The following is a 144179-nucleotide window of genomic DNA, read 5'->3' as shown; positions in this document are numbered from 1 at the left end:
AAAATGTGGTCTTGGACTTGTCCTCAATCCAAGAAGACCATCGTACCAAGTCTAGGGGGTTAGCTAGATCAAGTTTTGGACTATCAACTACTATAGAACATAGTTGAGCATCTAAAAAATCATCATTGACTCTTGAAGGGGCTTCTCCAAAATCTAGTCAGGAGAGGAAAATTGCAGTGACATACTGAACTCTATGTCTATGCAGCACCGTTTTAAAGTGAAAATCTTGGAGCAATAATATTCATCTAGCCAAGCGTCTTGTGATGTTCTGTTGCTTGACCTAGTAAATTAGAGCAGATGATCCACATGAAAAACAAACGAATGACTAAGCAAATAATGCCAAAAAAAATTAATTGAATACATCATTCTAGGGCATTCTCATTTAGTTATGAGATAATAGTTTTTCTTAGTAGAGGAAATTTTTCTACTGGCATAAAAGATGGGTCAGAACTATCCATTAGAATCCTACTACATGATCACACTACCAATTGCAATATCGAATACATCCACAAATACGTGGAATGGTTTGGTCCAATCCAAAGAGACCAGAGTGGGGGCCTTTGAGAGTAACAATCAGAGACATTGGAATGCTAGACTTGTTGCCTCATTCCAAGTGAAGGTCAATTTAGGAATGTGGGCTAATTGATTCAAAGGAATGGCCACATGGGCTAAGAGGCATAGATGCCATCCATGCCAGTAAACTTGCCCAATAAAATGCAACACAATGGATGGGAAATTTGCAATTGTGGCTTGCATAATGGTGGCCAACTTGTGGGACTCCACAACAATCCCATTTTCCAAAATTACATGGCCCAACAAGACACCACCTTTTACCACAAACACATACTTCATGGCGTTAATACTGGAGACTTACTTCTCAGTATATCTGATGAAGCATTGATAAAGATGATGCAAGTGTAAAAGTGTCATGCCAAAGACACTAAATTCATCTAGAAATATGCTCATGAAGTTGGTCAAGTATGAAACATTTCTTGCATGTCCCACTAGAAAGAGGCTGGAGTATTCTTCAAGCTGAACCACATGATAGTACAAACAAATACTCCCCATGTTGTAATGAAGGCAGTCTTGGTTTGACCTTCAAGAGCAAGTTGGACTTGATTGTATCCATTGAAGCTATCCAAAAAAGAATACATTTCATGGTCAGCTACCTTAGCTAAGATACTGTTGAGGTATGGAATGAAAAATAAATCTGGGATACTGGTAGTATTCAACTTCATGTAATCCACATAGATTCATAATTTCTTGTTTTTTTTCGAGACAATGACAATTGGGGAAATCTATTCTATCTGATCTATTGGAGCAATAAATCCAACTCGAAGGAGTCGATACAATCTTGACCAATTTGGCCATGTGCAGATTCATGCGATATCTCTTTATGCAAACTGGAATAGCTTCCAATTTGAGCAAAATCTAGTGCTAATAGAACCTAGGGTCCAATCCTTTCATTTCTTAATAATCCCATGCAAATATATTCTTACATTTTGTCAAGAGGGTGCAATGAGCTACTCTCAGAACTCAAGGTACAGGGTGAGCACTAATCTTCATTGGCTTAGTATCTTCTCGACCAAGATAAACTATGGAAAGTGTATCCTTCATGACCCTATTCACCTTTTGCATTTGTGCTTCAAACTCCCTTTCTTGTCTTAATAGTTTTGCTACATCCGATTTGGTTATAGCCACAACTTGAGCCACTTATATGCTAGAGTTTGGAATCATAATCTTCGTACCCTTGGAAATCTAATTCTGTGTTGATACCAGCTCCTATGCAAGATTAAGTGGGGAATGCAGATCCAAGTATTTCTCACTAACCTACATGACATCCATAAGACAGAAGGGTTCCAAATGTGCATTTGATGCTAGAAAAGTAGTTTTCTCATCATCATCTAAGTCATCTACCATATTTATTGTCTCAACCACCACTCGTTACAAGCTGCTAGATGGAGGCAGTATTTTGTTTTAAAAGAACTTGATTTTTTTGTGACCTCAATGAATCATCAGTCGACCATAATCCCAATTATGACTAACCCAGGCTTGCCGCAACCAAGGCTATTCAAGTAGGAAGAATCCTCACTTGCATACTCCATATTCAACACCATCAAAGAAATCAGAAATGGAAGAGTTGCTACTTCTATTAAGATGAAATAGATCATTCCAAGAGGACACACTCTTTGCTGATTTGCCATCTGTACCAAAAAGGGGGTGGTTCCCAATTTCATCACTGTCCAAAATCCTAACAAATGGCCACTATGATAATGTTGACTCTAAACCATTATTGAGCAAAACATTCTTAATTACTCGACCCTTGAGCCAAAGAGAAATCACCAAAATAATGAGGTCTGACAATGGTCCTAGTGGAATTAGCTCCTATTGCACATTTTAGACTTTCTCCTCCATTGTGGTTGGAGTTAGGGATACCAGTTCTAGTTCTAGTAGTACAAGCTCATTTGGTGAATTATTTGCAACAAATAGTCCTTGAATACTAGGACTGGATTTAGCAAATTCTCCAAAGAAATATTGATAGACAGTAGTTCCCATGCGGCATGTGTTTCAAAATTAGTTGGAACTACCTGTGAAGAAGACTAGGCCTCAGCTTTTGGTGTTGGTTAGTTCCCTTCTACCCTTGTGTATTGACTCTAGACTAGGAGTCAGTTGTAGATCCTACATCATTGTTAGTGCATCTATTATCCCTTTCTTGACTTAGTCTCTTTTGAGCATTGTATGCTTAGGTCTCAAAGCACTCCAAACTCTAATGTCCTTCCTCCATGCAAAAGAAATATTGTTTGTATGAGAGGTGGTAATTTCCTCCTTGGTCTCCTCAATTCCTTCCTCATTCTTTGTAGCCCATGCGAGGAGATGAATAATCCTATTGAGTGTAAGTGATTGCCATTGTACATGGTCTAGGGGTATTCCAATTGTTAAGTTGCGCTCGTCTTGCAACTTGCATGCGGCCCCAATATGTCCCATCTAGCTCTTGGCATTCTACTAACAAACCTCCATACTGTGAGTAGCCATATGGCAAATATTGCACCATCATTGGTTAAGACCACAAGCAATCGTTGTCACCAGAGAGTTTTGGTTGCAAGTTTACAAGTGCCCTTTGAGGGTTTGTGGCCCTTGTCCTTCCTCTTGAACTTTGTGGGCTTCTAGCATTCCTCATCCTCATATCCTCTTTCTCAATGCTACTCTCTTCCTATAGTTCCAAATGTGAATTTAAGTCATTGGATTCTTAATGATAGCTTTTGTTAGTAGATTTAGTTGATTTCTTCCCTTTTTCTAACTTCTTCTTAGCCAAAAACATTTCAATGTGAACATCCCATTGATAAAAATATTCCAAATTATGATTAGATAGATCTTTCAAAGCCAAAGATTTATGGATATCTTGATTAAGTCCTTGCACATATAGTGAGTGCAACATTTCACCAATAGGTTGTGTGTTTGGAGACATTCTTCCTTTTAGGACCTTAAATTGAGCTATATATCTCTAGGCTATAGCATCTCATGCTTGAGACTACAAATTTTCTTCAACTTTTGGACATTAGTTTGTTCTAATTGAAACTGTGAATGAAATGCTATCTTGGCATCATCAAATGTTTCCTAATTATTTTCCACAGTGAGCCAAGCTTCCATCTTCTTCCACATCGATGACTCAAATGCAATCACCTTATGGGTGGGATCCACCTATGTGGAAAAATTGATAGTATATGACACCTCAAACTTTCAAAGAAAAGCATTCAAGTCCTCAATTCATGAGCCAAAAAACTTAGGAAATGAAACCCATATCTAGACAACCATCCACATATGGATTGGAGCACCGCAAGTCAAAATAGGTAAAACCACAACCAATTTTTCTAACACAAACAACCACCTTGTTAGCTTTAGAGGCATCACAAGAGTGATTCGCAGATGTGGGAATGCATCCTGAGGTCAAGCAATAGAGCCTAAGTGGTGTTTATGGAGTTTGGAGTAAACTTCTCCATTGGGAGTTCATCATCATTTAAGAACCTAGCACGTAGACCTTGAGAGCATGTGTGCATGCATATCTACATGCATGAGAAAGATCAATGTGGCTACCATGTGTAATTAAGTCCAAGTCTTGGTTGCGGTCACCAAGTATGATCAAATTGCACCAACTCTGGAGGACTGCATAGTCCTAACATACTCAAACTCAACATAGAGATATGCTACCATTCTAGACACATCACTCAACATATCAAATAGAACCTATCCAAATAGAAAAGTATGGACAAAATGACATAAAATAGAATGCTCATATATTCTAATAGATTAGTGTACATAGTCCATACAAGGCACCATAGTCTCTTTGGGAGATAGCAACAAGAAATAGCAAGACTCAGACCAATGGATATATTCAAATTATTAACTATTTGAAAATTACAAGACATAAGCTAAATAGCCATGGCTTTAACAATAGCCACACAACAATAGAGCTAACTTGGCTACAAAAATAGCCACACAACAATGGAGCTAACTTTGTGTGTGTGTGTGTGTGTGTGTGTGTGTGTGTGTGTGTGTGTGTGTGTGTGTGTGTGTGTGTGTGTGTGTGTGTGTGTGTGTGTGTGTGTGTGTGTGTGTGTGTGTGTGTGTGTGTGTGTGTGTGTGTGTGTGTGTGTGTGTGTGTGTGTGTGTGTGTGTGTGTGTGTGTGTGTGTGTGTGTGTGTGTGTGTGTGTGTGTGTGTGTGTGTGTGTGTGTGTGTGTGTGTGTGTGTGTGTGTGTGTGTGTGTGTGTGTGTGTGTGTGTGTGTGTGTGTGTGTGTGTGTGTGTGTGTGTGTGTGTGTGTGTGTGTGTGTGTGTGTGTGTGTGTGTGTGTGTGTGTGTGTGTGTGTGTGTGTGTGTGTGTGTGTGTGTGTGTGTGTGTGTGTGTGTGTGTGTGTGTGTGTGTGTGTGTGTGTGTGTGTGTGTGTGTGTGTGTGTGTGTGACCCTTACCACTTTCTCTCTACTCCTTATATAACCCTTTTTCTTATGATGTCTTAAAGTCCTTTTGCTGCTATCCACAGCTACATTGCTACCTTTCATTATTACATCACTGCCTTCATCTTTAATTGATACTAAGCTACCAATCGGCATTGTCCTGCACTGATGGCAGAGAACTCCAAGAGTAATGGAAGAAGCTTCACTTGCCATTATCCATTCTCTCTCTCTCTCTCTCTCTATATATATATATATATATATATATATATATATATGCAAAAGGAAGAGCAAGAAGGAAAGAGTATAAAGTTTGCAAAGAAAAGAGTATCTTGTTCAGTTCTCACTCAACCTTTCAATACATGCAAATTAAAGTTAGGGTTTCTATATCTCCCTTGCGCATCCTACCTCATTTGTGATCCTTCTAGCTAATCACAAATCATTTTACATGCAACTAAACCTTAGTATTGATAGGAATATCAAAGAGGTGTTGAGCTAAGTCTGTGAAACTAGATTCTTCTCATGTGAGGATGAGAAAATGGGTTGATGATGGTATATGCACATTGGGACAAATTGAATTCCCACATCCATTCTTTCCTCTTTCTCTCTTGCACTCCAGCCATCATTGCTCACATTGAGCACTCGACCATGGCTCATGTGATATGACTAGAGCTAGAGATCAAATGTACAATCGAATGACCATGAGGAAGCAGGTATCTTTGGAGGTTCAAATGAGGACTTTGAGTCCTAACAAGTCTTCCTCTGTGTGGGAGCATATCAATAAGCTTCAATAATTGCATATGTAGGTTAAGAATGTAGGGAAGGAAATTACCTAAAAGGACATGTGGCCACTCTTCTTTCTCAATTATGGTCCCAATTCAATACATTCTACTCCACCTTGATTGCTTCAAGGTGGAAAGAGACCCTTAAGTGAGAGATGTTGGTTCCTATAGTCTTGGACCAAGAGGAATAACTCAAAGTTCAAAATGCTTCCAAGTCACAGGCTTTGATTGGTCACACTCTTACCAACAAAAGGGGAATGTTAGTTATGGCGGCTTGATGCATTTGTTTGCCCTTAACATGGTCTAGAACTTTGGAAGTTGTATGCCTCATGAAGTGTAGTTAGATAGGCAATTTTTCAGGCACGACCTAAAGAGATATTTGTGGTGTCTATCATGTTTTGATTATTCCTTATGTTTATGAATAATTGTATGATGGATATTCATGATGATATATGAGATCTAATAGTTGATGCCATGATTTTTTTTGTGTTTCTACTTTACTTCTAGCATATTCTCTGATTCGTGTCTTAGATTTGTTGTTATTAGTGTTGTATGATGTATTCTTATGTTCCTATGTCATTATGTTTGAGTTTCCTAATGAGTTACTTGATGTGGTATTAGGTGTTTTCTACACTGTCTACAATTGTAAAATGTATTTTCATATGAGGTACTACATTCCTACTATGCATTTCGCATAGATTAGGGGCTACAACACTTTGGTGATCCTACCATTGTCATCTTGAACCTTTGGTTTGAAGCTTTGCTTAAAATGACTTCGTTTTATGGACAAAAAACTAAATTTTTTAATGCAATTTCAATAGTTTTCTATGTGTATACCTTGCTATTGCTTCTCTGTATCTCTAGTTTAAAACATCAACAAAAATGACCTTGTTTGATGGAAAATTTTTGAATTTTCTACATAAAATAGTGATGCATTTCATACAGCAAGATGATGCAATTCCATCATTCCTACCCTGCATCTCTAATTTCAAAGCCTAATTAGAAACACCTCTGTATTTTTTGTCAAAACCTGAAGCAATGGCATATTGCCTGAAGTAAGAGAGTGTAGTCTAAAGGTCTATTTTTTGCATTTCTACATGGATGTCAAACATTTATTCACATCCATCGAATGTCATCTTAACTCAAAGCACATCCAAAGAGTTAAGAAAGTTATTAGTAGCAAGACAACAACAAGGATTATGGAAATGATGGTGGTGAAGTAGGAGGAATTGGCACCTTTGTGGATGAAGAGGAATTTACAACATCTAGAGAGGAGTACAAGGATGTCAGTATCTCTAGAAGTACCGTTATTGTGTATCATTCCCCTACTACATCTAAAAAATCTCCTTTGAGTTCTCCTAAAAAAGAGGATATAATACCTAACTTGGAAGATCAATTAACTCCTCCCAACCATGTGGTAGAAAGATTGCAGCATCTGATACTAGGAAGTGCAGTCTTATCATGAAGTCAAGTAGTTACTGCAAATAAGTCTCTTAATTTTGATCCTCTATCTCCATTGAATAAGAAAATCCCAAAAGACATGAATCCCAACCCACTACTCAACCCCAAGGTCAAAGCTTCTAAGTTCTTTCGCAAGAAGAAAGAGAACCCAAACTGCCATGTCACATAGTTTAAGACAAGGTGGGTGGTCAGTGGTTTCAACAACATGTTCGGGGACCAGGTCAAGCTATAGTAGTTTGCATCAACCTTCAAAGGTAAGGCCATGGATTGGTACAACACTTATGATGCTGGACAATTTACCACATATGTTGGACTTAAAACTTCTTTTCTAAGTAGATTTAGAAAATGTAAGATAGCTACGAATGTGTTAAAAAAGCTAAATCAAATCGAGCAGAATACAATGCTAGTGCAAGACTATGCAAAAAATTAAAGAACCTATTGAATAGGTTGAATGTAGATGATAGGCATTCCATAGATTTGCAAGGCCCATACTTTGTAAAGGGACTGGACAAAACTATTGTTGGGGCAATTGACAATGTTGAAGTGCAGGGAAACAACACTATAGATGTGCTGGCTAAAGCATATGCTCATCAAGTTCTAAGTTGGAATTTTGGGAAATTTCATTTGAGAGAGACTATTGATGTGGTTTATTACATGATAGAGGATAATCTAGTAGATTTGTTTATAAAGGCATTTCCTCAAGTTTTTCTCCAATAGCATTCCAGATCCCTGAGCCTTATGTAACATCTAGGATCTAAGAGAGGATGTCAAAGATTAGTCGTCCCCTAGACTAGCATTCTCAAGATATAGTTGGTGAAGTTAGTTCTCTCAAGCAAGCTTAAACATTTCCTATCAATTATTTGGGCATTTTCAATAGGTCACAATGTATGGGCACCTTATTACAAGTGGGGTAGTGCCATATGCTAGCCTAACATTTTATCACATATTTTCTTAGGCTGCATATAGCCAATCAGTTGCATTTATGATGGCCACTAGGTGGTTGGCCAATTTTGCTAGCCAACCTACATATTTTCTCATTCTTCTATCTCTTTTTTTTCTCCCTCTTCTCTCATGTTCATTATCTTTAATTCTTATCTATATGCTTCCTCACATTAGGTGCACTCTAACACCTCTATCTCTAGAAAAGGATCCCTCTTTGGGTTTAGGCATAAAGTCTACATGACCAAAAGAGATATGATTATGAGCAAAGTTGTCTCCACAACCATATAAAGATCCTCTAGCTCTTGATGAGATACCATGGCCTTTCTGATTGTAGAATACAATATCATTGGTGTTTCTCATATAGTTGTGTTTGCAAATATGGCCGCTACAGAAGTGCAATATATGGAGGAGATTCATGCGCTTGCATGAAGTGAATCCAATCCTAATAGTGCTCTGGCACAAGAGCCTGCCAGGATTGAAGGCACTCCTAGTGCTTCGGCACAAGAGCCTAGGAGGAGTGAACGCAGTCCTCTTGAGGAGATGCTTGTCGATTTCCTTGGTTGAGTAGGACAAGAGCATCTGCTACCACAAGTATCCCATGTGTTTTCAATCACTACCTCTGTGAAGGAATGGATCAAGCCCTCGCGAATCTACCTCGAGGAACATGAGGCCACTTTTTTGGAGCAGACGTTTGCTAGTAGAGAGGTTCCTATCGAGGGCCTATAGTATATTCACATGAATGATGCCTTTGCTAATAAGCTCCAAAGGAAAAGGTTCTATAGGGCAATGCTAAGGGTTCTTGAGGGCATGAAGAAGGCTGATCTATAGTTCCTTTCACGCAATCAAAACTATGGTCTCGTTGAGTACTTTCACGAGTTTGTATACTTTTTGCATGTGTTGCTAGGGGATGAAGGGAAAGAGCCTGTCAAAGACCTAGATTATACAAAATAGCCATGTGAAGTGGAGACAGAGGGAGTGCAAGAGGTTTCACATCCAATAGATGTGGCTAGTGAGAGGGACCAAAGTGCTCAACTCAATGTTGAAGCTTTGAAAAGGGAGAACACAAAGGTGGTGGGTTCTATTGTTGAGCAAGAGATTGAGGAGGATGTTGGTGAAGCTTCCACATCTCTACTCCTATCCAATATCGATGCCCTTTTTAACATTAGCCAAGACTACTGCCTAGCCATTGTTGCATATAGAATCTAGAAATAGATTCTAATCTTATTGTACTGAATTAGGATAAGTATCTACTTGTGGATTCAAATGTCAAGGAAACAGAATACCTCACTGCACAGGAACGACTTTGACTATGATATACAAGGATGCACTCTGATCTGAGTCATCCATTCTTTCAGATGAAGACTTTGAGCCAACACAAAAAATTTGAATGTCTCTCACTTGGGCACATTAAACAAGGACTTGACCTCTAAGTCCTTACAAATCAACCAATCATCCATTAAAAATATGGAGTGAGGAGTTGCTTGCTTTAGATGAAAATCAGAAGATTTGTTTCATAGACTATGTTCATTTGCATACCATATTGATTTCCATAAAAATTATCCTAAGATTCACTAGGTATGTTTGCTATTTTTCAGCTTGTCATATACGAAGATGGTTTCATTGGCTATGCGGGTGGAAAAAAGAAGGGAGGTTTAGGCAAGGACTCTGCCTTGGCCCATGTTGGAGCTTTTCACTCGACTACCAAGACCTACGGACCACTTATCATTCCAAGTGGAAAAGGACAAGAAGCAAGTTTTTTGAGCGAGTTTTTTGTTGGCAACCCCTCTATTCTTATTCCACATAGTTCACTTATTCTAGCCTTAGATGTACCCACCTCCACTTCCACTTCTACCACAACCACCATCGCCAACTCTACCATCACCACTGCCATCAGTGCCTTCACCACCACCTTCACTCTCTCTCTCTCTCTCTCTCTCTCTCTCTCTCTCTCTCTCTCTCTCTCTCTCTCTCTCTCTCTCTCTCTCTCTCTCTCTCTCTCTCTCTCTCTCTCTCTCTCTCTCTCTCTCTCTCCAAAAATAATTTGTGCTAGCACTCTAGATTGATAGAATCTATATTATATTGTATTATAAAAGGTGTTTCAACAAATAGTTCTATGTGTGTGTGTCTCATGTTTGCAATATGAAAACATTTGTACAAGCACTCCAAATTGATAGAGCTTGTATTACATTGGATTGTGATATGTGTTGCAACGAACATTTCTCTCTTTACTAATATATAGCTCTCTCTCTCTCTCTCTCTCTCTCTCTCTCTCTCTCTCTCTCTCTCTCTCTCTCTCTCTCTCTCTCTCTCATTTACAATACAAAATAATTTGTACAAGCAATCTGGATCTAGATTTGTATTTCATTGACCTTTGGCAAGTGTACTATTGTTCCACAAACTAATAGACAATGATAAAAAAGGATTATCATAAATTTGATCATAGCTAACCAAGCGAGGTATGTTTGTATTTTCTCAACAAAATAAAATACATTTTCTCTAAGAATTAGCATAGTATTTACTTTGTTGGTCACACTATGGGTGATATTGGAAAATTTCTTATCTTTCCAAATATGAGATGTAAGTCCTCTACGGTAAACATGGGTTGGTGTATAAATATGTCTACATTTGCATCCATTCCAAATGCTCACTAAACATTTTTCTTTATACATGGCTCTAGCAACCTCATTAAACATTGATTAATAAATAAAAACTCATTATTAAATCTTATATATTTGTGGATTATTTATTGTGGTGGTAATAAGAGATATTGATTGGTGAAAATAAGTATAAATTCGGTGCTCAATCAATATGCTTAATGAGAGAGAGAGAGAGAAAGAGAGAGAGAGAGACCATCATCTTGATCTCTCATTATGCATGTCTTTGCTAACTTGACATCATGTTGTTATAATATTAATATTCTTAAGCTATAAAATATAGTTATACTTATTTGAACTAATCGTGTGTGTGTGTGTGTGTGTGTGTGTGTGTGTGTGTGTGTGTGTGTGTGTGTGTTAGGACTTCCAATATACACACATAAATACATGCACACATACATATGTATATATAGTTATACTTCTTTGAACTAATAATATGTGTGTGAGAGAGAGAGAGAGAGAGATGCTAGAAAATTTTGAAGCTACTATCTTAGAACCCCTCCTACTTTAATAGCCTTGGATCTTTACACAGACATTCTCTCTCTCTCTCTCTCTCTCTCTCTCTCTCTCTCTCTCTCTCTCTCTCTCTCTCTCTCTCTCTCTCTCTCTCTCTTAAAACAATTATAGCAACTCTCTCCTATAATACTACAATACTACCTTTGGGCTTCTCTTACATTAATAACTTTTAGACCTTTATCAAAATCCACACACACATTCTCTCTCTCTCTCTCTCTCTCTCTCTCTCTCTCTCTCTCTCTCTCTCTCTCTCTCTCTCTCTCTCTCTCTCTCTCTCTCTCTCTCTCTCTCTCTCCAACTTGAGATCAACTTCCTCTATTTAAAAGTTTTTGGCCCAAGTACAATTAGACTAAAAATTTACATTTTTATTATAATTTCAATAGTATTAAAAAATTTTAATCTTTGATAAGTCTTTATTTTTTCATATACACAATTCAAAAGACAATAACCATTATATGTTATGTTAATTATTAGTGTTCTATGCTAGGAGGAAAAAAGTCCCAAAAGAGCAAACTGCCTTCAATATAGTTCATTCAAAAAGTCTCAATCTACTATGTCTCATATTAAAACATATTAGAAACATACACATAATTTGATCTTCTTAACTAGTAATTATGTATTATCTCTTCTCTCTCATCAAATATTATTTTAAAACTTTCATCTCATCTTCTCTCTCATCAAAAAATTATTTAGATATATATCTCTCTCTTCTCTCTTTCTCTATTGACTCTATTGAGTCCTAATGACTCTAGAGAGAGAGAGAGAGAGAGAGAGAATTGCAAGAGATTCACATAATGAGAAATGAAGATAAGGGCTATGCACAAATACATACATGTACACACATAAAGAGAGAGGCGCATACACACATGTACTACTTAATTTATTGCTTAGTTAATAATTTAATTACTAATTATTTCTAATTAATTACTAAATAAAAATATAAAGAGAGGGAGAGAGAGACATAGATGAATGAGAGAAGAAGAAAGTGAGATAAACGAGAGAGAGAGAGAGAGAGAGAGAGAAATTATGTAACTTACTTTAACTTTTTTTGGTCAAGAAGGGGGTTGCTAGCAACTCGTCGAGAAGAGGGTTGCGACCCCTTCTTGAGATGAAATTTTTTTTCACAAGTCTCCTCCATCAGTCTTTGAGGGGACTTGTGAATTTTTTTCGCCAAATAGGGGGTTGCTAGCAATCCCTTCTCAGTGAAAATCCTTTTCACAAGTATGGAGTTGTTATAGTAATCCCTTCCCAGAAAAAAAAAAATCATAAGTCCCCTTAGAGAGATTGAGGCAACCTGTCAAATTTTTTTCATCGAGAAGGGGTTACCAGCAACCCTTGTCTGGTGACAAAAATTTTCACATCTCCTTTTAGAGAGATGAGGGAAGGGGTTGTGATGCAAAGCTCTCTCTCTCTCTCTCTCTCTCTCTCTCTCTCTCTCTCTCTCTCTCTCTCTCTCTCTCCCTCTCCCTCTCCCTCTCTCTCTCTCTCTCTCTCTCTCTCTCTCTCTCTCTCTAAGAAGGGGTTGCTAGAAACCCTTGTCCAGAAAAAAAAAACTTTCCTTAGAGAGATGATTATAAAGTCGCATAATCTCTCTCTCTCTCTCTCTCTCTCTCTCTCTCTCTCTCTCTCTCTCTCTCTCTCTCTCTCTCTCTCTCTCTCTCTCTCTCTCTCTCTCTCTCTCTCTCTCTCTCTCTCTCTCTCTCTCTCTCAATGAGAAAACTACTACAATATTCAAGTGAACAAAGATTTGTTCTTTTAGTTCACATAGGAGATAAAGAGAATTTCAAACCAGATGATGATATTGAGTCTCAAAAGGCATGCAAGTTAGTAGCATGGAGACTTCTCTATAGGCATGATTTGTGGGCAATTGGAGAAGGGGATGCTACAAACTTTGCTAGGGAAATGCACAGATTAGGTGCACTTGAAGGAGTAGCTCATATATAAGGATCACCAGATTGAGCAGCAGTGGAATGAGGAGGTGTATCAAAGATGTTCTATCTTCCTCGACTACCTAAAGGTGATTTCCTCTCCAACAAGAATGAATTACACATAAAATATTCGAAGAAAAAAGGTGCAAGAGACATAAGGATCTAGATCTCGGGTGAGTTTTTTGTCAAGATTGTGGGAGAGAAGGAAGGAGTCTCGCTTGAAGCTTTCTTGCTTGCACAATGGGGGAAGACACACAAGGGTGGAGACTGAAAACAGTTTTCCTCTTCTTAGTTGTGTAAGCCAAAAGAACTCAAGTACAAAGAAATAGAAGAACCCTATATATGGGTCTCAAACCAAACTCAACTAACTAAGGTGGCATACTAACTGAGCCACGAACTAGAGTAGATAAGGATAGCTATCATGTAGCTATTATTCATGGGCGGTGTACCAACCGCGTCTGCAACTGACAAGTCGGTGACATAAATATACAACGGTCACCCTGGCGTATCACGAGTGGAGCTCGATATCTCAACACTCCCCCTCGAGCTCAATCCCAATTCCTGCACACCAAGCAGGTCTCTGAACTTGCGCAGCTTCTCTGCACCCAATGCCTTCGTGAATATGTCAGCTACCTGATCCTCTGTGCTGACATAAACTAGATCAATAAGACCTAGTAAAACCCTCTCTCGCACATAGTGATAATGCACCTCAATGTGCTTTGTTCTAGCATGATAGACTGGGTTATTTGCCAAGTGTATACTACTCATGTTGTCACAATAAATGACAACTGGCCCATCTGTAGACTGATGCATATCATAAAGTAGCTTATGCAACCAAGCTACCTCACATGCAGCCATTGCTGCACCCCTGTACTCAGCCTCTGTGCTCGACAAGGCAACTGTAGGCTGTTTCTTGCTGCTCCAAGTGACTGCAGCACTCCCAAAAGAGAATACATATCCACTGGTAGATCGTCTATCAGAAATACTACCAGCCCAATCAGCATCAGTGTATCCATGCAACTGTATCTGAACCCCAGTCTCATAAAATAGTCCATACTGCAATGTGGACTTCACATACCTAAGTATGCGTCTAGCCGCATCCAAATGTGGTTTCCTTGGAGCCTGCATAAACTGACTTACCAATCCAACAGCATAGCTCAAATCTGGCCTGGTAATAGTCATATAAATCAAACTTCCTACTATGCGTCTGTACATAGTAGGGTCTTCTAGAAGCTCACCTGCATCTGTGCTCAGCTTCACATTTTGCTCCAAAGGAACTGAAATAGGCTTACAGCCTATCATCCCATATTTGGACAGCATGTCCAATCCATACTGCCTCTGCAAGAGCTGTATCCCACTTGGTGATCTAATCACCTCAATGCCCAAGAAATAACGTAGCTCTCCCAAATCCTTCATCTCAAACTTCTGCTTCAATAGCATTTTCACATGAAGGATATCTTCATCACTATCACCTGTCATAATCAAATCATCAACATAAATGACAAGCAGCATAATACCTTTCTCTGTTTTTCTCACATAAAGTGAGAAATCTGCCTTGGAAATCTGAAAGCCAATAGTGACAAGATACTGTCCTATCTTGTCAGACCATGCTCTAGGTGCTTGCTTCAAGCCATACAAGGCTTTCTTCAACCTGCAAACAAACTCAGGATGAACAGCATGCACATAACCTGGTGGCTGCTCCATATAGACCTCTTCTTGCAAATCACCATGCAAGAAGGCATTCTTTACATCCATCTGATGTAAAGACCATCCCTTTGATGCAGCCATAGCAATGACTGCTCTTACGGTTGCCATCCTTGCAACCGGACTAAATGTTTCTTCATAGTCAATGCCATATGTTTGTGCATACCCCTTGACTACTAATCTTGCCTTGTATCTGTTCACAGAACCATCAGCATTGTGCTTCACCTTATAAACCCACTTACAGCCAATTGCATTCTTACCTTTAGGCAAAGGTACTAACTCCCATGTAGCATTTGCTTCCAAGGCATCCATTTCTTCATCCATGGCTTTCTCCCATTTTTCTTTTCCCATGGCTTGCTCAAAAGATGTGGGTTCTGGTTCCTGTATCACTTTGACCATATATGCATAGTGAATGGCTGTAAATCCATCATATTTCAGCCTATCCACAGGATACCTAGCTCTTGTAGACCTGCGCAAAGTAGGTTCACTCCCAGGTGCTCTCAAAACATCCCTGGTCTTCCTTACTCCAGGTGTAACAATAGAAGGAATACCCAACTCATCATCAATGCTCTGTTCTGAGCCACTGGATTCACCATCCACATAAGAGTGACCTGCATTCACATCAAACATGGGCTGATCAACCTTCTCTTTTCCTTTTCGTGATACCTGCATACCACTATCTGCATTGCTTTGAGAAGATTCTCCTGATCTCAATCTGCCTGTCCATGGCGAAGAATGTGAACCACTGCTAGAGGACGCTCCAGGTCCACTAATATTTTGTGACTGCTGCTGTGAATTCTGTGTAGCATTACCATTTTGTGCATCTTCATCATCAATCACATTTACTGGTTTATACCAGCTACTCATCTCATCAAAAACAACATCTCTGCTCACTGTAAACTTACGAGTAGAAGGGTTATAGCATCTATACCCTTTTTGCTGCAGAGAGTAACCAATAAAGATGCACTTCTCAGCTTTTGGATCCAACTTGGATCTCAGCTCATCTGGCACATGTACATAGGCAATGCAACCAAAAATTTTCAAATGAGAAATATCTGGTTTCCTACCAGTATACCTCTCCTCTGGAGTCATTCCATGTATTGCTGCAGTGGGCGTCCTGTTCATTATGTAGACTGCTGTAGCAACTGCTTCAGCCCAATAAAAATCTGGCAAGTCTTTTTCATTGAGCATGGCACGAGATACCTCTCCAATATGCCTGTTTTTCCTTTCTGCAATTCCATTTTGTTGTGGGGTATAACTGCATGAATATTGCTGCTTTATGCCATGCTCCTGCAAGAACTTTGCAAACTCATTTGAGAGGTACTCTCCCCCTCCATCTGACCTTAGGCATTTTATCTGCAAGCCTGTTTCTTTTTCAACCATAGCTTTAAGAGTTTTGAAATGCCCAAAAACTTCACTTTTCTTTTTCATAAAATACACCCAAACTTTTCTGCTATAGTCATCAATAAAACTGACAAAATAATGACAGCCTCCAAGAGATGCAGCTTTAGTTGTCCACACATCAGAGTGAATTAATTCCAATGGCTTCTCACTCTCTTGAACATGTCTAGGAAATGGTTTCCTTGCCTGTTTTCCAAACTGACAGGCTTCACATACCTTATGCATTTCTGCAACCTTGAATTTGGGCAATCCTGCAACAATATTTTGGGCCTGCATTGATTTAAGTCGCTGTACATTAACATGACCAATGCGTTTATGCCAGATATCAATATCTGCAACTACACCGGTCCCATGTGCAAACATTGCTGCACTCAATTCAGACATGTCTGCATCCAATGTAAACATTCTGCCCTTCTTCTTTCCTTTTGCTATCAAGCGACCTTTATTTTTCATATCCTCAACAAAGCATCCATGAGGATTAAATCTGACCTGCAAGCCCTGTTCAACCATTTGACCAACAGAAACCAGATTCTTGGTGATATTCGGGACATGAAATACATCGGACAGGTATTTCTTTTTCCCATCCTGCATAGACAATGGAATTTTTCCAATCTGCACAATAGGATGTGCAGTATCATCACCAGTCTCCACAAATCCTGGTTTTTTCATTTTCCTTGCATCCTCCATCCATTCTGCATGACCTGTCATGTGGTTTGATGCACCTGAGTCAACATACCATACATCATTGCTTTCTTCTGCACTTGTCACAGAATTGTTCATGTGCTGCAGCATGAACAAATGCTCATTTCTGTCATCACCCTGTCTACTAGAGGATGCATAATTTCCTTGTTGCAGTTTTCCATTCATAATGTCATTCTGCTTTTTATAGCAGTCTTTAGCCATATGACCCATTTTACCACAGTAGTAGCATTCAACATTACTGTTTGCATTTTGGCCTCTTTGCCATCCACCACGACCTCTTTGGCTCCCCCTGCCTCTAGAGTTACCACATCCTCCTCCATAGGACTGGTTTTCTTGAGTTTGCTGCATATTCTGATTTCTGCCACGGCCTCCAAATCGGCCTCCTCTACCTCTGCCTCTACCTCTTCCAGCATTTGAGTAGAAGACAGCTTCTTTTGATGTTCCTCCTGAAGAAGATGCACCACCATTTCTCTGTTCCTCAGAAATTAGAAGAGCAATCAACTCCTCAAAATCAGGAAATCTTTCATGAACTGAAATGGATGTCCGAAACTGTGCATAATCCTTTCCTAGACCATTCAAGGTCACGGAAACTAAATCATCATCTTCCACTGGCGACCCAATGGAAGCAAGTGCATCTGCAATCTTCTTCACCTTCATGTGGTAGTCGTTGATGCTCATACTTTCTCTTTGCACATTATGCAACTCTTGCTTGAGCTGCATTTTCCTGGCTTGCGTATTTGTGCTATACATTTTTGACAAAGTATCCCATGCCTCCTTTGGCGTACTTGCATCCTGAATATGCACAATCATAGAGTCTGAAATACTGATAGACAGCCAATACATAACTTTCCTGGCTCTCTCATGCCATGTTTTAAATGCCTGCATTTGTTGTTGATTGGGAACATCAGGAAGAACTGGTTCTTCTTCATTTCCTGCAACAAATTCCCAATATCCTTTTCCCATAAGGAAATTCGTCATTCTAAACTTCCATGCCTGGAAGTTGTTCTTGTCAAGCTTTTCAGTGACAATCTGTGAAAGAGAATCAGACGCCATTACAGAATACTGCAAGAAATTCTGTCACTGCAAAAAACACAGCTTCACCCTCACAAGGGCAAATCTGCAAAACTGGCGAAAGTGGTATTTGACCACACAGTCACTTCCTAGTGACGATTTTGCATAAACAGGAACCAAGGATGATTCTGAAACTCCCAATGTCTCTGCGCACAAGCATACGATGCAATTTCTACAGTAACTTTTCACCGACCTGTAGAACAGTGGTCGCACAGCATAAAACTGAGCCTTTTCCTGAGTGCGTGCAGAAAACTTCCGTCTGCAAAACAGGCCCCGAAATGGCCTCAAATCAAAAAAACAAGGTCGCCAAGGGCTAAAGCCCTCTCCCGCAGCATATACTGCCCTCTTGCTTCACCGCGAAGGGCGTCTCAACCTGAGACAATGCACTCCTGCAATTTCCGGCTGTGCTACCTGCAGAGATCTGCTCCCAAAACAGGAAATGAAAGCAACACTGCTCCTCTTACCAGACCACCGCGAGCTTGGCTTGCTTTCTTGAGCTCCTTACCACGAACAAGGCTCTGATACCATGTCAAGATTGTGGGAGAGAAGGAAGGAGTCTCGCTTGAAGCTTTCTTGCTTGCACAATGGGGGAAGACACACAAGGGTGGAGACTGAAAACAGTTTTCCTCTTCTTAGTTGTGTAAGCCAAAAGAACTCAAGTACAAAGAAATAGAAGAACCCTATATATGGGTCTCAAACCAAACTCAACTAACTAAGGTGGCATACTAACTGAGCCACGAACTAGAGTAGATAAGGATAGCTATCATGTAGCTATTATTCATGGGCGGTGTACCAACCGCGTCTGCAACTGACAAGTCGGTGACATAAATATACAACGGTCACCCTGGCGTATCACGAGTGGAGCTCGATATCTCAACATTTTTTTTACATGTATTCTTTAGAATATGTCACACGTTTATGTCTTCTTCTAGAGAGAATATGGCTAATTTTGTAGGAAAGTAATACCTCTAGTGCATTTGTTCTCGTTCATAACTCATTCTTTGGTAAGGAGTCAAGGTGAAGCCACAATTTCTAAAATGTTTTTATGATATTCATTGGCCACACTTTAGCTCTACAATGATACTATTTGTGGATGATAACATAAAGAAGATGCAATGTAACCCACCTAACTCCTATACATATCCGTTTACATTTCAAGAAAATCCCATGGATATAGCATCCTCTTCAAACACATGCTTCCCTATTTGATTGAGGAAAATCCCTTCAATATTATCTTCTTGGAATACATGCTTGTATGTTTGACTGAGCTAGTAGATTTTCACAGGGGAGTCTAGGAGTTTGTTAGAGAACGTCCATTTTACCCTCTAGCAATGGACAGTTGGATTGATCTTTAATATTTGCAATAAATATGTTCATTTTCTAGTTCACTAATTTGCAAATGCATTTGTGGATTTAGTATTTTTTTGTAGTTTTTATAGTAAGTTCATGTAGTACAATCTAAATTTTAGTATATTAAAATATATTTGATTGTTGAAGTTTGGAGTTTAAAATGATGAATTCTTAAAAAATAACATCTACAAGTAATAAAGCAATATGGAGCTATATTTTACAGAGATTGTGAAGTAATTACTTGCAAGGGTCTATTGTAAATGAAATCATAACTTCAATCCATATGTAAGCCTCATCAAAAGAGGAAGAGAGAACAATGTGCAAGTATAAGTGGATGTGTCTGTAGTTTGCTCGTGTGTGCATAATTACAATACTAACACATCAAGATGTGATTATAAAATACGTGTAAAGAAGATAGAGAGGGGCAATGTCAATGTATATGTAGTGTGATATCTCATATGTGTGCATAACTGAACCATTAACATTTTGATAATATTATCAAAGATAAGTAGATAAGCTTAATCTAGTGATGCAAAGAAGATAGAGAGGGGAGACATCAATGTATATGTAGTGTGATATCTCATATATATGTATAATTGAACCATTAACATTGTGATAATATTATCAAAGATAAGCAGATAAGCTTAATCTAGTGATGTAAATAAGTTAAGGAGAGAGAACTACTAATGCATTGTTAGAGAGAGAGAGAGAGAGAGAGAGAGACATGATAAATGATAGAGTTGGGGGTGAAAAAGATAAAGACAAAGCGAGATAGAGAGAGAGGGTGTTATTGATCAAGAGGAGGAGAGGGAGATGCATGTTGTGGATCTCCAAGATATGAGAGAGAGAGAGGGGGGATGCTATTGAGGGGAGTGAGATATTAGTGGTTGGTCTCCAATATGAGAGAGAGAGAGAGAGAGAGGGGGGAAAATTGATTATGGTTCTGATGAGGAGGAGGAGAGTAAGATATCATGGTGTAGTGGTAGTAATGCTATTGAGGGGAGTGAGATGTTGATGGTTTGTCCCCAACATATGAGGAGAGAGAGAGGATAATTGGTTGTGGTTTTAATGAGGAGGGGGAGAGTAAGATGACGTGGTGATGGTAGCGGTGCTAATGGTAGTAGTGGTGGTGGTAGTGGTGGTAGGGGTGGTGGAGGAGGTGGTAGTGGCAATGCAGAAGCAGCATTGGTGCTTGATACATGCCCAAAAGAAAAAGAGGACCAAGTGGACTATGTGGAATAAAATTGAGGTTGACAAAAAAAGCTCACCCAAAAGTTCACTCCAAAAGCTCACTTCTCACATGTACTCATTTCAAATGTTTCAAGCCAAGTGCAATGGCCACCTCTCACGTAGTTGTATGCACTCTCACACCTACAAGTGTACTGAGCTTACTTCCATGCTCGATCGACTTGCCTCCTTCCTCAAGCACTCAAGTAGCTCCGCGATCCAAGGTGTGAGCTCAAGCAAGCTCGATCCTCAAGCTCCAAGCTCCATGCTCCATTGCCGCACATGATACAAGAGAAGAGAAGAGAAGAAAAAGAAGAGAGGAGAAGATGGAGAGCTTCTCCACCATGGTCCCTCACTCTCACACACTCACTCCCTCACACGCCCTCTCTCACCAAGCACAAGCTCAAGCAAGCAAAAACAAGAAGAAGAAGAAGAAGAAGAAGAAGAAGAAGAAGAAGAAGAAGAAGAAGAGGAGGAGAGCTAGTTTTGGCCACACATAAGAATGAGCTTCTTTGTTCACTTTCTGACTTTTATGCAAAACCCTAATCCCCTTTGGGCACCCATCCCTTTTTTACATGCCCGACCATTTTGGCCTAGGCTCTCTTTTCTTATTCCCTTCCTATTTGCATTGTGCCTTTACCCACGCCCATCTGCATTTACAAATTTCACAAGAGGGAACCTAGCACTCTCTTACAAAAATTTAGGGTACCTTCTTTTGCATTTAAAATGTGTATTTCCTTATTTGTGCTCACGCTGAACTTTTAAGATTGTCTTTGCACTTTTGATCTTTTTTCCTCCTATTTCTTTAGTCGCAGGCCGTCTTTTCTACTGCCTACATCTTTTTAATTTTCTTTTTACTTTCTTGCACTCAGGTTAACATTACCCCCTCCTAGCCGAGTGCCAGCCCCATGGCACTTTGCAGGCACTAGTTAATGAGGGATCGAGTGGTGGTTGAAGGGTAGCCATGTGGGTCAGTGATGGGGCTTTATGGAGATTGGACAAGGAGAAGAAGCATCACAAAATTGGATGAGAGATTGTGGAGTTCGAGGATAGACTTGAGTGGGTAATGGGGGCCTCTGGTGTCGGTGGTTGATCGCAATTGTTGAGTGTACCTGAAAAAGAAAAAGGAAGTGCACTACTTGGGGGTGTGTCTTCCTCACCATGTAGTGCATGGTGACCATGCCAACAGTGAGACTGGGAGTTGAACCGTAAGAGGGGAGCCTGTGGTGTTGTCCCACACTTGAGGACCTAGTTTTCATACAAGGGGAGGTGTTGTGGGTGTGACTTAGGGAGACATGTCTACCGTAGGTGATGAGCACAAACTCCCTAAGTGTGTCTGGCCTTGATGTGTCCTAAGTGTGAAGTGGGAAAGGGGCTAGGGATATGATTGTCCCTAGGTGTAGTGTTTGTGACACTCTAATGTGGTACATGAGAATTCCATTTTGTCCTTTTCTTGTGCTTCTTTTCTACCTTTTGTTTTCTTTCTTTTTCTCTTTTCTTTTTTTTTTACACTTATACATGGGGAGAAACTATGCTAGGCATCATCCCTATGGTCTTTAGGGGCTACACTACGGGAGGCCTAAGGGACTTGGTAAGAAAGGGTCTACTCTGCAAGTAGCCTTTTATGTTAACATGTACATTTAGAGATGTTATTGATAGGGAGGGTGGCTGCACCTAGTGAAGTAGCTATAATTCATATCTTCTAGGATGGCCATGCAAAAAGAAGGCAGGAGCATGGCCATCATCATTAGATGGGACATCGTGCAACTATCAATACTTGTGTTTAAATCAAAAAAGAGTGACAAGAGTCGTGGGCCTCTTTTGCCATGGGCTTTTGTTTAAGCAAAATCCTAAGTAGCCTTAGATAATTACATGTGGCAATAAAGGCGGGGTGGTCGAGGTAGGATGACAGCTGATCAAAGAAGTGTGTGATGAATGGTCAAATGTCCCGCTCAAGAAAGATTAGGCACTCCTCTGGGATTTCTACATTCACATTGTAGATCATTGGAAAGTCGTACCTACCATGCATATTCGGGTTGTAATCTACTCCTGTTCTCTACAAATATGGCATGTAGATAGGGTGGTTGCACTTGTCTAGTGTGGTGCCGTGTAGAAGGCCATCTAAGCATCAAAGTTGGTGTCCTAGATGCATTGCCACCATTGTGATTAGGCTTTGTATCCACTTGACAATCTTTAGAATCTCCCAAACCTTGTTAATAATCTATAAGCTTTCTTTGCTACCTTGTGGGGTGCATTCTTCTCTCCTCAGTCCACGTGTTCCCCAGTCATTGCACAAGTCTAATCACCTGCTCCACCACCCTTAGAGATAGAGCTCTCTCTAAAGAACAAAAGTAGTGGAAGGAGAACTCAAAGGGTCCACTTTGGTTTTTCCATTGCTCCCAAATAGCCAGTTCATGGGCCTAGTTTACAGGGTAGCATTTCTCTATTTGTGGGACCCTAGACCTCAAGAACTTGCTGCGGCCTTGCTTAAAGTCTCCTTTATGCCAACTCTACCTACTCTCTCTGCCTATGCTTTCTTTCTACAACCCTCTCAGCATCGGCTTTCTCATCTTGCTCTTTCATATGTGCTTGCACCTACCGCTCTTTCATATGTGCTTGCACGTACCGCTGTGCTAGGCTTGACACTTGCAGCTGTTCTTCTTCATCCTAGCCTTGTTCGAAAGTCTATCCCTTCTTCTCTTAGTGGTTCCATTGGAGTTGCACAATGGGTTATTGAGCTAGTTGTTCTAGCTCTCCAAACCCTAACTCCTCTAGCTCCTTCGTTGAGAGCCTAGCATGCCTCAGGTATTGTTGATGTTGCTCCGTGCTTAGGCTGGTGCTCTCTTTCAATACTCTTTCATGGAGCTCATATCTCAAGGCTCATCTTGTAAGTTCTAGCTTCCTCTGCAACCCTTCCATGGTATCTTCACCCCAGCTTGGGTCACATGTAGGATTGTGTTCATAAAGGCCTGTTGTTGGACCTCAAGGCCTGCCTCCACTACTTCCGCCCTTGCCAGTGCCATGATTCATTTGCTTTTTGCCAAGGTGAGGCATTTGGCAAGATCTCTAAGTCTTCCAACAATTTCTTCCTCCCACGCCTTGGTCTTTTTGTTCATCCTCTCTACGCCTTGATTTTGGCACTATGAGTCAGCATCATTACCATCTCTTTTTGCTCTTTCCAAATTCTAAGCATTTTTTATTTCTAATGTTTGAGGTGGTTTGACTACTCTACTAGTCATTCTCGCTCTAAGAGGGCCACCTAAAGTTGGTTTTCCATCTCTATTAGTTTTTTGGCTGCCACTTCATCTCTTTGGGTCCTAACCCTTTCTAGCTCCTCAGTGAGCTCGTCTCCAGTTCTCTTTAGCTAGTCGAGATACTCTTACATTTCCTCATTTTGCTATTGCAGGAGAACTAAAAAGTCCTCCTCCAGCATCATATGTTCTCCGCTTCCTTCATCATGGGAATCTTTTGTGACTTTCTCCTTAATTTTCCCTTCTATTGCCTATTTGGCTTCCAACTCTTTCCTCAAGTCACTTATTTGTCTTTGTTGGATGGATATTTGGTATGTTTTTCAAGCTGGCAAGCTAAGAATGTTTTCTCTTCATTTTCTAGCTCCGCCAATTCTGCCTCTCTCTCCTCTTTTATTCTTTCCAACTGGTTTAGCAGTTCCTTGACATACTCATTGTATTGCACCAACCCTAGCATGGCCAAGGGTATGAATATAGTCGAGGCTTCCACCCTGACCTTCTTTGGGTCCTTCCTAGACTCCACGTCCATAGCAGCAGGCCTCTTTGTTCCTAGTATGGGGGCTTCTCCATTGGTTGCTACTCCAAGTTGCTACACCGTGTTAACTAGGTATTGCACCCAAGCCATCACGTTGCTTTGGTCTATTGTGGCATCCATGATTTCTTGGGTGCTAGTAGCTATGGCGACCATGATAGGTAGGGGTGGTTCCAATGGGGCCTTCCCTTTGCCTTTTACCTAGGTTCTCTTGCCACTTCTATTACTGCAAAGCTTGGCCTAGGGCGTGATGTTTTGTGGTTACGAGTTCATGTGGTTTGGCTTCTAGGCAATTGCGTTTGGCGTTTGGGCTTCCATTTTTGCGTTGTTGCTCAATGCTCTTGGGTGTGGCTCCTTTAGGTTGCTAGTGGTTGATCTTGGCTGGGTGGGACAAGTTACGACCCCCTTCCTTAGACCTTGCACTTGGTTCCTCTACTATATTGAGAAATAGACAAATGATGTATGCTCCAGGAAGAGTTGTCCTAAATCCCATATGCACAGTGAGGATAGTGGAGAAGTTGGAAAGCTATAAAATCATGTACTTGGTTCACCTTTTTGAATGAATGCTATTGTACTTTGTACTTAGAGTCTGTAACTCTATCCACTCAAGATTGTGTTTATGAGTCCAAGCCAATCCATCTTGGAACGTAATTCACTTAAGTAAAAGTTTGTATCTAGTCATCAGTCTTCTTCATGTCTCTTGCTTACGAGTTCAAGCCTCCATAGCTAAACTGTGTTCAAGATCCATGTTTGCTAATATGGTATTAGAGCCATGGTGAGCTCAATTTAGCCCTTTCTCCAACTTCTCCAACTTATCATAGCTCAACTCCAACTCAGGACAACTTGTTGAGTTCATCTCCTACTTTATTTTCACACACTTCTTCTTGGCCACCATAGCCAAACTGCACCTATCTTCAGTGGAGCTCTCAGATCTCATCATACAAACAATTTCATCTTAAGGTGTCTTCTGAGAAGCTCTTCCTCAGCTCCCAGCACAGCTCCCTATCACATTATAGTGTAACATTATCCATCGTAGAGCCCAGCATTACGAAAATCGATCATCGTTGTCTCTATTGCACCCTGCAACAGTCGTACAGTGTGCGTGACATGTGGAGGCTACGATTCATTCTGCTCATATGGGGCATTTAAAGCCTATACTATAGGCTATCCCTCATCCAATCCTCAGCCCGAATGGCTACACCTAGCTCCTGCTACAACAAAAAAATCAGGGCTGTCTGAAACCCTAAACAGTGGAAGCCATAGCCAGGAACTTAAAAAGCTTGGCAACCTTGTCTTTTCTTATTGGCATCATCAATAGTGACCTTGATCACTCTTAAATTATCTTTGAAGCCTACTGCAGATCTGGAAGGATGCAAGGAATTTCAAGATTACCTAGCAACATCGAGCCAAATATCAAGATCTTCAAGATATAGTATCTATTGATACTCACATAGTGCTTCTTGGCACTTGAATATTTCAACTTACTCAAAAGTAACTCATCTTCTGATTCCAGTTTCAAAGAAAATTCTCAAGTTATGTAATGCTTTTAAAGTCACAATTATCAAATCCCTTGTAAATCTCAATCTTCTTGTAAAAGGATAGTAGACACTGCCCGAGAGTTCTCGTGGTAAGACCTCCTACTAAGATGACTAAAGGTGGAACATCTAGCAAAGTTTAATGGTGAAGGCTTTCATGCCTGGAAGGAGAAGACCATGTACCATCTTATGCAGAAAGACTTGTGGGACTTGTTTGAAGATGATGCAGATAACAAGAACAAAGATGATGAAGACGGGTTCATTGAAGAAGACCAATTCAAAACCAAAGAATGGAAAAAGATGAATAACAAGGCACTAGGCATCATTGCCTGGGGACTGAGTGATGATGTGCTACATCATATATCTGGCATTAGAAATGCTAAAACCGCTTGGGAGGAACTTGATAGAATGTTTGGTACCCAAGCAAAGAACTCAAAGATAAAACTCCTCATGCAGTTTTATAAACTAGATATCAAAGACAGTGCTTCTATGACCACACACATTAACAAGTTCAAGAGTCTAAAAACCCATCTTGCAACTCTTAAGAAGAATATTGATGAAGATGAAGCAATAGCCGTACTGCTTGCAAGTGTAAACAAGGATCCATATGAGAACCTTGTGTCCACTCTAAGTAATGTTCCGAGTCTCTCACTCAAAGATATTGAGCACTCATTGCTTGATGGAGGAAGCAAATTTAAAAGCAAAGATGTAAAAGAGACCAGCTCAAGGGAAAACCTTTTATACACTAGAGGAGCTACTAGACCCAAGGGAAGAGGTCGAGGATTCAACACCGATAACAGGAGTCGAATGACATGTCATTATTGTGGTAAAACTGGCCATATTGTCAGTGAATGCTTCCACAAGAAAAGAGCACAGCAGATGCAAAATGACCACCACCAAAGTTAATTCATGAATGAAGAAGAAGAAAAAGATACTTCCGCTACCATCAACAACTCTGACAAATTGTTTTAAGGAATTTGTTTCCATAGTGGATCTTTATGTTTCCCTTAGTGGATTTGATTTGTAAAACCCTACCAAGATGTAAAGTTTCAAGTCTTAACTTGACTAGGCTGCCAAAGAGCTAGTCTCCTGGTCGATGTTCACATGAAGAGGGGGCAAAAGCCAGCAAGGGTAGAGACTCATCGTTTGAGGGGGGGGTGTTGAGAAATAAACAAATGATGTATGCTCCAGGAAGAGTTGTCCTGAATCCCATATGCACAATGAGGAGAGTGGAGAAGTTGGAAAGCTATAAAAGCATGTACTTGGTTCACCTTTTTGAATGAATGCTATTGTATTTTGTACTTAGAGTCTGTAACTCTATCCACTCAAGATTGTGTTTATGAGTCCAAGCTAACCTATCTTGGAACCTAATTCACTTGAGTAAAAGTTTGTATCTCTTCATGTCTCTTGCTTACGAGTTCAAGCCTCCATAGCTAAACTGTATTCAAGATCCATGTTTGCTAACATACTAGTGCCACTGCAGGTTACAATGGACCCGTGCTACCCTTGCTAAAAGCTATCACTATCCGAAAATTACCAATAGCGCAATGCATGTGCTGCGAGTCATAGTCAATATTGCAATGTGCATCCTAGCAGCGATTCCTTACCAATGGCCTTCAGTCTCAATGGAGACCGCTATTTTGCACTTTTTCAACAACAATGAGTAGGACTACCCCCCAAATGGATTGAGTTTAGTGTTAGTTGGCTGCAATTGGGGTTGACCAATGAGGATCCAATGGTTGTGTGTAAGGATATTAACACCATATTGGGGAATATGGGAATTTCCCATAAGTTTGGGACATGTGGTCAAATCTTTGGATTTGTCATAACTTAAACATTATAACTCCAAATCGAGCACTCTATAGCTCAATAGATTCCATTTTTCAAGTGCTTTCCAATTAGGTCACATCATATGGTTTTGAGAAACTTATGGACATGTTATCTGAGTGTCACCTTTTTAGTATTCAAAAAATGGGAACTGGGAGATTCCCGAACTCACTAAAATTATGTTTATTACAGTTAGCTCCCTTGTCAATAAGCACGTCAAAGACATATGTCATGTGATCAGTGGCCGATATGCACAAGTATGTAGGTGCCACTTCTTCTCACCCTCTTCCTCAATCTCAATGATGGTGGCTACTCTTACATTTATAGATAGGTTTAGCATTGGAGGCTCGTGGGTGGGTGTGCTAGTGTTGGTCGATTGCTAGAGCTCTTGGCCATCATGGAGAGTGGTATTAATGGTGGGACCCTAACTCTTCAGCTCTCCTGGCCATCATGTAGAGTGGTACTGATGGTGGGGTGCTACTCTTCAACAACTAAGATGGTGGGCCTTTGTGGGACTCACCGACTGCCCTAACAGCCTATTTATAATCCTCCTCTTCATTTGAGAATGGTTGATCAATGGTGGTAGCTAGCACATGCATCCAATCCTGCTTGTCCTCTAGGCAAGGGATATACTTTGTTAGTGGCCCATAGGAATTCATAACCTGTGAGTCTCCTTTCACGATAGCAGAGATGACATCTAGGTCAGCCAAGTGTGGTCTTCCAAGTATCCATCTTGACTCTTATAGCCTCTAGTCTATTTTCCTAAGAATATAAGACTGTTGCCTCAATCTTCTATCACTCGTGTGTTTTGCATCTAGGGTCAGCCTAGCAGGATGTCGTAGTCCACTCCCTTCATGACTATGAAGTTCACTGAGAACTGGACTCCCACTATCTTCAAGGGCCAATCTTTAGCAATCCAAATGGTCTAATCTTCATTTCATTGGCCAATGTGACATTAAACCTTGCAATCTCCATATGTGTGTTACCCCAAGCCTCTAAGACTGCATTGCTTAGCTCGAGCTCCCATATATCTACAATTCCCTTTCTTGTAGCATCTCCTAATGTGTTGATAGGTAAGACTATGTGTATCTCTGCATCTTCCCAAAAGGCATTTACGTACAAAGACTTGGGCATTGAGTTCAAGGCTAAGCTTGGTATGTGTGTTACTGCATCATGGTCAGGTAAGTCAATCACTTCAAGCTCCTCATGTCATTCTACCCACTGCTTCAACCCGTGCCATAGCGTCAATTTCTACCTTAACAGCTCTCCCAAAGGTAGGGTCACATGAGCCAATATTAACATCGTGTGAGAAAGTTAGTAACTGCCTACTTTTTGTTAGACTCTACACACTTTTGCCAATGATCTTGGGCAGTTTTCTGTGTGGCCACCTGTGGCATCTAGGCTCTGTCTATGCAGTGTTACATGGGGTGGGGACGCATCTCTTGATTTGAACTGAGTAGATGCGATCAGTGTGCTCACACTAGATATCTCATTAATCTCATCTTTGATAATGGGTTTTGCATCCTTTAGGTGCCCTTGGGCTTATCTCACCCACTCCTTGAACTTATCCATTACTTCCAATTCGCTGCCTCATATCAGGATATTCTCCAACCTTGGCACTTTCCTTTTATGTTGTCTTAGGAGCTAAAGTCTTTGCTTTTGCATCCATGACTTATTTCCCCTTTGATAACATGGTGGCACTATCTATATTAAGTGTAATCTTCGTCTCAGTCCTCTTTTTCCTTCTTCTATGGCTTTTCTTCCCTATTGAAGCTACGTCAAAGTTGCTAGTTTGGGTACTGAAATACTAGTCTGCTTTGCCTATGCTCAAGTCATGACATTCAGTGGAATTGGCATGGCTTTTCCATCAAGTGTTTCAACTTTGAAAAGTCCCAATGGTACTACAGATGGCACAATAGCTGAAACTAGTGGAAGGTTTCCGCCTAGGGCACTCGGTGTACAAGTGTGTGATCCCACACTCAGGGCATCTCAGGTCATCAGCCTTCTCACGATTGGCTTGCTCCTTTTCAGGGGCATCGTGATGAGATGTGTCTTGGGTGACCGCAAGTCCAGCATGTGATGGGTTCTTGGTTCTGTCCTGCTAGACCTCTACCTTTTCCCCTGCCCAACACCATCACACCAACACTAGTCTGAAATCCATCAAGATGGGATTACCCTCTTTGTCATACAAGATGTAAGGGTTTATGTATGCTTCATCCTCGTTTGGCTTCTCTACGTAATGTATCGGAGCATTGCTCTATGGATGAGTCACAATGGGTCTAGGTGGTCTAGGTATCCCTATGGGGTTGATGTCCTTAGGGATAGCTAGCTTTGAATCATTGGGTGTTGCGAGAGCTAGTGGAGCCGCCCTCCAAAAAGGTTGCAGTCTATTCCCTAGGTAGTAAGGCTTATTGTAGGCTAGGAGTATGGCAATCACCTCGGTAGTCGGCAGCAATGCAGTGCATCATGGCCAAAGCTACCACAATTGGCATAGGGTTTGGATCTGGAATCCATGCACTCAGCCGAAAGGTGGTTTTCTCCGCAATGCACGCACTACACGTGAGGTTGTGTGGGCCTTCTCATAATCTCTTGAAGCCTAGCCAACTCTAGCTTCATGTCTGCCAACTCATGGGGCTCTAGTCGACACTATTTCCTTTGTCTTGGGTGCTCTAGTTAGATCTTTCACCAATGGTTGTAGCCCTTTCAGAGGTTCTCGAGATAGTGCTATCTCAGGTTGTGGGTCTCGAGCTCCTCTTCTTGAGTAGGTTATCCACTCATATGGCTTCTTCGAAGCCCTTAGCTACCACATCCCTTTGCAATGTTGAGTTGCTCACCAAGGCCTTATAAAGCTCTTCGCTTCAGATCCCACTTATGAACACAGTGGAGACTGCCTATTCACTAGGTCACTCTACAACTGGGATTCTCTTAAAGAGACTCCACACGTGGGTGACATAGTCTCGGATATCCTCCTTATCCTTTTGACTAACGTCATCAACCTGACAATGAGGTTGTCAGAGTATCACACCTCAGAGAATCTGTTGATGAAGAGACTCTTGAGGTTATTGAAGTCATTGCATTCAACATTATCTAGACTAGTGTACCACATCCCTCCTTTATCTCCTAGGCAAAATCCAAAAGCTTGTACATGTTGACCAAGGTCTGTGAGGCTGTTAGCCTTGCACACTTGCTCAAACTACTCCATAAAGCTATACAAGTCATTATCGGGCTAATACCTTGTCGAGTTGCTTAGCAACCACAAGTATCTTGGTTTGGCTCCTAGAATTTTAGGTGATTCCTAGTCCTACTAGCAACGAAGTTTCCAAGGCTACTTCTCTCTATTCTATAGCCATGTTGTCTGAGAAGCTCGCTCCATGTAAGTTTGGCTTCTAGTGCTCTCTCCCTCTCAATGTTTGGTCTTATCCTATTTTGGTTGGTGAGAACTAAAACGCATTGGACTTCACACATTTCTATGTCCTGCTTCAGCTTTTGAGCTCATTACTCTTGATTATAGGCAATTATGGCTTGCAATGCTCTCCTTTTTTACATTCACTCCTCCTCTAGATCAACTATGATGTCATCGATTGGTATACCATGATGCTCCATTTTGGTTTGCAGATCATATCGAGTCATCAATTGTTGGATGTCAACTAGGAATTCTCCCAAGTCAAGCTTGTCATTTTGCAGGTTGGCACTAGTTCCTAACATTTTGCTAGTTCTTGGGCAACTAGGGTGTCAATCAGATTGATCAAGTTGGGTAGAGTTGCATCCCTAATCATGCCTGTTGTTGTTGCTCCCTAAGTGGCTTGATGATTCAAGTCTCTCAGTATTTGGTGATTGGTGTTCTTGGCCACTATTCGATGCCTGGGGGTTTCCTCCTACTAGTGGGTTCATTTAGCTTATCTTATCTTACATGAATTCCTTATTATTCAAAACAATCCTCAATGTTATATGCACTCAAATGCTAGTGGGGTGCTCCTCAATATGCGTTATACAAAATTAGGCTTTCAAATTTTCTGGTGTATTCCAAGTGTTTATGTGACAAAATGTATGAAATCAATCGCAATCAATGCAGATTGAACTCCCTTTAATCAATTTCGGCTAGTGCTAGCTCATTTATGCAAGTGACGGCTACTCATAGTGGTCCATTCTAGGTCCCTGCTATATGTTTGAAGCGTAATCTGAAGGGTAATGGGTTCAAGTTGTCCATCTAGATCTCTATTGGGGTATGGTCAGTGACTGCAATCACTCTTAGACTATCAGGTCTCAACTCTTGAGTCAATCGACTCTATTGCCCCTTTCACTCACCTAGGGATCTACCAGGGTCCTATAGCTAGGGCTTGCCTCTACAGGGTGTACTAAGGTCAAAGTTTGTCAAAACTTGATGTTTGATTTTCCCATCCGATTTGTAGGTTTTTTGTTTGATTTTCAAGATTGGACATCCAATTCTAGGTTGTCTGAGTTTGGATTGTCCGAGTTCATTGAATTGTCCTTTCGGAGTCTAATTTGTCCAATCGAACGATCAAAGTGTCCAATTTTTGGGGCCGTCCAATCTTGGAATGGTTAGGGTTTGTTTGATCAGAGAAGGCGATTGCATGCAATTTTGAAAATTGAATGACTTCAAGGAAGTCAAATAGTCCGATTATGAAAATCGGATGGTCCAAACACGGTGGCAAAAACTGACATAGACCTATGGAAAATCCATTGTGATGCTCCTAATGCCTCGACTAGTCCCTAACAAGCTCGAGGATCAAACAACATGAAGTTAGCTATCAAACAAACTCACCGATAGTCCACAAATGTGTCTGTCGCACGAATTGGAGCACTCCTTGCTTGATTGCTGCCCTCCAAACAACCTATCCAGCTCCCGCTCTCTCTCAACTCTGAATGTAGAAATGAACTCCCCTTTACTCTCTCTATCTCCCCTTGTTCTTTAGTCTTCCACTCCCTTTCTTATCTTTCCTCTCTCAATGCATTGAAGCCACTTTTTCTTTCCATTCTACCATGTTAATAGCAGTAACCCTACTATTTGTCTCTATGTTTTTCCTAATTTTTCCTTACCTAAATGCATCCAAATCACAAGCAACCACTTACATAATCCCATCTACTTACCTAAATTCAAAAAATTAGAAAAACTTACTTGCAAGCAAGATCAAATACCTCTTCAACTCCCTTGCTTCCTACCTATCTCAAGCATCGGTTCGGGGAAAACCCTACTTCAATGCTTGATTCAGAATGCGCAAGCACTCAAAGCTTGAATCCGTTTGTCACATCAATAGAACCAAAATGTGAGAGCTTCTCACTTGATCGCCAAGACCCACACACCGCTTATTGTTTCAAGTGTTTCAAGCCAAGTCCAATGGCTACCTCTCACATAGTTGTATGCACTCTCACACCTAGGAGTGTAGTGAGCTTATCTCCATGCTTGATCGAGTTGACTTCTACCTCAAGCACTTCAGGAGCTCCATGATCCAAGGTTCAAGGGCAAGCTTGATGCTCAAGCTCCAAGTTCCATTACTACGTGTGAGACAAGAGCAGAGAAGACAAGAAGAAGAAGAGAGGAGAAGATGGAGAGCTTCTTCACCATGGTCCCTCACCCTTACTCCCTCTCTCAAGCACAAGCTCAAGTAAGCAAGAAGAAGAAGAAGAAGAAGAAGAGGAGATATAGTTTTGGTCACACACAAGAATGAGCTTCTTCATTCACTTTTTTCCTTTTATACAAAACCCTAATCCCCTTTGGCCACCCATCCCTTTTTTACATACCCGGCCATTTTAGCCTAGGCTCTCTTTCCCTTCCTATTTGCATTGTGCCTTTACCCATGCCCATCTACATTTACAAATTGCATAAGAGAGATCTTAGTGCTCTCTTAAAAAAATTTAGAGTGCACCTTTGCATTTAAAATGCGCCTTTCTTCCTTTGCGCTCACCTTGAACTTTTAAGATTGCCCTTATGCTTTTGGCCTTTTTTCCTCGTATTTCTTCAGCCTAACCGCCTTTTTCTACTTTTCCCTGTGTCTTTTTAATTTTATTTTTGCTTCCTTGCACTAGGCTGAACATTCCATTACATCAGAGACCTCACCTTTCTAAAGTTCATTGCACTCCACCACAAGTTCTCAAGGGACAATGCACAATTTCCTCTTTTTGTATTGAAGACCCTATCAAGATATCTTGGAGGGTATCCTACTAGGTGGAATGCAGACAAGATAATATTTTTGGAGAAATAGGAAGCTATGAGAAATTTTGTATCAAGGCCCTAGTTCCCAGAAACTTCATACCAAATACCACTTTTAGCGTATGTATCATTCAGGCTGATGAGCGGAATCAAGGATCCCAATATGCTTGCAAAATATGGGAAAATGTACTTTCTTAGAAGTAGATCAATTCCCCATCAATTCCAAAAATTGATCAATAATCTTTAAATGAACTAGAGCAAAAATTACATTTAAAAAAAAGAAGGGCCATCTTCAAAGAGGCCACGAGTAGAATAGTGAACTTCATTATTGTATACTCAAGAATAGTGGTTTTTCGAAAAAAGTGAGTTGTATATTTGGTATGTAAAATGTTTCTTCCAAAAATAGATAGTTGATAAGTGTTCCTTTGTATCAAAATTTCTACAAACGCCTCAAGTATTTATGAGAAACTATTGGTTATGTGTTTCCAAGTTTTTCTTTGCCTTTGTCTAGTTTGTCACCACATAATATGTTTGATTGATGCATCAGAATTCTTCCACGATTCTTTTCTTCTTTGTCTCTCCAAATGTTGCATTTTGTTGTTGATTTCAGATGTCCTTAGTGCTTCTTTTCTATTCGCTCTATGGATAAGCTTTATTTATGTCCATTGGTGTAATTCTTCTAAACTATTGGCTTTCTCTACTCCTCCACCATGTATTGTATGGTTGATATAGCCAACACCCACTTGATAATGGGTTTTCTCCATACCTTGAGTTGACTTGCCATATTCCTTGGCAAACTGAGGGTGTGGTTATATATAATGTGCTGTCAGATCATAAGAAAGGATGCCAGATTAGTGCTCCATGCACATACGATTAAGAAATTATATTTTATTACATATTATGAAGATAATGTACCATTTAGTGGGTAATGTGTTGATCTGTCCATGCACTAACCATTGACTTTTTAAATTCTACCAATGCTATTTCAAAGGCCTGGTAGTCATCTAAGTTCCATACGTGCATGTTACAAAACTTAAAGATTGTATCTAAAGGCTTCCAAATGTTGGCCTTGCATGATCATGCTTCACCACTGTCAACATGGTCCACAATTGCATTGTGGATACACTTCCATCTATTAAATTGAATTCTTTGAGTGGAATGTTTTACTTAACTAGGATTATCTAAGGGTGATGGAGATAAAAATCTATGTGCTTTTACCACCCGAATGGAGAGTTTCTTTGGCATGTCTAAACCATCATTTAACCTTTTCTCATCCCTTTCAATCTTCACATTTTCACCATGGAAACCAATCTCTGATAATGCCTTCTCAAGTAATGCAATTGCCTTGACTTGCATAGACCTAGGTCGCACTGTCCAAGCAAAACACATATACAAGAAAAGAAATTTCTCAATGATCCTGCACAAGCCATGTATTGTGCAAATATGGACTCAAGACAAGGGAATATCTAACACTACTCGCAAACTTGGATTTTTGAGGTGCCTATATTGGGTCCCTTTTTCCAATTCCTTTTGTCAAGTTCCTTTACAGCACACATGCAATATATGCATGGGTTCTTTGAATTGGTCCCTTTTGAGATATTATACATGCACTTAGGGTCTTCAAATCACCTGCTAGATGCTAATCTACTTTGAATCTTCCAAGTCCTTCCATGTCCAAGATTCTCTCGTTCCTTTGCTTACTAATGATTTGGGGTATATTTGTCTTGTGGAAAATCCAAAGCAAGGTTTCAAAATTCTCAGACATAACCTGAAATACACACATGTTATAAGCATGTGACCACAACAATAGTATTAGCATAAGTAAACTTCTAATTTAAATATATTGCTCACCTCAAAGGACCCTAGAGAGAATATATTGTTCTCACAGATTGGACACTAAACCATTTTGGATTGTGCTTTGAAATTTTTGGATCAAGTGTCCCATTCATCAAGGTGATGGGGACCCATTCTGGATTTTTATCCTTCACAATCTAGATAGTAGTGAGAGTAGGATTTTGCATATAATCTCATGCATAGAAAATTTATTGAAGAGAATTCCTTCACCTTGATAATCAAAAATTCAAAAGGATTAATTACTGCACTATAGGTAAAGAATTAATGATTTTATTACAACAAATAGGAATTAAAAGAATTGGACTCAACGACTATGACTGTTGCAATGATAAATATTTAAATAGTTAAAATTTTAATCCAATTTGTACTAAATTGATGGAGCCTGTAATCAGTAAATACAAATGCTAATTCTTAGAAAAATCTTAAGATGGAGTTATTAGAATACTTTGCATAATAAAATATCCAAGGGTTTTGGATCTAGTAAGTTATCACTAGACAAAGATCAACAGAATCCCATTAAAAAGAAAAAGATTATCATGGAAGTTTTTGCTTATAGAATTCATATAGCAATCTTGGAAGGATTGATGTATTGTCTGAACCCTAGAAGACGGAAGTCTTGAGAATATAAACTCCTTATTAAATTTTATGTTGGGCTAGATCCCAAGGGGAAGAGCAATACGACGGGATTATTGGAAGATATTGCCACTTACACTAAGTTTAGCCCTGATCTTGTCATTCTAGAAAAATGGTTGTCTTGGAAGGAAATTTATTTAAGACTATTATGTATAATACATTTGAAGTAAATTATTTATGGCTGTAAATTAGATTTTGATTTTTTTAAATTGTCAGGATAAAGAATGGATAATAGGGCATATGTTGCTGACTGAGGCAGTGTTCCTCCCTAATGACGCTAGACCTCCCCAAGGTCAACGTGAATAAAACCTACTCCAAGGGGTTCTTATTTTCATGTCAGTGAGTATGGGCCAACCATGATGCAAAAGGTCTTGTCATAGGGAATTCTAGTTGTGCAAGAGGAGATGAGGATATTAGGGGCTCTAGTCACAAATTCCTTAGAGTCTTGTGAACTATCAATTGCCCTTCAAGCCCAAATAGTATTCTAGAAGTCCCAATACTAGTCCAGGGACTAAACTTCGTGAAAATAATACCTTCCAATTGATATTATGCCCAGTCTCAAGACACGAAGTATTGTAAAACTATATTTTCTTAAAAGAGTTTCTTTACACTTTTTTGTGTTGTGACATAAAGATATGTAATGAACATGCACCAGAAGATAATCAGAGAAGTTGTTTTTTTTTATGTTAAACCTAATGTGATATGTAATTAGCTAATTAAAAATACTCTATTAAGAGAAGCGGGTGGGTCCAAACCTACGGCTGGGTGGTAACTAGGCAAATTTACGTTAGTAACTAGGCAAATGAATGGCCACTAGATATTAGAAAAAATTTGACTTGCATTGTTTTAGGGGGACAGAATGGGATTTTTCCTTCTCAGCAAAAGGGTTGATGTACTACACTCCCTTTTGTCTCCCATTCTATTTAAACCAAGTGCAATGCAAGTCTTCCTCAATTCGAATGATCCATGAGAAGTGGAAACGCAAAATATTGATGCTAGCTAACAGAAAGGTGATTTAACCACTACTAGAAACCCAAAACTCAGGTCAAAAACTCAGGTTGATTCTCGTGGGAATGGCTAGAAACTTCCATTATGAGGTAGACTCAAGCGAGCCTAGACAGCAATCTCTTAGGTATTCCATAGAGTTCCTGATAGTATTTTCTAGGATATCTCTTGATGAACTACCGAGAACATGCCAATGAGAAAGCGGCTTGGGCAGGCACGTCTATTAACCCTCAAACAAATAAGGTGGAAAAGCTAAAAAATCTAAAGCAGAAAACAAGGCCAAGGCAAAAGTGAAACAGAAGATGAAGGCGCACCAAGAAGAATTTGGAAATACAAGAAGTGCAGAAAAGTCCTAAATCAAGGAGAAAGGCACATGAGAAAAAGCGCAAGTCAATATTATTGTAAAAAAAAGCATAAGGCGCACCTTGATTTATTGTAAGAGTATCGGGCTCTCACCCGTGTAATTTGTAAAGGTAGATGGGCGTAGGAAGGAAGCTAGGAAGATAGGAGAACAATGGGAAAAAGGGCCTAGGCCACGATTGGCCATGTAAAAAAGGGAATAAGGGGATGACTGCCCAAAAGGGATTTAGGGTTTTGCATATAAAGTTGAAAAGTGAATGAGAAGCTCATTCTTGTGTGTGGCCAAAAGTGGCTCTCTTCTTATTCTTCTTCTTCTTCTTCTTATTCTTCTTGCTTGCTTGAGCTTACGCTTGAGAGAAGGAGTGTGAGAGTGTGAGGGAGTGAGTGTATGAGGGTGACGGACCGAGGAGGAGAAGCTCTTTGTCTTCTCCCCTCTTCTTCTCTTCTCTTCTCTTCTCTTCTCTTCTCTTGCTCATGGCAATGGAGCTTAGAGTGTGGAGCTTGAGAATGGAGCTTGCTTGAAGCTTAGACTTGGATCGTGGAGCTACCGGAGTGCTTGGGAGAGGAGGTAACTCGATTGGGCATGGAGGTAAGCTCACTACACCCATAGAGATAGATAGCACGTCAGCTATGTGAGAGGTAGCCATTAGTGCTCGGCTTGAAATGCTTGAAGCAATAAGCAATTCGTGGGTCTCGGTGGTTGATCACATCTACATTTTGGTTCCGTTGTCTAGACCAACGTATTTAAGCCTTGAACACTTCGAATCGAGCATTGAAGTAGGGTTTTTCCTGAACTGATGCTTGAGGTAGATAGGTAGGAAGTGAGGGAGTTTGAAGAGGTATTCAATCTCCTTAGCACGTAGATTTTTGGTTTTTTGGATTGGGAAATGCATGTTGGAGTAGTGTAGGTATTTTTCTTGTGATTTGGATGCATTAGGGTAGGAAAAAACAAAGAAAAAGAAGAAAAACAAGCATTGGGGTTTCTGCTGTCATAATAGGGCAAGAGAGTTTGATTCGTTTGCCAAATTGCATTTTGGAGTTTTTTTGTTATTCCAGGTATATATAACTCTTCCGCTCCACCCATAGCTTTGATTTGGAGGTGCATGCGATAGACCCTGACCTAAATCGTGTGATTTGAGTTATTTATTATTACGCAAAATCACGCCGCGTTCAACCCTGTCCGAATTACAGTGATTCTGGGCGAAGTCCCAGAATCGGCCCTCGGCCAAATCAACCACTTGGCCCACCTGACTCGGCCCTTGGCCTTGCTGACTCAACCCAACCCCATTCGGACAAGTTGCCATTCGGCCTGGTCGAATTCTCCATTCGGCCCTCGGCCCTCGGCCCACCTCACTCGGCCCTTGGCCCACTCGGCCCACCTGACTCGGTCCTCAGTCCACTCAGCCCTTAGACAACCACACTTGGGCTAGTCGAATTTGACATTTGGACCAATTACATTCTGCCCTTTCTCATTTGGCCCCCCTCGACCATTCGGACCGGTCGAATCGGGCATTTGGCCCCTACAAGTCAGACCCGCTGGGCCAAATTTGGATCTCGTCAAATTTTTAACTTGTAGACCTTGAAACTGACCTAGAGACCATATAAATCCCAAAACACATCTTAGATCTATCACTGGGTTGAAATCTAGAGCAAGTAGTTCAAAATTTGGCTACGAACGGTCCTTCAAATCTCATATGGTATTTAGTGTAACGGCCCTACGGGCCGAGGGGACTATCCCCCCCCCAACCCCTGCAGAGGGGGCTCTCCTCCGCACCTCCCTCAAGTAGGTTGGAGAGAAAACGCATGCCATGACAGGTCCGCCAAATTAGATCCTACTATAGTAATGGCTCTGCATGAGCATAGATTCACTTGCAAAACAGCAACCAAAACCCCATACCCAAACAAAGAAAAATAGAGACCCTAGAACCTCAATGGGCCAATCTAGCCAACAAGGGCAAAAAGGCCATACCACAAGAACATGTATAGGTGGATTCGGATTGCATCTAGTCAAAGAGGAATGCAACAACATCAAGCTACAACTATTGCGAGGATGACTAGACATGACAATCCTGACGATAGATGCACCTTGAATGGCACTGCACAAATGACCCAAGATATCAATGGAGAATCCACATCTAGTCGTATAATTGGAGACTCAAGGACATGTATCAGAAGGCTTGAATTTACAATCCAAGACCTGGAAGACAAAGATATAGTACCACCTACTTATCTTAGGGTCAAACTCACTGCAAAAAGGAAGCATTGTGTCGACGCTCTCATCGACGAAGGATCTAATTTTAATATCTTGACCTATGAAGCATGGACCCTACTAGGCCAACCAGAGCTCACGCTGACTAATGCAACTCTTAGTCTTTATAGGGGACACTCCCAAGCACTTATGGGGAGGTGCAAAATCCTTGTAACCATTGAAATGGAAAGCTTGACTATCATGTTCCATGTTCCTCCAAATAGTCCTAATTGTGGAAAGGAAACCCTCCTCGGAAGACCCTTCAAAAGGGTGATGAAGTGTGAGGCCGACTATGTAGCACAGAGGATACACTTGATACTACCGGGTGTGAGGATAGTTATGACCTTTAGTAGGGGTGACCTCATCAAACCTCAAGGAAAAGATAAGGAACATTCTGACATACCAGGCAAGCCTAGTAACGAGAGCAAGGACTAGGTGAAAGAGTTGAGAGAAGCGCATGTTGAACAAAGAGAACTAGTGAGCGAGGCCATGATTGAAACAAGGAGGTCAAGAGGCAATGCCAAGGACAGGCTTTGGACTTACAAATATCATAGAAGACCACAAAAGAAGCCCAAGCCTTATAGACGAAGGTATCGATGGAGAGCCAGCACAACACCGCGATGGATATTCAAAGCGTTGCTATGCTCAAGGATATTATGCAGGTAACCGATGGATGTGGGTACCAAAACCCCTTACTAAACCACCTCTATCAGCTAAAGGCCAGATTGTATCAAAAGCAAAGAAGCACAGGAGGAAATCTAAGAGAAACTCCAGGTCTCATGGCAATAAACCAAACATGAGTATTCGAAAGGAAAAGCCTCGGTCTAGCATGCTTAATAAGTAGATGTCAGATGTAACCATTGAGCATGCATAAAGACCACTAGTGCTCAAGTAGCTTTTGACTTCCCAAGAGGATAATGAGCACCACAGGCACAACGCTACTCATAAGAAGGATGATTGCTCAACAAAGCAAATGGCACAATCGTCTAACAGCCACGAGCAAATCTTGCCAATTCCACCTAAGAGTCCCAAATCTCCTACACCCTCTTTTCGTAAATGGACATAGGAAGCACAACCACAATCATCAAGTGCGGCTACTCAATCCCAATTTCTAACTCCATCTCAGCTTCCAAATGTCCAAGAGGTTGGACATGACACCACCCATACCTCTCGACCCAAGGATATGCATGTGCAATCCATCGTGGTGGCTAGCAAGTGATGTTCGATCTACACAAGTGAATGCTCAAAGGGCAACAAAAGACACAACCACTTCCGATCGGCCTAAGGACTTGACACCACAATCCACCAATAGTAGCCAATCCACTAAACTAGCTGCTACTACTTCCAATCAGGGATCACAACAGTCACAGCCCTTGACTGTGACAATGCCCCTTGCGAAACGTGTCCCTAGCAGTTCACCTATGGAGGAGGTGTCGCAACCAACATCCTTGACAACTCCAGCACTTCCAAAGCACCTAAAGCCTAGGCTTAAGGAGCTAAACATAAGGGAATTAGATAAAGAGCTAGACTCTCCAAAAAGAGAGGCAGTTGTACCCTCACAACCTAGCAAGGCTATTCAGCAAGCCACAACCATGTCCCATAAGGACACACTAGAGAAAGAGAATGCTAAGGCCCAACCAAACACATCAACGATTGACCTAGTTCAGGGTCGTGAGTCCTTAAAGGAGACACCACAATTGCCCAAGAAAAAGAGGACAAAACAACAAAAACAACAGTAGTTGCAAGTGGTGGTAGACACCAAGAAGATCGAGACTAAGAGCACTAAAGAGCTGAGGAATAAAACATCAAGCCCATCCACCAATCAACCCATTGCCATCTCTTCTAACCGCTGTGAAACCTCAAACGCATCCATGTGTTCTGATAAGTCAGAGCAACCATTACCATCAATGGTTGCTTGCAACACTCAATCCACTGACAATAGAACTTACATTAACCAAGAGTGGACACAACACTGTCACAATAGGGTGACAACTAGACCAGTCACATCCAAGGAGAACCATGACACAATAGCAGCAAAGCCTCAAGAGAAACATGAAAACCCCAAGGACATAAGCAATCCTAGCATTGACCAATCTCACTCATCTAGGCCCGAGCCCCCTATTATGCTAATGCCGAGGGAAACTCCTAGAACCTTGCATGAGATAACAACCGAGCAAGCCTTTATAGAACATAGGAGTGTCGCCGAATGCTTAGCTGAGTTGGATGCTAAACTCAAAGTATTCACACATGTCTATGTCCTTGCAGACATGGGTACATTTCCTAAGGAGCGGCTTGAGAAATACTTGCCATTTTCTCTATCCTGGGAAGAGCAAGAATATCTTAATGAGTACTATGACAATCTCCTACATGAAAGGATGCAACTCATATGTGACTAGGAGGCCGACGAACTGTACTTAACTATGACATTCAAAGAAGCGCTTTGCCAACCAAATCTCTTAGAGATAGAGCAACTTAAGTAACAATCAAAGGGTCAAAATCAATTTGAAAAACATTGGTTTGAAAACTGCGTTACAATGGTCGAACTAGGAGCCCAGATTATGACCGATCTTGGAGGACCGATTGGCCAAATGGCAATCTTGAAGAGACCTGACCTATGTGGCACCAACTTCCTTTCAAGTAGTACTGACTATCATCTAGGGAATGGACTTAACAGGAACTAGTCCTCCAGAGAACCCTCTGGCTGATAAGGTTCTCATTGAGGAGGAGCTACATGTGGCGATTAGACTTGGACAAGGTACCATGCTTCTCGATGTTGCAAAATACCTGTTGTTATTAAGTAGGCTGCCACGAGTACTGGATGCATGTGCCACACTCCAATACAATCCTAAGTTCTACAAGTGGTTTTTATCCTCACGAAGTGACATGGATTTATAAATGTGTATATAAATAAACAATGTGTTTTGTGACTGTCTGTAGATAACACATGAAAAAAAAAGCCACCTCACACACAAGCAATGATAATCAAGCACAGGTGATATGCATCGAAGTCAACACCATGAGATTCAGATAAGTGATGTCTCTTTGAGCTGCACCTGTTCATTATGGTTGAAGCATATGACTTGCATGTACTCTCAAGAGTGCCAAGTGAATGCAAGATGACACAGGTCTCTGTACGAAAGCGTTCAATGTCCAAGTCACCACAAGACCACCAACCCCACAAAGAACCGTTATGGAGAAAGTGACAAAAATACCAAGAACAAAGAGCCATGACGGAAGCCCTGGTTGCTGGAAGAAAAAATCACCCTTGCAGAAATCATACATTACATTTGAGCATGGTCAAAGCATAGTCATTGGCTACTCTCTCCTTCTTGGCCAAACTCTATATGCGACTCACTCCAATTGCTGCCTCAATTGTATCGATGTTTCATATGTTACAAAGAGGTTTGCAAAATCTCAAGTGTATCTCTCCATCTCAACAATTGTTCCTCTAGCATTGAGGCTAGTAACACAATCATCTTTGTCGTATCCATTTTTCACAACCTTTGGATCTCAACATTTCTCTATCCAAATGAAAGGCTCGTAGCCTCAATATATCGCATTGGCTGGATTCATTTTATTCCAAAAAAAGAGGAAAAAAGAAAAGAAGAGAAAAGAAAGAAAGAAAAAAAAAGGACTCACGATCACATCACAGGACTTGGGGGTTCTCAAATTAGGTACACCCAATGACCTTAGTCAATTGGCTCCGTCCCTAATCCCCTAGCACTTTTGCACATCCCCCACAATTGTTTAGGGCACATCAAGGGCAGGACATACCTAGGGAGCTCGTCTCACCTATGGTTAGACTTGTCACCCTAAACCATTTGCACAATTCTTTTTTGCGCTCCATCTCAGTGCCATTGCAATCAACAGTGGTGAGCAAGGCATGGAAGCCCATGGAAAGTACATTGTACTGTTCAACCACTATAAGTAGCCACCAGCTACCAAAGCTAAGGCATCAATGAGCTCAATTATGCCACATCGTTTTGTCAAAATCACAAATGATGTCTCAAGAAGCCTTCAAGTGTACTTCTCCTCAACATCGACATTTTTTTCCACCCCATTGAACCCTTACTTCATCCACCCATTGCTACGAGGAACCAGACTAGCAGTCTTCTAACTACGTAATATCTAAGTATGCACGTGCACTCACATAATATATGCACCACACTATATACACAGTTTGGGTCCTCAAGTGTAGGACAATACTCTCACCTTGCTTAGAGTTTGACCTATCTCCCAAACTAATCAAACTATGTCTTATGCACGATAAGAAGACTAGCACTACCCCTAGGGAGAGACCACATACAAAGGTTTTCAATTGAAGATATTGAAGACTCCAACAAAAGTTTTGTCAACCCTTCATCAACACTCAACTCTAAATTCTTATCCATTATCATCATGCAAGCTCACCAATGAATTGTCACATGAAAAATCCCTAGAACACCAATACCTGTGACAGCTACGAGTGCACCTCCCAACAAAGAACAACCCTATCTCCAACTACAACAACCCTATCACCATCCAATCCTACCCCCAATGACCTTTATCTGCACCACCACCAAAACTCCTCCAAGGCAACCATCAACATCCCTTCCACCCACGTCTTCGGTGTATGCCAAAGCCGGCTACCTACGATGGTGAGTGCCATGGGATGGCACTCGTCTAGGAGGGGGATAATGTTAACCCTCAAATGGACAAGGTAGAAAAGCCAGAAAATCTAAAGTAGAAGACAAGGCCAAGGCAAAAGTGAAACAAAATATGAAGGCACGCCAAGAAGAATTTGGAAATACAAGAAGTGTAGAAAAGTCCTAAATCAAGGAGAAAGGCGCATGAGAAAAAGTGCAAGTATAAAAAAAGTGCAATGTGCACCTTGCTTTATTATAAGAGTACCGGGCTCTCACCCGTGCAATTTGTAAAGGTAGATGGGCGTAGGAAGGAAGCTAGGAAGATAGGAGGACAATAAGAAAAAGGGCCTAGGCCATGGCCAGCCATGTAAAAAAGGGGATAAGGGAATGACCACCCAAAAGGGATTTAGGGTTTTGTATATAAAGTTGAAAAGTGAATGAGGAGCTCATTCTTGTGTGTGGCCAAAAGTGGCTCTCCTCTTCTTCTTCTTCTTCTTCTTCTTCTTCTTGCTTGCTTGAGCTTGTGCTTGAGAGAGGGAGTGTGAGAGTGTGAGGGAGTGAGTGTGTGAGGGTGAGGGACTGGGGAGGAGAAGCTCTTCATCTTCTCTTCTCTTGCTTGCGGCAATGGAGCGCGGAGCGTGGAGCTTGAGGATGGAGCTTGCTTGAAGCTTGCACTTGAATCGTGGAGCTACTGGAGTGCTTGGGAGAGGAGGTAACTCGATCGAGCATAAAGATAAGCTCACTACACCCGTAGAGATAGATAGTGCATCGGCTATGTGAGAGGTAGCCATTAGTGCTCGCTTGGAATGCTTGAAACAATAAGCGGTCCATGGATCTCAGTGGTTGATCGCCTCTACAACATCACATTAGAAGCATGGAATCCTTATTTTGTTGACATGGAAGACATCTCATGACATAATCTTTAACATCCCTCTAAATTCCTTTCCAATAAGAGCTCTTATGGATATTATCAAATGTTTTAAACAAACCATGATGGCCCACTAAAGGTAAAGAGTACATATGTTGCAAAATACGGTCTTTGAAAGATGAATGAAGATTCAAATAGACCCATCCATGATATCAAAGAAGAACATTGTACCGCTTATAATTTGGATACTCTTCTTGTTTGCCTTGTTGAAATTTCTCTATCATTTTGGATGCTTGCTCATCAAGCTTGAATTTCATGGATCCAATCTTCGTGCACAATGGAAATGGTAGAAATGAAGCACACCCACATTCTTGACAAGTCATCCACTACTACATTATCTTTTCTAGCCATATATGATATCTCAAAGTCATATCCTTGAGGAGTGGCTAACCATCTTCATTACTTGGGAGAAAATTTTGTTGCGAAAGAAAGTATTTTAGCACATAGTAATCACTTTTGACTTTGAAATGACCACCATAGATATAGCGATACCACTTTTTTATAGCATGCAATATTGCTAACGTCTCTTGCTCATAAACATGTAGTTAGCGCTCCTTATCATCAAGCTTTCCGCTCTCATAAGCTATGACTCCATGATCTTACTATAAAACAACCCCTATTCCTCTTCCACAGGCATCCACACATATGATGAACTCCTTAGAGAAATCTGAACATGCAACGGTAGGTGCTGAAATTAAAAGATGTTTCAGCTCATTAAAGCTTTTGTCGGTTATGGAGTCCCAAAAGAAGGCTTCTTTTTTTAGTCTATCCATCAATGGAGCCACCATATCAGCATAATTCTTGATGAACATCCTATAAAAAGAAGATAATCCAAGGAGTCCTCTCAAAGATATTGGATTCATAGGGGTAGGCCAATCTTTGACACATTTCACCTTGTTTGGATCCACTCAAATCCCTTGCTCTCCCATCACATAACCTAAGTATTCAACTTTATCTTCCATGAAAGAACACTTCGTCATCTTGGCAAAGAGTGTGTCTTCTTAGGATGTCAAAGACCTCCCATACATATCTCAAATGCTCTTCCTTGGACTTACTATAGATAAGGATGTCATTGAAGAATACAATGATTATTTTAAATTAGAAAGGCTGTAATATTTTGTTCATAAGGGCTTGAAAAGCGACAGGTATATTGGAAAGCCCAAATGCCATAACCAAGAAGTGATATCATTCCCTTTTATTCCTAAATGCTATTTTGAACTCATCTCCTTCCTTCATTCAAATTTAATGGTAATCCGAACAAAGATCTATTTTGGTGAAAACATTTGCATCCCTAAGTTCATCCAAGAGGTCGTCTCGATGCACGGAATAGGATATCTATTCTTAACCATTGACTTATTCAAATCCCTATAATCAATGCACATACGAAATTATCCATCCTTCTTCTTGACCAAGAGTGTGAGAGAGGAAAATGATGATTAACTTAGCTAAATTAAGCCCATTTATAGCAACTCTTTCACTTGTCACTCCACCTCTTCCCTCTCAAACTTGGATAAGCAATAGGGAGGTTTGTTGATGGGCCGAATTAAGCCCATTTGTAGGAACTCTTTCACTTGTCGCTCCACCTCTTTCCTCTCAAACTTGGATAAGTGATAGGAAGGTTTGTTGATGGGCTTTGTATTGGACAACAAGTTGATAGAATGCTCAACCTCTCATTTAGGAGGCAAGGATGATAGTGGTTGAAATAAATCCTTATATTCCTTCAATAGCTCTTTGGAGAAGAAGATAGATAATTTGGTAGCTAACCTCAACTACTTTTGCAAGAAAAAGAGTGAAGATGCATGACTTGGCATTGATTTTCTTTTGTAAAATTTTCATGCTAATGAGCTCTATGTGTTTATGGGGCCAATGCCCTTCAATTCTATGTGCTTCCCTTGCCAATTAAATTCCATTTGTATTTGTTCCAAATCCTAAGTAAATTTTCCAAGAGTTTTTAACCAATTACAACCAATAACAAAATCAATAGGTCCTATATCCAAAGTGATCAAATCCACTTGTATTGTGCAAGAAGGTGACAATTCAATAGAAATATATGGACACACTTCTTTAACAAACTCATATGTACCATTTGCAACTTGTATTTGTAAGGAAGATTCCCTATCAATGGGCAACAACTTCAGCCCGCTCAAAGATTTGGTATTGACGAAGCTATGAGTGCTGCCGGTATTCAGAAGAATATGTATAACCTTGCCGTTAGTGAGACCTTTGAGCCTAATAAGTGTATCTTCTCCTTTGTATCCCGTCCATGCATCATGTGAAATAGCACATAAAGAAGAATGAGAATCATTGGTGCCACCCGGATCAAATGAAAACCCGTTCATAGGATCATAAAATTCTTCATTGGTGAAATCCTCTTGTTCGTGCATTTATTCCACCATCATCGAATAAGCATAATTTCCATCCTATTTTGAGGCATAAACAATAAGAAAAGTTGACACTCTGCTGTAATTAGTGTTACAACTACGGAAACCTCTATCTTCTTGCTTGAAACCCTCTCTCGATTGGCTAAAAAGCTGTCCACAACTTATAGTCTGATTGGAAGAGTTACTTCCCAAACTTCTTTGCAAAAAATTTATTGCATCTCTCTTATATTTCTAAGAATATCTTTCACCCAACTAAATTGATTCATACAAAGTTTTGTTTGTTGAGCTCCCACCTCCGATGACAAGATGGGGCCAAGGCCAAAGATATCCTTGTTCAGCTTTGCAAAATTTGAAATGCCCTTAACATACATAGAGAGATTCAAATAAGTATTTGAATAATCTCTAATGGACATCCCTCTTTGGGCCCATGCATACCATTTTCTTTGAAGTTTTTCCTTTTCTAAAGGGGAAACAAAAACATCAAGAGTGGCTTGTTTGAACTCTTTGCATATGGAAAAATGTTGGCCAACCTTGCATATATATCGCCCAGGTGTGAGTGTAGCCTTCAAGGTGAAGATCCACAAAATACATCTCAAGTTTTTTTTATCTACTCCTCCCATTTCGAAGCTGAAGAATTTTCCCCCTTGAAGTTGGTGATATTGATCTTTTCTTTGTACTTCTTCTCATTGTAAGATGGTTGTAAATTGCTATTTGGTTGTCCATAAGAGTGTTGTTTGCATGAATCCTTATTCCAAGAATGTTGCCTAAGGGAGGGTTGTCCAAAACCAAGTGACAAGGGATGACTATTTGAGATGTGCTCCTTACTTGAATGATCTGGGGTGGCTGATCTTCTTCCATCATTTTCTCCCATAATATGAGCTTGGTTATTGGCTGCATTCCCTTTAGGCACACTAGTGGGATGATGGTAGAAAGATTCATAAAAGGGGTCACATCCATGATAATCTTCATGCAACCTAATATCATATTATTCATTTGCATGTTTATGACCATCTGAGGTCCTAAAGTATGATTGCCATGAGCTTGTGATGAGAAGACGTTACCCCTCACTTTTGATGCTTCGCCTCTTTCAAAGATTAACATGACACATTGAGTACTTTCCTTATTAAGATGGGCTAGATTGGCATTATGAGAGACCATATGAGGGTCACCAATATGTCGAGATTATCTTTGTGATTTGATGTTTATGTTTCTTATTGCTAAAATAAGCTCTTTAAATAGAGATTTATTGCTTTGCTACAATTCAAAAATCCATTATTCATTTGTACCACTCCTTGCATCAACCCTTCATTCATTTGTGTCAATCCTTCATTCAATTTCTTCAAGTCCTTGTTGGAAATCCCCTCATTCATGTGTCCCAACTCTTTCGATAATAACAAGTAATCATTGACTGCATGTGGCTCATGTGTATCTTCAATCCTTTGATGCATGTTGTAGGCAACTCCTGCACACTAATGCATTTATCTCCTTGCTCATGATTTTGAGCATCATTATTGTAGTCTTGACCATCATAAAATTCTCTGATATCATTATTCATTGCTCCTAAATATAGGGTCCGTGTTTTCGGCCATTGAAAGAAATGTGCTATAATACTAAGCTGCTTGTCAGTAAATCCTTTGTTTCTCCCCAAATATAGCTCCAATCCAAGTGCTCTATAGCTCAATAGGAAGTTTGTGAGGTGGAAATATATTAGTTTTAAAGAGGTTTCAACTTGGAATGAAGCCTTTAGGATGACAAACAATGTTACCGTGTTATGTTGTCCAAGTATTGACTAAATGCATTGACTATCAATAAAACTGAAATAACTTGAGCTTCCAATATCAAATCAACAAGTCTTTTGATTCAAAATGGAGCTTAGTATCCCCTCTATGACAAACAATCAAAATTCAATTATGAATTAACACAAAATTTTCTATAATAAGATCTTTACTATTGTACAGAAGTTTCCTACACCCTGTCTACTATCCTGTAATGCCATGTTTAGACTTGTAGGAGTTTCTTGTGTAACAACAAACCCTACAAACACCTTTAAGAACTTGGAAAGGGTTATTGGGCTCTTGTGGGGATCAAGCTAGACCTATAAAATAGTGGGAATGTGCTGTGAAAGCCTATGAGACCTATAGCAACCTATAGGTATCAAGAGAGCAAGAAATACCTTGCATATCTTCCATTGTTCGTGCCAATGAAACTTCAAGCATTGTAACTCTTTGAATAGGTTGAGATACTACTATACCACTGTCAACCACTGCTAAAGAGGATATATCTATACCTAAATTTATGTGGGCTTTGAGACTTGAGGGGTGTGCCAAATTCCTCTTCAAGGCAATTGGTGCACCGCTTCAAGGTCATAATCAGGAAGGGAGGGTCACCTCTCTATTAACTTCCTAACTCACCTAGCATCCACTTTGTCCTTACAGGAATGAACATGTTAAGTACATGCTACTTGGCTAAGAAAACAATGATGCTATGCATTGATTGAAAAAAATATTTTAATCCTTTAATGAAATGCAAGTGAGATACAAGAATTGACTGAATTGAAATGAGCTAAGGATAGATTATTACCCTTTGTAGTGACTCACTGCATTACATGGATCCCACTTACCATTTTCACTAATATTTTCAGTCATGTAGCATCGATGATCAGCCAACAAATCAAATTTCTTTTTATGTACAAAATGTAGGCAATGAATCAATGCTTTGCAATCAATTTTGACACTAATCATGAGTGGACAAGATATAAAAATATAAAACAATCACAATTAGCCATATTTTAGGTTCTATATGCTCTTCACGATCAAGTTTAATGATTGGTTACTCCTAATCTCCCCTTTCTCAATAATAGGATAAGCTCAGCAATAGGATAAGAAGCAAGATTAAAGGCATTAAGTGATAGGAATAACTCTTATTGGCTAATGAAGAGCAATGAATAGGCTTCAACTAATCAATCCTCCACATAATCCATTTCCAAATTGATCAAGATTGTGTATGTCCCCCTCCCCCCCCCCCCCCGTGCTTTCCCCATGCCTCCCCCCATAGGAACTCCCCCCCCCTCCCTTTAGATTTTTTTTTTAAAATTTATCTCTCCCTCTCTCGCCCCCTGCCATGTGCATGGCGAGGAGAGAGAGAGAGAGAGAGAGAGAGAGGGAGTGAGTAGTGAGAGTAGGGGGGCATGCAGCCCCCCCAAACGGTGCAAGGCGCCATTCTCCCCCTCCTATAAAGGGAGTTTCCTCCCCCCTCCCTCGTCTACACAGACAGTGGCCCCCTACTCCACCTGGACAGGCAGCCCCCTGCTAGCCGTGATGCACAGGTGCCCCCCCTGGCGTCGTGAACAGAGAACCCCCCTGGCATCTTGATCGACAGCCCCCCCTCATGGATCATCGTGAAGTCGAAGATAATTAGCCCCCTTGTGGATCATCATGAAGGAGAAGAAGAGGGAAGAGAGAGAAGAGGGAGAGGAGAGAGGGAAGGAGAAGAAGAAGAAGGGGAAGAAGAAGGGAGAGAGGGAAGGAGAAGAAGAGAGAGAGAGAAGAAGAGAAGGGAGAGAAAGAAGAAAAGGAAGAAGGAGAGAAGAGAGGAGGAGAAGAAGAGGAGAGAGGGAAGGAGAAGAAGAAGAAAAGAAGAAGAAGAAGAAGGGGAAGAAGAAGGGAGAGAGGGAAGGAGAAGAAGAGAGAGAGAGAAGAAGAGAACTTTTCCAACCTTCCCCCCCTAAGCCCAATTCGCGCACGGGCCCTTTTTGTGCCTTTGGGAGTATATCTTCATCATCAGGATATGCTCAGGTGGCATTGGAGTGCTAGAGTTCTGCAATCCGTGCACAAGAAGATGCATCCCATTGAAGCTCTCTACCGAAGTTCGGGTATGAGATACACGGCTCCCAATAGGCGCTCCCTATTCGTACATTGTCTCTTGGCCAAGGTTCCTACGGACTTCCTCTCCACGACTTAGAGAGTCTCATAATTGAGGATGGCCCCGAAGCGGAGATCTTCCCAAGTGAATGGGAATCCCACAACCATGGACAGAGATTCGGGTCAAGATGCCACCACCCATGCAAACACACTGCCAAGGGTAAACACTAAAGTTTCTCCCCACAATGAGGTACTGCTTCTATGTCTTGCTTATCTCATGAGGATAGGGGATCATAATAAAATTCATATTGCATGGCTTGATAGGTAAAGAACCTAGGCATGAATCTAGTTATGGTAGTTGTAATAATCATAAGATATTTCATGTTTATGGTCAATGAAATGATAGGTAAAATTGATTAAGGAAAACGCATTATAAGATGCTGAAATTCCTGACACGAACACTTGCATGAAGAACATTCTACCGATTAATAATAGAATATATTTTTGTATTATACACTGAATGGATTATCTTAGTTTGCATTTAGAAAGAGCTAGAATCTTGCATTATTTTCATGAAAAGGATTGGAGCCTTGCATCGAAAGAGATAAAAATACTCCCTTATCAAAAAAATGCAATAGCATCCTAAGATTGCAAACTGGTTTTTCATGCGCAAGGATGATAGAGTACATTAAAGTAACAGTTAGATCATGCACATGTCGATATATGTTAACTTGCACACACAATGGGATTGCACGATAAACATTGTTAGAACAGTAGTTCTAAAAGAAATTCTGCTTAGAGATCCTTGTCTGAACTCTAGCCGATAGATGAAGATTGGATAACCTATGGCTAATCAAGTTGGAATCTCGTTAATGTACTCTTGGTGATGTACTAGCAATATGGGCTAGCACTTGGTGACCTGTGATATTAGATAGCTACTCTAGGAATTGGGTTGATATAGCTAGGATTAATAAAGGTCAAGATGAAATCACTTAGTTCATTTAAAGGATCTAGAAGGAACTTGTTAAATCGACCTTGCGAAGCCCTAACCCAAGGGGGGGAGCAAACTTTAGGGTAGTTGATTCATGCTAAGCATGTTGCTTGGAATTGTTGAAATGGTTTTAATGAAGGTTGATCTTGTTAAAGATGGACTATTGACCCAAGTTATGCTTGGTTGTTTGAAAAGGTTATAAAAGTGATTTGATACATCCAAGTTAAATTTTGGTTGTACACGGAATGGGATTGCGATGCCTTGAAGCAAGAGGTTGTGCATTCAACTGTTTGTTAATGTGGTTTTGGATGTTAACCCAAGTGGGGTGTGGTTGATGATTTCATGGCCAGGTCTGTGATGATTGATTGCTATGGGAACAAAAGGGATGTTTTCTCTAGTAAATGTTATTAGGCTGGTTGCTTCAGTTGTGGTTGATTTCCTAAAGGGTTAATTAAGGAGGATGGCGCTAGCTACCCCCCGCAAACTGCCAAACCGTAACCAAGGGGGTTATGAATCAGTGCTGGGAATGTGGACCGAACCTACCGCGAGAGGTCTCTTCGTGAAAATTACTTGGCGTAGGAGGACGCTTTGTGCCAGTGGGGGCTCTAGCCATAAATCCCAATGCCTCCGAACCCTACACAAGTGTTCTACATGACTCGAGATGGGATCTCGAGGCCTTGATACTAGTTACAAGGCGGAATCTTGGTAGGATAAAACCTTCGGGTTTTATTGCCAGAAGACGGAAGGATTTTTCTGCGGAGGCAAAAAGGAACACTTAATTCTCCTATATGGGTAGGAGACAAACATTAATCTAAAGATAAGTTAAGGAAGTGTTTTATCTTGTCTTCGTGTTTGTGCCCTAAATTACGTAAAGGGACCTGTGATTAACAGGTTAATTAAGGAAGCCACCTTTATATGTCAAACATAATGTGGTAGGTAATTAGATAACTAAAACAACCCCCGAGGGAAGCGTGGTGGATGTGACCAATGGGTCTATCCTACGGAAGGGTGGTCTCGGTTAGTCGAGAGCTTTCCTCAATGGAATTTATTTGATGCAAATGTTAGTTAGACAAGGACCTTAGAACTTGTAAGTTGAAACCTTGATTCATACCGTTTTAGGGGACCAGAATGGGACTATGCCCTACGGGCAGAGAGGTCAAGCGATGCATCCCTCTCGTTTCCCATTCTCTTTGAACCAAGTGCGGTATGAGTCTGCTTTGGCCCAGTTGTGTCTGCGCAAAGTGGAACGGTTGTAGACCGACGCTAGAAGGCTGTTAGGAAGACCCGATTACAAGGAACTCGGACTTCTGGTCGATCCTAGTGGGAACGGCTGGATAAGTTCCGTTGCGGGGCAGACTCCAGAGACCCTAGTTGGCAAACCCCGTGTCATTCCTTAGGAGTGTCGGGAGGCATCTTCTAGATATATCTCTCGATGGACTACTAAGACGCGTCCTACGATTTGAGGAGCGGGCACGTTACAGATTGAGTGCTATAGATTTAGCCTCAAGCAAAAAGTGGTCCCATAATATTTTTTTTCTAATGTAGCTTCATCTTTTAGCAATGAAGAATGCTCCAATGGATTATCAGAGCTCCATGCTTAAGTAAAAGTCTCTAATCATCATTAGAGGAGAGCCTATGAGCAATGAAGAAGGAAAAATTATTGATAGAGACCAAGAATTTATGAAGATATTGTATATTCAAGTGTCCACGAAAGTGAGAATGCCACCAATCTTGATGATATGCCTCAATGTTGACTAAATGTTAGTAGTATGTCTTTATTCCCACCTTCCTTGAGATATAAACATCATAACCCCAATGGGTAAGCCACAAATTGATCAAAATTTTGAAGAATTTTGTGGTTGCCATGCTTTTCCCCAAATTAGAGGCCAATAATCCTCCAAATCTTGTCCAAATGCTGCCTTCACCTTCTTCAAGCCAAGGAGCACAAAAGCCCTCTCAAATCTTCAAGAAATTGTCAAAATTTCCTTGCTATCCTAAATTTGCCATGGCTAGGGCTTCCATAAAGCTTCAAAGAGTCAGGAGAAGAGAAAGAGCTTGAATATAACAACCAGTATCTCTTTATTGGAGAGTAATGAGCTTGACTTAAGCACAATAGAAGCTGTAGGTGCCATACTTTGCTAAAATACTGATGTGGCCTGCTGAAAGATCATTGCAAATCATGCTAAAGCCTCTTGCTTTCCAGATGGTCATCAATCTTTGCAACCAAGGCAAAATGATACTCTATGGCAATCATGGTAAGGAAGAAGCATGTGTCATCCTTAAAGCTCAGAATGGAAGGAAAAGAAATATTGAAGTGGTTGTCTCCATGGAAGCTTATGGGAAAGCTTGAGACAAAGAGAGATAACTCTTAATTAGCAAAAAGTACACTTTTTAAAGCCTTTTATTATCTCCATTAACCCTGATTATACCAAGAACCTTCAAAAATGGGCCTCTTCTTGTCCATGAGCTGCTAAAATATCCAAGATTCCACCATTTCTTCTTAAAATCTTCTCCAATAACTCCAAAATTGGTCAAGGCTAATTGCAAGAAACCTCAACTAGTCAAATTTGAATTGTGCCAAGTCCTGTAACTAAATCTTGAACCCTAGTTACCCTAGATGGTGCTAGTAACTAGATCTAGGCTTGAAAATGACCTTGCTAAGAATCAAATTCAAGGCTCTGATACCATTGAAAAGAAGCTAATTCTCACAACAAACTAGAATATTGAAAATACAAGAAATACACATCATGCCAAGAAACCCATAGCCAAGGTAGCTAAGCTACCATGAATCATTTTGCCAATTGATACAATGGTTGAGAATCAACAATAAGAGGCTGTAGCATGATATCCTCCTCATGCTATGGAGGGGCATGGTATCCACCCCAATGCCATGGTAGCCAAAGAGTATGCACCCTCAATGGATGGTGGGACGTGGAAACCTCAAACGCAAAATGTTTAGAATTAGCAACAAATACTTTGCAAGTTACAACTTAGCCTTTTATATCTAACCCTAGACCTAAAGCTAAATATTGGCTAAACCATTGCTATAATCATTTGTTTTTGGCCTTCAATTGCTCTCCAAATGCATTCAAAGTGAGCACGGGCTATGAGAGCCCAACTCAAGAGTTTGATGCAAGTGGTAGAGAAGGGAATGAAGCATAGTGCACTGATAAAGAGTGCTAAGGCTAGGAGTGTCTCTCGTGCTAATATGACTAAGAAGAACTCATGCACCTGGGGCAAGTCTAAATAAACCAGGTCATGTGCTTCCAAGAATGCAAGTGGGAAAGTGCCAAGTGGAAAACCAAGCCCAATGAGAATGCAAAGGAAAGATGTAATGTGTGATGTGATGAAGGTGCCAAGTTCAAGTCAAGTTCATGTTGAGGCTAAGAGAGCCAAAGTGAAGCATAATGCAAAGGTTGTATTGAAGTCAAAAGAGAAACCTATGCTTAAGGAGGCCTGCAAGCCAGAATATGTGTTTGATGGGGTCATGATAGAAGATGTGGATGAGGCAAATCAAGTCGAGTCCTGTTTGATTAAGTCGATTGCATCATTGCAAGGTAGTATGCCCATGTGCTAGAGATGATAGAAGTAGAAAGTGTTGGAGTGGAAGTATAGGAAAGCTCGTCTAGCCCAATGAGCCTAAATGAACTGGGACCATGTGTTCATCCTTGTGCTAATGATGCCAATGGGCCAAATGTTGAAGTGGAGAGGAATGAAGCGTTGATGCATGATGGAGTGGAAGTGGAGAAGTGCTCGTCCAACCCAACGAGCCTAAATGAACTGGGACCACTTGATGATCTTTGTAATAATGAGACATATGGGCCAAATTTTGAGTTAAGTGGAGAGGAATGAAGCGTTGATGCATGATGGAGTGGAAGTGGAGAAGTGCTCGTCCAACCCAACGAGCCTAAATGAACTGGGACCACTTGATGATCTTTGTAATAATGAGACATATGGGCCAAATTTTGAGTTGGAATGGAATGAAGTAGTGATGTGACATGGTGCGGAAGATAGGGAGTACTCGTCCAACCCAGCGAGCCTAAATAAACTGGGACCACTTATTGATTATTATGCCAACAATGAGGCTAATGGGCCAAATGTTGAGTTGGCAAAAGAATGAAGAGTTGCTTTGTGTGGTGCAGATGTGTTGGAGTGCTCGTTTGGTGGACCCTAGTGAGCTTAAATGAACTCAGACCATTCATGCCTTGTGTTGATGTTGCAATTGATGAGAAGTGTTAAAAAAATGAGATGAGTGTAGATGTGTGTGTGAAAGAGTCCTTGAGCTAGGAGTATGAAAGAATTGTCGTGTGTGTTGAAGAGATGAGCAATGATGTGTGTGCGCAAAACTTCTTGAGCTGGGAGTATAAAAGAATGGGCATGTGTGTTGAAGAGAAGAGCAGTGATGTGTGTGTGGAAGACTGGTTTAGCCACGAGTATAGAGGAATAGCGGTGTGTTGTGTGGATGAAGACTCATGTAGCCACAAGTATAAACAAACAACTGAGTGTGTTGATGAAGAGTGTGATGGAGAGGAAGGTAGAGGTGAGAAGATGGGAGCCAGGAAGGGCTGCCCAAAGAGAAGAAAAGTTTGGAAACCTGTGAATTTTTCATCTCTCACAAGGGTGGAGGATGAGACAAAGGAGTCGATTCCAATGCCACCAAAGTCTGAGTCAGTGAGGAGGCGACAACGGGTTAGCTTCTGCAAAGAAGTGAGATCCTACTACTACGAGCTTGATGAGAAGTCAACTACTTGTGCTTCAATAACTGATTGTGAGGGCGAAAGGATCTCATACAACAAGTATGCATGTAGAGCAATGGATTTAAAGGGTGATAGGCCCTCACACAATGACATGATTGGGAGTGCTAGGGTGCTCCAAATGTGGTCCCCGACAATGGCAAGTGGATCTTCATGAATGGAATCCAAGTGGCTGAGTTATGGGATGAGATAGGGCCCATGCTCAACATGAAGATGAATTCCAAGGAGGTGCATAAGTCACAAAAGATCATGTATGCAATCAAGCCCATTCTGGTCTTTGGGCCAAAGGGATGCAACCTACTTAGGGAAGTCAAAGTAGTCGAATGGCTATGAGATCGAACCAAGGTGGAAACAAGGAGGCTTCACCCTCTTGAGTATTCCAAGAGGATCTGGCTTGCACAAAGCAAGCAATGAAGGATAGGGCAAGGTGTGAAGGCTTAGTTCTCATGGGGACCGTCAAGATGAATCAGGGCATGTGGAGGCCTATTCATGAAGCAAAGCAAGGCGTAGTGAGCCCCCACCTAAAGTTGCGCAAGAGTATAGGTGCCTTCTTATTCAACTAGGCCGTTGAGGGCTAGTTCAAAGTGACTATAGTAGGGGACACGGTCCTCGCAACGTAAGCTAGAATATTCGATGCTATGAATTGGACTCGCCTAGCTTCGACATGGACCCTAGAGTTTGATCTAACCACTAAGGGCCTAAATGTTCAAGTGGGCATGGCATGTACAGATGCATCTAAAGCCTACCTTCTTTTCTTACACATGACAAGGATGGATCTAAGCAACGTAGGCCCAAAGGTGATTGCTATGAGGGAAATGGCACTCACTTTACAGGCATGACGGTTTGATGCAACCCATCAAGTCATCATGCATTGTCCAGGTGCTCTAGCTCACCAGTCCAATTAGGGTCGATACTCTCATCCTATCTCTCCAAAGGTATATGGCTCAAAGAGGGTGAGGGTACTTGATGCGAGAGACATGGACCTCATGTGATGGGCCAAACAACATGCAACTTCTAGGCATGTCATGTGGTTTGTTCCTACCTCACATGCTACCCGTGCAACTGTCGAAGACTCCCCCATATTTCTTCAAAGTTAAGTGGTGCAAAGTAGGGGAGGACTCTTGATGTGAGTGAAATGGATCTTGCAAGAAGGGCCAAGCAGCATGCTACAACCTAGTAGGTCGAGTAGCTGCAACCCAAAAGAGCTTCAAGTCAGATCCTGTCTACACAAGGGCACTAAGAGAAAAGCTAAGAAGGGTGTGCCAAACGAAGATTCAAGCCACAAAGTGCAAGAAGAGAAAGAGGCATGCTTCAAAGACTATTCGGGCAACCAAGACCCATTTCTTTTCAAGGGGAGGTGCATTCAAGGCAAAGCTCACCTCTTATACTATGCAGTATGTGGCTATCCCAAGGTGGTTGCATGTTGTTTTCTTCATCAACAAGTAGATTGACAGGTGTGGCCAAGGTGGGCCTTCTCTAGCAAGGTCTCATTGCCTGGACCCTCCCATTTTGGGCTTGGCATTCAAAGTGAAAGCTTGGTGTCGAGTCTTAGTGTACAAGTAGTTCTCGGCACACTCAAACTATATGCCCTTAAGTTGAAGCATAGGTGCGTGCTCTAACCGGGTTATCCTCCACCTTGTCCTTGTAAATATGGTCAGCAAGTGGATGGTTGAGCTACACAATAAAGTCAAAGTCAGTTCCAGCTTGGTTAATCATGTCTCCATTCCACGTTCATAAATTGAGTTAGTGGATGGGACGCAGTTGCAGTGTTGAAAAAAAGACCATGTTCCACATTTGTATAGACTCAATGGGCATGTGAAAGTGGATTTTTGGAGCTAGCAACCCAACGCAAGTCTCCCTTTGTCACGATCAAAGTTTGTTTGACCTCCCATTTAATCTCCACAAAGTTTTGCGTTATAAAGCAACTACTAGATCCAAGAGTTGGAAAGTGTGTGACATAGGCAAGATTGATAGATTTCAATGCCACGAAGCTAGGCATCCATCTCGTTTGTGATTCCTTTGGGCCTCCGTCTAGGCTAGAACCACTTTCATTCAAGTGTGAACAATCAAAGATGAACTAGATATTTTGAAGCTTTAACTTAATAAAGAGCTTAAGCTCCAAAATTCCCACGATTTAGAGGGGGCGTTAGTTTTTTGAAGCCCCATCAAAATCGTTGATTTTGGGAATTTGTGTTTGTTCAAATCAAGGAGAGGCATCACGGCAGTGAGATACACAATTTTTTCACTTCCTATCACGTGTACTATCATGCAATATGATGGAATCAACAAAAAATTGTTATAGTCTTTCTCTCTCCTCTTAGTGCTTGATCTCATGGGGCCGATCCTATATGAGAGAGGGCTGGGCCTAAGATGAAAGATTTTGAATGTGGGACAGGGTTAAAGTGTTACAAATCAAAGATGAAAGGTGGAAGAGGCATCAGATCAGCCATGGATGAGCATCAGCGGCTTCCCAAACGCGAGATACATATGGATTTTATATGGTTCAATGTGTAAGTGGGATTCTTTATTGTTTTACAATACATTTCAGTTTCATACAATTGGAAATGATTGCTATTTCTTGGAAATGATTAGTTTTATCAAAAACATGAGAAATAATAGCAAGAATTAATTGTTTAACAATATTATGCTAAACACACAAAACTCGCAAAAGTGTGGTTTTATGGCAAATCATGAGTTTTATAGGTTTTGTTGAGTCATATTGTGTTCCTATGGTATGAAATAGTGGAAAAAAGATGGTGGTTAGTATTCTTAATCATTTTACATCAAAAAAATTTAGGAGAAATAGAAAATATATATTAAATAAATCAAGAAAAATGGGTCTTATATGGAGAAAAATAGATTTATGTGCCAAAAATTTATAAAAAATCATGAATGTGTCTATGAGTGTATGGTGAGGCTAGGGCATGAGGTTTAGCCTCAATCGATTCCCATTTTTATATTAAAGTGTATATTTACTACTTGTTATATACGAAAAACACATGAAATTTACTTTTTACACCTACTAACAAATGTAAAACCATAAATGGTAGGGGGAAAGGGTTGTGGGGAGTTAGGAATCCATTGAAATCTAATTTTATACATACCTTGACCTATAGGATTTGTTCATTTTAAGTCTATAAAGAAGGGCAGTAGCACGAATTACTTCGGTGCTACCTTAGCGGCAACAATGCATCGCATTAGGGCGAATCATAAAAAGAATTACTTGTTCATAATCCACGCTGTTTGATTTATAAGTTTACATTTTTGTGCACTTAAGGGCATTCACATTTCCATTGCATTACATATATATATGGTATCAAAAAAACAAATCCTGGATGCACTGCACTTGATTGTTACAATCATTAACCCGCATTGAGAGCGTAAGGAGTCCCGTGCTGTAAGATAGTATGTTCGTTCCCTTTGGGGCCTGATTTAGTAAGGATTGAATTACCTCTTGGAATGAATATAAAAGGGTAGACTATGTTTTGTATGTTCTATATGTTTGGATGGTGCATCTTGGGGCCAATCCCCGAGTTGTAGAAGAGTCGTAGGGGGCCGCAGCAATCTGCTGGGGGTGCCCCTATGTATGTGATATGAGGTGCTAGTCACCGATCTATTTGGGAACTCTAATTGCTTGGAGTTGGAAAGGGATTCGTTGGACTATGAACTATACAAATGTGAATCTAAGTTAGATCAATGTGTTCACCTCCAGACGCTCCTAGCCGCAAGGCCATGGGGTGTTTGGTTGAGCATAGAGGCCCACCAACTAGAGCCTTAGAGCCAGTGTCAAGCCCATTTTTTGGTCCCAACAAGTGGTGCATTTTCTGGGAGCCACTAGTAAGTGCAGGTTTTTGAATCTTGGTTGATAAGGACCAGTTGTTCAATGGATGCCAAAGGTTGAAATAGATCCATTATTTCATGATATACATTGTCAAGCTAAGATCCAAAAATAAGAAAGAGCCAAAAGGGCTAGATAGTGGGTTGAAATAGTTAGGAGGTATTTCCTTCACGAAGCAACCCAATATCCCTACGATGGAGGGGTCTTAGTGACCCTAGTTCTACGAGTAGTTTTTTAAGAGGAGGAGAAAGCTCTAGTACTTCCCCTCTCCTAGTAGGTCAACCCACTTTGAGTGGGGTAGTAGTTCCACTAGTTCAAAGCCCCTTAGCAAATTCGGTTGTCATTGATGACACAACGTATTGCAATTCTTGCAATCATGCTAAACGTGCCAGCCTTAGGATTTCCTCTATCCATTTTTAATGGGTTAGTGGAGGAGGATGCGAAGCTCCATATTAGTGCATTCCAAAAGTTAATGTTCAATTGTTGAAATCAAGATAAGGAACATTTGATGATGCTGCTCTTTAATATGACTGTGAAAGGAAGAGTTGCAATATGGTATCACAGTCTAGAAGACGAAACCATAACTACAATCGATCTATTTTTTACAGCCTTCGAAGAGAGTTTGCCCTTGAGAGAGGCGGTCAGTATTGGCTACATATTCTCAATGTAACACATCAAGAATCTAATGAGAATGTTCGAGTGTATGCCAAGAAACTGAAAGAAGTGTTTTGTAAATTGCAAACCCATATTTCCATTCTAGCTAATTGCTCAACTCCAACACTTTTTACATGGGTTGGACTAAATTGCAAACCTATATTCCGATTCCAGCTAACTGCTCAACTACAATACTTTTTACATGGGTTGGACTTTAATATCCAAGTGCAGTTGAGTAATGTTGCTCTTGCTAACATTGATACTGCTATTACATGAGGAGAGGAGATAGAGTCACGATTACAGCGGCCTACACATCTAGGGCAAACTTTACATATAATCTCTTTTCCATAACAAAAGGGAGATGGCACAAGATATGGAGGCTCAATCCCTATTACTATTCTTCTTCTTCTTCTTCATTCTTCCCTTCTCCATAATGCACACAAGTGAGTATCTCCCAAAGTGGATAGATACTTTGACTTTAAGACACTTTACATATAATCTTTTTTCCACTTTAATACAACCATAGGATATGACTTGACCTATGTTCTATTACTCAACATCTAGATATATTTTGGAATGAGCCATATGATTAATTGCAATATTGATAGATGGATTTTCATCATGAGTAGGACAAAGAGTATATATATGTATCAAATGGCATTGTCAAACATGCTTGAGTAATTGACACTCTCAAGTTATTCCAAGGCAATGGTCATTATAGAGGGCATAAGCATTCAAGTACTAGTTTGGATTGAAGAACAACTTCTCAGGTGTGGTTATAGTTGTGAGCATCATCTTGTCATGGTTGGGTTTGATGGATTTATGTGTGAGATTGGTGGAGATGAGAGAGTGGCAATAAAGTGCCACATAAAAGCTCATGGCAACTTGTGCATAGCTCACATTAGTGCAAAAACCCGTTGTTTCTTCTCTCTCTCTCTCTCTCTCTCTCTCTCTCTCTCTCTCTCTCTCTCTCGTTTCAAATCCCTCTTCCTCTCCATGTAACAACTCTCATCTACGATGATTGGTGTGAAGCCTGTTGGAAATGCAATCCATACTTACTAGAGAAAACTAGTTCATTATTCGTGCAATGGTGATTCCATAATTGGATAAACTAGATGTCATCTATCACCTTAGGGATTTTGGAGCTAGATGGCTAGCCCAATTATGGGAAACTTTTGGTTACGTATGCACTCGTGTGAGCAATATTGGGATGGGTGACCTTCTAGGAAGGGGAGGCATAAGGGCTCCCACCCAATTTCTAACTTGGTATCAAAGCTCAAGTTGCTAAGCTTGGATGGCACTAGGACCTCAACCAAGGTGTGGCTTAACAAGAGGGTTTTGGAAATGCAATCCATACTTGCTAGAGAAAACTAGCTCACTATTAGTGCAATGGCGATGAATTGAGACTAGGTTTGAAACCTAGGCCAAATAAAGGAAGATTTCCATAATCGGATAGATTGGAAGCCATCCATCACCTTAAGGTTTCGGGGGCTAGATGGCTAGCCCAATTCTGGGAAACTTTCAATTAAGCATGCATTGGCATGAACAATACTAGAATGGTTGGCCTCCCAGAAGGGAAGGTACAAGGTCCCCCCACCCAGTTTCTAACTAGCCCTTTCTCCTCTATGCCTTGCCCCAAGTCTCTCTAGCCCCCTAGAAAACACACACACATACACATATTATCACTATGTCTATAGTTATGTTAAGCTTTTAGTCCTTAAATGATACATACATATGTGTATGTATACATATACACATAGAGCTTGCACTCTTGTGCTTATGGCACATGTGTGTCCATGTGACACACACACACACAATTGCTAGATGGACTTCTCTTTATAACATGTACAAATATGCACACATGCCATACTTCTCTCTTTCTTTCTCTTACTAGTAAAGTTTGTCAATTATCCATATTCACTTTTACTAGTCTACCTATACACACACTCTCTCTTACTACACACTCACAACTTCCATGTTCACATGAGCTTCTTTAGAGTAATTTACTTTTCTCTAATGGATTCTTGATACCTTAATATTGACAGTATAGAGAGCTACATACACATTTTACTACTTGGCCTTCAATATTATCACATATATTGACACACATACACGTGCATACATGCGCGCGTGCGTGTGTGTGTGTGTGTGTGTGTGTGTGTGTGTGTGTGTGTGTGTGTTCTCCCCTCTTTAATCATATCATGCTTGTAATGAAAAAAAAATACTCATAAGGCCTTGCAACTTTCAAGTATATGACAACCAATGATTGGGTATATAAAATTCAATATGTAATGGCTCTAAACCTAAGCTGCTCTTTCTATTGTTAATAATTATTCCCATATACTTCAAGGGACCTACTTTTCTAACTTTGTACCACTAAATGTGCATTCATTGTTGGATATCCCAAATAGATTCAATTTGGGGGGAATGAAAGGTAGAAATATAGTTTGTGAGTAAAATTAATTTTGGAGGGATCATAGCCTATAAATGGCATGTAAAATAGATAAGGCAATACTCTTTTGAGTGACATATGCCACTATATTAGATTATCTTCCCTTTAGCTCATCTCTACCTTTGAGATGATCTACTTGGAGTAGTTTTCCTTGTCCAATAACAATTTGATGCAAGCTAGTGTTAGTAGACATGTTTGTCATGCCTTGTCATCATCTCCTACCTGTAACCTTAGTCTGCATTAGTAGATGAAGACTTTAGCATCTTGACCTATCTGACATTTGTTTTAATGAAGGGGGTAGCTCATTTTAGAGCACTCAATTTATTACCTTTTAGCGCATTTTCTCGTCCAATCAGGATTTTACATGTGTTTCTAGACTATTACTACTTTCCAAAGTCTGGCTACACTCGTCAGAGACATTGTCATTGTCATCTAGGATATTTTTTAAGATCACCTCTATTTTCTAGCATTTTTATGGCCTTCCTTAATGTAGGTCAGTCAGATTTGGGCATACCTGCCTATATTTAGCCTGCCCCTTCCATCTTCCTCCTTCCTTGGTAGGTGCACACTCCAACTCCATCATCTTCCTCCATCTCCAATACTGCCCTCACCATCAACCTAATCTAGTTCCCTCATTAATGCTGTGGATTGCATGTAGGGATTGATCAATCTCCTTTGGCTTTCTTGTTTGTATCAGCATTCTTTCTTATTCAGTGTAGATTTCATTTTTATTTTCTTGTAGTTTCTATTTTCATTCCTTTCTCTTGCGCACTCCCACGTGATATCATCATTTGAGAGAGGCACGGAGTTCCTAATACTTAGAGAGGAGGCCATTCACATCTACATTTTGCTAAAAATGTAGCTTTCCTCTTAAAGGTGATACCTTCTTCGTGCAGACAATAGTATTTTCTCCCCTAGGCGGATCCTCTACATTGACTTCCTTGTGCTCTTGTAGCCATTTTCTCCTGTTTCAAGGTTATCTACCACCAAAATGCAAATAACTTGTGGGTGTCTTGCAAGATTTTGAAGATGTCTTACCACTAGTTTTGTGGATTTGATGATATAGATGAAGAGCTTTCTCAACACCCCTCTGAATAATGGTGAGATTAGCATATGGATCGTGAAGAATAGAGGTCACCTAGTCCATTTGTTCTGGAAACATCTCCTCTCCATTCTCTCCATATCTCACAGAAGGCATGTTCTGTTGACCTTCATATGCCATTCATGGCACCCTCTATATAGGTGCCCATACTCCCTTCTTTACCCAAAGAGGACAGGCTTGATGGTTCAAACTACTCGCTTTGGTCATGTAAGGTGGAGTGTATCCTTGATACCTTTGATCTTTGAAAGTTGATTTCCCACCTTATTCCCCATCCAATGGAGTATCTCACCATTGGATCATTGATGGATCATGCAACCTTATGGGATCAGCTCAACTCTAGAGCCTAATATCTCCTCTTTATGAGCTTATAGGATTTTTTCTTGGTTCATGTGTGCAAGTTGCAAAAAGCACTAGAAGTATGGACAAAGCTTGCTCCTTTCTACCATCAAAATACATTTGTCCACCGGATTACTCTTGTGAAGAAATAATGAATGCTTGTTGTTGATGATTCTCCTTCCATGAAGGATCGTATTAACAGGTTGGAGGATATGCAAGATGAGCTTGCATTCCTTGGCAAGATGATGTCTTTAGATGTTGGAGGATATGGCTATGATTCTTTTGACTTGGTTGCCATCTCCTTGGTTTGACGTCTTCTACATGAGTTTTCTTACATCCAAGACTTGTGAGAAGCTTCTATGGCAGGACCTTGCTCCACTTGTTTTGGAGCATGACAAGTGTGCCAAAGAGGTTGCTAGTGGATTCACCTCCACTAAAGCTTTTGTTGTAGGTTCAAGAGGGAGAAGGAAGAACTAGAATTCAAAGGCTAATAGATATGAGAGCTCTTCAAGCTCTAACTCTAATTCAAAGAAGTAAATGCCTATACTATGGAAAGGGGACACTTCTAGAGGCGAAATGTTGGAAGAAGTACCCTCACCTTCATTCAAGAGAGAAGCATGGAGCCATAAGATCCAATCCTTCTACCTCTACTCTAGCGATTATCCATGAGTCCATGTTCCTTCATATTATTGAGTTGGAGGAGCCTTCTTCAGTGGGGTGGCCTCATCTTCTAAGAGGCCTTGGCTAGTTGATAGCGGAGCTTCTAGTCATATGACTCCATGAGGTGATTAGTTGCAAGATGTATGCCCTTTTGAGGGTTTCGTCACTATTGGTGGCATTATCTTGGTGCCTATTTGTGTTGTTGTCACTTTACCTTTATTTCTTGACCATGCTTCGAGCTCCCTTTCACATGCTCTTTATATTTTAGACTTAGGCTTTCCATTCCTCTTAGTTTATGTCCTTACTAGGCTTGGTACCTAGGTTGTCTTCATTGAGCAAGCTATTTGTCTTGAGGATTCTTCTATATGGGCTATTGTCATGATATGTTGGCAAAAGAGAAAGCTTTATAGGATCCATTCCCGAGTCCTTCCCCTTCTCTTATGTAGGGTTCTCTGAGGCAGTTGTCTATTGCTACACATGCACCCGCCTGTGCACCATCTCTTCCACAGGTTCCTTCCCCTACCCCATCCCCTCCTCTAGTGGTTCCCTCGTACCCCCCATCCCTTTTAGAGGAGGTAAATCTTAATGATGCAGCTATGGATTTCTTGGCCCCCAATGTTTCACAGGGGGTCTCCCAAAATCGTGAGGATGTTCTTCATCGATAGTCTACATCGACAAACTTCATCACAACATTAGCATTCCTCTTGCCACCCTAAGATCCATTTCTTCCTTGGCCTTCCGCCACATCCAAGATCTAAGAGGAGGTGTTAGCAATCATGTTTGGCATACCTTATCATCTCCTACCTATGATTTGGTGTGAGTTAGACGAGGACTTTAGAAGCTCTCTAAACTATCTATCACTTGTTTTGATGAAGGAGGTGGCTCATTCTAAAGCACTTAGTTTATTTTCTTTCAATGTATTTTCTCCTCCAGTCGAGATTTTGTGTATATTCCTCGAGTAGTAATCGCTTTCCACAGTTTATCTACACCTATCGCACATTATCATTGTCATCTAGGATTTTTTCCCAAGGTCACCCCTATTTTCTCACATTATATTTGTCATTGACTAGCATTAATTATTGGTTGGCAACCATTTATAGCCTCCCCTGATGCAGATCGTCCATATTTGGGTATTTTTGGCTATATATAGCCTATCCTTCCCATCATTCATTCATCTTCTGTCTTCCCTAATAGGTGCACACTTTGACTTCATCATCTTCCTTAGCCACCGGTCCTGCCATCATCATCAACCTAATCTGGTATCCTCATTGACATTGTGGGCTGCATGCAAGGATTGATTAGTCTCCTTCCAGTTTCTCATTTGTATTAGTATTATTTCTTGTTCAATGCAAATTTCATTCTTCTTTCTTACAGTCTCTCTCTATTCATGTCTATGTGTTTCTATTCCCTTTAATTGCACATTCTCACAACTAGAAGGAAAACATGATGAGATGACAAGTTGATGTAAAAATTGCTTGGCAAATAGCAAGCTGAGCAAGGAATAAAGAACACACATAATATATAACAAAAACAAAAACTTCTTTAATTTCCAACAAACTAACACAAAGATGGCTCTGTCCACCCATGCTTTTCCATTATGAAGCTTAGATGGTGATCTAGACAAAAGATAGTTGAAGAGTTTAAGGCTGGCTAGAAGAACTATGACTAGGTGAAATTGGCTTTGGAGAATTAATTATGGATTTAGAGGGGTATTTCTTTTATAGCCTAGAAACATAGTGTGCCCCCTCTAAGGCCCCCTAGCCAAGGGCTTCTTCCACAACCCTCAAAGCCCAACATAGGAGACCCTAATAACTCCCACATTCCATAACTCAATGTACTATACCTCAAGTTGCTATCAACTTAACTACTCTATTTAATCTAAAGGCTAGACCCATAAGGTCACCTTTTTGCCATCTGGTCATATAGACCTCATATGACATATAAGTCAAGTCCCACTCAATGTTTCCAAGCTGACACATACCTTCTGGTTATAATATAGGACTTATAACTTTGAGCAACATCGATTGTTGTTGGTGGCATTTTACAATGGTGGAACATTTAGCATATCGAATAGTTTAACATGTGTAGACATTGATTATGAACTACATAGTCAAATGGTTTCAAACATCTATACATAGCATGTCCGTGATTATTATAATCTCCACATGGCCACCAAGAGTGATCATTTATTGTATTTTATTAGATACACCTATCTATAGCTGACATATTTATAATGCCATTCAATTAATATAGTTTCTTATGCACTATTTGACTTAGTAGGTCACGTTCTTTTATATTGTATCTTATTTATATTTTATGTATATTTTATTATATGAGAACAAAAAAAAACCAACAAGAACATGTTTTGGCCACCATCTCTCTTCTTGTGTTCTTGAGCAAGCTTCTCCTTGTAGGTATTGTATGTGTTTAATGCAACAACTCAAGCCTCTCTCCACTATGTGATTCTAACATGACATAGAGCTAATGATTTTAGAAATTGAAGTGAAGGAGGAGCAAGGATTTGAGCAAAGAAGCAATGGGTAAAAAGCTCTCCCCTTATCTCATTCCCAAGCCCTTTAGAGCAAATCTACTATGTTTTTGGCCATATGAGGTTGTTTACATCCTCATTTTAACTCCACAAGGTTGTAGACACAACAATTTTAGGGTATACTATAATTTTGGTTATGTCGACTATTCTTAAGTGCACACGTTACAAATTTCAAATCTATAAGTTCTAAGGTGTTTGCCAAGAAGCAAACACAAGGTTTATTGGTAATAAATAGGTTGCATATTGTTTATATTGTTGAGTAATTAGAGAAAAAGGTTGCCTAGCTTATTATTGTATACTTCTTATTGGAAGGTTGCAGAAGGCTTTCTTACTAATTGGTCCTCACTTTTGTCATAATGACTCAGAATAGTGAAAAATCCTATTACTGAGAAGCTAGATAACAACAACTATCCAGCAGTAAAGTTCCATGTGACAAAACTTCTTATTAGAAAAGGTCTCCATGAGTTTATTTCGGGTGAAGAAAACAAACCAAAGCTAAGTGATCCTCCAACTATAGAAAATTTCAAGCATAGAAAGAATGGAAAGCAAAAGATAAAAAAGTGATATATCAATTGTATGCAGTGCTACTGCATATCAAAAATGCAAAGAGATCACCTTCAAAAGTATATTTTTAATAAATACAAAAGCATGAAAGATTCAACTCATGGACACTTTAAAGAAAGAGAAAATGTATGTAAATGAGTATGTTTTGAAGGGAATGAACTTCGCAAATGCTTTGGCAACTATTAATGCAAAGCCCAATGATGATGATTTGCTTTCTTCTACTTAGGTGACCTCAATAATGAAAAGGTTGAATCAAATATTTTATTACTCTTGTGTATGTGTGCAAGATGTTTCCAAATATTTGTGAGTTGGTCTCTCTAAAAAGATCAAAATACAAAGTGAATCATCTAAAAGAAGTGGTGAATAGGTCCAAGGATTTTGCTCAATATTAGGAAGGAAACATAGCAAATCATCTTTAAAAAACCATGGGATGGAATGTACTAGCAATAACTAATAAAACAAGTTAAATCAATAATTTGGTGACAAACATATTTTAGGAGACCATGAAAATTTTAGAGGCAATGGGAGCTCTAGAGGAAGATGTGAATGGCAAAATAAAGGTTCTAGTAATTCTAGTATTGTATGTCATTATTGTAAAAGAACAAGTCATATTGTAGCCCGTTATTATCTGTCATAGTGGCTAGGATATAGAAATCATGGGTTACACTGACTCTGATTATGTAGGACATGCATACAATAGGAAGTCCACCTCTAGCTATGTCTTCATCTTTATTGGAGGTACTGTTTCTTGGGTAACTAGGGTATAGAAATGCATGACCCTATCTACTACAAAGGCATAGTATGTTGCAGCCCACTAAGGCTTGCAAAGGAGACTCTCTGGGTTAGGCCTAGACCTATTGCATTATTGATGTGGTCCCTACACTACATTCAAATTCTATAAGTGCTATTCAATTGGCCAAGAATTCAGTCTTCGATGTGAATACAAAGCGCATTGAGGTGCATTACCACTTTATTAGAGAGGTCATTGTGAGAACAAGTCCATTGAACTTGTTAAGATCTCAATCGACCATAATCATGCAAATCTGCTCACTAAAAGTATCTTAGTGAAGTGTCTTACCTTCCTTAGGAAGTTAATTTGGGTGTTGGATGAGATGGCATCTTTCCTTATCCTGTTGTACTTATATACATTTATACTTTGTCACTTTTTTCTTGTTCTCTCCTCACTGGGGACATATTTGCCTTTAAGTGGGAGGTTGTTGGGGGTAAAGGCATATGTGCCTAGCCACTCATGTGTATTAGTTACACTGATAGTACCTACATTGTGTATTAGTCACCTGTACATAGCTGTTGTGCCCTTTAGGTACCTCGTGATACCCTTGCCGGCATCCCAATGCATTGACCAGGTGTAGCCATATGGTGTGCTATAACTCCCATTGCAAATGTGATGTTAGGATGAGTAGCTATCATGGCATACATCAAACTACCCACTGTGGATGCATAAAGGATCTTGGCCAGCTCAGCCTTCTACTCTTCATCAAATTGTGGACAATCGGCTAGACTAACCTTCACATGAGAGAAGGTAGAGGACATCCAATACCCTTAACTTCTTGTAGATGAAACCTCTCAAGGACCTTCTGGATGTACTTCTTCTGTGACAAGTAAAGGAGCCCCTTAGAGCGATCACATGTAATGCACATCCCAAGAATATGTGAGGCCTATCTTATGTCCTTCATCTCAAAGCTCTTCTTGAGCTATCCTTTCAAGGCATCTAGCTCATCAATCATGAGCGCTCCTAGCAATCAACATATCATCCACATAAGGATCAAAATCATAAGGTTGACATCATGAGTCTTCTTTATGTATAAACATATAGTGAATCCCCTAAGGATATGCCATTGTCACCATACTATACTTGTCTACCAATATTTGAGTGCAAATTTGACTAAAAATGGCAGTAGATATGGATTGAAGATCATGCTCTAATATCATTGCAAAGAAGCACTCTTTTAATTGAAAACGATCCTTAATATCAAATTGATATCAAGAAATCATAGCCATAATAAAAAATATACCAAGAAAACCATAGCAACATCTAGAATTGAAACGATGACCAAGGTACATGGAATCCATGGCTGAGATGAAGCCACTTTATGTTTCTTGCCACCAAGTCAAAACTGGTGCACCTTCTAATGTAAGTCTTCTTTTACCTATCTATCATCTTCCAAGTACAATTGTTGGGAACTTCACCATTTTTTCATCTCCATGTGGAATTCATATTGAGTTTTAGTTTTGTACGCTAGAGTCTTTTTGAAGTTTCATCCATTAGTAAGCATATTGCCATGGGGCATGTGATTTTTTCATTATGATGTTAGTGATGATTCATAATGTATTCTTAATTCTAATATTGCACATTAGCAACCAAATATATGAGGATGAATTATGTGCGGATTGAGCATGATGTGGTAAAAATAAAACAGAGTTGCCTTGCCTCCTAAAATGGACTCTTGTTGGATGTGGCCCTAGTCGTAATCCTTAGTGTGGTCTCCTAGTTTTCCATGATCTCATAGAGATTGAGCTTATGCATTTTGTATAGAAGCCAATAGTGATCAAATGACCAATTGCTTTTATAAGCATGCTATATGGATACTTCCCTAAGCTCGACACATGTACTTTAGTATCGAGGTTATATACATTTTAGTAGTGGATAATCAATGTTAGTGGTAAGCATGGTTATTGTAAGGATGTTAGGATATAGATGAGACTACTAGAGCTCAATGTGCAAATTTGGCAACGCTAATGCATTACAATAGTGTATTCTATATGCTTCAAGGAAAATTGTGGCCATGGTGTCCAATTTGGAGAGTTTAATGATAATTCTACTCATGGGTATGGTTTTTAGCTAGTAAAGAGTGCACAAGAAAAGTTTCAGGAATCTATCTATCTATCTATCTATCTATGTTTGTTAAAAACATTCGATAGGACAAAATAACATTATTGTAGTTCAAAGTGGAAATTGATTCATCTTAGAAATATATATGTTTGTTTGATGCGAGAATTCAAAGTAGAAATAAATATCTTACAAATATTTTTATATTCATATTTGTTGATAATGTGAGAAATGGAGAGACCATAAAAAAAACATGTTTTGCTCTCTCTCCTCTCTCCCTCTCCCTCTCTCTCATGCAAAAAGAAAAAAAAAGGGCAATGCTTATTTTTGTGTGTAATTGTGGGTCCTTGTTGATGAAGTTCTACATACATGAGAAATCCAATTAGCTTCAAGAAAAATTGAAATGTAAGAAAACATTACAAAATTTATAACAAAAATGATGTATTAGGTTGTACTTGAAAAAATCTCTAATTTTAATCAATGTAGAGGAGACCACTATGTTTAGGGCATTCATTGTACATTCGGAAATTTATAACAAAAATGAGGTATTAGGTTGTACTTAAAAAAACTCTAAATTTTAATCGATCTAGATGAGACTATTTTAATTATATGTTTACAACACAACGTCCACAACTCGAGAAAATACTTAAGTTGAAGATTTTTGGTATCAACTCTTAAAAAAAGGTGTTTTATGCACATTGTGCACTGAAGCATTGCTCTAAGCTATTTTTTAAAAATCTTGGGCAAATTTTGATGGTTGATATAGGAAAGAATCAAGCCCCTAAATAAAAAATCTACCAAGTGCTAGATTACATATAATTTTCTCCTCAAGAACAACCAAGATTCCATTAACCATTTTTAGATGAGATTGGGGTTGTTGGGGAAGTACAAACCAAGGCACTTGTAATACTCAACCCACACTCAAACCAATTAGGCTATGACCTTGTTAGCCTCCTTGACCATTTCCATAGCACGCCCTTACAAACAATGCTACTACCAGACGAACAGACCAAAACTCACCTTAAGCAAGATCCTCTTAACTAATTTGGGATGCAGATAGATTGTGGCGACCATAGAAGCGCAATCCATGTTTCAAAACTCTCACACCCACAATACTCAACCCATAGGGAGACCAATTGGGTTACAACCCCATTGGGCCCTTAACAAGTTGTAAAGCATGCCCTTACAAACAACGCTAACAGATGGGTAGACCAGAACTCATGTCAATCAAATCGTTAGAATTTAGCACGCCATTTATCAACTCTCTCTCTCTCTCTCTCTCAGACCGCGGATAAGCTTGTTGCACGATGCATCTCTCTTTCGTGTGGAGAATCAGATACAGCCATTGGCTCCCGTTAATGGATTTGTCCGCATGCTAAGGCTCGCTTCCGCCCTCGCCTCGTATCGATAGCCAGGCCCGCCATATCCCGCCTGTTCATTCCATTGAGAGGTGCACTGGTCCATGGGGTCCAGGACCGAGCGCGCGCATCAGAAGTACAGGGAAGGCAAGTATGAAGAGGCTCTGCAGCTCTACAGCGATGCTTTGGCATCTGCAAAGCTTCTCCAGCACAAGATCGCGTTGCATAGCAATCGTGCCGCCTGCCATCTCAAATTGCGTAACTTCAGGAAGGTCTTTTCCATCTCATTGCTTTGCTGTAAGGTTCACATTTCAGTGCCTTCTGCTATAGACCTACGGTTTTCATCATTGCATGTGTATCTACAAAGAGGAGAAAGAGTATAGTCATTTTCTAGATTACATTGTGTTAGAACAAGTTGAGAAAGAGATATCGCTGAAGAAATTGAACGAGCGCAGCTATTGTGAAGAATTGCTCCGTTTTAAAAACAAGTTGAGGCAAGGAGACATACTGTTGAAGATTATGCTCAGTGCATTCAGCCTTCGCTCTTGGAAATAGAATGCCAGGAACTGATGCAGAGCGTCTTTGTGCTTGTTGTCCAGATGACACGGCCTTTGAACTTGTTAATGTTCATAAACCCTTGTAATTTTTGTTAGCCATGAATGCTCTTATCAGAATTAAGCTAGAAGGACATGTATGCTCTAGAATAGATAGATAGATAGATTTTTTTTTTTTTTGCTGTTGGATGTCGAAAAATATATATATATATATAAATGAGCAATCTGTCTTATTTTTTAATGATTTTTAAAATATCCGAGGAGGGGTTGGTCACGAGATACATTTCCAGGGGTCTGGTACTATTTTGCCTTCACACTAGATATAGAATGTCAGTACCAGCACAGAATGTTTACCTCATTCTCTAGATTACATGGCTTTCGAGCAGGTTGATGCCTGTATTTTTTGCTAGCTAGTTTTATCATTTAAGCTAAAAGGATATGTATGCTTTCAAAACTCAAGTTTAGTGGTGCTTGTTGAAAAGCTTTATGTGTTGGTTAGTCATAAAGCTGCAGTTTTCTTGCACTTTTAAAAGGCTGTGTATCAGGTCATCATCTGGAGATTGTTTTGCAGAATCTAGTAGTTGGACATGTAAACAATACCTCAGACTCAACTGTATACTTCATTTGAGGTATTGTATGGTTGCCCATTGACTAACACGTATACAAAGCTTTGGAGCATCTTCGTTGCAGTTTATGCCTCGCTGACCAATTCATGATATGAAGCAACTATTTGAATGTGTTAAGGAGAATCACAGTGCAAGGAAGAAAGTGCTGGTTGGTAGGCTGGCAAACACGATATGATGGAGAGTGGTTGAGCCTCTGCAAAACATGAATTGCATCAAGTGCTTCTGACAAAGCAAATCTCTTCATATGTAGTTCACACATACAACCGTTGTTTTAGGATTGAGAAGCAAAGATACCCTGAAAGACCACTGCGAAGGCATATTTGGAAATTTGCTACATTAGATGATCTAATTCTTGCTAAATATTGCTTACAAACTTGATTATCTTCAACTAATAGATTCAAATTACAACCATTGAAAGAGAGACCACTCACATGGAAACTTTGCTCTTTCCAACAATATCCTTCATTTCTTTCTACCCTTTCCACTTGTTCCTACTTGCTTGCTTGATCCACCTATGGGTATCCATTTCGAATGGCCCGCCCACTATTTCCACATGCAGCCATGTGCCAACCTACCTCATCTTTTGGCCACAATGGGATGCCTACAAGTCTTTTGTCCCTTGACCACCACTACTTTGCCCAAGTAGATTGCAATGCCCACTCACATTTCCATATTGATTGCATTGTCCTTGTGCTATCCTATCTATCTTCATGTCTTTTGTGTCCAACGATTGTCTCCAAGCCACACTTTTGCCTCTTGGTACTTAATAGATGTATAAGCTTTTTGTTGGGGGTAAAGGCGCCTCTGCCTAGCTGCCCGTGTATTACTACACTGACAGTACCTGCCACTGCACACTGCAGGTGGTGGGTGCCCTTCACCGTCACTTTATTCTTTATTCTTTTTGTGACAGTTTGAATAAAGAAAGGCCCGGTCACACATTGACTGTTGGAGTTTCCATTTGTGTCTCTCTCTCTTTTCTTGCTCTTATTCTTCGCCATAGCTCACTTCTAAGCAAGCTTCGAGCCTTCTCACCTTTCAACTAGTATCAGAGCGAGGGTTCCCGATTTTTCGAGCTTGGTTCGTGGCATTCTTAGCTTCCATTCAAATACCTACAGCATTGGGTCTCCTTTTCGGCAGCCATAGCTGACCTTCCCTAGCTCTCGTCACGCCCCAGCTTCCCGAGCACCTTCCTGGCCTATTGAGGCACCCTCAAGGCATTGCTACAGAGGTATTGAAGTGTTCTTTTAGTGCTTTTATTTAGTTCTCAGGTTGCAGTGAATCAGGTCAAACTCTCGGAGCTTGGATCTTGCTTCCTCTTGTATTTGGGCACTTGAGGTTTGTTGTGGGCCTCCCCGGGCATCCCTTGGAGCCTCTAATCACTACCATTGAGGCCATGTGGATGTACAGTAGCAGAAGAAGAGATCAGCAAATTTGCTCCATTTTTTGGCTGATCTGGATAGCACACTACAACAGCTCACTTCCTCCTCATTGATGGCTATGTCATGCTTCTTCGGGCTTGGCAATGATCTCTAACACATATTGAAGTCTCCTTGCTCATTGGCATCAAATTTGGGTCTGATTTGTACATTCCCAGGATTGTTTACAGTAGTTCCACAGTCATGTTATGCAGAAGTAACATTGGCATCTAATGCTATGTTTGTTTGGGCACTTCTACTTAAGCGGTTTGGTACCTATTGATGCCCGATTGTTTGGGGGATGCAAGGCACATGTTATGCCATCATTTTAGACTCTTGTTGAAAATACTCAGTTTTGAATAGTAAATCGCTGCTGTACCATAGTGGGCTGAAGCCTATTTACCTCATGTTCGATTATGCCTATTGGTTTTGGGCTATGTCTTTGGGATATGCAATGAAGTATTGACCTTCATCGGGGTACGATATCGAGCTTGTCTTTGGTTCCGTATCTTTATTTGAGCATGAGCTTGGCTTTGGAATGCATTTGATGCTCCGTCTTGGATGTACATATGGCATGTATGCTACATATGTCTCACCGGTCTTGGCATGCTTGGCCTATGCCACTACTACATGCTAGTTACATTGTTTGGAGCCGATTGCTACTAGTGCCTTGTCTTGGCTTGCATTTGGCTTCTCGGAACTTGGGATATTTCTTGGCTTGCCAAAGTTGTATATGGGATGCAGTTGATGTCTATGGATGCTATACTTGGAGGCTACATAACCTATATGCTCATGATGTCTTATTGATGTCTGGTCTTGTTCTTTCATCTCTGGTGCTCTCATATGCCTTTCTTGAGCTTCTTGGCTTGATCCATACGGCTTTTGTGCTAGTGGGAGCATCATTGGATGTTTGACAGACATTGAGCAGGTGGTTTATGCTATTGAGCTTTGAGTCTTTTGAGACTTGGATCTTCTTTACTTGGATGTTGTATGGTTGATATGTCGTGGTCCGTATACATGTACTTGGGGCTGATTTGGGCTTCGCACACCCTGAGCATACACCTCTTTGTGTCAGGTCTTGCCAGTGTTGTGTACACTTTGCCCTATTACACAAGGGGTGTGCCGGCTTACTGATGGATTCGTTTGACATACTTGGGTGTTTGCTCACTGTCCATATGACTGTCATATGCTGATTTATGCTCGCTTGATGTTGGTTATGCCTTGACAGTCAATGGTTGACTTGGTGCATTGGTTTTGCCTACAGTTTGCTCTCATTGTACCTGGCTGTAATTTATTACAGCAAGCAGTTATGTATGGACTGATGTGGAATTTTCATGCTGAATCATCTTGATTTTATGTACTTTAATGGTACTTGGTGGGCAGCATCATTAGCTATCAGTTCGTGGTTATTTTACCTTGGTTTTGACTGTATTTCGGCTATTTACAGCAGAAAACAACAAGCAGTTTTGAATTGTCTGCACTGTTTTGGACTGCATTATGGGTTCTTCTTCCACTGATAGTGCTATCTTTAACATCACTAAGCTTGATGGTACGAATTATGCCTATTGGAAAAGCCAAGTTTGGCAGGTATTGGTGCAAAAATCGCAGATAAAGCCACTAAGGATGCATGGCAAGCAACCTGAAGCTGACTGATGACGGATGGGATGAGCTTGATGAGTTATGCAAGTCCACCCTCATCTTGTCTCTCACTGAACAGGTGCATTACAATGTGGTTGAGGAATCACAGAGTGCTTGGCAGCTTTGGGATAAAATTAAGAACCTCTATGACAAGAAAAGTCTAGGAAGTCAGATGTATTGGCTGAAGCAGCTTATAGACGTGCGCATGAAGGAGAATATGACAATGTTTGCTCATTTGCTAGTTTCATGCTATTCTCAAGAACTTGACTTCGCAGGGTATTAACTTTAATGACGAGGTTACTTCATTGTTTTTGCTTGGGACTCTAAGTGAGTCATGGGATATATTCCGCACTGCCTTATGTGCTCCTGCTACTATTTTGAACTTGCTTGATGTAGAGAGTGCTCTTCTGCAGGAAGAGATCAACCGTGAGAACTTGGATGCCTCTCGTGTGTCGCTTGCTTTGACTGTTAGAGGCAGAGATGGTAATGGCAAGAATGACCGTAAGAATGGCCGTGGCAGAGACTCGCAGAAGTCTAGGTCTAAGTCGCATGGTAAGTCGCGCAGCAAGTCTCGTGGGAGAAATGCTAATGTGACGTGTCATCATTGCGGCAAGAAGGGTCATATACACCCACAGTGTCATGAGTTGCGCAATGAGAAGTGCAAAGAGAAGGGGAAAGACAAAGTACAGGAAAAGTCTTCTGATCGCAACATTATGCTTGCGAAATCCAGTGTGAAAATCGAGGAGATAAATGTCGTGTAGACTAATGTTTCCGATGGGGAGTACATACTTGCCGCTAGTTCTTGTGATGCTATATCGTTGACTGATATTTACTCTATGTATGCACAGTGCTGGCTTTTGGATTGTGGTGCTTCATTTCATGTTACACCATGGGGTGAGTGGTTTCACTCCTTGTCTCTGGTTCAGTTCGCTTGGGTGATGACAGTTTACTTGCTATTGTTGGCATTGGGGATGTACGGTTGCAGTTCTCTATTGGTAGTACTTTTTTGTTACAAGATGTACGTCATGTATTTGCGCCTACATGCAGTCTTATGTCTGTAGGGCAGCTTGATGATACTGGGTTTCATGTTTCATTTGGGGATTCTGCTTGGAAGATCACCTGTTGTAAACTTGTGCTTGCTAGAGGTGCCAAAGCTGGCAGTCTTTATCCTCTTGTAGTTGATGGGTCCTTTGTTGACCATGTTTTGTTAGTGGGTGCTATCCCGCATGTATCTCTTTGGCATGCCCGTTTGGGCCATATGTCCTTGAAGGGAAAGAAAATGCTTTCTAGTTTGTAGTACTTACCGCTCCTTGATTATGCATGTTTTGATTCATGTGAGCATTGTCTTTATGGCAGATAGACTAGGAATACGCATAAGAAGTTTGGTAGGACACGCATGAGTGAGTCCCTGGCATTGGTACATTCGGATGTCTATGGACCCATGCCCTGTCAGTCTATGGGTGGTGCAAAGTATTTTGTGACGTTCATTGACGATTTTTCACATAAAGTCTGGGCTTACCTCATTAAGCTTAAGTCCGAAGTCTTGGCTATGTTTCAGAGATGGCTTGCATTGGTTGAGAACCAGACTGGGCATAGGTTGAAATGCCTTAGGACTGACAATGGGGGAGAATATGTGTCACGTGCTTTTGAGCAACTATGTGACGAGAGGGGTATTAAGCGTCAGTTGACCGCCCCCTATACCCCACCCCAGAATGATTTGGCTGAGCGGATGAATAAAACCATCCAGGATTGTGTACGCAGTATGCTTAGCCATGCAGGCTTACCACAGAGCTTTTGGGCTGAAGCAGTCAATACATCTGTGCATGTCATAAATAGATCACCTTCTAGTGGTTTGGATTTCTAGGTTGCAGAGGAGGTATGGACTGGGAAACTTCCGACTTATGTGCATCTACGTGTCTTTGGATATGAGGTATTCTGCCATATGCCCAAAGAAAAACGTACTAAGTTGGATCCTAAGAGTGTCAAATGCATTTTCCTTGGCTATGGAGATCCTTGCTTATTTGGTACTTTATGTGGACGATATGTTGATAGCAGGGAAAGCTCATGATGGGCTGGATACTCTTAAATCTCAGGTGAAGAAGAGCTTTGAGATGAAGGATTTGGGACATGCCTCTCACATTCTTGGTATGCGCATTAAGCGCGACATGCATTAGGGACTACTCTACCTCTCATAGAGGGAGTATATTCATAAAGTCCTTGAGCGTTTTCATATGCAGGATGTAAAGCCTATTGGCTGTCCATTACCTTCTTATGTGAAGGTTTCATAGGCCGATTATCCGCATACAGATGAGTAGAGGACCGAGATGGCCAAGATCCCTTATGTATCAACTGTGGGCAGTTTGATGTATATCATGATAGCCACTCGTCCAGATATTGCCTTTGCAGCTGGTGTTGTGGCACGCTATATGGCTACACTTGGCAAAAAGCATTGGGATGCTGTAAATGTCAGAGTGCAGCGATGCGGAAGCGTGGGACCAAGGCTGAGAGAGAGAGAGAACGCAGAGAGAAGAGAGAGAAAGGGACAGTGGAAGATGGAGATCTGTTGTTTAAAGTGTGCTGTATACAAAGATATGCAGATATGTACACGGGCGCAGTGCACGGGACTGCATGTCTCCACCTCGACGATGCAACCTGCTGTTCACCTCGAAGTCTGCTGCAGTCTGCACGATCTCCAGCCTGAAATCTGCAAACAGAAGTGTAATCTGCACGAATCTCCAGCCTGAAACCTGCAATCAGAAGCGTGGAAGACTGCAGAATGTCGGCTATATATAGCCAACAAAAATGTGCCCTGAAAAAACAGGTCGACTGCATTAAATGCAGTCGACTGATCAGTACAAGTTGGACTGCCACATGGCAGTCCGACTGGTCAGTCCGACCAGTTTGCCGTACTGTACGGCCAGGGATCTAATATCACTAACACCCCCTCTCAGAGCCTGGACGGGGCAGAAGCCTGAAGGATCTGGCATGTCTTCGAAGTAGAGCCTGGGGAAACGCCTTCGTAAACAAATTTGCAAGATTGTCCTCCGTCTTGCAGTATTCCACAGCTATGGTCTCATCCAGAAGCTTCTCTTTGATGAAGTGGTATTGGATCTCTATGTGCTTCGTCCGGGCATGGAAAACAGGATTCTGTGCCAAGGCAATGCAACTCTCATTGTTGCATTGCAGCAAAGTAGGACGAGTCTGGGGGTAGCCAAGCTCCTTCAACAATCTCCGAAGCCACACAGTCTCACATGTGGTGGAAGACGCGGCCCGATACTCCGCCTTAGTAGACGAAAGGGCTGCCGTGGGTTGCTTCTTGCTACTCCATGAGATAACACCTGCACCCAAGGTAAAATAGTAGCCTGTAGTAGACCGCCTGTGGTCCACATCACCAACCTAATCCGAATCGCTCCAACCTGCAAGTACAAGATCTGAACCACCTGTGCCTGCTGGATAATAAATCCCTAAGTCAGATGTCCCCCTCAAATATTGAAGTATCCTCTGGGCAGCTTGCCAATGCACCGTCTGAGGTTCACTCATGAACCCCGCCAAGAGACCAACATAAAAACAAAGATCAACACGAGTGTTGAGGAGCCAAATCAATGGTCCAATCAACTGACGATAGCGGGAAGCATCCGCCAAGGGAGAATCTGAATGTGAAGTGGCCTTCTAGTTCGGATCCATAGGAGTAGAAATGGTCCGACAATCCTCCATCGCAAAAGAAACCAAGAGCGCCTGTACATATCTCTGCTAAGAGATGAAAATCCCCCTCTGATACTGATAAATCTCATGGCCCAAGAAGAAGTGGAGTAGACCCGTCTGTCATCTCGAACGCCTGATGTAAAGCTGCCTTCGTCTCTTTGGCCTTCTGTGCATGATCACTTGTGACAATCAAATTGTCAACATACAACACCAAAAGCACACAACCAGCCTCGGAAGTGTGTACATAAAGCTGCGGATCGGCCTTGGAACGCCGATATCCCAATTGTGACTGAAGGAACGAGTCAATCTTCTCCTTCCATGCACGCAGAGCCTGCTTGAGGCCATACAAGGCCTTCTTCAACCTATAGACTTGCCCATTTGAAGATTCAAAGCCAGGAGGCTGCTCGACATAGATCTCCTCCTTCAAATCACCATTGAGGAAGGCTGACTTCACATCCAATTGGTAGACAGGCCATCTCCTATGGCCAGCTAGGGCAAGAACAGCTCGAATAGTCGCCATACGAGCAGTGGGGGCAAAAGTATCATGACAATCAATCCTTGGGCGTTGTGCAAAACCTTTAGCAACAAGGCGAGCCTTTTGCTTGTCCAAAGAACCATCGCTAAGGTACTTGGTCTTGAAGACCCATTTGACGCCAATCACCTTCTTATTCGAGGGGCGAGGCCTGAGATACCAAGTGCCATTCCTCTCAATAGCCTCCAACTCGGCTTCCATAGCTTTTTTCCATGGTGCGGACTGTAAAGCCTTCTTTACGGAGGTGGGCTCGCGATCCTGCATAACACGGGTCATCAAACAATAGTTAGAGCAAACAAGCTTAGTAGAATGTGTCTGGTGCCTCCATGACCGCCGCGGACCATCCTGCGGTCCCCACTCCTCAGGGACCTCCTCGATCCCTGAATCTCGGAGTGTGTCACGGGCCCAACAAGGAGGAGGCCGGACCTCTCCTCGTCGCTCTCCATCAGCTGAAGACTTTGGAATATCTACCGGTGGTAACTCCTTGGGGGTGACTGGTGGAACAGTAGACTCTGTATCGGAAATAGAATCGAAATTAAAAGGCTTGGGCTCCAAAGGAACTATCTCGAGAGCCCAACTCTCCCCTGGATCTCCAAGAACGGGATGCTCCTCACCCGCTGCTATGCCCGGAACCTCCACGAACCGCACATCTCGACTGGTGTACATATCCCGCTTGATGGGATCATACGAACGATAGTCTTGGGACTGAGAGCTGTAGCCAACAAACACCTGTCTTCGGGAAGCTGCTTCAAATTTATCATGATGAGTCTTGGGAATGTGAACATAGGCATCACACCCAAAAACCTTGAAATAAGAAACATCGGGCTTAGTCCCAAAGTAAGCCTCAAAAGGTGTCATCCCATCAACGGCCGAAGTGGGGGATCGATTAAGGATGTGGACTGCAGTAGCCACAGCCTTGGCCCACATAAATTGAGGTCTCTGTCTCAGTGCTCCATCATGGTGTGCGCCATCTCGATCACACTTCTGTTCTTCCGTTCAAGAATGCCATTTTCTTGAGGAGTGTTGGTGTTAGCAAACTCCTGGTGAATGTCTTTATCTGCACAAAAACGAGCAAACTCATTAGAAACAAATTCACCACCCTGATCGGATCGCAAGGTCTTCAATCGCCGGCCCGATCGGTTCTCCTCAAATAGAAGCCAATCCTTGAAGTGGGAGAAGGCCTCCGACTTCAACCGCCAAAAAGTAGGCCCAAGTCATCCTGCTGTAGTTATCTACGATCAATATGAAGTACGAGCTCCCTTTCAAGGACTCGTTCCTCATAGGGCCACAAAGATCCATAGATGCAAGCTCTATCGGGGAAGTAGACCGCCACAAAGCTTTGTTGGGAATCACATCCCTATGCTGCTTCCCACGAATGCAGGAGACGCATGGCTGTTGGCTCACCACTATGTCCGACAACCCTCGAACAAGCTGTCCAAGTGACGCCCTTCGAAGATAATCATAGTTGAGGTGACCAAACCGAGCATGCCATAGCTTTAACTGTGCTTGAGAGGTAAGAAGAAGAGTAGGGAGAGCGGTAGAAGATGTCAATTTGTAGATGCCGTTCTCCTCATATCCTGATGAGAGAACTTTCCTTGACCCACGATCAAGGACTCGCACTGAATCACTGTCAGACTCCACCAAAAGTCCAAGTGAACAAATCTTATGAACCGAAAGTAGATGATACCCCAAACCTGGCACATGCAAGACCTCTGAGGTATGGGAACCACCACGTCCATCTGGAATAAGTTGCATCTCACCCCGTCCTGCAATAGACACCGAAGAGCTATCTCCGATGAGAATCTGCCCACGCAAAGGTCCCAACTGGGTAACAGCAATTGATAAAGGAGTCATGTGCTGGGAGGCACCACTGTCAACCATCCATTCTCGAGCCTGGGGAGCTGTCATTGCAGCATCAGAAGCCTTCGGTATAGAGTCCTCAATGACTGCTAGATGAAGAAACGCAGCTGATGAGGGTGCAGCCACTGCTCCAGAATCCTTGGAGTCCTTCTTGTTGGTGTCCTTCTTGTCTTTGTCGGGGCAATCCTTCTTCCAATGGCCGGTCTTACCACAAATATGGCATGTGGATTCTTTTTCCTTGTCCTTCTTTGACTTGTTGTCCTCCTTCTTCTTTTGGTCCTTCCCCTTCTTCTGAGAGGCTTGACCTGTCAAGGCTTCCGACTTGGAAGTATGCTCTCCCTTTAGTTGTTTCTCTTGGTCCAAGACCATACGAACCAGCTCTTCCCACCGAAGAGTAGACTCACGCCCCGAAGCAATAAGGACGGAGTAAAAAGCGCCGAATCGTGGCGGCAACTGGGACAAGAGTGCGATCGCCATGTCTTCGGAGGAAATCGGCTTCCCCGCATTCTGAACTTGCATCTGAAGCTGTCTAAGCTTGTTAATGTGCTCCCGCGACGAAGAAGACTTGTTCACGGACAAGGTCCGCGTCTGCACCTTCAAAGAAACCCGCTTCATAAGGGTCATCCGGTTATACATCTGGTCAAGCTCCAGCCATATCTCCCGAGCCAGCATCAAGTGCTCGACGTGGGCTATCACGGCTGTAGTACAAGACAGAAAAAGAAAAGAACGAATCCGGGCATTCAGTTTGTCCCAGTGGGACTGTGCCTTGGCTAACTCCGCACGAGCATCGGAAGAGAGTTTGGACTCATCTCTTACCGAGGGTCGGTCGATCTCCTCCTATACAAGCTCTGTCAAATCATAAGACTCAAGGATGGCAAACATCATCACGCGCCAGATGAGGTAATTGTCGCCATCGAGCTTGTGATCTGCAGAGGAAGAGCCGGTAAGACAGGCACCTTCCAATCCATGATCGTTTGGAACTCCAAGTCAATCTCTGTAGACATCTTCACCTGTAATGCCTTCACAAACGCAAAAGTAGCCCCCTCTGACTGTGAAAACGCAGCCTACTAGGGCTCTTTCTTCCACGTCCGTACCTTCTTCACCCGCCGGAGGCGATGAAAAAGCAAAACCTGCACTTGAAAGCTGAAAACTCAGCCTTCCTCCTCTTCAAACAGCAGTAAACATAAACAAATCCACCAACTGGACTCCTTTCCCACGCGCCCACGCTCGCTTCAGTCTTGTTCCGATGCGCAGCCCTCCCACTCGCCCTTGAACGTTGGAAACGCAGCCTTGTGTCGCGATGGAATCTCCTCTTCAGCTAGGTTCTTCACTCAGTCAGCCCTTCTTCACTGCTCTGATACCATGTCAGAGTGCAGCGATGCGGAAGCGTGGGACTGAGACTGAGAGAGAGAGAGAACGCAGAGAGAAGAGAGAGAGACAGTGGAAGATGGAGATCTGCTGTATAAAGTGTGTTGTATACAAAGATATGCAGATATGTACACGGGCGCAGTGTGCGGGACTGCGTGTCTCCACCTCGACGATGCAACCTGCTGTTCACCTTGAAGTCCGCTGCAGTCTGCACGATCTCCAGCCTGAAATCTGCAAACAGAAGTGTAATTTGCACGAATCTCCAGCCTGAAACCTGCGATCAGAAGTGTAGAAGACTGCAGAATGTCGGTTATATATATCCAGTAAAAATGCGCCTTGAAAAAATAGGTCGGCTGCATTAAATGCAGCCGACTGACCAGTACAGGTCGGACTGCCACGTGGCAGTCCGACTGGTCAGTCCGACCAGCCTGCCGTACTGTACGGCCAGGGATCTGATATCGCTAACAGTAAAGGGTATCATGAGATACTTGAATGGCACAACAAATATGTGTATTTGCTATGGCAACCAAGATACAGGAGTTGTAGGCTACACAGACTCCGATTATGCAGGACATGCAGATAGTAGGAATTCCACTTTCGGCTATGTCTTTACCTATACTAGAGGTGCTGTTTCTTGGATATCTAGGGTTCAGAAATGTACAGCTCTCTCTCCCACTGAGGCTGAGTATGTTGCAGCCATTGAGGCTTAAGGAGGGCATATGGTTGGGCTGTTTGGTTCATGACCTTGGGATTGATACTATCCCTATGTTGCATTCGGATTCTATGAGTGCTATTTAGCTAGCTAAGAATCCAGTTTTTCATGCGAAGACGAAACACATTGAGGTGAGATATCACTTCATACGTGGGGTTGTGGAGGACAAGTCTGTTGACCTTGTCAAGATTTCCACTAACGAAAATCCTGCAGATCTGCTTACGAAAAGCCTCACTACTGAGCGCTTTGCCTTCCTCAAGAGATTGATGGGCGTTGGATGAGATGATGTTTTTCCTCATTCTGTTGTACATGTGTACATTGTACAGTCTTTTCTTTTTCTTTTCCCTCCTCACTGGGGCAGATTCGCCTTTAAGTGGGAGGTTGTTGGGGGTAAAGGCGCCTTTGCCTAGCCGCCTGTGTATTACTACACTGACAGTACCTGCCACTGCATACTGCAGGTGGCGGGCGCCCGTCACTGTCACTTTATTCTTTATTCTTTTTGTGACAGTTTGAATAAAGGAAGGCCCGGTCACACATTGATTGTTGGAGTTCCCATTTGTGTGTCTCTCTCTCTTCTTGCTCTTGCTCTCCACCATAGCTTACTTTCAAGCAAGCTTCGATTCTTCTCACCTTTCACTTTTGGTGATCTACATAGGTGCAAATGTAGACGTTGAACCTTAACAAGTCATCTTCTATGCGGGTGCATGTCAACAAGCTACGACAACTTCAAATGCATGTTCAGAATGCAGGGAGGGTGATCAAATTCGAAGACATGGCGATAACTCTTTTGTCATAGTTAGTGCTTAGGTATGGTGCTTTTTACTCCGTCTTGATTGCTTCAGAGCGGGAGTCGACTCTTCGGTGGGAGGAGTTGGTTCCTAATATTCCAATAGTGGGATGTGTAGGAGTCCTTGACTATGTTTGAGATGGACGGATGCAAGTCCCTATCGACTCCTATAGATCTGAGTTGGAAGGCCATGGTCCATGTTGATTCACCTTTGGTGGATGCTACTTGTTCTAGGTAGCTTATTGGGTCCCTGATTTCGCTTCTCAATACTTGTCTTGATTTGTGTTATGTTGTAGGTTTGTCGGCCGGGTTCATGATTGAACCTAAAGAGGTACATTGGCAGGCTGCTTTGTGGATTTTGCGGTTCCTAAGGGGGACCCCCGATCTAGGGCTCTTGTATCTAGCAGATACTAGTGGTTCAAATCTTGTGCTTACAGGTTGGAGCGATTCAGATTGGGCTGGTGATGAGGACCATCGGAGGTCCATGACAAGTTATTGCTTTACCTTGGGTGCAAGTGCTATTTCATGAAGTAGTAAGAAGCAACCCACAGTTGCCTTATCTTTAACTAAGGGAGAGTATTGAGTGGCATCTTCTGCCACATGCAAGACGGTGTGGCTTCGGAGGTTGTTGAAGGAGCTTGGCTACCAGTCAACCAGTCCTACTACACTTCATTGCGACAATGAAAGTTGCCTTGCCTTGGTTTGGAATCCTGTGTTTCATGCTAGGATGAATCACATTGAGCTACAGTACCATTTCATTTGGGAGAAGCTTTTGGATGAGACTATTGATGTGGTTTACTGCAAGACAAAGGACGACCTAGCAGATTTGTTTATGAAGGTGCTTTCCCAGGCTTTACTCTATTAGCCTTCTAGATCCCTTAGGCTCATGCTGTCACAACTCTATAGTAACAGAATTTGTATCCTTTTTCATTAATTTGTCTATATAATGATTTATTAAATTTATTTCCTTCGCACTAATTAGATATAAAGAAAAGTGCAGTGGAGCTGGCCACTGATGAGTGGTCACAGGTTATGGTGGACCCACGCAGTGGGTTAGAGAAAAGATAGTTTACACTTCCACCTATATGGCCTGATTGGGCGTCTGTGACCAGAACTCATACATATCAGGGTTAGACTCGCACACAGAAAGGATTGATGCCTTGAAGTGTGGGCTAGATCCACCAGAACAGACAGTTACAATCAACAAGATGGCATGATCATGAAATGCTTGTATAATATGCATGTGTGGGCTAAAAGCTTGAAATGCGCATTTCTTTGCATAGGAAAGTCACATGAAGATTCTGATACCGTTTTTGCGATGTACACGGAAAAAGCTTTCATATGACATCCATATTGGGGGGAGTCCCTAAATTTTAGGAGATCCCTAAATTTTAGGAGCCTCAAATTAGCCTAAAAATGCTAGTTCTAAAAAATAGGGATGTCATTCTAAAAATAGTAAGTTCTGTACTCTGACTGTGCTTACTAAATTTGGTTGTTTCTATTCTTGACAGTATTCAGTCCAAAAAGGAAGGCCATAGAGAAGAGACAAGTGTCAAGACACTTGTCACACAAGTTTCCAAGTGTCCCACCACTTGTCACATCTCAATACATGTGGCTGGACACTTGTCTTGTGCTACTCCACTTTCCCCTTTTGTACTAGCTCTTTCCTCTCCTATAAATAAGAGCTCGTTTTTCTTCATTCAACATCATTTTTCTTTGCTGTAAACTCATGTACAGCACCCACAGATAGCCAGAAACTGGCCCCATCCATCCCCATCATCATCCCCCACTTCTCCATTATCAAATTCCTCCATATTCCCTCTTCTATCACTGCTGTTTTACAGGACAGCAAGCCTGTAAATTCATTAAAGCATCTCCTTCTCAAGCTCTTTCTTCCATTTTAGGAACAAGAAGCAAGCCCTATCCATGTACTGTTGATCAACGATGGAGAAAGACTGATTTCCCCTCTTTCTTCTCTCATACTGTAAAGAAATCAGTTCTTATCATTGCATAATAGATAATGCATGTGTGTTTGTACATCTTTGCATGATCTTGTGAGAGTGAGAATTACTTCTCCTCACTCTCAGGTTGATTGTAACTGAGCTCTTCCCTAAGGGACTTGGGTTGAGCAGAAATACATTCCTTCCGGGGGGGGGGTTGTCCATCTTCAACCCTCAATCTTGTCTCCATTACTTTTACATTTTCATGGCTGTAATTTTGTGAGTAATTTTCATTTTCAGCTTTAAGTGTTCATTCTCTTTTATATTAAATCTCGAAAACACAAGCGAATATCATAATTGTTAAGCATACTACGTTGTTTGGGGCGTTTACAGTGGTATCAGAGCTTTGGCTCGGTCCTCACCCCAACACTGGTAGTGCTTACAATTATAAGTTTGTTTGTTTTTCAGCCCTTGCATTGAGTGCTTGAGCATATTTTTCTTAGAGTCTCAATGGATCAATTGAGTGCTATCCTTCAAGCCATTCAAAGTCTTAGAGAGGAGAATCAACAAATTCTTGAGCAACTTCTTAAACTAGAAAAAGTTGAGAATCCCAAAGAATTCAAGGAAAGAAGCCCATCTACTTCAAGGAGACAAAGCCATACCAATGAAAGGAGCCAATCAAGAAGTCCAACTACTTCTAAGAGGCAGTCCCATTCTACTTCAAGACAAAGAAAGAGATCGCGTCGAAGCTCATCCTCTTCTTCAAAGTCATTTGGCGCCTACTCTGATGGACCCTCTTCTAGTGACGAAGAGTCACATCCTTCTTGTGGAAGACCTCATCATCGTCAAAGGCGTCGACATTCTTCACCCTCGTCTCCATCTTCATCCCCATCAAGCACTTCATCATCTTCAACCTCAAGATCCGAGCATGGACGAAGGCATAAGAAGAAGAAGAAGACTAAGTCACTATCTCAACTTGAAAAGAAGATCAAGTTCAGTATGTATGATGGTTTCCGAAATCTTGATCTTCTTCTAAAGTTTATTCGTCAATTTCAAATTTTGTATGGTCGTGATAAGTATAAAGAAAAAGAAAAGATTAAGTTTGCAGCTTTACATTTGACCGACTTAGCCCATACTTGGTGGACAGGGTTGGAATATGATTATGCTGCCCCAAAATCATGGCGGTCCTTTGTTCGCATGATATAAAGCCAATTTCTTCCTGTTCATTTCAAAAGAGATGTAAAAATGGAATGGGATCGGCTTTGGGAAAGGAAAAATGAGTCACTTGGTGACTATACCAAGAGATTTTGGGAGCTACTTTTGAAGGTCCAACATTTCAAGAAGATCAGCAGTTCGGAAAAGCTTAGGAAGTTTCAAGGAGGTTTGCATTTTAAACTTCGTACTGCTCTTAATCATTATCATTGTTCTAGTCTCAGGGAACTCATTAACCATGCTGAGACATGGGAAATGGAGCACAATGGCAACAAATCATTCCAAAAGAATGATAACAAGAGAGTAGCTAACGATGAGGAGTATTCAGCCCCAAATGAAGGACAAAAACAGCGGCAAAAGCAGGCATCAAATCAAAAGAAGATGAAGCCCTATGCACCTCCTAATGCTCCTCAATTTCGCTCCAATCTATACCCACAAGCAAAGCAACTTTCCGAAGAAGAAAAGCAGCGCTTCATGAAAGAAGGGAAGTGCTTTAAATGTGGACAAACAGGCCACATAGCGAAGCAATGTCCAAACAAAGGACAAAGCAAGGTTTCTGACAACAAGCCTAAGTCACTAGTGAAAATCAATGCTATCAGTGATGTAGTTGCAAACACAACTCACACTCCAGAGATGCGCAAATTATTAAAAGCTTGGGGACAGTTGCAAGGTAAGCAAGCACTATTCTTGATAGATCTTGGGGCGAATGAAAATGTCATTTCCTTGCAATTAGCTAAAGAGCTTGGATTAAAGAATGAAGAGATGGACAGTCCGGCAGAAGTTCGCCAAGCTTTAAATGCCGATGAAGGTGACACAGTGAAGACTGTGACACCCTACATTGGCAAGCTCAAGTTTCAAATTCAAGGCTACAGTAACGAAGATACCTTCTGTATCGGAGACCTTGATGGTTGCGATGTGATTCTTGGCATGCCCTGGAATCATAGAGTAGATTCAACCATCTTCTCTCAGAAAAAGAAGGTAGAACTCACCAACAAAGGCAAGAAGTACGAGATCCAAGCTGGAGTTTCTAGAGACACCATACCTATGGTAAGCCATATGCAAGTCTCTAGAGCAATTAAGGATTGTGTTCAATGTTGTTTGGGTGGCCTAAGTTGATAAAAATGGAGTTGTAGAATGTGATATCAGTGTAAGTTTAAAGTCAGGAGTTGGCTAGGTTAGGATGATTAGGGCAGCAGTTGGGAACACTTTGACAAAAACAGTCGCAAAGAGGATTGGGGTGATAGTGACAGCAATCTGAACCAATCGCAAATGTGAGCAGCCTTTCAATATTCATGGCAGCAGTTCATGATAATGGGCAGACTCGATGGCACAAATGATGTAGTGATCTAGCACACTTTATTTATAGAGATGGAACCAACCAAAGTTTTAGGGTATTGCTTATGGGACATTGAAACTCAATTGTGTCTGTGAGGTTTAGGGCTGTTTAATGAGCTAATGAAGATTTAACGTACAATGTACATTTCGAAGCTTAACACCCTCTCATAGGCCCAAAATGAGAATCAAGAGGATTGCCAAGCAATGTTCACCCCTTTTGACCTTGAGATGTTCCACCCTAAAGCTGCAAGACCATTGGTTAATGGGTGCACCATGGCTGCCCAAGAACTTGCCAAGCCTTTAGAGATGATGGTTATTTGCCTTAGGAGTCCGAAGGATTTTTCTTGGTTGGTTTTTCGAGTTTGTGCCCATTGGGAGTATGGGATGGTTGACTTGCAAATCACAAAGTAGAGAGCTTGTACATAGCCACTTAGAGGTACGAAGATGACTAAATTGTAGTAGGATGCTTATAGTTGCTTGCACAATGAGATGCATAGAAAAATGCTATACAATGCAAATGAGAATGCTTATGCAGCAAGTGCCACTTAGATAGTGTTTGTTATGGGGAAGTTTTTCATTTATCAAACTACCCTTTTAGAAAGGCAAAGATCATGCAATGCAAAGGGTAGGTACAATAGGGAAGGGATGCATGTGTAGGAAGAAAACAATTGTCACGAGGATGTGAAATTTTGATGATTTGCTTAGCATTTGATTGAGTGTCAATCAAATGTGCAAATGTGAGGTGCATTGTAATAAGTTATATTAGTCAAGTATTAGGTGGTTCTTGGTGATAGATTTTGGCATAGAATATTTTATTAGCCATTGATGTCAGTGTTGACATTAAGAGCTAGGCATTATTTAACCAATTAATGCCAGCTCAAGGGCTAATAAATGCTTAGGATTGCTTGGATGACAAATTGGCCTAGCCAATTTAATTATTAGGATTAAATGGCGACCTGGGGACCTATGCCATCAGTAGAAGGCATAGTACACTGAAATCAATACCTAAAAAATGTGGATTTGTGAGGGATTTTAGATGCCAGTCCATCCATTGTGAATTTGGGGCAGCATTTGGTCAGTTGGGCTCCAATTAAAGTAAGCTCGCGATGAAATTCAAGGGGCAATTGGCCCATTTTGTGTGTTGATTGGAGCTACAGCAAGGGGCTTTTGGATCAGTTGAGGAGACTGTGGAATCTCTTTGTACCCAATCCATTAGTTAATAAAGTTAAAGAAATATTGAAAGGGGCTCGGGTTTTGGGGCCAACAGGATGCCTATAGTCCAAAAATTAAGGTAAATTGTGTATTTTTTAGTTCATGTTTATTTATTGATAATTGTAATTAAGTGCTTGATTAGAAACTACCACTGTCTCCGAAAAGAAAGGCCGGTTTCATGGTTCCATTGCCGGGATACCACTCAATGCTCTGATTTGGTGGGCCCAAGGCACTTGATTGCAAGTCAAAGCTTTGTGCTAGTGTTGATTTTTGTGCTTAGCTGAGAAATTACAGCAATATGACTTCATACAGTGAGATGCAAGTAGTAATGATGCTTCTTAGTATGGACATTCACATGGGGAAGAAGAAGAAAATGTCATTGTTGGGCAAGATGCAAGGCCTTGAAGGCATAATGAGGCTGATGGCAAGCAAAGGGAGAGGAATTTGATGACCAATTCAAGAATTAGATGTAAAGTAGTATGTTAAGACATGCATCATATGTCAGAAGGTAAAGCATGATAGGCAAAAGATGCTGTGCTTGTTGCAGCCCTTGCCTATTCTAGTTAAGCATTGGCAGAGCATTGCTATGGACCTCATTTTTGAGCTTCCTAGGACACCTATAAGAAATTACGGGATATGGAACTATCATTTGCAGGTTTAGCAAATAGGTTGTTTCGTTTTGTCAGTAGTTCGAGGAGTGAAAGTGACAGAGAGAGCAAGAGAGAGTGAAAGTACGATTAGATTTGGGTGTACCAACAATGTGTTGGTACACAAAGAATAAAATGTATTTATACTTAGGGCATGTAAGGGTGCATTCACATGTACAGCTAAATAATGTATGTGTATTATACACGGAGGTGTAAAAGGGCCTTTATTCCAACAACCTCGCATTTAAAGGTTTGAAGTGAACCTCTAACTAACTCCCACTAGTTGTATGCAATGCTCATCTTGAGCTTTGCTGAGACTTTTAGTGAGAACATCCATAGGGTTGTCCTGTGTTTTGATCTTGGTCAATGTGATTAGGCCATCTTCCAGAATCTGTCTGATAAGTGATATCACACATCTATATGCTTTGTGTGTAAATGATACATGGCATTCTTAGCTAGATACACAACACTATGGTTATCACATCCCAACATTGCAGTACCAATAGACATGCCCAAATCCTCTGCAAGTCTGCTCAACCATATAGCTTCCTTAAAAACTTCAGTAGCTGATATGTACTCAACTTCAGTAGTACTCAGTGCTACGATGTTTTGCAATGTGGAACACCAAGAAACGGCTCCACTAGCAACTGTAAAGACATATCCACTAGTGGACCTACGAGTGTCCAAGTCACTTGCCATGTCGGCATCACAGTAACCCTGCAAACTAAGTGCACCTTGCCCATAGCAAATACACTTTCTTTGTGTACCCTTTAGGTATTGAAGAATACACTTGACAGCCTCTCAATGTGTTTTGCCAGGATTTGACATAAACCTGCTAACAACTCCCATTGCATGAGCAATGTGTGGACGAGTAGCAACCATAGTATACAAAAGAGAGCCACAAGCAGATGCATAAGGAACTCCCTTCATAGCATTTACTTCCACGCCATCTTTTGGGCTGTTCTAGAATAAGTCATTAGCCAACTTCTAATTTTGGCAATTTCAATACAAATACCATAGCATTTCTACTAGAATGGGCTTCATCTTGTCTCTTTATATGTAAGAGGCTCACCCTCATCTGTAAGCATCACATAATGCAAAGAGGGGTCATACCTATGTGGTTGCCTTCTTACATGTGTAGACTTGTGTACCCAATGATCTACATTTTCAGGAATTGGGTCTACATCAAGAGGTATTTCATTTTCAGCATTTATTGGCTGCTGTAAGCCATTTTCAGCATGCTGTTCATGCTGTACAGCACCTTCATTTTTATTACCAGCACCTGCATATTCATAATCAACAAGTCTATCTTGCTGTCCATGACCTTCTTGTGCTCCTATTTATTGTCCACCGTCATCTGGCTCAAAAATAACCGGCAGATCATCATTTTCAGCCTGCGGTATAACTCCATGAGGCTCATCATCTGAAGTAATAGGTGGCTGCAAATTCTGAAATTTGACCTTTTTCATATCATCATTAGAGGCTAAAGTACCTTTCAACAATTTTGCCTCATTAAACACAACATTACGGCTGTGAATAATTTTCTTGGACTAAGGTAACTACACTCTGTTAAGAAGAGTGCTAGGGTTTAAATTGAGGACACACAGAGTGTACGACCACGATAGAAACACGAAGACATAGACACAGACACAGACATAGAGGGCAAAACTCAAACCCTAAATGCAAAACTCAAAACTCAAACACAAATAGAAGAAGGGAGAGAGAGAACACAACTCTGAAGTGAATGAATGCTGTAAATGAATGTAAGAGTGTACAGTGTGCTCAAGGGCAGAGCAATGTCGGAGTGTGATGTCCACCGAAGACAGATCCCAAGCCTGTGACCACTAGTCGGAGTGTACGAGTGCTGAATAGTGAATGGCAGCAGGCTGGTCACCAAAACGCAGCAGTCTGGAGGCTGGAAACTGGTAAACGCAGCAGTGTACCACTGAGCGGGGGCTGGAAGCTGTGCACAGTGTGTTGTAAACAGGAGGTTGAAACAGTGTCTGAGAGTGTTAGGGCCTGCAATGCTGAAAACGCAGGTTGGTTGTGACCCTGGAGATGATGAACAGCAAACTGAACAGCAGTCTGGGACAGTTTGGAGTAGTCACCAGCAGCTGAGAGCTGTCGCCTACAGCAATGGACAGGCTGAAGATGATGTGGCTACAGTCGATGATGGTTGGACAGTAGATGGAGGTGGGCTGTAGGCTGGAAACTAGGTGCCAACAACAGCAGAGGGTATGTGGGCTGGTGTAACCTGCAAAACAAGGATGATAGCTGAATGGGGGCAGCCTGTCTATTTATAGATGTGGAAGGGCGCCCGCGTCCCAAAAATTAGGGTTTCCACTAAACTTTCTCGAATCGCTCCCTGTTTTAGGGATTCCATTGAACTCTCTCGAACCGCTCCCTGTTTTAGGCTTTTACTCTAAAAGAGCATTTTTAGTGTGTTTTGGGGCTGTTTAAGAGACTAATTAGCAAGTAATGCATATTTTAGCTCAACACACTCTGTAGCCAAATTCACCCTCATCACCATAGCCCATGAAAATGCCTTTGGTGGATTTTGGGTCAAGTTTGTTCCTTAGCTCATCTTTAACATGCACAAAAGCGTCACAACCAAATATGCGCAAATGGTCATATGAGGCGGATTTGCCAAACCAAACCTCCTCAGGGATGCCATTATTTAAGGACCTATTTGGAGAGTGGTTGCAAATGTGAATCGTGGTTTTGAGCGTCTCTCCCCAAAATTTATGAGGGAATTTAGTAGTGGATAGTATGCACCGCACTCTTTCACATAAAGTCCTATTATATCTTTTAGCCACCACATTTGAAGAAGGGCTGTAAGGAGCTGTAAGCTCCCTCTTAATTTCATGCAAGTCATAAAAGGACTTGAATTCAGTAGATGTGAACTCACCCCCATTATCAGTTCTCAAGCATTTCAGCTTTTTACCGGTCTGAGTGGTCACAAATGCAGAAAAGTTTTAAAAACAACAAACACTTCACTTTTCTTTTTCAACAGATAAAGCCAAATCTTCCTGGAGCAATCATTAATAAAAGAGACAAAATATGCAGCACCACCCAACGATTTTACGAGCATACTACATACATCAGAATGCACTAAGTCCAAGACATTAGACTTACAAGAGACACTAGAGTAAAAGAAAAATTTCATTTGCTTTCCAAACTGACACTCATTACAAAAGTCAAGTTTAGAGCCTTTTCCATCAACCCTCTTCAAGAGGTAAGGACAGCAAGCCCTTTTTGACTCATATGGTCTAATCTCTTATACCACAACTCCAAATGACAACTAGTTTTAGCAACTGCAAGAAACTTGCCATTCAAAGCTTTACATCGCAAATAATACAAAGTGCCCTTCTTGGTTCCTTTTGCAATCAGCATGGAACCCTTTTTCAATTTCCACAAACCACCACCAAATAGTGTAACCATGCAAGTCAAGTTGACCAACAGATAGTAAACTCTTCTTGATGCTAGACACATATCTGACATCTTTCAACACAAGCTCTTGCCCATTATCTAAAGACAAGTGTACAGTGCCAATCCCATCAATGATGCAAGGATGGTTATTTCCAAGGTACACTTTTCCATAATTGCCTACATTGAATATAGCAAAACACTCCAAGCAAGGAGTTACATGGAAAGAGGCAGCAAAGTCTACAATCCAAGTCTGAGTGACACCATCATCAACTGACAAAAGTGCATCAATCACATCAGCCTTGGTAATCTACATATCCTGCATGTGACATACAAGGGCATCGTAATCAACTACACATAATACATCAGCCTCTATATCCGATAGCTTCTCTATGACTATGCTGGAGGCCACATTGGCCTTTTCTTTGCCTTTGGTTGTCTCAGATGCATCTATTTTATCCTCTTTCTTCTTTTTGTCTCCTTCATTCTTCTTTCTCTCTTGTTCCTTCTTGTAGTACCTGCAATTAGTCTTCTTGTGGCCCTTCCAACCACACTGATAGCAAGTAATGTCACTCTTTTCCTTTCCTTTGCTCTTACTTCTGTTTCTCTGTCTAACATTTGCATTTTTCTTTTCAGCCCCGCCTCTTACATTATAAGCTGAGTTGTTGTCTTCTCCACTAGACATACGTCTAATTTCTTCATTCAAGATTGAACCCCTCACACCATCATATGAGAGATTGGGATTATTGCTGAGAGAAACCACCAAGGTTTCCCAAGAATCAGCCAGTGTCATGATCAGAAAGATCGCCCTCAACTTATCATCAAAATCCAAATTTGCATCCTTGAGCCGATTTAAAATGCTAGTAAATGCACTCGAGTGCTCAACTGTAGGCTTTGACTCATCCGGTCGCATATTCACCAACTTACGCATTAAATGCACCTGATTAACGGGGGTGGTGATCTCATAGGTAGTTTTTAGCTTCTCCCATATTGCATAACCAGTATCTAAACCCTTAATGCTTGTCAAAATGTCATCAGTGACACCCATCTTTATGTAAGCCACAGCCTTTTTGTTAACTCTGGCTCAATCTACATCAGACATTTGTGTGGGTTTATCTTCCTGCAAAGCATCCTCACAATCCTTTAAGAACAATATGCCCTGTATACGGTCTTTCCAAAGGTCAATGCCATGACCATCACACTGTTTGATTTCCATCAAACTCTTGATGTCTGAACTGGAAGAAATTGCAACCATTTTTATCACGAACACAAGAGTAAATGCACTGAATTGCAGAAGTACAAGCTGAACTAGCGAATACACTATTGTTCTTCCTCAAACAGTAATAATTCTTTGCTGTTTATACATAAACCAGCCACCATACGGGCAAATACTGCAAAAATTTGCCAAATTCTGCACAAAATCCCAAGATTCTAGATCCATCCACGCATAAATGTCGTCAAAATATGAAAAGCTTCAATTTCTCGGGGTCCAATGTTAGGAAATTTTCCTCGAAAGATCAAAACTCCGACAAATTTGGTAAAATCCCCAAATTGATTGAGGTCAACATGCACAATGTCTGCAATTTCTGACTTGAATGTCATTGTCAAACATGGACAAGATCAAATTTGGGAGAAGCCCCAAATTTTCGAGCCAAATTCCCATAAATTCGTGACTTGTGCTTCCACGCGTGAATCCCCGTTAAGACAAGGGAAATTTCAGAAATTAAAGAGATTTCTAATTTAAAAAAGACAGATTTATGATTAAAAAAAGGGGGGGGGGTCCGTTGACCTGTTAGGCGTTACGTCACAGGACTGGTGATGCATGTCATTGCCAGCCTGTTGCTCCGCACTGGTCGCCACTGGTTGCAGGTCCGTCATGACTTGTCGTTGCGCCTGCTGTTGCATGTCACCACGCAACCAGTTGCTTGCATGCCACACATTGTGCCGCCTGCGCCCGACTAGCTCACGCTGTTACCTGGTCGCCTGTCGCCAGGTCCATGCGTGGTTGGTGCTTAATCAGCTAGACCCGACTGGCCTTTTGCCCCGAGTTGCCTCTACAACCTGTCAGTTGCGCCTTGGACTCGGAAGGCATGCATAACCTTGGGCTCTGATACCAATTGTTGGAGCTTAGCTAGAGAAGTGAGCAGTAGTTTGGGGAGTGAAAGTGATAGAGAGAGCAAGAGAGTGAAAGTACGATTAGATTTGGGTGTACCAACAATGTGTTGGTACACAAAGAATAAAATGTATTTATATTTAGGGCACGTAAGGATGCATTCACATGTACAACTAAATAATGTACGTGTACTATACATGGAGGTGAAAAAGGGCCTTTATTCCGATATCATTTCGGTGAGGAAAAAAATAAAGGCTGATTATATGGCAGGTTTGTTTTTACAACACATCTTTAAATATCATGGTATGCTAGAATGGATCACTAATAATTGAGACCCTCGAATGACCAGCTTATTTTGGAAGGGCTTGTTTGAGAATATGAGAACCACGCTGAAATTTTCATCATCCTTCCGTGTGTAGATAGATGGTCAGTCTGAGGAAAAAAATAAAGGCTGATTATATGGCAGGTTTGTTTTTACAACACATCTTTAAATATCATGGTATGCTAGAATGGATCACTAATAATTGAGACCCTCGAATGACCAGCTTATTTTGGAAGGGCTTGTTTGAGAATATGAGAACCACGCTGAAATTTTCATCATCCTTCCGTGTGTAGATAGATGGTCAGTCTGAGGAAGTGAATTTCATAGTGTTGGATATTTTGAGGTGCCATGTATCAAACCACAAGACGCAACGGAAGAAAGTTTTTGCCATTTGTTGAGTTTGCATACAACTACATGGTGTAAAATCCATTGGTAAAGCTCCATTTGAGGTGGTTAAGGGTGGCAAGAAGGTACCACCTATCTTGCACACTAAGGATAAGATCTTTGAGGCTGATCACTATGTGGAAAGCTTGGATGCAACCTAGATGCCAAAGGAGAAGCTTTATATCTTTTTTTTTGTGTGGTGTTGAGAACCATTTGAAGAAATATAAAGAAGAAGCACCTTAGCTAGAAGAGCTAGGGAGAAACACCCATCATGGTAGCGGATTTGCTTGGAGAGATGAAGCCAACGACCTATATCATCAGCCCAATAAGAACTAGTGTAAACGTGCCTTATTAGTTCTTGATTGAAATACAAAACCAAGTATATAAGGACAAGGAAAGATCAGATCCACTTTATGCCATTAGCTAGGAGCCATTACCTAGGCATTTGGTCTTATAGACCCACTTGATGCCAATCACTTTCCGCTTGCTTGGACAAAGAACCAACTCCTAAGTTGCATTATGCTCGATGCAATCGAGTTTTGTTGTGGGCCTGTGAAGATAAGTTGGGGTTTGCACCGAGAAAACACAGAATGCACAAACACGACTAATAACACAAAAACCCTAAATGCAAAATGCAAAAACACAAACACAAATAGAGGAAGAAAGAGGACTTTGAAGTGAACAAATCAATGCTATAAATGAAGGAAAGAGTGTATAGAAGCTCAAAGGTAGAGTAGTCAATGTAGTTGGAGTGTTACATCCACTGGAGACTGATTTTGAGTGCTATAACCACCAGCTAGAGTTGAGAGAGTGTTGAATGTGGAAGGGCAGTAGGCAAATCACCAAAATATGTCAATTTGGAGGTTGGAAATTGGTAATCGCAGCGATGTACCACCTAATGGAAGCAGCCATCAGGAAATGATGGTTAGGTTGATGATGGCGTGGAGCCAATTGCATGGGCTGGACAGCCATTGATGAAAGCTGATGGCTGAAAACGTCCAAAACATGGATGGGCTGAATGGTGGGCAGCTTGTCTATTTATAGATGGAGAAGTATTCTCCCAAAGTAGGGTTTTTCTTATGGGGCAAAAACCTCTCTAGAACCACACATTGTTAAATGAAACTTTTGGTAATTTACATGTTTTGGGGCTGTTTTAAAGAGCTAATCATTTTGTAATGCGTTTTTAGCTCAACACCCTCTCTCAGGCCCAAAATTGGAACCAAGAAGGGAGTGCAACTGAGAATGGAACTCAAGAAGCAATCCTTACATTAACTCAACATTGGTTGTGGTATTTTGAGCTCTCCATTGACAGATGTGATCGGGATGAGCTAGTCAAGGGTCCAAGTATGGGCTTTAGATCATTGACTAGGTCCCAAATACCTTGAGATTCAAGCCCTTGTTGCATGAAGTTAAACCAAGTGGTGAAGTTTGACCCATTCAAATGTGTCTTATCCGTGAAGGAATTCTTGGCTGTAGCAACAAGAGTAGTAGTGTTAAATGGGTCATAGGATGAGCAGGATGGGGGAGTGAAGTACACTTGGGGATTGACCCAAGAGTGCCCACCATGCATGTGGGATGTGTGCACAATGGATCGAAAAGTGGGTATGGCTTGATTGGGCATAGACATAGTAGTCGCATGCGTAGTCCAAGGAGAAGGAATTGGAAAACGATAGGCAAAGATTGGAAATATTTGTATGGGGGTGATCCATGGAGTGAGGAACAATGCACCATAGGTAGAGGATGGAAATCCATAGGTTTGAGAGGCTGATGATTTGTTTTTTTTTTTGGGAAGGGGGGGTGAACGCTTGGGGTAGTGAGGGGGATGCCTAGTACAACAGTCCTAGGATAGACAGTGTAGGTGTGTTATGTGTATAAGGCTTAGTGTTAAAAGGTGAAATTCCTACTAATGATGTACTAGGGTGCACATCGGTATTCACTTGTGGATAGCTAGCTAATGTGTGGTGATGAAAAAAAAGGTACTAGAACTGAAATAAATGAACTAGATCCTAGTGTGTTGGATGCAAATGTGGAGTGTAATACTAAATTATTGAAAGTAGAAGAAAGAAAATCTATGTGTTGACTAGAAGATGGAGGGATGAAAGGAGTTTGAGAAAAAGACCTACCATTACCATGCTCAAGTGAAACAAAAGTGTGAGATATACTTGTGAACATATATTTGCTTCGAGAGCCTCCTCAATTTACATTTACATATGCAAACTTGTCATTATCCGGATCTTGTATACGACAAGGAAAAACAAGGGAGGGTTTTGATTCAAATAACTCAAAAGGGTTAGATGAGTGTGACATTGGGCTTGGCGGTGATGAAGAAGATGGATCACTAGCTGTCCCAAGTGCTGTATGTCCTTGATTGGAGAGGTGGCCAGCCTCACCAACCATTCCACATGTATTAGGGGCAAGATTTTCAGGAGTTGGAGAGCAGTAGTTGTGACCATACTTGATACACAAGTATCCTTGGAACTCCTCATCTATCATGAAACATGTATTTGGCCAAGGAGAAGATGGTGAAGGTGAAGGTGAAACATCATGTTTTTCATGGAGTCCATAATGTCTCCTCAAGGCCTCCAATGATGGAGAAGCCTGACAAGACATAGTAGGATCTGAAGACGGCGGAATTTAAGACATTGTGAATTGGTAACATGTTGTTCGTGTATCTTGCACAAAACCAAGTTCTCCACAATAGCCATAGGATACCTTTTATGAACATGACCAAAACCCAATAACTCAGACAATTATGCAAAAACCCTAACGCAAAATGCAAAAACACAAACACAAATAGAGGAAGAAAGAGAACTCCGAAATGATTGAATCAATGCTGTAAATGAAGGAAAGTGTGTACATAATGTTCAAAGGCAGAGCAATGAATGTAGTTGGAGTGTGATGTCCACCGGAGATGGATTCTGAGTGCTCTAACCACACTAGTTGGAGTTGAGAGAGGTGTGAATGTGGAAGGGCACCAGGCTGATCACTAGAACACAGCGGTCTAGAGGCTGGAAACTGGTAAATGCAGCAGTGTACCACCTGTACAAGCTGAAAAAACTGATTCCCCCAGGTTGAGGACAATCAGGCGATAGCAAGAGGAGAGTGCGCTGATGCTAGGCGGCTTGATTAGGTGCTACATGCAGCCTGAAACCAGGTGGCAGCTGAGAAACGGGCCTGCATAGTCAAAATGCTAGCTGTCTGATGTCGTACAGTGTGCTGACTAGCAAGGTGGCAACTGTGGACTGGCAATGAAAGCTGTTTGGGGCAGGTGAAGGTGTCGCTAGCAGATTGTCAGGCTGACGTTGACATGGCAATAGTTGCATGGGCTGGGCAGCCACAGATGAAGGCTAATGGCTGAAAATCTGCAAAATAGGGATGGGCTGAATGGTGGGCAGCTTGTCAGTTTACAGATGTAGAAGGATCCGCCCTAATTAGGGTTTGGCCTATGGGGCACAAATACTCTCTAAGACTGTGCATTGTTTAATGGCACTTTTGGTAATTTACATGTTTTGGGGCTGTTTTAAAGAGCTAATCAGTTTGTAATGCATTTTCAGCTCAACAGGGCCCATTTGTGTCTTGGGAAGATGAGCGACTTTCAAATCTTGCATAAGCTGTCTGGACCATTAGGGAATAACAATGGTCTGATCGTGTTGTGATGGAGGCCCCAAAACTTGTAAAGCACATGTTTGGGAAAGGGTCTCCCCTTCACCAGATAAAGGTGGCTCCCCCCTCATCATGTAAGGAAGGATCGCTCCTCAATGCTGCCTTGAAGAAACGTGAGGGGATGGGGATGGAGTAGGAATCTTGGAGGAGGAGGAGTTGGCGAAGGTGGGGGAGGCAAAGGAGGAGGGGGAGGAGTTGAGAAACACAGCCTGTATGATTTTCTTTTTCCAGCTGGGTCTTAACACCTTGGATGAGCTTATGCAGCTGATTTGATTTTCCCATGGAAGGGGTAATCATTGAAGGTGGACTTGGGTTTCTTGGCAACACTGCTGCTAAATTGGCACACAAGGGCAGTAGGGCTGCTACACACAAGAATGGGTCTGATTGGTTTGCTGCCAGCAGTATTGTGCTGCCTATGTGGGAGGGGTAATGATTGTACAAAGTAGTCAAAGTGGGGCATTCATGCACATGAGTTTGTAGAGAAGAAGAGCAAAATGGTAAAATGGTGAACACCCAAGGCTGATGTAGTCAGAGTCTGGTACTTAAAAACACAAGAATAGGAAGTGATTGGCCGACACATAGTGGTCTTAATTATGTTGATAATAAATGGCAGGTTTGATCTTCAGACTAATAATAAATACAATAAAAACTCCAAAAAGATTTTGCAAGAGCACCACATCAGCATGCCTGCTACAAGGTTCAAATGCTGATAATGAGCAGATGCTGGTGCTGAGAAAGATGAGGTAGCAAGGACAGTGATGCTCCATTAATAGCTATAGTTGCAATCTTGATAATAAAATGCATCTTGTAGTTTGTATGAGTATGCATAGTTTTTGTTACAGCTGAATTTTGTGGCACGCTTCATTCTCATTTGTTTGTATTTTGGTTATGATTTAAAAGCAGAACGTTTTCTTGCCTTTGTAATGTCGTATTGATATAGATGGTACGTTGTGAACTAAGTATTCAAGCTGCCAGAGCTTTCTATCTTGTGGCACTTCTTAAATAGCAGCTGATTGGTATTTTGCACTATGCAGGCAGCCGAAGAATGCAGTGCAGTCTTGGAGCTAGATGCCAAGCACACGGGTGCACTAATGCTCCGTGCGCAGACACTTGTTGCAATGAAGGACTATCATTCAGCACTTTTTGACGTAAATAGGCTGTTGGAAATCAACCCATCATCAGATGTATATCGCAATCTTCAAGCTCGGTTGAGGACACAAATGGTTTGGACCCCATCATCATCCGCATTACAAACTTTGTTGACATTGTTTTCTAAAAGCATTGATTCATGATGCGTTTGTTATGTGGATTTAGCTTTTTAATCAAAGTCATTCCAGCTATCCATAATCATGCAGGAGCTAAATGATAGGTGGAGTTATGGGAATTGAATGTGAGATTAGATTGCTGGAGCCACAAACTTGGGAACATGTCAAGGGTTTGAAACATAACTTAAGCGAGTGAATGAGAAAGCTTGAAGGAATACAGAAAGAGTTTCAAATGAATTGTGGACTGCTGTACATAGCAGAGGTGCCCTGTAGCATCACAGAGTAGGAAAGCACTCCTGAGATTGAGTGGCTGAAAGAATATATACAAGCTCTAAACATAAACCTTGAGTATGATGATGGCCTCAGACCATTGTAGAAGTAAACAATTGTGATTAGAATGGTATTATGCAAGATCAGCAACTGATCTTGCATAATATATACAAGCTCTAAACATAAACCGAGAGTATGATGATGGCCTCAGACCATTGTAGAAGTAAACAATTGTGATTAGAATGGTATTATGCAAGATCAGCAACTGATAACTAAGGTTCATTTCATCCAGTAACTGAGGTGAAATGTGACCAGCATGGCAATGGTGTAGGCTACACCAGTGCAATGCTGATGCTAATTGCTACCTATGCGGTGTAAACACCATCCAAATCCATTGAAAAAGAAATGCAGAGGGTTGGAAACTATCCTTTGCCAATGTGAACACACCTAAAAGCAATTGGGAAAGAAATGCACTATAATGCATGCTCTAAAAAGAGCTGCGTCCTCCTTTGAAAAACATGACAAACTGAGTGTTAGAGCTTTTGATGTCCCTGTTTGACTCAGATTGAGGTTCACAGACAGGATATCATTGTGCATGACACACGACCGCTAATAGCACGGCAACAGCCAAAAGGGAATGCTTTTCCCAAAAGGAGGATTGTTAATTGTGTTGAGAAATCCTTCACCTATGTTTTGCGTTTTGCGTTGTTGCACAGGATTCACACGGGGGTTCGTGAAAGTTGCTCGGTGCAGGGACGCTTTGAGATGGGAGAATTCAACGAAATAAAATTTATTTAGAAGCATTTTGAATGAGAAGACAATTTCTTGATTGAAAATATAAACAAGTTACAAGTTCATAAGATTTTCAATTTTGATCACAAGGGTTTCAGAAAAGACAAGATGAATTCCCAATGTGAGAGAGAAGAGAAGAAGGTGGAATTGAGGAAGGCGAGGAGCACGGAGCTCAAACTCAAAAGCCACTTCAAGAAACTCGATGACGACCTTCAAAATAGGTGAGAAGCTTGAAGCTCAACTCAAGCCAATCTTCATGGGCAACTCGATGGCGGAAACTTCGATGTAGGCGAGGGGCCTAAAGCTCGACCTCAAGCCTTCTCTTCTTGTCTTCCCTTTTATAGTTTTTCTCCACTTCCTCTCATATGTGTGTGTGTGTGTGTTTTTTTTTTTTGGTTGGTTTTTCATACAAGCTTAAGGCGTTTAGCTTTAAAGCTTATGCTTTTTATTGCTTTTCACTATTATCGTTTTTTCTGCCCTGTGCCTGTTTGTAACTTGTTTGGATCATAACTTTGTCATATGAACTCCGAATATAGTTATCCAGATACTCAAAACGATCGGAACACATCTAGTCGACAAGCCAATGCGGGCGGAATTACGAAAATCCATAAAAAATAGGCGAAAATGTCGATTTTCGTAAATCGCATCATTTTTCTCAATCTTTTGTCTTGGACAACTTATTTTTTTCAAAATAAGTCACAGTATATGTTTGGATCCATCTAAAGTGGGAATTAAGTCATCTAAACATGATACTAGAGATTTCAGACTATTCCAGTAAACCAGTCCTGCTTTCTTTGTGTGCTTTGAAGTTTACACGAATTGGAGATTTTGAGATCCAAGATAGGCCTGTTCATGTTGTTAGCCTGCTCTTTTTTCAGTCTCAGTCTGTCATCTCCTGGTTGTGAGCTCCTGTCAGAGTCTGACAGGAGACAGAGGAGCTCTGTCAGGTCATTTTGGTGGCTGCCCTAGTAAGCCAGCAGCCCTGGGTGTGTTACAGCCCAAACTGGGCTGTTTTTTGTCCAGACTGCCCATTTTCTGGGCAGTCGGCCAGATCTGGCCAAAGTCGGCCAGATCTGGCCAAAGTCGGCCAAATCTGGCCAGGTCGGCCAGTTTGGCTGGTCGGCCAGTTTGCTGGCCTGGGGGCTATTTATATCAGCCCCCCCAGTCAGTCCAGCATTATGCTCTGCAGGTACAGCACTGCTCCCATCGCCTCCGTCTCCGGCATTGGTGCTGCCACTGCTTCCAGTCTGTCCTGGTTCCCTCACTGACGCTCCGGGCTGCGTGCAGGGACTGTTCTGTCCATTTCAGTGTATTCAGCATTCATCTCAGTCAGTGCAGACTTTCTTCCTTCATTCTCTGCTTTCTCTCTCCTCTCCTCTGTGTTCATGTTCTTCTTCCGTTGCGCACTCTCACATGGTATCAGAGCCTGATTGAGAGCACGGAGGACATACCCTCAGGAGTGAGATACCCTGCTGCTGCTGCCAACAGATCAACCACAGCCAGGCGACTGCTACAGAAGGCTGTTCAGCCTGCGTTTTGCTGCCCACGCTGACTGCAGACGCTGCCACGTCATCCAGCGACGCAGCAACCCTGCGTTTTCCACCAGGCTGCCTCTCCTGTTGCTGGGCGACCTCCCTACAGGCTGCGTTTTGCTGTTCTGTAGGTCGCTTCCACCTCAGGCGGCCCTTTTCCTGTTGGAGACCTCTGTCCGGGCTGTTTCCTGGTGCTGGTGGTCTCTTCTCTGGTGTTCGACATCAGTACTCTTTGCGTTTTGCAGATTCAGGTGTTTGTAGGCACTCTCTGCCTGCGTCTTGGTGGTTGGTGACCACATTGCTGGTCCTATTTCGACAGCGGCACAACTTTCTTTGGTATTTTGCAGATTGGAAGATGTCTTACCAATTTTCAGGTTTTGAAGACTCAGAGGATGAGCTTCTCTCTCATCATTCCTCTGAGCGGAGGCGGGATTATCGTGAAGTTCGACATCGGGAAGAACCTCCTCGCACTCGTCCTTCTTCAGTCCATGCATCTCAGAGGGTTCCATCTACTGCGAAGGTTTCTTCAGTGAAGACTGCTTCAGATGTGCGGATGCCTTCCCTGATTCCCTCTATACAGGTGCCGATTCTCCCTTCCTTTCCGAAGGAAGATAAGTTGGATGGTTCCAACTACTCCCTATGGTCATGCAAGGTGGCTTGCATCCTTGATACCTTTGACCTTTGGGAGCTTGTTTCTTCGCCCATCGATCGACCCCCGGTGGATTCGTCCGATGGCACCTTTATGGACCGTGCAGCCTTATGGGATAGGCTCAACTCTCGAGCCCGTTCCTTTCTTTTTATGAGTCTCCATGATTCTGTTCTTGTACATGTTCACAGGTTACAGACCGCGGCGGAAGTGTGGACAAAGCTTGCGTCTTTGTATCAGCACAAGACATTTGCTCACAAGATTTCCCTGGAGAAGAAGTTGCGGATGCTCAGTCTTGATGGTTCTTCTTCCATGAAGAAGCACATCACGAAGATGGAGGATATGTGAGGCGAGCTAGCCTCTCTTGGTCGTCTGATATCGTCTGAGGATATGGCGATGATTCTGTTGACTCAGCTGCCATCACCCCGTTATGATGTCTTCTACACCAGCCTCATCACTTCGAGGACCCGTGAGACACTCCTATGGGAGGAGCTTTCCCCGCTTGTCTTGGAGCATGACGAGCGACTCAAAGAGGTGGCAGCTAGTGGCTCCACCAAGGCATTTACGGCCGGCACAGGTGGCGGCAAGAAGAAGAAACAAAAGAAGGAGAAGGCCAAGGACAAGAAGGAGGAGGACAAGAAGGATGCGAAGGAGAAGAAGCCCAAGTGTCCCCATTGTGGGAAGGGCACTCATCCCGAGGAGAAGTGTTGGCAGAAGTATGCCCATTTGAAGCCTAAGGAGAAGGACTCGAAGGCGGCCCCAGCCACAACAGAATTTGCGTTTGTGCATCTCTTTGTTGAGGACGACACTGCCCTAGCTTCTACCACACAGGAGAAGCCTTGGCTCGTCGACAGTGGAGCATCTTCACATATGACCTTCCGACAGGATTGGCTTCAGGATCTTCGTTCCAGAGGGGGTACAGTCACCATTGGTGACAATTCTACAGTTCCTGTTCGAGGCGTGGGGACTTTACCTATGTTTTCTGACAGGCGGTCTTCCTCCGCCAAAGTTCTCTATGTCCCTGATTTGGGTTTTAACCTATTATCTGTGCATGGCCTTACTCAGTTAGGTACCCGCGTCATTTTTACACAGGATGCAGTCACAGTGGACGATGCTTCTACAGGTGATGCTCTTTGGATAGGTACACAGGAGGGTGGGCTTTATATGCTCACAGCCTTGGCTGCGCGGACTTCCCATGAGCTTGGGCTGCTTTGGCATGCTCGGTATGGTCATTTGAACCTCGATTCTCTTCGCCGGGCTTCTCGGAGGAAGATGGTGGAGGGACTTCTTGATTTCCCTCCTCTTCACACTTTGTGCCCTAGCTGCTTGAGGGGCAAGCAGCACCAGCAGCCTCACCCGCAGGTTGCTTCTAGGCGGGCTATTTCTCCGCTTGAGTTGGTTCATACCGACCTTTGCGGACCTATGGGCACGGCCTCCCTTGGGAAGGCCAAGTATTTGATGCTGATTGTGGACGACTTTAGTCGTTATGTGTGGCCTTATTTCTTGGAGTACAAGAGGGAGGCGTACTCCCGTTTCTGTGAGTGGCAGGTGTTTGTGGAGACCCAAACAACATCCAAGGTTCGTGGTGTTCGAGCTGATCACGGTGGCGAGTTCACTTCTCACATTTTCTCTCAGTTTTGCAGGGATCATGGTATTCGGGTGGAGTATTCCCATCCGAACACACCATCAGAGAATGGTGTGGTGGAACATGCGAATCGGACCATGATTGAGATGGCCCGATCTATGCTGGAGCATAGGAGTCTTCCTCATTTCCTTTGGGGTGAGGCGGTGGTTACAGCGGTGCATATTCGCAACCGCTCTCCGACTTCGGCGTTACTGGACATGACTCCGTATGAGGCTTTCTTTGGGAAGAAGCCTTCCGTGTCCCATTTTCACATCTTTGGGTGCAATGCTTTTGTCCATGTGGACAAGAAGAAGAGGAAGACGAAGTTCGACTCTAAGTTGCGAAAGCTTATCTTCGTTGGTTATAGTACGACCACGAAGGGATATCGGCTCTATGACCCGACGACGCAGACGATTGAGGTGAGCAGGGATGTGATCTTTGATGAGGCTTCGGCCTCTGAGGATCCGATTGATGGTTCTATTACAGATGTTTCTTCATCATCGACGGACCCCCCCCCACCTTCTCTCCCTTCCCTTCCTTCCAGGATGCCCCTTAGCATCCCCCCTATTCCTCCTCCTTCGGCTTCCCTTTCCCCTTTGGTGGATGTCCCTTCATCTACTACGAGGTCTTCTACCGCCACTTCGGGATCTTCACGGGATATACAGCCTTCTTCAGATGCGGAGGATCTACCTTCACTCGGTGAGGGGGAGTCCCTCTCCGATTTGGGTGCTTTACAGGTTTCGGAGACCGCCCGGTCTCCCTCACAGCCGCAGGAGTCTCTCAGGATTCCTTTATGGTATCGCCGGCTCATGCAGGATTCAGGTGTTACTCACTTTCCTGCTTCTTCTTCAGGTCCACGTCGATTAGCCCGTTTACAGGCCCAGTGGGACAGCTCACTATGTGTGAACTATGCTTTTATGTCACAGATTCTTCAGGATTCTGAGCCTTCCACTGTGGAGGAGGCTCTTGCACAGGATATTTGGAGACAAGCTATGCAGGCCGAGCTCGATTCCATCGAGCGAAACCATACGTGGGAGCTTGTTCCGCGTCCCGCGAAACGGAAGGTGATTGGTGTGAAATGGGTCTTTAAGACCAAATATCTTGCAGACGGCTCCTTGGACAAGCATAAGGCTAGGCTTGTTGCCAAGGGTTTTGCACAGCGTGCAGGGTTGGATTACTTTGAGACTTTTGCTCCTACAGCTAGGATGTCTACCATCCGAGTTCTTTCGGCTCTTGCTGCTCACCACCGTTGGCCTGTCTACCAGATGGATGTCAAGTCTGCTTTTCTGAATGGCGTTCTTGAGGAGGAGATTTATGTTTCACAGCCTCCTGGTTTTCTTATGCAGGGGAAGGAGGATCATGTCTACAGACTGCGGAAGGCTCTTTATGGCCTAAAGTAGGCTCCTCGTGCTTGGTACCAGCGGATTGACCGCTTCTTTCTACAGAGTGGCTTTGCGCGCTCCGCTTATGATCCCAACCTCTACTTACGGGTTGTGGATTCTCTTTCGGTGTTCCTTATCTTGTATGTGGATGATCTTATCTTTACAAGGAGCAACACTCAGCAGGTGGAGCATACACGGTCCATTCTTCAGCAGGAGTTTGACATGACGGATCTAGGGATCCTGTTGGGTATCTCACACGCCTTACTTACGCCTACGCTCATATGGGAGTGTGCGGGTGATCACTAGGACACTGGGGCACTTTTTACTCTCGGTAGGAGAGGTTTTTTCCCCCAGATTATGTGTACTATTTTGTATGTGCTTGTGGTGCACACTTACGGGCACTTACTGTGTTCGGGTGTGAACAGCCCCTTATAACCCTAAGGTATAAGGGTTATCGTTTGTACTTTCAGCAATACTCTATTCAGTACTATTGCATTGGGTATCGTGCTCAACTCTGTCTCTCACTCTCACACTGTCTACTGCACTTCAGCTGCACCTCGATCCTCTCCCATCTGACATTTGGTATCAGAGCTCAGCTCTGAACTCAGCTTCTGCAGCACACGCCAGTCCTGCTCCAGCGTCAGACGTCACCTCAGCACAGGTACAACCTGTCGTCAGTTCTGTCAGCAGTGAGGCGCTGTTCCACAGAGCTGCCTCAGCACAGTACAAGTCGTCGCCAGCCTCCACCAGTACCCTGTCCGTCAGCAGCTCGCGAGCAGCACCAAGTCCACGTCAGCAGTCGTAGTCGTCCGTCAGCAGCTCGCGAGCAGCACCAGCAATCCGCCTCAATCCGCCAGGGCCCGTCAGAGTCGCAGCCCGCCTGAGGACTTGCGACCAGCGACACGTCACGTCAGCACGCGCGCTGTTCGACAGCGCAGTTTACGACAGTCCTGCCCGCCGTTTTTGACCACGCATAGCTCGCCTGGCCGCCTGCTCACGTCAGCAGCTCGTGACTGCTCATCCCGCCCGTCTGACGACCTGCTCCCGCCTGCCCGCCAGTCTACGTCAAGTCAGCAGCTCGCGACGTGCTTCACGCCCAGGTAAAATTTTTAAAATTATTATTATTCCAGCCCAGAATAAAATTCTGGAAGCGGCGGTTCACACGCGGTTGGCACAGATCTACTGGAAAAGTAAATTTCATGCAAATTTCTGGACTGAATGGTCAGAAATTTTGGGGCTTTTGTGTATTTGGAGGACAGATGCATTTAAACTGCTGATACAGTCACAGACCAACTGTTTTTGACAGAGATTTTGGCAACATTTTGGGGATTTATTCATAACAGTGTGGCACTGCACTGTTTGCACCTTGGGAAGCGTGCAGGAAAGGACAGTTTTTTGACAAGAGTACCCTTTGCACATTAATTGCAGACTTGTGTTTGCTGCAATTTCTGGAAATTTGCAGATTTCCAGCCCGGACTGCATTGACATTGCTCTATTGCCTTTTGGGAAATAATGGCAAATCAGGGAGGAGATGTATTCACCTATGTGTCCAAGGAAGACCGATTGGATGGGAACAATTATTCCCTTTGGTCTTTCATGATGAAGAATGTATTAGTGGCAAAAAATTTGTGGGATTATGTCAGTGGAGAGGAAGCACGACCGGGAGTTGTGGCTCCCGCTACTCCTCCTCCAGGAGGACGTGCAAGAGGGCAACCTCAGCCCCCTCCACCTCAGCCCGCTCAGCCACTTCCCCCAAGAACTGCAGCTCAGAAAGCTTGGGATACACGGGATGCACAGGCTATGTCGCTGATTGCATTGGCAGTTCAGCATTCTATCATTCCTCATATTCGTTCAGCAGCTTCTTCACAAGAAGCTTGGTTGACATTGGAGCAGATGTTTGCAGGAAAGAATGAGACTCGCATCTCTTTCTTGAAGAAAGAGCTAGAGACTCTAAAGATGAATGAGGGTGATTCTATGCAGGATCATCTCAACAAAATTCAGGACTTGCGGGAGCAACTCATGAATGTGGATGAGTACTACTCAGATGCGCAGCTGCTTTCTACGACATTGAATTCACTGCCTCCCTCTTACTTGGCTTTTCATACTGCCTTGAACCTCACTATGAGGATTTCGAAAGAGCCCATCACTTTCATTCAGCTTGTCAGTTTGCTTCTAGAGGAGGAGCAAACTAGACGGAACAGTGGTGTGGATGGTATAGCCTCTGAGCAGGCTTTTATGTCAAGGCAGAAGGGTAAAAACAGCCAAGGGAAAAATGCTTCGCAGAGTTCTGGTAGTAGTAGCACTTCACAGACAAGTCAGAAACAGGGGGGCACGCAAGCCAAAAAAGGAAAATGCCATTACTGCAAGAAGCCTGGCCACTATATCACTGAGTGCAGGAAGCGCATCGCCAAAGAGAAGGAGTCAGGGATGTCTGTTTCTGCAGCTCCTTCCACTGCTAGTGAGTCCGCGTCCTTTGTTGCAGACAGGGACTATTGTTTTTACACTTGCAGTTATGATGTCTCTTGGGCTGATAGAGCATTTAGCTCTACAGAAGATGCTGACACTTGGTTCTTTGACAGTGGTGCTTCACGGCATATCACATCTCGTAGAGATTTGTTTGCTTCTCTTGGTGCACCTCCCGTTGGGAAGTCTGTTCAGTGTGCTAATAATGCATCATACCCTGTTCGTGGTATTGGGGAGATTCAGCTTACAGCCATTGATGGCTCTATTCTCCGCCTACAGGATGCTTTGTATGTGCCTGGCATTAAGAAGAATCTGCTTTCCATTTCTTCTATGGCACGTTGTGGTTTGCAGGTCACCTTTGATGATGACCGTTGCATGGTCTGTGACAAGGAACACATGACATTGGTCTTGACAGGTTCTCTGTGTCATGGGTTATATGAGTTGGATGCTCTTTCGGTAGATCAGTCTGCATATTTGACATCCACTCTTACTCCTGCTATGTTAGAGGCAGAGTTATGGCATGCTCGTTTGGGGCATGTAAACTATGGCAGCTTGATGCTATTACAGCGTACTAAGATGTTGGATGGATTACCTCTCTTGGAGAGACCTCGTGAGCATTTATGCGAGGGTTGCATTTTGGGGAAAATGCATCGTTTCTCTTTTCCCCGTGATGTTGCTTTTAGAGCAACAGCCAGATTGCAGCTTGTGCATTCGGATGTTTGTGGGCCCATGCAGACACAGTCATTGGGTGGTTGTTACTATTTTGTAACATTTATTGATGACTTTACACGTTTTTTCTGGGTCTACTGCTTGAAAAAGAAGTCAGAAGTGTATGATGCATTTTTGGCTTTCAGTGCACTTGTGGAAACTCAGTCTGGTTGCAAGATTAAGACTCTCCGTTCGGACCGAGGGGGGGAATACATGTCCTCTATGCTGAATTCTTATTTGCAGCAGAAGGGCATTATCCATCAGTACACTACTGCATATACTCCACAGCAGAATGGGGTAGCAGAGAGGAAAAATCGGTCACTCATGGAGATGGCCAGATGTATGCTGAAGGCAAAGAGTTTGCCTCATAGTTTTTGGATGGAAGCCGTCATGAGCGCTTGCCACATTTTGAACAGATGCCCTACCAAGGCCTTGAAAACCGTCACACCTTTTGAGGCTTGGCACAGCCGCAAACCTTCTGTTGGCCACTTCCGTACTTTTGGGTGTCTTGCATATGCCCATATTCCACAGGTACTTCGAAAGAAGTTGGACAACAAGGCTGTAAAATGCATCTTTATGGGATATAGCAGCGAAAGCAAAGGCTATAGACTCTATGATCCCGTGACCAAGAAGGTTTTTGTCAGCAGGGATGTTGTATTTGATGAAAAATCAGAATTATCCTTGGCTGGTTTTGATACATATCAGGCTGCCCGTGATGTCTTTGAAGGGCTGCTGCCCATCACATTTGGTGATTCAGCTGGTACTTCAGCAAATGAACCTAATGTTCAGCCAGCTGCTCCTATGGAACATGCAGTAAATCAGCACATTGCTGAAACTGAAATTCAGCAGGAACTTGTACACAGTCAGGAAGCAAGACAGGTGCCTAGATGGTACACGCAGACTATGAGAGATAGTCATTTGGAAACACCCTTGGCTGGTCGTACTCGAAGGCAAACTCGACTGCATGATTCAGCACATTCCATGGAGTTTGTTATGGCAGCATGTACTCATGATAATGAGGAGCCTGAATGTTTTGAGGATGCACGACATAGTGTGCATTGGATGGCAGCCATGCAAGCTGAATTGGATTCTATTCATAAGAATCATACTTGGGATTTGGTGTCTTTGCCAGTTGGCAAGCGTGCCATTGGTACGAAATGGGTCTACAAATTGAAAAGGAACGCAGATGGATCCATAGATAAGTACAAGGCACGGCTGGTAGCTAAAGGCTACGCACAGAAAAAGGGCATTGACTATGAGGAGACCTTTGCTCCTACCTCCCGTATGACGACCATTCGGTCTATGATTGCCTTGGCTGCACATTTTGGTTGGAAAGTGCATCAGCTGGATATAAAGACTGCATTCTTACATGGGGAACTTCAGGAAGAAGTGTATGTACAGCAGCCCATTGGTTTTGCAGTTGAAGGCTCAGAAAATTTAGTATGCAAGCTGAAAAAAGCTCTATATGGTTTGAAACAAGCTCCACGAGCTTGGTACGCAAAGATAGATGCTTTCTTGCTTAGTCAGGGGTTTGTAAACAGCCCATCTGAGTCTACCCTTTATGTACATAAAGAGGGGGGATCCATGCTGATTTTGTGTCTATATGTAGATGACCTTTTGCTCACTGGAACACATGCTGATCAGATTTCAGCATTCAAAAATAATTTACAGCAAACTTTTGACATGTCTGACTTGGGTATTTTGCACTATTACTTGGGCATCCAGTTTGTACATGATGCTAGAGGCATTGGATTATGTCAATCAAGGTACATTGGGCAACTTCTTGAGAAGTTTGGCTTACAGGATTGCAAGCCAGTTTGTACACCCATGGAACCTGGGCTCAAACTGTCATTACATGATGACAGTGATTTGTTTGATATCCATACTTATGCTCCAGCAGTGGGATGTCTCATCTATCTATGCCACACTCGGCCAGACATACAGTTTGCCGTTTCAGTTTTGAGCAGGTACATGCATCAGCCTCGTATGTTGCATTGGCAAGCTGTGAAGCGTGTGTTTCGTTACTTGCAGGGTACTAGAGCTCTTGGATTGCTTTATGCCAAGGGGGGACCACTGTAGTTACATGCTTACAGTGACTCTGATTGGGCTGGTGATTTTGATACTCGTCACTCCACTAGTGGCAATTGTTTCTTTCTTGGCTCGTCATGCATTTCTTGGCTTAGCAAGAAACAATCCACTGTTGCCACGTCGTCATGTGAAGCTGAGTACAAGGCAGCCTTCACTACTGCAGTTGAGTGCGTATGGCTTAGACGCTTACTTGCTGATTTGGATGTATCTGTTACGGAGCCTACTCCTTTATATACTGACAGTCAGAGTGCCATTGCAGTGGCACGGAACCCTGTGTTTCATGCTCGCACGAAACACATAGAGATTCACTACCACTTTGTCAGAGAGAGGCTACATGCAGGTGATATCAGCCTTGTCTACTGTCCTACCACCAGCAATGTGGCAGACATCTTCACCAAAGCTCTTCCACGAGACAAATTTGAAGCATTTCGCAATGCTTTGAATTTGACGCCCTTTGGTGGCGGATGATCCTTGTACACTTGATCACTCTTCACTCCAGGGGGGTTTGTTGGGTATCTCACACGCCTTACTTACGCCTACGCTCATATGGGAGTGTGCGGGTGATCACTAGGACACTGGGGCACTTTTTACTCTCGGTAGGAGAGGTTTTTTCCCCCAGATTATGTGTACTATTTTGTATGTGCTTGTGGTGCACACTTACGGGCACTTACTGTGTTCGGGTGTGAACAGCCCCTTATAACCCTAAGGTATAAGGGTTATCGTTTGTACTTTCAGCAATACTCTATTCAGTACTATTGCATTGGGTATCGTGCTCAACTCTGTCTCTCACTCTCACACTGTCTACTGCACTTCAGCTGCACCTCGATCCTCTCCCATCTGACAGATCCTTCACTTCTTTCTAGGTCTGGAGATCTATCAGATGGCACAGAGCATTTTTATCTCGCAGCATAGGTACATCTCCGAACTTCTTTCGGAGTTTGATATGGCTGAGTGTTGGCCTATCTCATGCCCCATGGACCCTGAGTCCAAGCTTTTGACAGCTGGAGTTCCTCTTACCGATCCCACCCGTTACAGGTGCCTTGTCGGCTCTCTTATCTGGCTGCTTCACACTCGGCCGGATATCTCTTTTGTGGTGGCTTTATTGTCTTGTTTTATGCAGACTCCTACCCAGGCTCACTGGCAGGCGGCCTTGCGGGTTCTTCGCTACTTGCAAGGGACTCGATCCTTCGGGATCATGTATGGAGAAGGGATTACCCTTTCTGGATGGAGTGATTCTGATTGGGCAGGTGATGTGGATTCGAGACGATCCACTACAGGTTATGCTTTCACCCTTGGATCTGGTGCCGTCTCTTGAAGCAGCAAGAAGCAGCCTATTGTGGCACTTTCTTCTACAGAGGCTGAGTATCGGGCCCTATGTTTGACCGCTATGGAGGCAGTTTGGCTCCGTCGCTTACTCGCGGAGATTGGCTTTTCCCCGACTGGACCTACGAAGCTGCGCGTGGATAACCAGAGTGCTCTTGCTCTGGCCAAGAACCCGGTGTTTCATGCTCGCACAAAGCACATTGAGGTTCAGTATCACTATGTTCGAGAGCGGATCGTGGATTCGGAGCTGGTGGTGGTCTATTGTCCTACGGCAGCCAATGCAGCTGATCTCTTTACGAAGCCGTTGCCTCAGGCTTCTTTGCTTCATCACATGCAGTTCGTGGGTCTTCAGACTCTCCCAGGAGTTGAGAGGGGGTGTTAGCCTGCTCTTTTTTCAGTCTCAGTCTGTCATCTCCTGGTTGTGAGCTCCTGTCAGAGTCTGACAGGAGACAGAGGAGCTCTGTCAGGTCATTTTGGTGGCTGCCCTAGTTAGCCAGCAGCCCTGGGTGTGTTACAGCCCAAATTGGGCTGTTTTTTGTCCAGACTGCCCATTTTCTGGGCAGTCGGCCAGATCTGGCCAAAGTCGGCCAGATCTGGCTGGTCGGCCAAATCTGGCCAGGTCGGCCAGTTTGCTGGCCTGGGGGCTATTTATATCAGCCCCCCCAGTCAGTCCAGCATTATGCTCTGCAGGTACAGCACTGCTCCCGCCGCCTCTGTCTCCGGCATTGGTGCTGCCACTGCTTCCAGTCTGTCCTGGTTCCCTCACTGACGCTCCGGGCTGCGTGCAGGGACTGTTCTGTCCATTTCAGTGTATTCAGCATTCATCTCAGTCAGTGCAGACTTTCTTCCTTCATTCTCTGCTTTCTCTCTCCTCTCCTCTGTGTTCGTGTTCTTCTTCCGTTGCGCACTCTCACACATGTACCATTCCTTGGCCTATTGTTCTTGTAGTCATACACACTTTCAGCACACCTACAAGAATTACTCTATCTGGATCAATATCCTCCTCTAGTATTTCACCATACAGTTTGAGGACCATAATGAAAGGGCTATGTAGAGCATATCCAATGATCATTAGGTCCTATGATGCAATGCTTCGACTTGGCAGCTTATCAAACTCTTCATGTTCTTTTTGTAGGCTAGAACACTTGACATACATGTCCTCTTTTTCTTCAAGAAATACTCGCTGATGATGTAAAACTTACGATATTTTCCTTTGATCCTTGAGTCTTAAAAACGGAAACCTTCATATGAACCTGTTTTTCCATGCAATGTGTCCTATCAAAAATATGCTTTGGAAGAGAATTTTGTGCCCAAACATTCATGTGGTTTGCAAATTAAAATCCATGCAATGCAATCAATCAAACAATGCTTCAATATAAAAAAATATGAATGCATTGAAGAAATTGAGCCTAGCCTAACTACAGGTGCTCGTGTGTCATGCAAATGCAAACAAAGAGACACACATAACAAAAAATGAATTCCTAATGACATTGATTAATGTGCTTAAATTCTTGGCAAAAAACTCCGCCCTCAAATTTGTAGTGGTGGATGCGCAGTGTTATGACAGTGTTTAGGGTTTCACAGTGGATAGCTCCAAAAGGGGGGTGTGGGGGCCCAGAATGGGGCACCACCCTAGATAGCCGGCACCCTCCCTCTAGGCGCCACCCTAGACAATTTCTTGCCTATTTATAGGTTGCCTTTGTCACCCTTTCTTCAAGGCTGATTCATTCAATTTGTCACCTCTTCTCTCTAGCCTCTCCGTTGCCCTCATACCCCTTTAGGAGGACATTGCGGTTCGTGGTTTGTGGCTGTCTTCATCATCTTCCTTGTGCTACGGCACCCTTGTTTCCTTGTATCACATTCACTCCATGATTCAGATCTTCATCATTCCATTCATGAGAGTTTCTTCTCTCTTCTCTTCTCTTTTCAATGTTTGCCAAGTTCACTTAGTATTCTTCCTCACAAACCTTACTGTCTCGCAGGTACATCCTCTTTGACATCGTATTAGAGCTGGATTTGCTCAAACAACGGCAAATATCCTCCACTCCAATGAAGGCAAAGACGTGTGGCGGGTTCAGCATCCACTTCTCTTCTTCTTCTGTTGCATCAACACCTTACTTGTTGGCTGCTCTCCCCTGCACCTGCTATTTTTTGCTTGCATTTCAGCCTGCTGATAGTAGGCGGCTCCTCCTAATCAATTGACGTCTCCTTCGTGGTGTTGGAAGCACAACATTCTAATGGCTGCCACGGCCTTTCGGTTCTGTAGTCCGCTCCATCGAGAGACAGTGATTGTTTGATACTGTCTCCTAGTGAGTCCGCTCCTTTGAGAGACAGTGGTTGCTCGACTCCTTTCTCTTCTTTGGCTTTCTAGTCCCCTCCATTGAGAAACAACGATTGTTGCCGACTCATTGCTTAGCTTAAGCCCCACCCTTCTCCACCCTCACCTATTTAGGTTCGAGAGGCCACCTTTGGGAGTTTTTCACCACCCTAGATCCCTTCCTTGGTACGACTGGCATCACTTCCTTCGTCCTCAGACATTTCAGAGTTTGTGATCCATGAGTTTTTTGAGTCCCTATCCCCCTCAGAGGGGGATTCAGAGGGGGATGATCTTTATTTGTTCTCGGAGGGGGCATCTACATCTACTGCGATTTTAGAGGGGGCTCCTATTCCTTCGGTTTCAAAGGGGGTCTCCACCCACAGTTCAGTCCTTTGCACACCACGGCTAAGGCCTTTTACCTTCTTCTTCTACCCTTGGATGGGATGGCTTCCTTTCAGCGGTGGTCATCTCACCTATTGATACCCAGGATCTCGAGGATCTACCTAGATCAGGGCCTTGGAGGTTCAATTGTGACTTGGTGATGAGGCCTTCGTATTCCTTCCCGCATGGATGCACGGAGCTAGTGGCTTCTCTCTTGAGGTTGAGTTTCGGGTTCTCATCTTGGATCTTAGGGATCCTCTATATCTTCTTCCTCGTCTTCTTCTTGCCTTGGTCACTTGGTCAACATGGAGCCAACTCATGAGATCAAGGATGGGCATATTCTTATGGTTCTCGGCACCACACAAAGTCTGACATTCCTCTTATGCATTGCATGGTTTCATCATCTTTGTACTAGGGAGCTTGGGTAAGTGAACAATCTCCCCATGAGGGACACTGTCTAAGTGGCACCTGCTGCATGAGCATTCTTTAGCTTGTAGCATTGCATCTCCACCTCACTCTTCTCTTGTTCCCCTTTTTCAGCCTGAGAGGGGATGTTGAGAAACCCTTCATCTGTGTTTTATGTTTAGGATTTCACAGTGGATAGTACCAAAAAGGGTTGGGTGCCCACAGTGGGGTGTCACCCTAGACAGCCGGCGCCCTTTCTCCGGGCGCCACCCTAGACAATCTCTTGCCTATTTATAGGCTGCCTCTATCACTCATTCTTCACGACTGATTCGTTCAGTTTGTCACCTCTTCTCTCCAGCCTCTCCATTGCCCTCATACCCCTTTAGGAAGACATTGCGGTTCGTGGTTTTGTTGGAAATAAAGGCCTTGTGCCTTTAAATGTGCTTGGGTGTGAACACACCCTTAGCACTTGTACTTACACATATATATATCTATCTAAAAACCTAAAGGTACACACTCGTCATTGTACCTATAAACATGCACACTCTCTACTCTGCTCTCTCTTACTCTCTTTGTTTCTCGCTGCGCGCAACGATTGACTGTCTCGATCTTCGTGCCTAACCTGTCTGTACAAACTGGTATTAGAGCGCAAGTTTTGGGAGCCTCCCGAGACCACGACACAAGTTGCTCGAGCCACAAGGCTTGTTCAACACAGGTTGTACTGAAGACTAGCAGACGGTTGGGGCAAGCAGGATAACGGCAGGTCTAGCAGGCGACAGTAGATCCAACATGGACCAGTATAGGACATGACTCCTTATGAGGCTTTCTTTGGGAGGAAGCCTTCCGTGTCCCACTTTCGCATCTTTGGCTGTGCTGCTTTTGTTCATTGGACAAGAAGAAGAGGAAGTTGAAGCTTGACTCTAAGTCACGACAACTTATCTTCGTGGGCTATAGCATGACCACGAAGGGATATCGGCTCTACGACCCGACTACACAGAAGATTGAGGTGAGTAGGGATGTGATCTTCGATGAGGCTTCGGCCTCCGAGGATCCGATTGATGGTTCTCTTCCAGGTGCTTCTTCGACATCGACGAACCCTCTCCCACCTTCTCTCCCTTCACTTCCTTCTAGGATATCTCTTTGCACCCCTCCTTCTTCTTCGGCTCCTCCCCCTCCCATTCCTCCTTCTACTTCGGCTTCCTCTCCTCCTTTGGCGGATGTGACTCCTTCTTCGAGTACTTTCACCCCTTCAGCCTCCCCTTCGGAGTCTTCTAGGGATCCACAGCCATTCGATGGGGAGCCTTCTTCAGATGAGGAGGATCTACCTTACCCTGGTGTGGGGGAGTCCCTTTCTGAGACAGGTGCTTTACAGGTTCCGGAGGCTACTCGGTCTCCCTCGCAACAGGAGGAGTCTCTTAGGATTTCTGTGGTATCGCCGGCTTATGCAGGATTCAGGTGTTACTCACTTTCCTGCTTCTACTACAGGTCCACATAGATCAGCCTGCTTACAGGCCCAACGGGATAGTTCACTTTATGTGAACTATGCTCTTATGTCACAAATTCTTCAGGATTCTGAGTCTTCCATAGTGGAGGAGGCTCTTGCATAGGATATTTAGCGACAAGCTATGCAGGCAGAGCTCGCTTCCATCGAGCGAAACCATACTTGGGAGCTTGTACCGGGTCCCAAGAAACGGAAGGTGATAGGTGTGAAATGGGTCTTTAAGACCAAGTATCTTGCAGATGGCTCCTTGGACAAGCATAAAGCTAGGCTTGCTGCCAAGGGTTTTGCATAGAGAGCAGGTTTGGATTACTTTGAGACTTTTGCTCCTACAGCTCGGATGTCTACCATTCGAGTTATTTTGGCTCTTGCCACTCACCACCGTTGGCGTGTTTATCAGATGGATGTTAAGTCAGCCTTGCTGAATGGCGTCCTTGAAGAGGAGATCTATGTTTCACAGCCTCCCGGTTTTCTTGTGCAGGGGAAGGAGGATCATGTCTATAGGTTGCAGAAGGCCCTTTATGGCTTGAAGCAGGCTCCTCGTGCTTGGTACCAGCGGATTGACCGCTTCTTCTTTAGAGTGGTTTTCAGCGCTTCGATCATGATCCCAACCTCTACTTTACGGTTGCGGGTTCTCTTTGTGTTTTGCTTATCTTGTATGTAGATGATCTTATTATTACCGAGAGCGACACTCCGCTGGTGGAGCATACTCGGTCTATTCTACGACAGGAGTTTGACATGACGGATCTAGGGATCCTTCACTTCTTTCTAGGTTTGGAGATCTATCAGATGGCACAGGGCATCTTTATCTTGCAGCATCGGTACATCTCCGAGCTTCTTTCGAAGTTTGGTATGGCCGAGAGTTGGCCTATTTCATGCCCCATGAACCTTGAGTCCAAACTTTTGGCAGATGGCGTTCCCCTTTTTGATGCCACCCGTTACAAGTGCCTTGTTGCTTCACTTATATGGCTTCTTCACACTCGGCCCGATATCTCTTTTGTGGTGGTTTTGTTGTCTTCTTTTATGAAGACTCCTACACAGGACCACTGGAGGGTTGCTTTGCATGTTCTTCAGTATTTACAAGGGACTCGATCTTACGGGATCATGTATAGAGATGGGATCACTCTTTCTGGATGGAGTGATTTTGACTGGGCAGGTGATGTGGATTCGTGATGATCCACTACAGGTTATGCTTTCACCCTTGGCTCTAGTGTTGTCTCTTGGAGCAGCAAGAAGCAGCCTATTGTGGCACTTTCTTCTACAGAGGTTGAGTATCGGGCCTTATGTTTGACCGCTATGGAGGCCGTTTGGCTCCGTCGCTTGATGGCGGAGATTGGCTTTTCCCCGGTAGGACCTACGGAGCTGCACGTGGACAATCAGAGTGCCCTTGCTCTAGCAAAGAACCCGGTGTTTCATGCTCGCACGAAGCACATTGAGGTTCAACACCATTATGTTCGAGAGCGGATCGTGGATTCAGAACTGGCGGTGGCCTATTGTCCCACCGTGGACAATGCGGCTGATCTCTTCATGAAGCCTTTGCCTCAGGCTTCTTTGCTTCATCACATGCGGTTGTTAGGTCGTCAGACCCTCCCAGGATCTGAGAGGGAGTGTTAGCCTGCTCTATTTCAGTGTCAGTCTGTCATCTCCTAGTTGTGAGCTCCTGTCAGAGTCGGGCAGGAGACATAGGAGCTCTGTCAGTTTAGGTGTAGCTGTTTTTTGTGGCAATCAGCCTTTAGAGGCTGCTTGTTGGTGCGGTCGGCCAGTTTTTGGCCAGTCGGCCAGTTTTATGGCTGGGGGGCTATATATAGCCGCCCCCCCTCCCCCCCCCCCCCCCCCAAATCAGCCATACACATTGTTTTTTGCAGGTTCGGCATAGTCTCTCTCCTCTCCCACTCCGGCATTGGTTCTGCCCTTGTTTCCAGCCTGATCTAGTGCCCTCACTGACGCTTCGGGCAGCGTGCAGGGACTGATCAGTCCATTTCAGAGTATTCAGCATTCATTTCACTCAGTGCAGATTTTCTTCCTTCATTCTCTGCTTTCTCTCTCTCTCTCTCCTCTGTGTTCGTGTTTCTTCTTCCATTGCGCACTCTCACAAATCTGAGCCAGGTTCCACTTGTGGATGGTTGGTTTGTAGCGGAGATTCCGAAGGTCTCGAAAGATCATTAGTTCTGTGTACCGAATCTAAAGGAGAAAACTCAGGCTTACCTTCAACCTCCTGTTGAGCCTTATGCCTGGAAGGGGACCATGTATTCACCAACTGTGGTTTTAGTAAACCATGCATACATGACCTAGTCTAAGGCTTTATTTGTAGTGTGATTCTTTGCCTTGCTGTTCATTACAAAGAGGCTACAGAGTGAGTGTGATTGCATATTTCTCAACACATCCAACTGTAGGTGACAACTCTTGGGACCTGGCTATAGCAGCAAATGTGCAAAGAAGGCTGGAATCAAACACCAGATGGTAGCAAGTGGTTGGTAGAAGCTTTGACCGTGATGTCCTCCGTGAATGGGGTGTGGGCAGCAGAGTTGTGGCGCCCAAAACTTGCAAAAACAAGATTGAGGGAGAGTGGTGGGTTGCATTCCTATTTATAGAAAGTTTGGGGCACCCAAATTAGGGTTTTGCATGTGGGACACGGTAACTTTCTAGGATAGCGTTTTTGTTTAAAACAAGAGATTTTCTTAATTAATTGAGTTGACATCGAGGTGCCAAACGACCCCGTCCCCCTTAAATCAAAGCATTATCTACCTACTGTGAGAGTGCGCAGCGGAAGAAGAACACGAACACAGAGGAGAGGAGAGAGAAAGCAGAGAATGAAGGAAGAAAGTCTGCACTGACTGAGATGAATGCTGAATACACTGGAATGGACAGAACACTCCCTGCACGCAGCCTGGAGCGTCAGTGAGGGAACCAGGACAGACTGGAAGCAGAGGCAGCACCAATGCCGGAGACGGAGACGGAGGGAGCAGTGCTGTACCTGCAGAGAGCAATACTGGACTGACTAGGGGGGACTGATATAAATAGCCCCCAGGCCAGCAAACTGGCCGACCAGCCAAACTGGCCGACCTGGCCAGATTTGGCCGACCAGCCAGATCTGGCCGACTATGGCCAGATCTGGCCGACTGCCCAGAAAAATGGGCAGTCAGCACAAAAACAGCCCAGTTTGGGCTGGAACAAAACCAGGACTGCATGCTGAACGGAAAATGTCTTGACAGAGCTCCTCTGTCTCCTGTCAGACTCTGACAGGAGCTCACAACCAGGAGATGACAGACTGAGACTGAAAAAAGAGCAGGCTAACACCCCCTCTCAACTCTTGGGAGAGTCTGAAGACCCAAGAACCGCATGTGATGAAGCAAAGAAGCCTGAGGCAACGGCTTCGTAAAGAGATCAGCTGCATTGGCCGCCGTAGGACAATAGACCACCACCAGCTCCGAATCCACGATCCGCTCTCGAACATAGTGATACTGAACCTCAATGTGCTTTGTACGAGCATGAAACACCGGGTTCTTGGCCAGAGCAAGAGCACTCTGGTTATCCACGCGCAGCTCCGTAGGTCCGGTCGGGGAAAAGCCAATCTCCGCGAGTAAGCGACGGAGCCAAACCGCCTCCATAGCGGTCGAACATAGGGCCCGATACTCAGCCTCTGTAGAAGAAAGTGCCACAGTAGGCTGCTTCTTGCTGCTCCAAGAGACAGCACCAGATCCAAGGGTGAAAGCATAACCTGTAGTGGATCATCTCGTATCCAAATCACCTGCCCAATCAGAATCACTCCATCCAGAAAGGGTAATCCCATCTCCATACATGATCTCGAAGGATCGAGTCCCCTGTAAATAGCGAAGAACCCGCAAGGCCGCCTGCCAGTGATCCTGGGTAGGAGTCTGCATAAAAGAAGACAATAAAGCCACCACAAAAGAGAGATCCGGCCGAGTGTGAAGCAGTAAGATAAGAGAGCCGACAAGGCACCTGTAACGGGTGGGATCGGTAAGAGGAACTCCAGCTGTCAAAAGCTTGGACTCAGGGTCCATGGGGCAGGAGATAGGCCGACACTCAGCCATATCAAACTTCGAAAGAAGCTCGGAGATGTACCTGTGCTATGAGATAAAAATGCCCTGTGCCATCTGATAGATCTCTAGACCTAAAAAGAAGTGAAGGATCCCTAGATCCGTCATGTCAAACTCCTGCTGAAGAATGGACCGTGTATGCTCCACCTGCTGAGTGTCGCTCCCTGTAAGGATAAGATCATCCACATACAGGAAGCCCGCGCAGCCAAGGCTGTGAGCGTGTAAAGCCCACCCTCCTGTGTACCTGTCCAAAGAGCATCACCTGTAGAAGCATCCTCCACTGTGACTGCATCCTGTGTAAAAATGACTCGGGTACCTAACTGAGTAAGGCCATGCACAGATAATAGGTTAAAACCCAAATTAGGGACAGAGAGAACTTTGGCGGAGGAAGACCGCCTGTCAGAAAACATAGGTAAAGTCCCCACGCCTCGAACAGGAACTGTAGAATTGTCACCAATGGTGACTGTACCCCCTCTGGAACGAAGATCCTGAAGCCAATCCTGACGGAAGGTCATATGTGAAGATGCTCCACTGTCGACGAGCCAAGGCTTCTCCTGAGTGGCAGAAGCTAGGGCTGTGTCTTCCTCAACAAAGAGATGCACAAACGCAGATTCTGTTGTGGCTGGGGCTGCCTTCGAGTCCTTCTCCTTAGGCTTCAAATGGGGATACTTCTGCCAACACTTCTCCTCGGGATGAGTGCCCTTCCCACAATGGGGACATTTGGGCTTCTTCTCCTTCGCATCCTTCTTGTCCTCCTCCTTCTTGTCCTTGGCCTTCTCCTTCTTTTGTTTCTTCTTCTTGCCGCCACCTGTGCCGGCCGTAAATGCCTTGGTGGAGCCACTGGCTCCCACCTCTTTGAGTCGCTCGTCATGCTCCAAGACAAGCGGGGAAAGCTCCTCCCGTAGGAGTGTCTCACGGGTCCTTGAAGTGATGAGGCTGGTGTAGAAGACATCATCACGGGGTGATAGCAGCTGAGTCAACAGAATCATCGCCATATCCTCAGACGATATCAAACGACCAAGAGAGGCTAGCTCGCCTCGCATATCCTCCATCTTCGTGATATGCTCCTTCATGGAAGAAGAACCATCAAGACTGAGCATCCGCAACTTCTTCTCTAGGGAAATCTTGTGGGCAAATGTCTTGTGCTGATACAAAGACGCAAGCTTTGTCCATACTTCCGTCGCGGTCTTTAACCTGTGAACATGTACAAGAACAGAATCATGTAGACTCATAAAAAGAAAGGAATGGGCTCGTGAGTTGAGCCTATCCCATAAGGCTGCACGGTCCATAGAGGTGCCATCGGACGAATCCACGGGGGGTCGGTCGATGGGCGAAGAAACAAGCTCTCAAAGGTCAAAGGTATCAAGGATGCAAGCAACCTTGCAGGACCATAGGGAGTAGTTGGAACCATCCAACTTATCGTCCTTAGGAAAGGAAGGGAGAATCGGCACCTGTATAGAGGGAATCAAGGAAGGCATCCGCACATCTGATGCAGTCTTCACTGAAGAAACCTTCGCAGTAGATGGAACCCTCTGAGATGCATGGACTGAAGAAGGACGAGTGCGAGGAGGTTCTTCCCGATGTCAAACTTCACGATAATCCTGCCTCCGCTCAGAGGAATGATGAGAGAGAAGCTCATCCTCTGAGTCTTCAAAGCCTGAAAACTGGTAAGACATCTTCCAATCTGCAAAATACCAAAGAAAGTTGTGCCGCTGTCGAAATAGGACCAGCAATGTGGTCACCAACCACCAAGACGCAGGCAGAGAGTGCCTACAAACACCTGGATCTGCAGAACGCAAGAATACTGATGTCGAACACCAGAGAAGAGACCACCAGCACCAGGAAACAGCCCGGACAGAGGTCTCTAGCAGGAAAGGAGCAGCCTGGGGTGGAGGCGACCTGCAGAGCTGCAAAACGCAGCCTGTAGGGAGGTCGCCCAGCAGCAGGAGAGGCCGCCTGGCTGCAAACGCAGGGTTGCTGCGTCGCTGGATGACGTGGCAGCGTCTGCTGTCAGCGTGGACAGCAAACGCAGGCTGAACAGCCTCCTGATGCAGTCGCCTGGCTGGGATGGATCTGGTGGCAGCCGCCTGAAGCAGTCGCCTGGCTGTTGTGGATCTTTTGGTAGCAGCAGTAAGGTATTTCTCTCCTGAAGGTGTGTCCTCCGTGCTCTCAATCAGGTGATGATACCATGTGAGAGTGCGCAGCGGAAGAAGAACACGAACACAGAGGAGAGGAGAGAGAAAGCAGAGAATGAAGGAAGAAAGTCTGCACTGACTGAGATGAATGCTGAATACACTGGAATGGACAGAACAGTCCCTGCACGCAGCCCGGAGCGTCAGTGAGGGAACCAGGACAGACTGGAAGCAGAGGCAGCACCAATGCCGGAGATGGAGACGGAGGGAGCAGTGCTGTACCTGCAGAGAGCAATACTGGACTGACTGGGGGGGCTGATATAAATAGCCCCCAGGCCAGCAAACTGGCCGACCAGCCAAACTGGCCGACCTGGCCAGATTTGGCCGACCAGCCAGATCTGGCCGACTATGGCCAGATCTGGCCGACTGCCCAGAAAAATGGGCAGTCAGCACAAAAACAGCCCAGTTTGGGCTGGAACAAAACCAGGACTGCATGCTGAACAGAAAATGTCCTGACAGAGCTCCTCTGTCTCCTGTTAGACTCTGACAGGAGCTCACAACCAGGAGATGACAGACTGAGACTGAAAAAGAGCAGGCTAACACCTACAAGCATCAATGGACATTAAGTGTGTTTTGGGGTTGTTTAAGTAAGGCTAATGCATTGTTAGCTCAACAATTAGTTCCATGGTTTTTTTGTGTGTGATCCTCAGAGAGGTGGCTGCTCCATGGACAGAAATAGTCTACACTACCCTAGTTGTGCTCACTTCATGGTTCCCTTCTGTCATTGTAGCCTTGTGTTTTTTGTAGTCTTTTGGCTCCATGTGTTGTGTTCTACTTGTTTTTGAGTTTGCTTGGTTAGCCAAAAGGCCTTATGAGGACATTTCAATTTGTCAATTCACACTGCTTCATATGAGAGAGAGAGAGAGAGAGAGAGTTAACTTGTGGCCTTTTATTGGGAAGTCTCTTGCCCCAATTCCTGAAGCAGATGATGAGATGCCTGCATCTGAGACGGAAGATACAAGGACTGAGACTCCATCAGCATCCTCTTTATCTTCAGAAGAACCATCAAAGCCTCCTTTGCAGGGATGGGAAGCAATCCCTAAACCAAAAGGACATTCAGAACTTGATTACTCCCGTTGGGACAGCATAGCAGGTGCGATCAGTGATGATGATGACGAAGATGATGATGAGGAAGACTCACCACCTCAATTCAAATTTCGACTACGAAATGTTGGACTTCAGGCCATTGATAAGTAGTGGTGTAAAGGCAGCGTTCTTGAGTTGAGAGGTCTGCCTTACATTTCAACCATGGAACAGGCGAAGGCTGATGATTTCTTCATAGTGGAGATTGTACATATGCATGCATTTCCTACCCATTGTTTGTCTATTATCTTCCTCTGTCACAGTTTTCTCATGAAGCGGGAACATTTCTTATGTTCAGCATTGCAGTGCTTTGGTGACAAGCCTGCTATTGTATTTTATTGATAGTTGTTAAAACTTGGGTACTGCTGCAGAAATGGACATATGAGATGAGCGTGAAATAGCAAGATGGTTCCTTACAACCATGGTTGCAGAAGTTTTGAGAGGAGTGGCATATTGCACCTGATTCTAGCTTGACACTGTGTGACATATGAAGTCACATTCTATTGGACAGATTTCCCTTCCGGTATCATCCTGTGCATTTTAAATGCTTGAAATTGGTAGCTATTATGGCTTGCTGAAGGCAAAAGGATTTTAAACTACCTCTGACATCTTGTAAAATATGGGCAACAATTATCTGGTCTCATTTTCCACACGGTTGTATAAGCAATATTAGTGTACTATCCATGATTGTTAGTGAGCTGCACACTTCATTTTAAACCAGTACTTGCAAAAAAAACAACTGTTGCTGACGTGGGCTTTTTGTGGTTTTGTTTTGTAAATGTTGTGTTCTAATGAACCAGAATTGCAGCAGCAATTGGAAGATTAAGACTTCATTTAAACCTTGATACCTCATCAAAATCATGCTTACCTTCTTGTTTTTCATGTAAGGTAAAAAAATGGGCAAAATCATTACAAAGTAAACCAACAACTAAGAGCATTGCTATACTTCTCCTAATGTAGATGTCTTTTCTAGATATGTAGCATGGGAATCTCTTTCCAAATGAAGCATAAAAATTTGTAAATGTACATGATTAATTGTGACCTATATTTGCCTCATTCCTTGTTTTACTTTATTAGGCAAGGTGGATTTTAAAATCCTTCATAAGGTTGTTTTATTTGATTAGCCTATAATGTAATAAGTTGCAATCACTACAGATTACCAAGGCTGGTGAAAGAGGTGCCAAATGAGGTTTCTGGTAGTTTTGGCCAAATGGAAAATGTACATTGTTTCACCCCCATTGGCAAAGCATAAGAGAAACAAACCTAAGAGAAATCAGGCGGGAAATCCTATTGGATGCACATGTGAGAGAGAGAGAGAGAGAGAGAGAGAGAGAGAGAGAGAGAGATTGTGCAATCCATCACAAGCTTTTGTAGGTCCATGGGGTTGTGTGGAATTTAATTTTTTGGTGCACGTACATGTGTCATATGAGTGATTGTTAACTACTCTGACATGTGTGTTTTCATGTACATGTGTATGTTCATGGGTGCTTGATTATTGGCAGCTATATTCTACATGTGTTTCCATGTTTTGAGAGTACTAAGTTGAGATGGCGTAGTAGTGACAACAGGGAATGTCTAAATAATTTGGAGGGGCATAAGTAAATACCAAAGCCACTCACCAGAATTGTATCGGAAGCAACATTGTGTTTGATGTTGTACAATCATACTAATGTCCTGTAGTGTATAGCCACAGAACTTTGGGAGGTGGAGGGAAAACAGAGTGAAGATACCATACTCCCTGACAGTATGTGTGACTGATTTAGAGGTCTACCATGGAGAATAGACAACCAATATCATCTCTAGAGGATAGACAATAGCACACAACATCAAAATATGCGGTTGTTGATCAGACCAATGTCATCCCTAGAGGATAGACAATAGCACACAACATCAAAAAGTCTGGCTGTTGATCTTGTTCATCAGACCAAGATCATGATAGAGAATTCATCCACATCTAAGCTGGCAGGACTACATCAATAAACCAAAGTTATTCTGTACAGCTGATACACACATTGTAAGAAGAACACAGAGATTAGAGAATCCAAAGAGTCCTGGCATCACAAGTATACACATCCTTGTCCAATCTCATGCAATGTCCAACTTGCAATTTGACAAGTTGTTTCAGCACTACTACACGGCTCCTCTCATCCAAACGTGGTACGATACATTACCAATGGATGGTCTGGAAAAGATTGTATCTGGCGCACAAGATGGCCCAAGTTTGGTCACATGTTTTTGCATGGTAATGTTGACACCACCAATCTAATTGAGAGACTATGGCAGTACATCAAGTACACTCTACTTGATGCCAAGATCAATAGGTCTATATTGGATCTATTGCACGCCCTTGTTGGCAACTCGTCATCAGGATTGAGAATGGGTGGAACCGCACTTGAGTTCTTCAAACAGAAGCAGGAGATAGGTAATGTGCTTGATTTTGAGTTGGAATGTTTGTGAAACGTGGAAACCCCATTAGTAAGAAGTTAGACAAAAACTACTCTTAATGAAAATTTTGTGTGATAAACTTTCTCATTGGAAAAGACTTATATGAGTTTGTTACATATGAAGAAAACGAGTCAGAGGTAGTGAGTACTTGACTTTGCAATAGACGAGTTAATGTCATGTAAAGAATGAAATGGAAATGACAAAAAATCGATGTATTTATTGTTTGCAATCATTTTGACAAGAGTATATTGGGGTATATAAGAAATGTAGAAAATTCAGATGTAGCTTGGATTACGTTTCAAAAAATATTTTTTGTAAATACAAAGGCAAGGAAGAGCTAAGTACTTTGAAGAAAGAAAAGATATCCGGAATCGAGTATGTATCAAAAGAGAGAAGTCTATCAAATGCCTTTGTAGCCCCATTGATGCAATGCTTGATGATGATGACTTGGTTTCATCTACTTTGGGAGGCCTTAACATTGAAAAGGCTTAAGGGGAGCTCTAGAGAAAGAGGTGGATATTAGAATAGAGGTTCTAGTAGCCGTGCTATTGCCTCTCATTTTATTAATGGAAAAACATGTTATATTGTAGTCCATTGTTATGACAATAGAAATAACATCAGAATCGATAAATTGTAGCAATGAAATTATACATAATGATAAAAATGATCGTCTATGTATCATATGACAAATGTTATTATAGAAAGGAGATATGTGATGATGTTTGGTCTGTGGACTCATCTATATCAAACCATATAACGAACCATGTTGAATGGTTTAAAGAGATGTAGAATGCAGATAGTCTAGGTTCTCTAGGGATAAATGATGATTATGCTACCTGATTTCACACATCGAAAAAGTTTCATTATTATTATATGATGGTCAAATAAAATATTTATGTGATGTATTGCAAGTGCCATCCATAACTAGTGATGATTACGACACCTGATCTCACACATTAAAAAAGGTTCATTATCATTATATGATGGTCAAACAAAATGTTTGTGTGATGTATTACGAGTGCCATCCATTATAAAGAATTTAATATTTATTAGTCAGATGGTAGAGTAAGGATTGCAAAAGAAAACAAAGTTGGCAATATGTTTACTTTGGATGCTAGAAATTCTATCATAAATGCCACAATGTATCTTAAATACAAATGTATACTTGTAAATTTTGAAATGTAACAAAAATGTATTGGACATGCAAATATACAAAGACTCAAATCGATGTAGCCAAAAGGGTTGGTTTCAAGTTTGCATGCATTTAAATTTGAAAAATTACATAACGTTTGTGAAGCATATTAGTTTGGAAAGTAGACACGATAGTCTTTTTCACATGAGAGAAGTGTAAGCAACAATAGACTTAATGTTATTCTTATACATGTTTGGGGGTGTACACAAAATGTGTATCGTGAGGATAGTAAATACTTGGTTAAATTTATTGCCCATCATTTTAGAAAGTCGTGGGCTATGAAAGAAAAGCGTGAAGCATTTGAGCACTTCAAAACTTTTAGGGCTATTGTTAAAATACAAATAATTTTTAAAATTAAGTATTTGAGGTCGAATGGAGGAGGAGAATATAATATTTTTCTTATTGGTTCAAGGACTTTTTGAGATTTTATTATATAAAGATGATATATTTGCATATATACTCCACAAAAAAATGGGGTTACAAAAAGAAAAAACAGTTTTATTGTAAAAATTGCATGAGCTTTGATGGATGAAAAGAATATGCCAAAGTACTTTTTTTAAAGACTACTTATATTGCTATGCATGTTACAAATATAACTCCTATAGTTGATGTTCATGGTATAAATCTTGAAGAATGCTTCACGAGTAGGAAACTCAATGTATCACACTTGAAAGCATTTGATTGTATTGCATATGTTCTTTTGTCAGTTGACAAGTTGATGAAGAAGCTTGACTTAAAGGTTGACAAATGTATCTTCATAGGATACTCTATTGAGTCGAAATGATATCACTATTATTGATGCCAGGAGGGATATTCCACAGTGGATTCCGTGAGGGTTTTCGATGGATTTCGTAAAACTAGAGGTATATTCCACGGTGGATTCCGTGAGGTTTTTTCGGTGGATTTCGTAAAACTATATTTATTTGACGGGGCTCATATACAAGGTGGATTCCTTGTGTGAGAAGTTGACGGAGGACGCCTGTCCTTTTCGGGTGTCAAATTAATTTAATGTGCACGTGGGTGGTTCCACATCGGGTGATTCCGCAAAATACATATCAAATTAATAGACGTTTATGAGTTTAGAGTTCGCACTCGAATTAAATTAAGGTTAGGACATAGTTCCAACCTATTTAATTATTTTGTAGTTGAAGATTGCTAGGTATTCACTTTTGTGGATTTTATCTTATTATTTTCTAACAATTGTGAATGCTTCAGTTGATGTGTAGAGCAGGTAGCTGAGGCATTGGGTAGCACCGAATGACGATGGCGTGAATTCAAAATGCCTAGAAGATTTGCTTATTTATTAAAGCATTTGACAAACATTCATTATTTTGTATGTGCACAGGCACTCGATTATATATTTCATTATTTGATATTTGTATTTAGACACAACCCGACGCCCAAACACCTTACTTTATATTTAGGCAAAAGAAAACAAAAAGCATGCTATTTATAAAGTGGGCTATTATTGAGCTTTGAGATAAATAAATCTATAAATACATGCCTTGTGAAATGCTCACACAAGGCATGGGGGGAGACTGCACCCAATTTGTCTTTTTGTCTCATGTCGTGCAAATTCTCTTTTAGCTTTTATGAAGAATTGTAGAGTTCTTTGTTCTTGGGGACCTTCCAGTATTCCCTATGCGCGCATACAACACCCGATCTGCACACCAGTTATAACCTAGTCTTTAATGAGTTTAAAGTGAGCAAGGATACCATTTTTTATGAGATGAGCAATTGGTATGCATCTAGTGGTGATGCATTGGACAAGGAAGATAATCATGGTAGTCATATGTAAATGAAAAAGCATGAATTTCACACTCTTCCTAGACTAGACACATTATCTTGTGGAAAATGTGCAGTCAAAGGAGACCAATGACTAGCCCCACATCTTCAACTACATCTAATGATATTGCGAAAAATGAAAAATGACCAACCATTGTTGATAAAGGGAAGAAAGTTTTAGATGGTAATGATATATAATGTAGTCATTTCTTTCTTGATGAAGATTCTAGTGGATTAGAGAGTTTGGATGATGAGTTATGAATAGAAAGCTTCATATGGTATTGATGCATCTACTAGTCATTTCTTTGTTAATGAAGATTCTAGTGGGTTATAGAGTTTGGATAACAAGCTTGGTATTCTTACTATTAAGACACTAGGTGTACAAAAAGCATATGGCAATGTAAAGGCTCCATAAACAGTTGAGTGATATGTAGGTCTAGCAGGGTGAGATATGATATTAAAAGATTTGGTTTTGAGGGTTGTGCAACTCATCATAATACTTACATGTCGAAGTAGCTGAGGATGTGGGCTCCACTTATTTTGAGGAAGATATTGCTAATATACATTAAAATGTTGCAATGGAAGAGGAGATAGGATAGCATAGAGGCCAACAAAACATAATATTTAGTGCCATTATGAAGAGCGCCCTGCCACAGTACCATGAGAACCACGAACTGGCTAGGTAGAGGCTGCAAATAACTTGCTGGCCACAAAAACCTACAAGAAAACCCTCTTCTTCTCACCAATAACCATGCCTCAAAACACACAAGGAGATGGCACACAAGAAATTGAGAGATCCAAACCATCCTCACTCTCTTCCTCTTCCTCACTCTCCATGAGATCTAGCAATGAAAGCACAAGAGAGAAAGAAATAAGAATGAGAAACAAGTGTTGTGCCAAAGTGAGGGAGAGAGGGAAATGAACCGTACGGTGAGAAGATAAAGGAAGAGAGAGGGTGTAACCACCTCAATCTCCCACCTCCTCAAATCCCACGATTGCAATCACCCTTTTCCTTTTCTTGCATTATAAAATTCAAATTTTCATACATGGACTAAAGTCTTAGAGACCCTTCATTTTTAGCACGAGACAAAAGTGTTTGACCATCCCTTTTTCTAGGACAATATTTAATAATGTGAGCCTTTTGGACTACACATTGTCCATTGCTTTATATTTGAATTTTTGCCAAGAGTTACAAAAGAAAAATGCTATTTCACAAAAGATGTTCCCATGTTGAGCATATTTTGGTGCCTTTATTTGCACTAATTTCCTGATCATCAAATTACCCAAGAGCAACAAATACATTGGCTATAAGTGATTCTATAAGATTAAATATAATAAACATGGTGTATAGACATAAGGTAAGGCTACTTGTTAAAGTCTATGCTCAAGTATTGGCATAGATTACAAAGAGACATTTAGTGTAGTTATTAGCATGGTAATTGCTAGATGTGTGATTTCCTGGGCAATAACCAAAGCATGGCTTATAATAGATGGATGCAAATAATTTCTTCTTGCAAGTCACTTGCATAGTGACTTGCAAGAAGGGGTTTATTATGAGGATTTCGAGCATCCCATGTATGCATGTAGGTTACAAAAAATACTCTATTGATTCAAGCAAGCACCTAGAGCATGCCATTGACAAGATTAAGGAATATCTTGTCAACATTGGTTTCTATGTCCTTGATGCATCTCACTCGCTTTATAACGGAGGAGGATGTGGATCTTAGTCATCACATGGATGACTTGATTATTACAAATGATAATGATAGAGGGCTTATCAACGTTAAGGGCTCTTTGAATTATACATTCCAGATGAAGGATCCCGGTGAGCCAAATACTTTCTTGGCATTGAGGTGATAAGGTATGCTGATGGTATTTGGATGCCCTAATAAAGACAATGGGCTTGGATATGTTGTCCAACTATGGCATAACAATGGGTAAGCCTCTTTCAATGCCATTGGAGTAGAATATAAAGTTGAGTGCTCATGTTGGAAATGAGATAAAAGGTCCTAGTATGCTGAAGCAAATAGTAGGAAGTTAGATTTACATGAATATTACAAGGTCAGACTTGCCTTATGTTGTTGGAAAATTCATACATGTACCTAGAAAGCCTCACTTGGATGCATTCAAATACATATTGAGGATCTGAAGTCCATTTTACATTATGGATTTTTTTTTTGAGGTAGGTAAGGATATATGTGAACTTGGATACACATATGTATATTGGGCTAGTAGCACATTTGATAGAATATCTTTTGGTGGATTCATGTTTTTACTTGGTATTGTAACCATTATTGGGAGTACGGAAAAGAAACCTATAGTTACTTTATTTATATAGAGGCTATGTACAAAAGTCTTGCTATGATGCCATGTGAGATGATATGGTTGCAAACATTATATATTGGGATATGTAGGTAGATGGCCCAATATTCATTCATGTGAGATGATATGGTTACCAAAGTTATTGATTTGGATGTGCAAGTAGGTGGTCTAGTTGTTATTTACTACAAAAACATGATCAACATATAGTTGGCTAGGGATCCTATATTCCATGCTAAGGCAAAATGTACTAGGTGCACTACCATTTTGTGAGAGAGAAGGTACATGCAAATGAGATTGACTTAGTGCATGTCATCACATAGGATAAGGAAACTAGCATTTTTACAAAGGCCTTAGGGTGCAGAGAAGCTTCAAAGATTTCTAAGATTGGAGTTCCAGAGATACATTTGAGCTTGAGGGGGAGTGTTGAGATGACATTCTCAACATGTGTGGATATTGATAATGGAACATGTAGCTAGATACTTTGAAGATTTCAAAGCTTAATTAGAGTTGCATAGATGTAGTTGAACTTGGGGTTGATATGACAAGCTCAATATGTGTGAATATTGATGATGGATCACCTAGTTAGATAGGTCAGCATGCCTATATTAGGATGTCAGTAATAATCATGATGTTCGTGCGGCCATTGACTCACAGTTTATTGCATTCAATTAGTTACATATACTAACAGATGGCATAATCATAGTGCCAACCAATAATTATAGTGAATTATGCATTGTTTGACTTAGTAGGTCACTTTTCTTTATATTGTATCGTATCTATGCTTAGTGTGCATTATCTTGTGTGAGAAAGAAGACAGAGAGAATAATAAGATGTTTTAGTGTCCATCTCATTCATTGTGTTTTTGAGTGAGCTTCTCCTTGCATTTATTGAGTGGGTTTGGTGCACCTATTTAAGCAAGGCCGCCCGCCACGTGAGTCTTGTCATCCTATGCACTTATAATTTATGCTCATGAGATGAATTGATCACTCTACATTATATGATTGATGTATTTACTTAAAATTGATATATCCATCATTATCTTCCATAGAGTACTTGTTTTTGGTCACCATAGAACCATAGAGTATCGGGATTTAGTTGGCCATCATATATCTGCTGCACCAATTTAGCCAATATTAGTTGTTATTTTAATTTTAAATTTGATTATTGATGGCCAACATATATTTAGTAGCCATGAATAGTTCAAGTTTATTAATAGTTAGTTTTACTGTCATATATTTATTGGCCCATTGATGATTTGTCACCTCAATAGTTTTATTAATTGTTAGTTTTGATAATATTTTTACTAGCACCAATGATAGTTTATACCTATTAGTTTTAACAATGGTTTTAGTAGCATTGATGATTACTTTTTTGTTTGTTTTGATAATATGTTTATTAACATTGATGATAGTTTTATTATGAGTTCTAATTTAGGTTTATTAAATTTTACATTTAATAATAATGTATTAGCATTAACGATAGTTTTGTTAATTGACTTTTAATATTTTTTAATAATATGGTTATTAGTTTTTTAAATTAATTAATTATAATTATTTTACTTACAAAATTGATGTTAGTTTTTTTTTGGGAAGATATTGCAAGTTATATCAAAGATAAATGTAAAAGGTGAGATATTTACAAAGCTTAGCCCATGCCATATGATAGTAGGTCAATTTGCCTTTGAAGGGTTGTGTTACAAAATCTTTTTATTACTAGCATAAATAGCTACTTGCCTGATCATGTATTCCTTGCATCCTAAGCTAGAGTCTTTTCAGAATGGCTTCCATGTTGAAAGATTTCTTAAGAGCAAACTGTGTTTCTTGCATTCTTCTCTCTTTCTTCAACCCTTCTGAGTTGAGCTCATATACTTGTCTTCTTGTTGGTTGGACCCGTAGCCCACTTGTGATACTCCCTTGTTACTTTATCATTATCAACATTGACTTGCATCACACAATCCTATTTCAAACCATGGATAGGATTAATCAACTCATTATAAAAAAATGCTCTATTCATGCTCAATCAAATGTCCTAGAAAAGCAAACTTCTCAGCCAATTTCAAATAATGGAAGGTAGACCAATTTTTTTACCTTATGGAGGTTCTTTACAATGGAGAGTGGTGGGGTGGAATGTTAGTATTAACAACTATAACAAATTCAAAACACTCCAGTTAGCTTTGCATTCTAAGTAGATATGAGGAATAGTTTCCGTTTTTATGGCACACAAACCTAGCATTACCAATGCCCACTTTTTTGCTCTTCTATCAGTCCACTAAAACTTGTAATTCATTGTTGGGGGTTCTAGCTAAAGTTCCATCTCTTGTTAATTTTGGCAATGAGCTTATTGTGGTTGTTGGGGTTAGGTTGGGCAATACTAGTAATAGTTCATCATGCTTCCAATAAATTCATTTAGGGTTGAATTGCATGTTTAGTTGGATGGATTTTATGAAGTGGGTCACCCAACAACTCATTCTATTCTAGAGGATTTGGATATCTTGTGTGGAGAGTTGGTGCATTTATTTTAGTTGTTTAGATTGTAGTCATTCTTTAAGGTTGAATTCCCCCAAATCCTTCCAAGGCCCGATTCGTTTCTAAACATTTGATATGAATTTTTAAAGGATTCTTATGTCGATGGCCTTATGGAAGGTACTAAACCATATATAGTCTTGAGATCACTAGGGAAGGGTGAAATTATTGATGGGAAATGGGACCATATGTGCTCTTTGTATGGCATCCAGGAGAGCTAGTAGCTTTTATCCAATGTTGAATAATTCTCTACTTTTTTGTTAACCTAGCCAAATGCAACTATGGTGGCTTCAAGATCCCTCCACCTTGGTATCTCCTTAACTTGGAAGGATTTATAGCTCTTATGAAGCATAATAGCATAGTCTCTAGTTTTGTGGTAGAAACTCTTGACAATCCCTTTGGTTGCTAATTTGTTAACCATAATGTCTAGGTTAGGCAATTCCAGGCATCTTGCATCTTTTGGCAAGGCACAGTCTTCCCAAGCCACCTTGGCTATCTTGAATCTGTCTCCAATGCTTGACGATAAATATTGTTGGTAGGGATTTCTGCATATTTAATCCCCAATTATGCTAGCTTCTCGCATGAGTAAATATTGATGGTTGAGGGAATCATAATATATTTCAAGACCATTATTGTGGTTGGGAAGTTAAACTAAATACCTTACCAAATTTTAAGATTTTTCTTGACTCTATCTAGCATCCATTCCCATCTTTGCTTTGTGGTAGCTCTGAATCCCATGCGAATACCAATAGTTTGAAGATTTTTCATTTTTCAATTATTTGGAATCCTTCATCTAGGAGCCATTGTGATGGAGGCTCTACGAGAGTGTTAATACCTATATTAGGAGGGTTTAAAATTGAGCTTGATGCCTACAAAAATGTCTATAGGAAATCCCAAAAGGAGGTAATAGACATATGATTGCTATGAATAGTGTCATTAGTGTGATCGGCAAATTGATGTAGGATTATATAAACATTGTTTGGCAATTTGATCCCTTTTGACCTCCTATTTAAACCTCATTGTGCAATTAGCCATCCAAAAGTATCTATTACTATGGCAAAGAGGAGCAGGACTAAGAGGCAATTATTTGATAGATCTCATGAGGGGAAGGGATCTACGATTTCACCATGTATTGCCACCTTGGCACTTCTATTGCCAAAATTTGAGATGTTGGACTCTACATGAGAGTGGCATCCACTATGTGCCGCCTTGGTGATGTGGCATAATATTACTCATTCCCATGTTAGGTGATTGATATGAGGATACACCAGTGATCTATGGGAGGACCATGCCCACGTAGTCTACCACCCTTGGTTATGGCATATTCAATGTGCCACCCCTTCTTTCCTTAGTGGGTTCACACTTAGTGATTGTGCGTACGTATGTTGTGGTGCTTTCATATTAGTCTTTTATCATGTTATAGAATTAGTTCTTTTGTGTAGAAGAAGAAGAAGATTTCAGCCCCATCTCTTTGCATGCTCAAGTTTTTATTGTTTTTGTGTGTATTCTCTTGGTTTTTTACCTCTCCCCTTCTTGTTTGTTTTCATGGTATCAAAGCTATCCCATGGCTGTGCGGAGCTTTATTGAAGGTTGAGGTGAAGGTGTTGGAGGACGAAAGTAAGCAAGCGAACAATGGGTAAGAATCTCTCCCCTTCTTGTTTGTTTTCATGGTATCAAAGTTATCCCATGGCTGTGCGGAGCTCAATTGAAGGTTGAGGTGAAGGCGTTGGAGGACAAATGTAAGCAAGTGAACAATGGTTAAGAAGCTCTTCCACCTTACTCTATTTTCCTTGGATTATAGCCGTAGGAGGCTCCTGAGTTTAGCCGGGCTATAATCTCTGATTGTAGTGAAACTTGATGGGTAGAAAGAATAGTGTATATATTGCAAATAAGCCCTTAAGGCCTATGCCGCTATCATTTTTTGAATTTGAGGTCATTTTGGCCTCCATTCCAGACCTGTAAGTGGTCCGACACCAGCCTTTGGGTATATTGCGATTTCTCTTGTGTTAGCCATTTACAGGTGCATATGTTATAGATTTCGAATCTTTAAAGTTTCAGGCATTTGTTGGGTTGTAGAAGGCATTTGCAAAAAAATTGTAGATTACAGGTATTATTATGTAGTCAACAAAAAAGACTATATATTTAGTTGTGGTGCACCTAATACCAGCTTGCTTGGAGATTGTAGTTTTCTGCAAGGTTTTTTGTTTTGCCAAAGTATATAACAACTTCAACTAGATTATCAGCAAGAAGCTTAATAAGAGAAATTATCATGTATAGAAGTTCAGGATGACAAATTTGTTGAAGGGCAAAGGTGTTTGAAATTACATTGAAGGAGACATGGTAATAGCACATGAAGTTCCTTGACAAAATGCTACTGTAGAACACTTAAATGCTAGGAAATATTGGAAGCAAACACAAAGTAAAGTCATGTATTGGCTACCTATTAGTATCACAGATAGCATGATGGGCTATTTGAAACAATCTGATACCCCTATTATTGCATGGAAGAATCTGACAAGGTTATTCGAAGTAAATATGAAGGCTAGAAAGCTATAGTTAGAGCCGAACCAAATAAAAAGAGGAAACTTGTCCAATAAATATTATGCCTGAAATATTAGATGTATTATAGAAGCTCTTGGATCTATTAATGTGGTAGTTGATGATGATATGTGTATATGCTTAGATAGACTTGGCGATAAATAAAAGAGCTTTAGTTCATCTATGAATACGAGGAATGATATTCTTGATTTTGTAGACTTGATTTCTATGTTGATACTTAAGGAGAAGAACCTTGGCTTAGATTCCTCTTCTTTTGAAAGTAAGAACAAGTTTGAACATGTATTTTACTCTACTAATAGAGCAAGAGATTGTAGTAGAGGCCAAGGTGGTGGTCGTGGTCAAAGTTATGATGCACAACAAAATAGAGGAGAACAATCCCAAGGGGAAGTAAAAGAGGCCAAGTTGGAAATTCTAATAGACAACATAATTCTAGTGATAATAGGGAGTGCTGGAATTATGGTTAGAAAGGCCACATTTCTAAAAAGTGCTTTTAAAAAAAGACTAAAATTAAAAATTAAAAAATGTAGCAAGACAATTATGCATCTAGTAGTAAAAACAATGATGATAGAAGTGAACAACTGTTTGTTATGTACCACTTTATGAATACTATGACCATTGATGATTCATCAAATGATGTATAGTATGTAGACTCAAGTGTCTCTAACCACATGATTTCTCATGGAGAGTGGTTTAGAGAGAAGTGTCGTCCAGAGTCTCCAGGCTATTTGGAGATAGGGGATGATACAACTCACCCCATTACTCATATTGGAAATGTTTGATTTTTGTTGGTTAGATGGTAGAACAAGGATTGCAGGTTCGGTCGCATTTGATGGTTGTTATGTAGAAAATTTTAATAATGATTGTAGGTTGATTGCAAAAGGGAAACATGCTAGCAGATTGTTTATTCTTGATGTAAGTTTTCCCGAAATGGATTCTATCATATTTGCACAAGGTTTAGGTATTGTGGTTGATATTGAATTTTGGAATAAGAGAATTGGTCATATGAATGTGCATTGGCTAAAAGAGACATGTAGTCAAAATAGATTGTGGATGGTTTGCCTAAGTTTAGAGTTGATGGGATACATAAAGTATATGAAGCATGCCAATTTAGAAAGCAAAAAAGGCATGTGTTTTCATATGAAAAGCATGTATGTAAGAAGCTACTTGAATTGATACATTCTAATATGTGGAATCCTACAAAGACTACAACTTTGAGTGATTGCAAGTATTATGCTTCCTTCATTGATGATCATACTTGAAAAGTTTGGGTTTATTTTATGCATGAGAAAAGTGAGGTTTTCACTCGCTTTCAAAGCTTTAAGGCTTTGGTCGAGAAGGAGACAAGGTTGTTGCACATTAAATGCCTAAGTGTTGGATGGAGGAGGAGAATATCTCTCTAATGAGTTTTCTGATTTCTTATAGAAAATGGTATACATAGGTAGTATACATGTAGATATACTCTACAGTAAAAAGGAATTGTTCAATGAAAAAACATGCATATTGTAGAGATGGATCGTGCATTGATGTCAGAAACAAACTTACCTCATTACTATCGGATTGAAGTAGTTGCTATTACTATATACATTATGAACAAGACACCCATTCCTGCTATACAAGGTATAAGACCCAAAAAGAAGTTTACATGTAGAAAGCCAATCTGTTTCATCTAAATATATTTGGATGTATTGCTTATGTGCATATTCTTGATGATGAGTTACATAGTAAATTGGATCCCAATTGAGAAAAATGTATATTTATTGGAAATTCTCTTGAGTAGAAGGGATATAAATATTATTGCCTTATTATACGTGAGTTGAGAGTTAGCAAGGATATTGTTTTCAATGAAATGAGTAGTTAGTATAGTAATGTGCAGAATGCTATT

At 41.9% G+C, this 144179-nt stretch overlaps 1 protein-coding gene across 1 annotated transcript; it reads left to right on the top strand.

Annotated features, from left to right (window-relative positions):
- The first annotated feature begins 73862 nt into the window (after positions 1-73862).
- LOC148011127 (Tetratricopeptide repeat (TPR)-like superfamily protein) lies at positions 73863-130189 on the top strand. The gene is made up of 3 exons (XM_087669844.1): positions 73863-74269; positions 104480-104668; positions 129290-130189. Exons 1-3 carry the CDS (start codon positions 74102-74104, stop codon positions 129584-129586), a joined length of 654 nt encoding a protein of 217 aa, XP_087525970.1. The 5' UTR covers positions 73863-74101; the 3' UTR covers positions 129587-130189.
- The last annotated feature ends 13990 nt before the right edge of the window (positions 130190-144179 follow it).

Source organism: Lygodium microphyllum, chromosome 28 (assembly GCF_053477565.2).
Source record: "Lygodium microphyllum isolate KBCC chromosome 28, Lygodium_microphyllum_v1.1.10, whole genome shotgun sequence".
NCBI classification, from domain to species: Eukaryota; Viridiplantae; Streptophyta; class Polypodiopsida; order Schizaeales; family Lygodiaceae; genus Lygodium; species Lygodium microphyllum.
Note: the sequence above shows the minus strand (reverse complement) of the source record. Positions and strands in the feature narration are given on the sequence as shown.

What these genes read in the sequence shown, in the direction of transcription:
- LOC148011127 (XM_087669844.1), top strand. Translation starts at nt 74,102, where the DNA reads ATGGGGTCCAGGACCGAGCGCGCGCATCAGAAGTACAGGGAAGGCAAG. An exon ending in AATTGCGTAACTTCAGGAAG is followed by an intron (nt 74,270 to 104,479) that starts GTCTTTTCCATC and finishes TGCACTATGCAG; the next exon opens with GCAGCCGAAGAATGCAGTGC. An exon ending in CTCGGTTGAGGACACAAATG is followed by an intron (nt 104,669 to 129,289) that starts GTTTGGACCCCA and finishes TTTATTGGGAAG; the next exon opens with TCTCTTGCCCCAATTCCTGA.